General features: G+C 40.7%; 1 long non-coding RNA gene across 1 annotated transcript; it reads right to left on the reverse strand.

Annotated features, from left to right (window-relative positions):
• Positions 1-27,877: 27,877 nt before the first annotated feature.
• LOC119257769 (uncharacterized) lies at positions 27,878-107,227 on the reverse strand. Its single transcript, XR_008553964.1, has 6 exons — positions 107,089-107,227; positions 104,923-105,045; positions 82,008-82,138; positions 81,134-81,244; positions 29,698-29,769; positions 27,878-28,332 (listed from the first exon to the last, which is right to left on the reverse strand). It is a non-coding gene; the product is annotated as an uncharacterized LOC119257769 (long non-coding RNA).
• Positions 107,228-144,179: the final 36,952 nt, after the last annotated feature.

Genomic DNA, 144,179 nt, shown 5'->3' on the forward strand with positions numbered 1-144,179 from the left:
ATTTCAGGCTTTTTTCCCTCTGTAAAAGTCTTTTCTTTCTAATATAATTGTGATTCACTTCTTTATTGATTTAATATATATTTATAAAATTCTTCCTATGTGCCAAGACTGTGCTTGTTCTGTATATATACTGTGATTACATAAAGGACATAATTTTTCCTCCAAAATTATGTTAATAGAATTTAGTACAATAGAGCATTATTAAAAGTCCTTTGTAAATATAACCATAATTTATTTAAATAGCACCTTCTTAATGGGCAGTTAGGTATTTCTAATATTATAATGCTGCAATAATCCTTTGGATATTTAGAGTGCTTTGTTTAGGAAAGATTTCCAGGTGGAGTTTACTGGAAAGAAAGCTATGAACTGTTTTAAGCCTTTGATACATTTGGAAGCCTGATTTCCAATATACAAATAAACTGAATGGGGAACCCATTAATATGAAGAAATATAGAAAAATACATAGAAATATATAGAGAATATATAGACTAGAGAAATATAGTACAAAGAAAGTATCTCAATATTAAGGCTTGAGTGACAAACCAGTTGGCAAAACAGTGAAGAGGTAACATTGAACTCTACTTAGTTTTCCAAATACTTGAAATTCATTTTGAGTTGCCAGTTTGTCTCAGAGAGAGAAGGAGCCTGGATGAGGCGCCTTCCTCCTAATTCAGTGTCTCCTAAACCCTTGGTAATTTAAGCAAGATGTCTCCGTGGTATGCCCAGAGAGCCTAAAACCACATGACAAAGGAGGACAAATACAGCTGATTGTACACACAGGCGTTTCATGTAACAACTAAAACCAAGGTTTCTTTTAAATGCTTAGAATTTCTTTCATGTTAAATATATATTTTTTATTTTTAGATAGAAGGAACTCCAGGCAGAACCAAGCAGTGTAATATTATCTTGGATTGTCTTGTCTTAAGAAAATTAGCTAGGCATTTGGTTCATTTTTAGCCATGACACTCCAGGAAGTCTTTACACTGACCATAGGAAACTAACACTTTCTGAAAGTAATTTTGGCCAAAAGAGACAGAAAATGCAGACATTATGTGTGTGTTTCATTTCAACAATAACCCCTGTGACTTCAGTGATATTTAAGATTTTCTCCTTACATGTATAAATGAGTATCAAACTCAGAATTGTGAATGTGAGTGAAAATATTAGAGTGTTTACCTGTCTAGCCCTTGGGGCCCTTTCCCTAGTCATTCTCATAAAGCATGAGCATTTAACTTATACTTGTAAATACAAAGATTTATCATCTGTTCTTACTAGTTACAAGTATACACATGAAGTCATGATTTTAATGCTCATATAACCAGTTAATTGTATCCTGTTTCATAACCAGACTACCTTGTCTTCTATGAAATTAGTGTGTATGTAAGGGGAGTGAGAGAAAGTGGAGCTGGGAAAGAAGAAGGGTAGAAAGTGGAGCTTCTGCATTGATCCACTTGCCTGTGCCACTCATTTTATAAGAATCCCATCTAAAAGACTAAGGGTAGGTCAACTCACTACAAATTCATCACCAGCATACGAGGAAATGACTGCATTGATGGCAGAGCAGTAGCACATTTATGTGTATGAAAGATAGTTCATTTTAAATTATAATCTAGAAAAGCACTCTATACAAATAAAGACATATTATCATTAACCACTATCTGCTGAGGTATCTTATTTCTTATCTAGTTTATTTTGGTCATCCATTCAATAAATATTTATGAAGGTCTATCATGTGTTGAATTTCTACATGAAAGGTTAATTCCTTTTATCTAGAGAGGGATGCATGACACAACCTTTAGCAAATCATAAAACCAGCCTAAGCTCTGGTAAATCATCACAGGTAAGAGTGACTTGGTATATCAAGTATCTTGCTTAGGGTCGCAGATACAACCATGTGTGGCTTGACAGTATTTTGGTCAACTACAGACCATATATACAACAGTGATCCCCAAATTCCTATTTCCTAATGTTGCAGCCATCATAAGGTGTTGTGTTGTGTTTTACACTGACAAAGGCCTCAAACATGTGGTGTTTACTGCATCTTTGTCCCCTTGGGCATCATTTAATCCCATGTTATTTTGTTCATCATGACCTCTAAGTATACAAAATCCATTGATAATATTTTATTTACACAAAAATTACCTAATAACACATTTCTCAGAAAGTATCTCTGTTGTTAAACAATTCATGACTATACATTCTTACACTAGTAATCTATATCATTTAGGGGACTCCTCTCCTTGGAAATAAATAAGGCCAACTAAAATCAGACAGCTTGGAAAGAAAAGAGGACTAGGTGTTACAGGGCAAGTTGAGGGGCACCGCAGGACCTCCAAACTTGCCTGCTCTAAATAGGATCTGCCATCCACTGCATCAAGACAAAACACACTCTAGTGTGTAAGACCTTTAATGGAAAGGAACTTTAATACAATTAGTGTGCAATAATGACAAGACAAGGGGAAGAATAGATAAAACAGTTTCCAAAGCAAGCACCCAAAGTTACCCATCCAAACAGTGGCCCAAAGCAGGGCCACTGAGGTCCGAAAGTTTGCCACATGTCTAAGTCACCTCCTGGTGGGGACCCTTAGGAAAGGGGCAGAAGGGGCCATGCAAGTCTGGAAGGAAAAGCACAAAATCAAAATCAAGATAAAGGCTGCCATTGTCAGCCTCCCACTAGTCTCTCACCCACATCTCTCTCTCTCTTTGAAATGTCTCCTTCCATGTCCCCCAAGTCCGTGGTACAAGCCCAAGGCCAAGAAGCAAGTGCAGCTCCTTCACAAGTCTCTCTGCTCCATGTGCCTCCTCCAGGTCTCCTTTTTGCTTTTTATCTCTCCCAGTCTCTTCTCCAGCTTCTCCTCCTCCCTGCTCAGCTCTACCCTTCTTGGATGGGGCAGGGAACTGGGAACCTCCCCTTCCTCCCTGTATGCATAAATAAATGTTAAAAAATCTTAAAAAAAAATCTATGCTTTGCATATCAGAGGCATGTGCTTTAAGACGGGCTGTAAGGAAGAAACGTCTATTGCAAATGTATCAGTATACAACTGAGTTGAAATAAGGGGTAATGAGCTTAATTAGGTTCCATTACAAATGAAGTGAGAAAGTTATATGCTTCAGCACCTGAGGTGTAAATTACCAACCTGCCAGATTGTAAACACAGTCTGCATCCCGTTTCCTCTTGCCTGTTTCAGGACAATCTTTTGCCCCCTTTCTCTCTAATACCTTCAGTATCTGTCTATTAGCTGTTCTGGGTTAGTCTGCTCCTGCAATTCATGCTCCATGCTCATTAAAAAATCCTTTCTTTGACCTCTCATGTCTATTAAGCTACTGCATTTCTCATCTATTTTACCTTAATATTTTATAAATATAACCACTATGTTTACTCACTCAATTCTTTTCCAGGCCTAAAGTCACATCAGTTGGCTTCACCATTATTTGTCACTGAGTTTATAAAATTCACATGCACCAAATAATTTCTTTTCAATTCCCCCCTCTTCCCATCTCTTTGTGATATTTGTTATTGTTGAACAAGCTCTCATTTCCTTCTTGAAATTCCTTCTTTTAAAAACTTTTTTATTCTGCTTTATTTTAAGTTAAAAATCTCTCGACTCTAACTTTCTGTGGGATGGTTAATCTAGTCCAGCATCTAAGGTACTTTGTGGGTTCACTCATTTAAACTGGATGTTAGATGGAATTGTGCTTGTTTATTTTTGAAGATAATCAAACAAATTACTATGGCAAAACCTAGTCGGTGGCCCAGGTACACTGTCACCAAACTAAAGAACCGGTGTTTGGAACCCTTTCTGTACAGTGTGGGAAAGCACTAAATCGCTGGGGCAATTTGTGCTATCTGGCAGACATCATCTGATTTATGCTTCATACATTTGCATAAATTAGTCTCACTTTCCTTCTTTTGCTTAATGCTCTGAAAAGAAAGACCTCCCAGCCTTTGGGAAGATGGGAATCAGAAGGCTGAGCCATGGTGACCATCTGACATTGGGGCATGTTGGCCTGTAATCAACCATGGTAATGACTGCAGGGGGTGTCCCGGACTACCCACATGGAGGAAAGTTTTGACGCTTGTTTGTTGCAAAGAGCAGACATATTTTGAGATACTAGCTCATTTTTGCAGACTAGCACATATTTGGAGATGCTGAAAGCTTAATCAAGTAAAAACCTATGCTCTGTGATTTGGAAAGGGCCTTAGGTATAACATTATTTCTTTGCTTTTTGTCTTTGTTTTAAACTGCATTTTATAATCAAAGAGGAACAAATGCCTGTGTTCCCTGAAATGGCTTCAGAAGTGTTTTCTTGAAAGACTGCAGGTGAGGCTGGAAGACACTATATAGAAAAGTGGCTTGTCAAGTGCTAGCACATGGGGTCAGGGAGCCAGCCCCCTCCAGGCATGTTTTCTTTCTGGACCCCAAATACTTATTTCTACCCATCCATCTTTAAGTATTTTGAAATGAGAGATTTTCTCAGGCCCTTTTGTTATTTGTGCAAATCCCCTTAAGTTTAAGCTTGGTGTTTTCCTTTTGATAGTGAAAGACCAAGTACCTGTTGAAGACTAAAGTACAGAGAAGAATTGATGCTGCAGAGGATACAACAGGATCTCAAAACTGCTCTAATTTACCACCTTCTCTGTCACTTTTGGTTTTGTTCTAAGAAGCAGTTGGTAGTTAGGTAGCACTTGTAACAAACTACACAAAATCTCAGCAACCCAGAACAAGAAGCAGACATTATTACTCAGCATGCTGTGGGCCAGGTGGGGAATTCTGTTGATGTGTGCTGCTCTTGGTCATAAATCTGTGGTCAGTGGGCAAAGTGGCTGGGACTGGATTGCTGGGATGACTCTAGTGACATGTGTGATTGTTGGCTGGTGTCAGTAGGCTGTCAACTGAGGCAACAGGTGACGGGACCACTTTATTTTCTCATTATTAGGAAAGGTTAAACTAGGCTTGTTTTTACCATGCATGGACAGAATTCTAAGAATTACAGCAGAAATGAGGCTCACAACTAACCCAACATCATTTCTTTCTCATTCTATTGATCTAAACAAATTGCAAGGCCATCCCAGACTCAGCAAATGGAAAAACAGGTTAACTTGGAGTTAACCTGGAGGGAATCGTAAAATCAAAATCACAATGCAGTTTGTGTGTCTGGGGGAGAAGAAATTAAGGAAAATTTGCAATCAGTTTACTATGAGGATGTTTCTAATAGCTTATTACTGTCTTAGCAGCTTTGCCAACAGGCTTACACAACCACTGTATACCAAAGAATATGCTGAGCATTTAGATTCACTTTAAGAATCCGGTGACACATTAGTAAGAGAAAACTTTCACAGTATTTCAGATCATTGCATATATCTAACTTATATGTTAAGCCAAATGGTCTTCTGGAAGGACGTGAACATCTCAGTAAATCTAAAAACAAGTGTTGACCAGAGTTCCTTTACTTTAAATAGCTTTTCTTGCATATAAATTAAACTTTGTTTTGCACATGAACACTACTGTCACCTGGGATGGTAACCTAGCATTTGTCTAGTCTAGTGGCTTTCAAAACTATTCAGTTATATGAATCCTGAGGTTTCCGTAGAGGTTTCCCAGAGGTCTGCTCCTACTGGGAGAACATGCTGGCATGATAGAGGGCGAGAGATTGGATGAGAAGCACGTTAGAAGGTCTGGGTCACAGGTTCAGGCTTCCACATTAATCCAATTGAACCAGGGCAGAGGTGGTGCCTTTACCTATTTTGAATATTGGGCTTAGAAATGCAACTGTAACAGGGTAATCCTCAGGGAAAGGGGAAGTTTCAGGTTCCATGCTACACCACAAGGAAGGAGGAAGCTGAGCAGGGAGAAGGTAGAGAAGACAGACAGGAAGAGGGAAGGAGATCAAGGAGACCTGGAGGAGGCACACGGAGCAGAGAGAAATGTGAAGGAGCTGCGCTTGCTTCTTGGCCTTGGACTTGTACCAGGGACTTGAGGGACAAGTGTCAAGGAGACACTTGAAACAGACATGAGTGAGCACCGATGGGGAGGCTGACAATGGCAGCCTTTATCTTGGTTTTGATTTTGTTCTTTTCCTTCCAGACTTGCATGGCCCCTTCTGCCCCTTCCCTATGGTCCCCACCAGAAGGTGCCTTAGACTGGTGGCAAGCTTTTGGCCTCAGTGGTCCTGCTTTGGGCCAACCCTGTTTGACTGGGCATGTACCCATGAGGGAATGGGTAACTTTGGGTGTTTTAAACTGTTTTAACTATATTCTTTCTCTTCTCTGTGTTGCACACCAATTGTATTAAAGTTACTTTCTGTAGTAGGTCTCTTGCACTACTTTTTGTCTTGATGTGGCTAATGGCAGAACCTATTCAGGGCAGGCAGGTTTGGGGTCCTGGAGTAACCCTCTTCCTGCCCTGTAACACAACTTCATTAAAAGGATGAGCTTCCATAGCTCTTAAAATAGTTGGAACTCAAAAACAACAACAAAGAATAAATACGCCTACTAAATTATGGGCAAAGGACTTGAACAGACATTTCTGGTGGGGTGAGAATGTGTGTATGGGGGTGTGTGGACAAAATGGACAATGTTGGAGGACTGAGGGTGTTTTGGTGGTGGGAGAGCCAAGGTAACCACATCTGAAGAGAGAAATCCTGTACTGTCACGATATTAACAAGGATATAAAACAATGGTACTTCATAACAATAAAAAAGTAAAATATAATGGGAAAAAAAAGAAGATATGCAAATGGCCAATAAGCAAGTGAGAAGATGTTCAGTTTTGCTAATCATTAGGGAAATGCAAATCAAAACCATAATGAGGTTCCACTTCACATCCATTAGAATGGCTGTTGTTAAACAAACAAACACACTAAAAGTAGTAAGTGCAGGCAAAGATGCGGAGAAACTGGAAACCTCATGTACTGTTGGTAGGCATGAAAATGGTGCAGCCACTATGGAAGACAGTGTGGCAGCTCTTAAAAAGTTAAAAATAGAATTACCAACTGGGCAGGCGTCTGTGTCCTCCGAATGTGAGCAGATACCATGAGATGGTGCTTCCAGCTCTGAAATCCTGTGATTTCCAGTGTTTGAGTCACCTAGGATCTGATTGCTTTTCAGTCTCATGAACAGAGACAGGGAAGACCATCTCTCCTGCTAGGGGTAAAACCTCCCCTTTCCTGGGCCACTCAGAGCACTCAGCCTGCTCCAAGTCTGACCATTTTCACCTGGGAGTGTGGACGTGTGGCTTCAACTCTTTGATGTGTGTGTGGGGGGGAGGGGGGGAGGGTGTCATGTGAGGTGACTGCACTGGGAGACAATCCTGTGAGCTGCATTTGCCTGGGTTACAGGGACAGTCATAGAGCAGTTTCACACAGTCTAACTGCTATTTGCATAAAATGTCCCCATAATGCAGGGCATTGTGCCTTTTCTGAAAAGAAAAAAATTGCATTACAAAAGGCCTCACAATGATGGGAAAATGGTTGTTAACATTTCTGCCTGACTGATAATCTCTGATGTTACCCTGGGGAAGCCCCAGCTTTCAGAATGATTTATTTGTCAGGGTTTGGAGCTTTTCACTTCCATAATGGGTTATCTGGCAAATGTAGCAATGGGCAGTGGAGGGAGGCCCAAGGCTGGAAGCAAAATGATGAGTGTTCTATATGTTTTCTGAGGATTTGTTTGTGTTTGATTTCTGAGGTGAAAATCTCACTTCCAATAAACAAAGAATAAAAAGTCACAAAGAATCAATAGGCTATTTTTGTTTGTTCTTTACATGTTTGTGTGTGTGTGCGCGCACCAAACTGAATGTTTGACCCTGTGTGTGTGTGTATGCACGTGTGTGTGTCATTTTTCTGACTTCTGATGTGATACCTTTGATTTTGTATGTCTTTATGCACAGAAACCTTGTAGAGACATTACTAGAGAATTTACTGGCAGAGATCTTGCCAAGGGGGCAGAGCAAAATTTATTTTGTAGCACACAGCAGGCATTTTGAGTAGGGGAGATGCCAAGAGGCCAGAACTCCTTTCTGGGGGTGAATGCAAGAATCTGCCTATATGAGTTACCTGCTTTCCTATTGCCCTTACATTCAAAAATTGTCTAAGACCCATGTATACTTCTCATAATGTCCACACAGGGACATTTGCTCCTCAAAATCCCCCACTGTCTTAATGCAGATAGCAAATTCATTATGTGGGATTTGAAGCAGGGTTCAAATCAATATCCTCTCTGGTATTGTACAATAGTGCTCTTAGCAATATTGGTAACTCATGGTCTGTCCTGGGTTCTTGGAGTTGTGTGGAATCCTAGCTGTGTAGACAACAGTCTACTTACTACTACATGACAGGTGTATTTTTACAGCCAGCACTGGAAGAGGTGTTTTGTGGGGGTTGGGGAGGATGGTTCCTTCTCTCACTGGATTGAAAATAAGGAGAAAGTAAAATTAATAGTAAAATATATACTGATATCTTAAGCCTGCTTTTGATTAAGCATTGACTGAGTGGAGAAACAGTAAAATATGATAACTGTGGTATCAAAAGAACTGGAGTCAAGGCAGATGGAAGTGGGGGTCCCTACCCACGAGGGACGGGTGCTTCATGTGGAAACTATTTCATTTATTCTTCCCCTTCTCGTCTTTAGTGCACACTAATTGTATTAAAGTTCCTTTCCATTAAAGGTCTTATGCACTAGACTATGTTTTGTCTTGATGCGGTAGATGGCAGAACCTATTGGAACAGGCAAGATTTGGGGTCCTGGCGTGCCCCTCACCCTACCCAGTAACAGCAGCTTTGTGGCTAGTTAATGGAGTGTCCTTATGTATAAACTGGCAGAGAGCTCGGAATTTGGACTTCAATGACTCCTGAGAACACCCTCAGACCTTGAACTTGTCCCACATGTGAAAGGTTTTCACTCCAGTAGGAAAGAAAAATTACTAAGATGACCTCCATCAGAGTGTGATGGTTTCTAATTCATTAATTAAGGAGAACTCTATGGGGAGCTTTACACATTCCTTGTCATAGTGTCGCTGCAGCTCCCTTCTGATTTACCGTGAATCAGATTTTGGGGACAAGGCATTGGCATAGAAAATACAATTAGGATCTCTCTTGCAAGAAATGTAATTACAGGGGGGGTTTAAATTGACATTAGCTGACAAGATTTCCACCAGCATATTAGAAAATCAATGGCAAACACACTTTTCACATCAGGGAGTTGTGAGACTTTCCATTAACTGACAGTTGGAGAAATGTGGAGCTACTTGTGGCTTACCTAGCACTGCCTTAGATATTTCTTTATAGGTTCACAACATGATTTCTATCTTCCCTCTGCCAACTGTGTAAAGAGGAGGTTAAATTTAATTTTATTCATTATCACTCCATCTTGTTGGAGAATCACTTTGGAGTCTAAAAAAAGTCTCTGCTCTAGAGTAGATGAATGAAAGATGAGGTAAAGTAGGGTTCATACTATATAATGTTCCTGTGATGGGAAAGCCCTTTTTTGAATTAGAGGGCCATGCCTTTGAAGTTTCTTCCTCCATGCTTTAAGAACATAATAGGAGGCATCAGTGACCATTTTGTGTGTGTGTGTGTGTGTGTGTGTGTGTGTGTGTAGATATTCACAGTTTTCCTAAACAAGAATGAAAATTTTAAATTGGTTTTATGACTTTTGAGAGTGCATTTTCAAGGGCCTCCCTGGTGGCACAGGGGTTGAAGACAGTGCTATCAAGCTATTGCCAACCACTGCAGCACAAGCTCCATCCTCGGCCAGCCAGGGAGCTGACCCACTTGGCACAGCAGACTTCTCCTGTCTAGCCAGCTACTCCCCTCAGCAATGTATTTCAGTAGATCTGCCTGTTCTGCTCTCCACTCTGTGTCTGGTGAATCCTCTCCCCCACCCCACACCTCTGGCTTCTACCTCAGTTCTTGCATACATAAATAAACTTTAAAAAAAATGCATTTTCTAGTCACCAAGCTTTTTCCTATAAATAAAGTCATGATACTAGTTTGCTTTTTGATTGAACCCCATGAAATTACTGTTTTGTGGGGCTAAAACTGTAACAGGGTGATCCCCAGGGAAAAGGGAGGTTCCAAGTTCCCTGCCCCACCCAAGGAAGCATGGAGCTGACAGGAGGAGAAGCTGGAAAGAAGGGAGAAGGAAGAACTGCAGGAGGCAATGGAGCAGAGAGAAATGAGCTGTGTCTGCTTCTTGGCCTTGGCCTGTACCGGGGACCTGGGGATGGAAGGAGACACTTGAAACAGATGTGGGTGAGAGACCAAACCACAAGGTGGTTAACAATGGCAAACTTGATCCTGATTTTGATTCTGCTCTTTTCCTTCCAGACTTGCATATTCCCTTCTGCCCCTTCCCAACGGGTCCCCATCAGAAGGTGCCTTATACCTGTGGCAAGCTTTTGGGCCTTAGTGGTCCTGCTTTGAGTCAACCCTGTTTGGCTGGTCATTTACCCATGAGGGGATGGGTAACTTTGGGTGTTTCATGTGAAAACTATTTTAACTATATTCTTTCTCTTTGTATTACATACTAATTATATTAAAGTTCTTTTTTTTTAAAGGTCTTATGCACTAGAATGTTTTGTCTTGATGGGGCATATGGCAGAACCTATTTAGAGCAGGCAAGTTTGGGGGTTCCAGGGTGCCCTTTCAACCTGACCTGTAACAAAACTACTGAATACTCGCAATGCCATTCAGGTCAACTTAGTAAATCTGTTATAAACCTGCCAACTGCTTGTGCACTGTGATGTCAGGAGCTTGGCAAAGAACCCACATCTTAAAACTAGATGAAAGAGCTCCACAATTAAATTAAATAGTAATTACACAATAATAAGTAGTAAATGATATGTAAATAAGTAAACAGAAGAATACTGCATAACCAATTGAAATAAAGTCCACCTACCCCTCATCAGAGTGCTTGCTTTGAGCTAAAAGATGTGAACAGGCATCAGGACCCGGCAGTTAGAAGGGGTGGTGTGCAGAGGTGGAGGCATGTGGGAAACAGGCTGTTCTCCACAGTCTCTGTAACAACTCCGGCCTTACCTTTCTGAGAGGTCATCTTCTATGTTACAGTCAGTGTACTGGCTGAGGAGTAGTCTCAGATCTCTCAGATCCACTCCTCACTAATCTCTGCTAGGGGAGGCTAAAATGTTCCTCATCCAAACTCACAACCATGAAGGTGTGATTGGTCCTATGTGACTTTTTGGATTGAATCGAGGGGCTGAACATACAATCTGACAATAGCCAGGACGTATATAAAAACAGAGCCACTACCTGCACCACAAACTACTCCCCTGATCTACAATAACTGCCCAGGAAGTCCGCCTGATATAAATCAGATCGAGAGCAGGTCAGCCTGCTATCTCTAATAACAATCCAGGAATCCAAATCACTTCCATAATAATAGGCTCCAAATGTCTTGGGTTTGATTAATAGCTAACAGTTTTCCTAATTTTTGTCTCTGCTTCCAACTTGGGAGCAGCCAAAGAAAGTCAAGCATGTATCACCAGCCAATCTCATGAGATGCCCCTGTTGGGACCAAAGCCAGTCTGCTCCAGTATGTGCCTGGGTGACAAGCTGAGAAAGAGACAGAAGACCCAAGAATGATGTTTTGCCTATTTGTCTCCCTAAAACAGGAATTGGGGGCCTCCCTGGTGGTGCAAGGGCTTAAGCACAGCACTAAGAAGCTATCCGCAGCCACTGCAGCATGAGTTCTATTCTCTGCCAGGAAGCAACACACATGGTGCAGCAGACCTCTCCTGACTCGCCCACTGCTCCCCTCAGCAGTGTATTTCAGTCAATCTGCCTGTTCTGCTCCCCGTTCTGTCTCTGGTGAATTTTCTCTCACCCCTTCCCCCGTCCCTGCACCTCTGGCCAACATCCCAGCTCTTGTATACATAAATAAAATAAATCTTTAAAAAAAAGATCAGGAATTCTTTGGTGTGATGGGAATTTGGAGACAGTTTTACAACCTATCACCCTATACTAGGTTTGGCAAGGCCAGTTTTTTATATATATGAAGATGGACCCTGCAGTATTCCTTTTTCTTTCCAAATTGCAGGTATGTTTTGTTTTATTTTCTCTCCTAAACTCTTTGCCCCCTTTCTAGAGACTATGTAACTAAACTGGAATGACTGGAAGGTGGGTTCATATTCTGTGGACCTCCATGCACATGTAATTAAAGTTTATCTTTTCTTTTGCTTATCTCGCTTATGCCAATTTAATCGTTTTCCAGCCTAGAAGGGTAAAGGAAGATAAGTTCCCCAATAATCTGCTTCTAGTTAGATCATCCACATTCCCCCATACAAAGAGCCTCTGGCCAGATACACCTGAGCCTTCCCTTTTTTTCCATGCTCAGGTTTTCCTATTCCTCTGCCTACCTTCCTAGTTGCTGCCAAAAACCAAGTGATAGTGGCTAACTCTTGCTACAGCAAACTCTGATAGTCTTTGTTTTTCTCATTTGGGTATCTTGTTCATTTCCACAAGGTACTGCCCCCACCACCATCCAAAGTTTTGAACATTTACTCCTCATCTTAAAGTGGATACAACCAAATGCCTTCTAAAGAGTTAAATTAATGGTGGTGCATCTATGTCATGTAATATCACCGAGGATGCACTATGATGCACACAACAACTTGGATGAATTTCAAGGACATCAGACTGGGTGAAAAAAATCCAATTTCAAAAGGTCATACACTGTATGATTTTATTTTTATAGCATTTTCAAAATGAAAAATTTATAAAAATGGAGACCAAAGTAGTGGTTGTCAAGAGTTAGGAATGATGGTGTTAGTGGGTATTGGGTGTGACTTGTAAAGGGATAGCATGAGAGGGATCTTGTTGTAATAAGATAGTTCTGTATCTGTTTTGTTAATAAGTAACAGGACTCTCTACTTGTGACAAAGTTACATAGAACTATATGCACATACGCTAGCAAAGTCAATTTCCTGTTTTGATAGTATACTACAGTTATGTAAGATGTAATCATTGGGGAAAAGTTACAGGAGATTGGGCCTCCCTTGTGGTGCAGCAGGTTGAGCACGGTGCTGTTTGTGCAAAAGCTGTTTGCAGCCTCTACAGCACCGGTTCGATTCCTGGCTGGCTACGGAGATACCCACATGGCGTGGCAGACCAGACCTCTCCTGTCTCGCATGCTGCTCCCCTCAGCAGTGTTTTCGGTCCAACTGCCTATTCTGCCCCCCACTCTATCTCTGGTGAATCCTCTCACAGTCCAGTGACTCTGGCCTGTACCCCAGTTCTTATATAAAAATAAATAAATCTTTTTTAAAAAGTTACAAGAGCTCTCTCTGTACTATCTTTGCAACTTCCTGTACTATCTCCATTAAAAACAACAACAAACTTCTACCTCTGGAAAGACAGTATTAAGAAAATGAACTCAGGTCACAGATTGGGAGATACTATTTTCAATACACTGATATCTTATAAGGGACAGGTATCAAGAATATGTGACAGAATTCTGTATGTCCAAAAGAAAGACAAACAATCCTTTTTCTTAATGAGCAAACACTTACATGAATTTTGTAAAGTAATATATGTGAATGATCAATAAGTACATAAAAATTTACTTAACATCATTAATTATTAAGGAATACAGTTAGAACTTTAATGAGATTGCTACTTCACACTCACTAGAATGGTTAAAATTTAAGAAACCAATAACACCAGATACTAAAATGTGGAATAACCATAACTCTCAAATATTGCTAGCAGGTGTATAAAATAAGACACTCACTTTCAGCAGTGTAAATTCTCTCACCCTACTGTACCCAGTGCATGTATAAACTAAACATGCCTATATAAAATGAAGTTAAACTTATCCTATTGTCCAGGAATTCCACTCTTAGAACTATATCCAGGGGAAATAAAAGATAGGCTCTCAAAAAACTGAACAAGAATATTTATAGCAGCTTTATACATAACTTCTTCAAAGTAAAAAAATCCACATGTTCATCCACAATTAAAGATCCTTAATGATAAATAACAAAGAGTGAACAGTCAATAATATTGATAAATGTCAGAAACATGTTGGGTGAAAAAAGCCAAACATAAAACACATACAAATAAAATTAAAAAACACATGCAATTCTATTTATTGAAGTTTAAGATCTAGAAAAAGTAATCTATGGTGATAGAAATCAGAATTAGGGTTGCCTATGGATGTGTGATGGGGAGTTGACTAGTCATAGTATGAGGGAACTTTCTGGGATCATAGCAATATTCTATATCTTGACTGAGTTGTTGCTTATACCTATGGATATATTTGTCAAAACCTGCTGAATTGAACAGATAAGAGTTGTACTTTTACTGTGACTTTTAACTTAAAAAAAAAAAAAAGGGTGTGGGATGAAGACCAAGTCCTAGACACTCTCAAGAAAATTAAGTCATTCAGTCTCTCTAAGTCTGGAGGCTTCCAGCGACACGAGAGTCCCGACTTTCATTGCTAGGAGAAGCAATTGAAAAAAAAGTTTGTCATTGAGCAGAAGGGACACTCCTTCCCTGTTCCCTAAAGTCCGAAGAAGGGAGACAATAATGAATGAGCAATTCCGAGGCAGAAGATTCCATGTCAAAGACCTGTACTTGATTTATGGGTGAAGTGCTGCACCTCAATTTCCAATGGGATCTAGGAGAGGCTTCCTCATCACCAACAAGCAATTATTTGACACCAATAGGATACCTAAAAATTCCATTCTGACACTAACTACCTGGAGATATAGTTAGACTCCACAGTTTAGGGTCTCAGCCTCCCAACACTGCCCTTTACCTCACAAGCCCACCACTAGTCCATCTAGGCCACGACCTAGACTTCTGATGAACCAGTTACAGACTGGAGATTCCCACCATCCTATCTTCAGACTTCAGTTGTTCAGCACAACCTATATTATTTGTACATCTGCTCAACTGGCCATGAATCAGTTTCCCAGGACATCCTCCTCAGGTTCTATTAATTTGTTAAAAAAGCACACAAAACATAGGTAGCCTGTTTATTTACCAGATCATCAATTTATTATAAAGGATACTAAAGGGTAGGAATCAATAGCCAGATGAAGAAAACTATAAGGCAGGGTATGGGAGAAAACCATGGCAGAGCTTACAAACCCACATCAGATACTCCATTCTCCCCACATCTTCTTGTGTTGACCAAGCCCCTCTCCAAAGTCCCACCTTTGGGGCTCTTAGGGAAACATCGTTACTTAAGCATGATTGATTAAATCATTGCTCATCCATTAGTGCATCCTTGGAGTTAGACCAGGAGAATCAAATCTCAGTGTCACAAACCTGGTTCAGAGATGAAAAGAATGGGAACTGCTAACTGCAAGCACTTACTGCAGCTTCTTTACTCAGTGCGGTGAGTAATCAAAATCCAAAAGTAACTATAAACCAGAGACACACTATGGGGCGGTGGGGAGGAAGGAGTAGGAGCAGAACAAGGGGGGTGGATATTGTATGGGGACTATAACCAAGATGAAAATGCATACATTGTGCAAAAATGAAAAATGATATAAAATATATAAAATAAAAGAAATAAAAAAAAAAGAATTTGTAGTCAAGAAGTTAAGGGTAACTGTAGCCATGAATTTACTGCACAGAACAAAACAGAAAAAAACAGAGAACAACTATCTCAGAACTCTGTTCCTTTCGAAAGCTCTTTCTCAGCTTGCTTCACTTGTTTTTATTTAATACTCCAATTGTTCTCTGTCCTGATTTCCCTGCCAAGGTAGATGGCTCTACCACCCTTTCAGGACACCTTGATTCCTCACCCTTCCCTGAGGTCCACACATGATCACCGTTTCCAAGTCCTGCAGATGTTGCTCTCCTCAGCTTTCACACCCCTCTTCTCTCTGCCCAGTAGCACCTCGCTGTTGAGAATTTTGTTTCTTCTTGCCCAGACCGTTGTGGTTGCTCTTAACTGACTTGTCTGACTTTAGTCCTGCCTCTGTCCAATTTACCCAATGGTAAATTGGTAATTTACCCAAATGGTAAATTGGGTAAATTTACCCGATATACAATTGACCCTTGAATGATATGGTGGTTAGGGGTGCTGACCCAGTTTAAATATCTTTTGACTCCCACAAAAGCTTAACTGCTTACCAGAAACCTCACTAAAAACACAAAATTGATTAGCACATGTTTTGGACTTTGCATGTATCATATGCTGTAGTCTCACAATACAGTAGGTTAGAGAAAAGAAAAGGGTAATAAGAAAATCAGAAGGCAGAAAAAATACATCTACAGTATTAGACTGTGTGTATTGAAAAAAAATCCACATATAAGTAGACCCACACAGTTCAAATTTGTGTTGTTGAAGGGTAAATTGTATTTACATACAATTACTTTACCTAATGTCATGTTCATCACATTGCAATACCCAGAAATCTTCAGAATTTTTCTGTCACTAACTTGTTACTCTGGATCTCTTTGATTAATCTCTACACATACCCAGTGGCCAGACCATGGCCATGTTTTTTGCACTCTGAGCCTTGGCTGCCATTATTCCTTCTGTTTAGACTGCCTTTCATCTCATCCACTTTATACATCATTGCAAATTCCTTTAAGAACTCCTTCCTCAATGTGGAGAAAAAGGAACTCTCCTGCACTGTTGGTGGGAGTGCAAACTGGTCCAACCACTATGGAGAGCTGTGTGGAGATTTCTGGACCTACTAAACATAGAGCTTCCATATGATCCAGCAATTCCACTCCTAGGTATTTACCCAAAGGACACAGAAACATCAATTCCAAAGAGCACCTGCACCCCTATGTTTATAGCAGCACTGTTTAAAATAGCTAAGCTTTGGAAACAACCCAAATGCCCAAAAATAGATGACTGGATCAAGAAGATGTGGTACATATACACCATGGAATATTACTCAGCATTCAAAAAAGATAAACACATGCAATTTGCAGCAACATGGATGGCACTGGAAGGGATCATGCTCAGTGAAATAAGCCAGAAATAAAAAGAAAAATACTGGATGGTCTCACTCATAGCAGGAATCTAGAAAACTTAAATAAGGGACCAGGAAAATGAATAACTATAAGAAAGAGAAAATCAAAATCAACAAAAAACTATGAACCAGAGACACTCTATGGGGGGTGGGGGGGCAGGGAGGGGAGGGATTGTGGTCAAAATAAGGGGGTTGCAATTTTATGGGGACTGTAAAAATAAAATTTATTTTAAAAAAAAGAACTCCTTTCTCAGCTTCCAATTGGATGTGCTCTCTCATTCCTCTAAGCTTTAATGCTAGCACATTAAAAAAAATAAACCTCTTACAGTACTCACTTTCTGTCTTTTTGTATAGTGAAGCCTCTACTTGTCTCCTTCCCATTATGAGGCTGTACATTCCTTGAAGGACAAAGTCACATTTTCCTTGTCTTTGTAAGCTTTTCTATATTTTCTATATTTATTATTAAATAAATATTTGTTGATTTCAGTTTAATTCTGCAATCTAAAAACCCTATTTTTACCATTTGAGGTTAGGATTTGGTACTAAGGTTTAGTCTGGACCAAGATTTTGAAAAGTATCAACCATCTACTTTTAGGTGACTGAGACTCTTTCTCTCTGTAGTCTGTATAACACATAACAATGAGGGGATAGGCCAGGAGGCAAGGCTGTGTTCTTTAGCACGCTTTAAACTGTTATACATGTGTCACGGCCTCAGACAAAGAAATGTTGTATTTCCCTAGAGAATGGAATGCGGAAACTGAGAGAAGTGTGGACCTTAGAAATTGGGATGCATAGAAATTGGGACAATAGAAAAACAAACAACTGATTAATAAATACACAGCAGATCTTAACAGACTTCACCAAAGAGAAAATCCAGAAGGTCAATAGGCAACATGCAAAATTGCTTATCATTTCTTTCAACAGAAGAAATGCAGGTTAAAACCACAAGGAGATACCATATCATAACTGTGAGGATGGCACATATTAAAAAGCCCAACAACATTAGTGCTGGAGAAGATGCAGAAAAAGAGGCACACTACTACACTGTTGGTGAGAATGTAAACTGTTTTCCATTATGGAAAACAATCTGGATTTAGCTTAAAACACTGAAAATGGAGGGCCTCCCTGATGGCGTAGGGGGTTAAGTCTCAACACCTACCATGCTATCACCACTGTGTCTTGAGTTCGATTCCCAGCCAGGGAGCTAACTCATATGGCACAGCAGACCTCTCCTGTCTGGCCTGCTGCTCCCCTTAGCAATGCATTTCAGTAGATTTGTCTGCTTTGCAGCCCATTCTGTCTCTGGTGAATCCTCTCATCCCCCATATTTGGCCTATACCCCAGTTCTTGTATGCATAATAAATAAAAATAAGAAAATCTTTTTTTAAAAGAAGCAAAAAAACTAAAAATGGAAATACTAACTTAGTAATACCACTCTCAGGCATCTCTCCAAAGAATATGAAACCATTAATGTGTATGTATCAATATAAATATCAGTATCAATAGATATATATCCTACAGTGTTTATTTTAGCACCATTTATAATAGCTAGAGATGAAAGCAACCTAAATGTCCATGAATGATTGAATAAAAAAGGAAAAATGAACTGTAGTTATTTTCAGCAAAATTAAAGGAGTTGAGGGAATTACATGTAATAAAGCAAGTTAGAATGACAAAAACAAATTCTGGACATATACATAGCAGACAATTTAATAAAGTAAAATACAGAAACTAGTGGACATAAATAAACAGAGCGAGGGCTCTGAGGTTAAGAGAATGGGAGGAGCGAGGGAGGAAGGAGGAAACAGAAAAATTGGGAAGTAGCATGAAGAAAGGCAAGTGTTGGCCAGGTCTGGCAAGGAGCAGAAGACTGTAGGATGACCCTAAGGGGCCTGTGGCCATGTCTAGGACAGTTATCATGGCCCTGCTAACCTACTTTGGAATCAGGACCATTTTTTGTCTCTGGTAAACTTCCTATAAATAAAATTTTACCATGTGTTAACATTCTGTAAAGTTGCCTTTGCCAATGTCAGACTGCTTAGGCTTTATTGAGGGGAACAGGAGAGGGCATCATCTAAGTTTGAACCAGGGGTTTAAAGAAAGGAGAGCTGGGTTTTATTATAGTAGGAGTAATTGAAATTCTTAAGGGAAAAGTAAACTTCTGTCTGCTGGAATGGCAGGGCAGAGTTGAGGCTGCCTTTCCATCTCCCTCTGTTTACTTGGGAGATTTCTCTCTGGAACTCTTTTCTGGTGAAATCGTGGAGTATTCCATTGCTGTTTAAAACAAGAAAGCTGGTCCCTGTCCAAGAGGCTCAATAAATATTCACTGATTGATTGCTGATAAATGCCCTTAACTCTTCCAAATGGATTAGCTCTGCTTGAATTGAAAGCCATATGGAACTGCCATCCAAAATGACTACTTGTCCTCCTATAGCCAGGAAATGACCCAAAATCACATTTGTTCTTTTTGTTTGGATAAACCATGGGCTTCCAACATCCTTGAAACCCAATCCCTGGCCTCCTTGACAGCATGTTACACACTCTGTTTGAATGTGAGGGGTCTCTAAATCTGATGAGAAAGGCTGCATTTTTTATCATTTTTTTTTTTTGTTTCCACAGGTCTCCAAGGACACATACTTATTTTATTCACATTCTTTATCCAGTTTTCCCACTCTACTGGCTTCTTCTTTTTTAACTGTAGAGAGCAGAGTCTGGGGTTGATTGAACACCCTGAGGAGCATGGAACTTTACTTTTCAATGAGAACTGTGGTCCTAGGGGAGAGAACAGGATGAGGACCCACAGAAGAGAGATCCCCTCTCCCCACTCTATGAAACAGTGGTGCAGGTTGTAGCTTTTTGGTTTCATGAATCAAGTCTGGGTTCCAATGAGGACAGGGGTGTTAAAACCACTGATTTTTTTTAAACAATATTTTCTTCCCCCCACCCCCTCAGGTGTAGTCCCCATAGAATTTCCTTCCCCAAGTCACCTGTGCACCATCACCACAGTCCCCTGTTCTCCTCTCCCCCTCCCTCTGATCCCTCTCCCTCCTCCTCCCCTGCAGGATGTCTCTGATTTGTAATTGTCTGTTTTTGCTTTGTTGTGTTTTGTACTGTTATTATTATTTTTTTTACACTGATGTCTTATTTGGTTCCCCTATATTCCTGCTATGAGTGAAACCATCCAATTTTTTTTTTTCCTTCTGGCTTATTTCACTGAGCATAATTCCTTCTAGCTCCATCCACATTGCTGCGAATGGCATGAGTTTATCTTTTTTGATTGCTGAATAATATTCCATTGTGTATATACATCTTCTTGATCCAGTCATCTATTTTTGGGCATTTGGGTTGTTTCCAGGTTTTACCTATTGTAAATAGTGCTGCAACAAACGTAGGTGTACAGGTGTTCTTTTGAATCAATGTTTTTGTGTCCTTTGGGTAGATCCCTAGTAGTGGAATTGCTGGGTCATATGGTAGTTCCATTTTTAGTAGACTGAGGAACCTCCAGACAGCTTTCCATAGTGGTTGGACCAGTTTGCACTCCCACCAGCAATGTAGGAGAGTTCCTTTTTCACCACATCCTCGCCAACATTTGTTGTTGCTTGTAAAACCACTGATTTTTAAGACAAGGTTTTCCCTGCCTCCTTGGGAAGATATCAATGTGCAGGAATCACCTTGGATTTCTCTTCTCCAACTTTGTATTGTAATGTACTTTTTAAAACCAAACACTAACATAGTAAAAAGGCCAGAATAAACTGATAAACATTTAAAAACTAAATTTGAAATCTCACCATGCAGAGATAGCTGTTATTATATAAGTATCATGCAGATCCTTCTAGATATTTTTCCCAAACAAATATACACACATGCATGTATTTTAAAAATAGTCACACTAATTACTCTGCCATCTGGATTTTGTTTTGGTTTTCTTTTTTTGACATCACCTTGTGTATTTCTTCCCTGTCAATAAATATAGATGTACACAAACATTTGGAGTGATTTCATTTTAGAAATGTTTTATATTATTATGTGTCACTGTTTCGGTACTGGATTGGAACAAAGTAGCAGTCAAAATATTAATTGTTTTGCCTAATTTATTTTTAAATTAGAATCCCAGATTCCTTGGGTGAAATATCTTTATTAATATTTTACACAAAATGTTCTGGCTTTTGGTCTAAAATATTTCTTAATGTAATCCAAAATATTATCCCATGGCTCTCAGGGCTTCCTTGCCACACATGGGGGTAGATAAAGTTGGGCTTTAAAGTTGGAACATTTCAGAGTCTTCCCCACTCCTCCACCATCCTTTTGCTTTCTTCTGTTTCTATTTCCAAGCCCCTGAACAATTTGTTGTGTCACCACAAGTCAAATTTGAACATGAAGCTGAACATAGATTCTTGCCCTTTCTCTGTATTCTACTGTATTCAACTGCTCTTTGTGTTTGGTGATGTTAAACTGAAGAGTTCAGGTGTCATAGAAAAGAACCCCGTTGTGTACCTCATGGTCTTCCCTCTTGTCAACATGCCCCCAAAGCCCATTTCCCAGAGGCATGAACTTCCCCACTGCATGTTGACCCTGCCATGTCTGCAGGACCCTGGCCACCACCTCTTTTTTCCTCCACTTGGAGAGCAACAGCACGTGGTCAGTGCTGCTGGTGTAATTCTGTCCAGTGCTGCCCCTGTAATTCTTTATTTTTTTAAATATTTATTTATACAAGAACCAGGGTACAGGCCAGATGTGCAGGAGGGTGAGAGGATTCACCAGAGACAGAGCGGGGAACAGAACAGGCAGACTGATGAAATACAGTGCTGAGGGGAGCAGCAGGTGAGACAGCAGAGGTCTGCTGCACCATGTGGGACCCTTGCTGGCTGGCCAGGATCCAACTGGCACTGCAGAGGCTGAGGATAGCTTCACAGTGCTGCGCTCAACCGCCTGTGCCACCAGGGGAGGCCCCTGCCCCTGTAATTCTAATGGGGAGAAATTGCACAGGCATATACACAGTTACTCATCATGGGTTGATTTGTATGGAATTGGCTACATTTTGATAAACCATTTAAATGCTCTTATTCGTATAACACAGAGGAATTTCTGGAGCAAGAAACTGCTTCAGAGGATAGAGTTCAGCTTGTTTTGCATTATGAGAAACTGGAGCCTACATGTCCAGTCACTGGGCTAATACTCCCAGCCACATTTAGCTTCTTTGGGCTGGAACCTTGCTCAAAATTTTAGGTTTCCGGTTCCTGCTTTACATTGTTCACAGTTATAATAAATATAAAGGGCTTCACCAGGAGCCCTTTCTCCACTACAGATAAAACAGGAAGATTCGTCCAACCTCTGCCATAATCCTTCTGGGTCAGAAAGACCCACAACTAGGGCCTCCCTGTTGGCACAAGGGGTTAAGATGCAACCTATGAAGCTATCCACAGCCATTGCAGCACGAGTTCAATCCCTGGCCAGGGAGCTACCCACATGGCATAGCAGACCTCTCCTGTCTCACCTGCTGCTCCCCTCAGCAGTGTGTTTCAGTTGGTCTGCCTGTTCTGTTCCCCACTACGTCTCTGGTGAATCCTCTCACTCCACCCCGCACCTCTGGCCTGTACCCCGGTTCTTGTATGCATAAATAAATAAGTCTTTAAAAAAACAAATAAGGCCTCCCCTGGTGGCGCAGGTGATTGAGTGCCGTGCTGTGAAGCTGCCCACAGCCTCTGCAGCACCGATTTGATCCGGTCGGCGAGCATCCCACATGGTGCAGCAGGTCTCTCCTGTCATGCCCGCTACTCCCCTCAGCAGTGTATTTTGTCAGTGTGCCTATTCTGTCCCTGCTCTGTCTCTGGTGAATCTTCTCACCCTCCCGCGCATCTGGCCTGTGCCCCAGTTCTTGTGTAAAATAAATAAATAAATCTTTAAAAAAAACAAACAAACAAACAAAAAGATCCACAACTAGAAGATGCAGATGGAAGAGTTTAGACTTTAAAAAAAAAAAAGGTAGAAATTAAAGGATTTTAAACCAGAGAAAAGAGTGAACCATTAGCGTTCAAAGAAAGAAGTCTCACATCGTTGCTGTGACTTTCATTCTGCTCATCTCATAAATCTGTCTAAGCCTATGTGACCAGAAGGATGACCTCCATTTAGGGAACCCTGGCCTGGGATCCAAGATGTTGCATATTTGTTCCAGAAGTTGCCCTCTGACTTTTTGTACAATCCTTGGAAATTACCTTAACCTTTATTTGTGACCTGATCTCCTCTGTACAGGGAGATAATATTACTTGCCTTAATACAATGGCTTTTTAAAAAAATCTACGTGATTCCCAGGGGAAATTGTGTTTTAGTCTAGAGGGGAAAATGATACTTTGCCCCTTCTGCGATGTTTAGATAATTATCTGAGGTAAACACTGTAATTAAGTTTATTTTTGTGTGTGTTCAGTACTATTCAGTTGAACAAAATGTAATTATCCCAAGAATGTTTTACCTTTAACTTGTTTTCATCTTGCAACATTATATGTCAAGTCTCACAAGAAAAACTGCCTTTGGAAAAGGAAATCTGAAATTATAGACAAATTTAGCCATCCCTTTTGTGTACAGTCTGGCGTACCTGAAACCCTTCTCTCCTCTGGGTACCTATGATGCAACACGCTGGTCTTCCTGGCTATTGACATCCAGTACCATGAGCAGTTTGTGCTTCATTAGTTTATTTCTAAGTCAAAAAGCCTTGGACTCCAAATTCTACCACCTCAGTTCTGATCTTGCCAGCAAATGTTTCCCGTGCATTCTATCTGCCTGCTGCTGTCCTGAGTGGAGTGCATGATTATCTTGCCTTTCCCCTATATCAGGTCACCCTTTGTCTTGGTTATTCATCCCAGAACAGCCCTTTTCTCTTACCCAGGATTTTCAGTCAATTGGGAATTCTTGTCATTAGGTCTAAAATCTTTCTCCTCCTCATCCTCCCATCACTGTCCTACTTCAGTCCCTTATCATCTCTTATTTAAGCTATTGCCAATTATTTGTTCAACAAGTAATTATTAAGGGTATGCTATAGACTAGCCGCTGTTCTAGAAACTTGGATACAGTTAAAAAGAAAACAATATAAAAAGTTCCTACCACTGAAGAGTTTTTATATTAGCAAGGGGAGGCAGAGATAGATAACAGAAATAATAAATGGATAAATTATATAGTAAATCTAAAAAATAGTAATTACCATAGCAAAAAAAATACAAAAAAAAAGTAAAGCAGTGGTGTTGAGCAGAATTGAGGTATTGAGGTGGGTAAGCTGCACTTTGCCATTTTAAATGGGGTGATTAGATTAAACCCTTTAAAGAAGACAACATCTGCACAAAGACAAGCCATGTAGTTACTGAAGGAAGTATTTCTGGTGGAGGGAAAAGACACTGACATGGACACATGGCTGGCATGTTCAAGAAGCAACCAGAAGGTCAGTGCAATAGAGTGGAAGAAGCTGGGAGCATGGCTAGAGCCCACTGTACACACATGAGCTTTTTCTGAGTGGGATGAGGAGTCTTGCTAGGCTTTGAGCATAGGATGATGGGATATGATATATGTTCTGAAAGGATCAGCTTGGCTAAGAACAGACTTAGGGAAGTCAGCATAGAAATGGTAGACCAGGTAGTAGGCAGATGACAGGGCAGATGACAGATGTCACTCCTGACTGAAATCCTTGGGAGTCCCCTTCACCTACAGTCCCTTCATTTCTACCAGAGACCTTGGGGATCTGGCCAGCCTATATTCTCCAACTTCTTTTCCTGCTGCTCTGCCTTATGTAAATTCCAAACTGCCTCCAGGGCCTGCATTCACCATGCTGGGTCATGAGCTGGGTCTTCAGTGATGCTGCTTCATGTTTTCTTACTTTGCTACGGAAAGCCCCTCCTCTCCTTTGGCTCATTGATGGGAATTCAAGTTCCAGTTCAATTTCACATCATCGCTTCCAGAGGGTGAGCCAAGTGGCTATGTGTGCACACCCCCTCATAACTACCATCACATCATACTGACATGTGTCTATAACCAAACAGAAGCTCCTCTCTCCTTCCCCGTGAGTACTTAGTACATGACCAGACATATAAAGTTAAGAAGGGTCTCCTCAACTGCTCTAATGTAGTCAGAGGCTGGATTTGCAGAAATCTAAACTAAGCTACCTTCTTCCCCAGTCCATCGGTCACCTACTGTCTCAGGAGAAAGCATTATCTTTCAACACCAAAACCCAAGAGGGCAGATGCAGGGAGGACCTCTGGGACCAAGTGACTTTCTGTCTGTCTTGCTTCAGGTTCTCTCTGCTTTACTTCAGGTAACCTGGGTGCCAAGCACTCTCCCCAAGCTGTCCGGGCTACCACACCCTGGACATTTTACAGTATTTCTTTATTGAAAATAAGAAAACGGAAGCACACATCCCTGTTGGCAGCACTGGTAAGTGCCCGTGCAGGGTAGCATGGTGTCTGAAAGCACAGTGACCTCTCCCCTCGCAGATACAGGCCCGGTTACCTTTGTGGACAAAGTCTTAGGGAGCAGAGGGGGCCATTTGGTGTGCTTTCTATTCACAGAAAATCAGGAATAGAAGAAAGAGAGGTTTTGGACACTAAGCTAAATGGAATAGAGCAGATGTAGGAAGCATCAAACTGGGCCTTTCGGGAAGAAAACTGAAAGGAGAACCCAAACAAGACATTCCCTACTCAGTGAAATAAAGACGGTGCTGCCCTGCACTGTCTGTGCAGCTCTCACGACGGGGGTTCTGGGACGGCAGCCAGGTGCCAGGCCCTGGGCAGCTGAACGGTGCCAGGATCATTTGCTGAAAGACAATGGTGCTCCAGCCGGCTCTCCAGAGGCCCCGCAAATGTGCTTGGAGAGCAGAGTCTCAGCACAGCTACGCGGGAGCAGCTTGGCAACCTCACGTTCTTCCTTCTTCGGAAGGATAAAAAGGAGGGGGGAGGTGTTGGCAAAGACAGTGGATTTGGGGCTTTAAAAAAATCCCAAATGCCTCGTGATTCTCTAAGTCTTTGGTAAATTACCTTCTATTAGCTTTGTTAAGCCTCAGCAGCCTGGAATTGTCTCCTCAAAACTCAGGCATCTGTTCCCCTCCTGTCCAAAACTCTGACCACACACAACTCAAAGAACTTTAATTTCATCAAAAGATGATTCTTTCCTATCCAAAAAAAAAAAAAAAAATGGAGGGGGGCAGTGGAAACATAAAAGGGGGACATGAATGAGGAGGACAGTTTCTGAGGGAGCCCCAGGAGAAGGTGGCTATTTCTGAAACAGAAGGCTGACCAAGTGCCTTGTTATTTTCTCTGTGACAAGACTCAGGACAATGAGCATGTTAGCCCACATGGTGTTGGACGATCAATCAATTAATGTGTATTAAGCTGCCTTTAAATGGAGGGGGCTGAGCTGGGCACTGTGAAAGAAAAAAGACTTTTCATAAGAGTCCTTGCCCTCACAGGAGACAGGAGGAAAGATTTATATCACAACTTAAGAGAAACATCAGCACAAGAAGTATTGCAGCTGCGTCACATATGTGTGGTCAGGACTAGAAGGGCTGTATTCCCTGGGAAGAGGGTGTGAGGGCTGCGAGCTGAAAAGTTTCAAGGAAGGGAAAGGGAATTTGAAGAGATGTAAAAGGCCAACAGAAGCAACAAGCTCGTCTTCCTACTGAAACAGAAAGCCTTTCCATAGTCTACAACTTGATAACAGGTATCTATTGCCTCACAAATTGACCTTTTTTACCTTGGGGATTTTTTTTTTTTCTAGAAGATTCTCTTCAACATAAAGCTTAGATCTAGATTTCTTTCATTTTTTTTTTTTTCCTTCCAGACAAAGAGAGTTCTGTGCAACCTTTCTTCAAGCTTGAAAACAAGCACTAGCAGCCCCAGGTCCTCTCCTCTCTGGACCAACCATCCTCACTCTTCCCCCACAAAGTAAGAAGCCAGCCATACTTTGGTCAAACTCTCATCAGTGAATGCTTCCACCCAAAGGCAGTGTCCAGCCCTGAAAGGGCACTCCAGATGTGTTCAGGTCAAAGACCCTGCAACCACAATTGATCTGTATGACCCATTCGTTTATACAGCCGAATGCCACTATAGGTTTCAGCAGTAAGTTGCATTGTAAGTAGCAAACTTGGGATAAACAAACAAACAAACAAAAAATACCTTTTGTCTTTCCCACCTAAATTGCTGCTAAGCCAGGTGTTCTCCCCTTGAACTGAATGTCAAGAATGAACAATTTGAAGAAGAGTGAAGGCGTCCTGGGTGAGGGGAGAAAATAGGATGTTTGAGGATCACTGCACAGTGACCAGATATCAAAATTGACTTTGATGTTCCAATAATTCAAAGTTTTATATCAGCATGGATATTAAGCCAAGCAGAACAGAGAAACAGAGCCATGGAAATTAAGTATATGCTAAAGACTTCCTTTCAAACAAGAGGGGCAAGTATGGATTGTTTAATACACCTGAAACTCATATGTTACAAGCAAATATCAGTTCAATAAAAAAGTTTAAACAAATATGTGGTGTTAGAAAATTTGACTATTTGTTTGAAATGATGATTCAAGGCATTTTTTATTTAACTCTATACACCCAAATATATAATTTTCAAATATATCAAATTATCTACTTATTATAATGCATATAAATATGCATTTAAAAAGACAGCTTTTCTGGTAATGTAAATAATCTTCCTAAGAAATAGCCTAAAAGCCCAAAAATGTTATTTAAAATGTTCTCCGTTCTCTATCGTAAAATACATTTGTTTTTCTAAGCGTTCAAGGACCCGGTCTTCTTGGTATTCACCAAAAGGTTAATGGGTGTTTGACTTGTGAGAGAGTTATGCCTCAAAAAGAGAGAATGGTTTTCTTAGGACAAAACAAAACAAAAACAGGTAGTAATCTGGAAAGTATTTTTAACACATAAAATATGATTTTTACTAAAACTTTCCAGATTGCAAGTTTGTTGCTGTGGATAGCAGAAGATAGCTGGTTGGTGCGCTCAACACACAACAGAAATCAAACATGGAACACCAGTGTTTGATGCATGGAAAGAAATTAATATCTGGAAGGCATAAACCAGGATGCTGGAAGTCAATCCTTAAATCCTCCACCTCAATCAAAGGCTACGGACTTTTTATAGAAAGGGTTACATGTAGAAAAGCAAGGAAGCTATGGAGTCATTTGGGGTGAGGGTTGGTACCAGTTTCTGTTTGGAGGGCAGAGGGAAGGGAATCAGTGCTTGGTATTCACTGTGGGTTTACAGACATGTAGGAACCATGAATAAGGACTAAGAGCCCGGGGTTTCGTCATCTATGTGAAGGCAGCTGTAATGGCTTGCTGGTTCCAGAAGAATAAATTAGTCCTTATCTCAGAGCTCAGCATTCTTTGGTCTGCAAACAGAGAGGTAAGTTAATGTATATCCAGAGGACTGATAGTGGTCTGAGGCTTAGCTGAGTTGTATAGATTATTCCCGTGTGTGCTGGATTAGTGTTATTTGGACTTAGCTTCATTTCTATGCTACTAAGATTTCCAAATTCATAAATGTACCCAGCAATCCCACTCTTGGGCATCTATCAAAAGAATATGAAACCATCAACATAAAACCCCATATTTTTCACAATGTTCATATCAGCATTAGTTACAGTGGGATATGGAAGCCGCATAAATGTCTATTGATAGACGATTGCATCAAGAAGAGGTAGTATATCCATACCATAGAGTATTATATCGCCATAAGAATAGATGAAATGGGCCTCCCCTGGTGGCACAGTGGTTGAGTGCCGGGCTACGAAGCTGCCCACAGCCTGTGCAGCGCCGGTTTGATCTCCGGCCACCGGTGCAACAGACCTCTCCTGCCATGCCCGCTGCTCCCCTCAGCAGTGTATTTCGGTAGTCTGCCTGTTCTGTTTCCCTCTTTGGCTCTGGTGAATTCTCTCACTCTCCTGCGCTTCTGACTGTACCCAGTGCTTGTATAAATGAATAAATAAATCTTAAAAAAAAAAAGAATGGATGAAATGCAGCCATTTTCAACAAAATAGAGGGAATTTGAGAGAACTATGTGTAGCAAAGTAAGTCAGAATGATGAAAACAAATACTGGACATTTATATTGCAGACTCTCTGATATGTAAAACAATTTCAAAAAGCAGGGGACATTAAACACCCTGAGGGTTTTGAGGTTAAGAGGAAAGGGGCAGGGATACAAGGGATGCTGGTGGGGAAATAAAACATTTCCACAAATATGTAAATATAAATATATGATGTGTGTATTTACATATTTCACATATATAAATACATACACATATTTTATTACATATATTGCAGAAAAGCACCAGAGACCTCCAAGGCCCCTGTGTCATATCACATTTCCATGAAACACCCACTTTCTCTAACCCCTATCCAAATTTTTCTTGCAGAGAAGGTGCCACGTGACTCAGTGTAGTTGATACACTTGAGAGAAATCTTGGAAGTAGAGAAATGACCTAGACACAAACATGGGGAGACCGTTTTACTGAGCAGTGGGAGAGAGGATTCCAGGCATGTGGAAGGATTGTGGAAAATGATTGAATGAACTAGTAAATGAATGGTCAGCCCTTTAAGGACTTCTGTGCTTTGGGCTTTGATATAAGTGGATAGGAATCCATTCCAGGTCTTGAGAAAAATCTGCCATCACAGACACAATCCTATGGGGATGTGACAAATGAAGATTTGCATCCATTTATTGTCTAGGTCACTTGTCTTTAATTCAAGCTCTCACCTGTAACATTATGGTCTGTGCAAGCTGTCACTCACCAAGGGGGCACTCAGAAGACTCTTATTGAAAATGACCCTAATTTCAAATACAGAGACAATTCCTCATTACACACTGAACAAGAAGAAATCATAACATATAATCATATAAATAACAATTCTGTCCCTAGTGTCTTATTATAGCCCTGCCCCTGGGATAAAGGCTTAACTACTCGCCTGGCATACTTTGGTTGCTCTTAGGTAAAAGAAAGCTCTTCAGTCACTGTAAGACACAAAGTATAATCCAATAATTTAACATATCTAGCCCCAGGTAATAAACTTCAGATTTGAAATAATTATTAAACCTTGTCTCTCCAGTTGGGACCTTCTATGAGCTACCATGACCTACTGTGAGCTGGAGCGGGTCATGAGGAATGGGATGTCCTTCGCTCCTCTGCTCTCCCCCAACACATACTCACTCAACACACACACATACCCAGTTACTAGCTTGCCAACCAAGATCCAGGTAGGGGAAAAGCCTAGAAGGAAAGCGGGCCTAAAAAGTTCCTCTTTATACAGGTATTGACAGCTCACCCTCTCCATATTTGTAGATATTTAAGCTGCCTCTTTGGTTCTTAAGCCATGTTATGGCTTTGTGCCTCTGACTGCAATTCCTATAATGCTCCATAGGCCAGTCCCTCCTTGCTCAGCTCTTGATTTTTACTGGTCTAGACTGCACAGAATCTTGCTGTTGGTCTCTTCCTCCATTCTCATGTCACATCTCTCCCTGGATTGTGGATGGCTCCAGGGTGACTTCTCCCCCAGGACCTCATGCCCAGGCTCACAGTAAACACACATGTTCCACCCAGGCAGACTGGAGATTCAGGGTAATCCCACGGCAGCAACTTTTCTTCACAAAGGGCCTGACAGTTCACTCACACAACTTTTTTATTCTTAAAACCTTTTTAAAATTCAGGGAGCAGTTGGGCCTCCCTGGTGGCGCAACAGGTTAAGATGCAACCTACGAAGAAATGTGCAACCACTGGAGCACGAGCTCGATCCCTGGCCAGGGAGTCCACATGGCACAGCAAACCTCTCCGGACTCACCTGCTGCTCCCCTCAGCAGTGTATTTCAGTCAATCTGCCTGTTCTGTTCCCCACTCTGTCTCTGGTGAATCCTCTCACCGCCCCCTCCCCCCACACCCTGGCCTGTACCCCAGCTCTTGTATGTATAAATAATTTTTTAAAAAAAAATTCAGGAAACAGCAGTTTATAACACTGTATAGATTTCAGGAGCAAGCTTCACACCTCTACAAAAGTAGGTATCACACCACACTCACCACCAAAGGTCTAGTTTTCATCTTCCACTTTCCAATGGACCCTCTTCCCCTTCCTCCCACTTCTATCTCCTTACCTTCTGGTGACCACCATTCTGTTGTCAGAATCTAACGGTTTTGCTTTTTTTTTTTTTAATCATTTTTACTGAAGTAACAATGCATGATGTTATGTGTCATTATCAGTCAATGCCTGTATATACTACATTAAAATCCAATTTTATCTTTCACTATACAATTGACTCCTTTGTCCAATTTATTCATCCCTCTTTCCCTTTCCTTTCTGGTAAACACTAATTTAGTCTTACAGTCTAAAAGTTTACTTTTGTATTTGGTTCTTTGTATTAAGGTTTATTTTTCTTTGGTATTGTTTCTCCATGTTCCACATATGAGTGAAATCATACAGCACATACTCTTGACTTCCAGATTTCCTAGGCAGAGTTGGACATCCACCCAGTTTGCCCTCCAGCCATGGAGAACACTTTTCAGACTCTCAAAACAATTCTAGTAAAGTGATTCTGTCTCCCTTAGACAGGACTCATAGCTATAAATTACTCTCTTCAAACAATCCCTCCTCAAATATTCTTTCCAATCCATCTCTCAACTTTTTTTATACTCCTCCTGATCTGTGGGAAAAGCCCTTTGGGTGAGAAGCCTAAGACTTGTTAAACCAGTTTTCAGGTATTTCCTTTAAAAAAGTGATGCTTGTCTGTCTGACACAAACTTTGGTATTGAATACTTTCCTTAGCATTTCAACGCACTATTTCAATGTATCATATTTTTATACTACTTGATCAAATGTTACTTTTCATCACAGATTGAAGGTTCTGATTCTATGGCTAATTGGAAACCCCATGGAAACACTGGCCTAGTAATCTTACTATGAAGGTACACAAAGTCACAAAACATGGATTTTCAAAAGATTCATCTATGTAACTTTTTTCCTGTGGTAGTCGGTCTCCAAAATGGCCCCCAATGACCCTGCCTCCTGGTGTTCACACTGTGTGTGGTGCCACGGTAACCACATGGGATCAGAGTTGGTCTGTGAGACCAAAAGAACACAGGGGAGTGACGGGAAGATACTTCCAAGATGAGGATATAAACACTTCCGCTTCTGCCTGACTTGTTCTCTTTCTCATGGACTTTCCTTCTCCAGGAAGCCGTGTGTGCGCAGCCCACAATGGAAGGAACTGAAGCCTCTTGCTGTCTCTCTGCAGGAGAGAACTTGAAGTGGCTTCTTCAACTCCAGCTAAGCCTTCAAAGACGACAGCCCCAGCTGACAGCCTGAGTGCGAATTAGTGAGAGACCCTGAACTAGAACCAGTCTGTTAAAAATCTTGACCCTCAGAAACTAGGAAATACAATGTTTGTCATTCTGAACTACTGGGTTTGGGAATAATTTACTATGTGTTAATACATAAGTAATATGTTGTCCAAACAGTTGAATTAATGGATTTTTACATTTGTAAAATATTTTCACACAGATTATTACCTTTATCAAGGTAATAGCGAATCCCTCTTTCTAAAGTTTATCATAAAAATAAAAGGCATATTAGAGAATTCTTCATTTTGTAAAAATATTTACTATAGGATTGTTTTTAATAAAACAAGCTGACTAACTAGGCATCATTAAAATATGACTTAATCTATAAAAGCACCTTCCAGAAATTTTTTCTAAAATATTTGTGTTGTGTAAATAAAATGTATCTATAAAACCATAGCTTAGAGATCCAAGCAGAACTCGAAGAAATGAACTGAATTATCATATTTATTATTTTTAAAGAGTTTATTTATTTAATTTTGCCTAGAAGAACTGGGGTGCAGGCCAGAGGTGAGGGGGGATGAAAGGATTCACCAGAGACAGAGTGGGGAACAGAACAGGCAGGTTGACTGAAATACTCTGCTGAGGGGAGCAGTGGGCAAGACGGCAGAGGTCTGCTGCTCCATGTGGGTCAGCTCCTTGGCAGGGATAGAATCAAGCCACAGTGGTGAGAGTGCTGAGACTTAATCCCTAGGCCACCAGGGAGGGAGACCCAAGAATTATATTTCCTTGGGAAGCTTTGCATCCTAACACTCTCACTCATATCACACACATTTACTGTTTAACATTCTCTAGAAAAGAAAGTGGCTATGAAGCGAGACTCTATGGGGATGAGAAGATGCATTTTGCCATATCTGCAGTCAGACAGTTCTTAATAGGTAAGTAAAACAACTCGCATTCAGAAATGTCTTCATTATTAGTGATCTGGTTACTTCTTGCTTTGCCCCCTTTAATTGTCAAGTATGTTTTTGGATGCTCCCAGACTCCTTTACGAATCTCATTATTGGCTTTTTGAATCTGGTTTTTGAATCTCCTAAAACTAAGCCACAGTCCTGATTTGAGGCTTTCTACACAGCTTATAGCTATAAGTAACATCTTTAATTTCCATCAATTAATAAGCTGTTCACCCACATCTATTTATCGGCCCCAGCTCCCTTTCTGGGTTTCAGGATCACATAGCTAACTCCCTACCGGAGTCCTGTTTCCTCCTCTCCCATATCCTATCAGCCATGGGGATCTGTCTCTTACATATCTGGTGACTCCTCCTCATTTCTACTCTCTGAATCACTGTTCCACAGCATCTTCTCACCTGGACCACTGCAACATTCTCTTAATGGTTGTTTCAGTTTAAGTATCTATCATTCCTGAATAATTAAGGCCCTGCTCAACAGCCAGAGTGACCTTTCTTAAGTATCTCCTTATACCATTCCTTTGCCTAAAATCTTTCAGTTTTCCCAGTGATTTGGGATAAAGTCCAATCTCTATACTTGATTTAAAAAGACTCCACCCACCTACATAGTTTCATTGCTCACCCTTTCCTGTTTATTATATGTGCTCAAGACCATACTGGATTTCTTTCAGTTCCACGAATTTGTTATACTCTTGCTTATTTCTGTGCCTCTGCGCATTCTGTTCCTTCTTCCAAGGACATTCTTCCATACCTCTGCCACTTATTTGCTCTTCTGGATCTCTATGAATTTTCTTCCTACAGGAAGTGTTTCCTGCCTGACTGCTATAGACTAGATCATACATTCCTCCTATGTGCTCTGTTTACTGGACACTTGAATGATCATGGAAATAACTAGTTTCCAGGAAATACCACCAGCTAAACTGATTCCCCTGGGGCAATATGGGAAACCTCCATATATATTACCAGGCAAGGTACACCAGATTCATGGAACTAAAAGGCTCATCACCAAATTATGATGGTATTATCACATGGTTTATGGAATCAATTTAAATGCTCAGTGAGAAGCAAGGGAAAAGAGTTGAACCAGTTAATAGACATATGATAAAATACAAAAGAAGTAGACCACACTACCTGAATCCTGGGCTATACAATATTAGAAAGTCCTCTCTCACCCTCCACCCCTCCCTTGTTTTTCTGCCACAGGAGCTTTTTCTGGTGGGGTTTGTGTACAAAAGACCAACAAGTAGAAAGTATCTGGGTCCAACCCACTCATTACATAAGACAGATACAGGAAAATCACACCTGGCCATTGATGGAACTTACCAATGACCTACTAAGCAGTCAGTCTGCATACTGTGGACAGTGGATAAATGGAACCAGAATGGATATGATCGATGATTGACCATTTTAAGACCTTATGTATATTCATTATCTAATGTGGCTATGCCTCTTGGATCTTCCATATAAGTTTAGCCCACACATACTTGACTTTATCTGTGTCTAACCTGTCTCACAAAAATGTATTCTTTCACATTTCTGGAGATCAAAGTTTCAGCAGGGTTAGTTCCTTCTGTAGTCTGAGGGTGACTCTGTTCTGTGCCTCTTTCCTAGTTTCTGGTTGTTGCGGGCAATCCTTGGTGTTCTGGGTTTATAGACACATCATTCCAATCTCTGCCTCCATCTTCACATGATCTTCTTCTGTCTTATGTCATTCTTCTGGTCTTGTTATGAGGATACAAGCCATTGGATTTACAGCCCACCCTAGTCTAGTATGACCTTGTCTTAACAAATTACATCTGCAAATTCTGTATTTCCAATTAAGGGCACACTCACAGTACCAGGTGAACATAAATTTTGGGGGACACTATTTAACACAGTGTAATACCTTATACCTCTGAGTTTCATCCATGCAATGTTTGTGCTTATCTTCTAGAGCAGAACTGAATGTCCTCAAACAATATTACAAACACACCTCCTGCCATGAGCCTGAGAGCACTCATCTATCTTTACTTAGCACATTGCCTGGAAGCTGTAGACCATCAGTCAGTGCTTGCTGAATAACTGACCAGCTGAATTAATTAAAACATTTTTCATATTTGTAAATGAAAATATCTGCTCCAAGGGGTAGCTGTTCCCATTCATGTTCAGTAACATTAAGTGTCCATTTTTGCTTTCTCCTTCCTCATGATGGATGTGGTCTTGCTTCACTTATTTCTCACATAACCTCTGGGTGACCCTAAATGAGACCTTACCTATCTGGAACTTTATCTAGTTAAATTCCTGGCATGGTTATCATTCCTATCTCTTGTCTCCCAGTTGAATCAACTGACAGAGTAGGTATTTAATCCCTGAAATCAATCTCTCCAGATTCTTAATCATTTAGCTTTGCTGGGTCTGACTTCCTTGCATTTCCAAATACAAGCCTTTATAACCTACCTCAACCTCAGGGGGTTTCAGAGATGCCTAGTAGGCGCCTGAGTCCCCAGCCTGGATGAGGACCTTTATGTAGTCATGTGTGTGGTCATGCTGTCACCAGGAGACAAGTGAAGCAGAGCTGTAAACTAACATGGCCCCTACTCTGACCCAGCACACGACCTCAGAATCTTTTCATCTGCACAAAGTGCCACCCTCTCTGCCACATTGAGAGATAATTATAAGAAGAAATGCAAAGCCTGCTAATTCCCATTTAACTGCCACAGCAAGTAATTTGCAGCCAAGCCCAGCATATCTGGGAGAGGAAAATACTTGAGTGGCAGAAATGTCAGAGGGAAAGGCAGCCAACAATGGCCTTGCCTCCTAGTGAGAAATGTAGGCCATCAGCTTTAAACACCCCGCAGGCTGCCTGAGTCAGGTTTTCCCAGGGGTTGAAAATTCTATGCAGTCAAAAGTTAGATCTTCTGGAAAGCGAATTAACTCTTTCAACCATTTAATGTCATTGGCCCGCCCCTGCAGTGGTGTCACTATTGTCATAGGCTCTGCTAGGGCAGACACGGGCCTGCTGCCTTCAGTGTCTGGGTCAAGTTTAAATTCAGTGCCTCCCTCCCATGTGGCAGGCACAGGGCTAAATGCCTCGTGTACACTCTCTACACAAATACCCTGAGTGATGCTCTGGTGTAGGTTACTGCAATTTTTCAGACAGAGAAACTGAGACTTTAAGAAGAAAGCTTTGAGTCCATACAGCCACTAAAAAGCAGAGTGAGGATTTAAAGGGACCTCTGACTGTCAGCAGAGCCTGAGAACCAGGGAGGAGGTTGCAGAAGCTGGTCTCCATGATAACAGCTGATGCGGCCTTGTCTCCATAATTTCAGAAGCAACTCCTCAATGGTCAGTGTCAAACTGGCCAGTCATTATTGCCATTCACCCTTCTGTGACATGGAGCAATTGTAACTCATCTCTGTGGGACTGACGTGACAGTGCAGAAAGGTGTGAGCTGAGTAATCGAAACAAGTAAACAAGTAAACATCTGTAAACAAGTATGATACATACACTTGTGGGCTGCTGTGGGGGCTGAACCAGTGTCAGGGGCCACAGCCAAGAACCCTGCTCCATGGGCCACATCAGACAGAAGCAGGGGAGCACCATTCAAATAGCTAAACTGAAAACCACACGCTCATACATCCCCCAGCCATTTAGCCTTCAATTGTGACAAACTGAAAGGAGCTGGGAAAGCAGTTAGTGGCTGCCTAGCTGGGAACATCATGAAGTGCCCATAATATCACATTTCTTGCAAGAAAAGCATCACTAGCCTGAGTGTGCTGCATTTCACCCAAGTGCTGATCCCAGAAAACGGGGCAACTTTTCCCAAGAAATGGGTGCTGATTTTCAACCTGAACACCAGGCTTTGTTACAGTGCTTCTTGTCCTTTAATTGAAACAACAGGGCAATCCCATGATTGGCAACAATTTGCTATCTATACCCAGAGGCACTGAAAGGTATGAAGACTGCCTCCCAGGCTAGGGAAAGAGGAAAGTTGGATGGACTCTTTGCACTTACCTTCAAGGCATTTTGGAAAAAAAGGAATTCTAGAATAAGATTTGTAGATCAGATACAAAACTAGTTCATGTCCTAAAGGACAATATAATCATGATCTCGAGGTTATCATCTCAGCCAAACAAAAGTCTATAAAGTAACATGAAAGCTCCCCACTTCAGGCAGCATCCTCACTTCTGGATGTTTCTTCATTCTTTGCATGTGAACAAACCTTGCTTTTCTTTAGTTTCATTAGTTCTCTATTATAAGACTGATAAACAACTTGAATGAACCAGGGATCAGGGTTCCTAAAGCAATGGTTTTCAAATCTCTTTCAAACAGCAGAAATAATTTTTCATATAAAAATCACAGGCTAATATAGATGGGACAAAATGGAAAAACTGTTAACAGCACTTTCTTAGCCAATCCTTATTCTTGAGTTCACTACTTGCTAACATTTGTTGGCAACCCTCAAGTTGATACTTAAATAGTTCTGCAGGCATCCAAAGACGGCAGCAGAGCAGCGAAAAAATTAAGTCACCTGACATGCTCTCAGCCGAGATGGGATAGGCGATGCTGTCTTCTCCTGGCTCTCATACTGTGAATAAGTGTCCTTCACAGGGAAACACCTGTTAGCTGAATCTTGCTCAGGTGCAAGTGAGTGCATTGTCACCTGTGTGTGTCCAGTCATTTATGAATATTAATGAATCAATGATATCTGTTAAATATGGTGTCATTAAGTAAAAACACACATAAAACAAAGTTATGTATTGATTGCTTGACAAAAATGTCATGACCCAAGGCTCAGGGAGCCAATCTCTGTGTTTCCCCCAGGAGTGTGGTTAAGCACTCGCTAATGCAGTGTCTGCAGTGATTTTATAAAAACCTTATGATGAATAACAGGAATTAACTGTATCTTTGCTTGAGAAAATATCTGGAAGATGGCTTAAGGTGGCTGGTGAAAAAACAGGAGCTTAAGCAAAAATCTGTTCCTATAGCGATGGAGCAGAGAAAAGAGAGGAAAGGGAAAGGAAAGGAAAGGGAGAATGGAAACACTGCAGCAAGCTACATATGGAACAGTGATGGGCCCAGGGAGCTGACCCCAGCCCCAGGGAGATGAACGGTGTTATTGATCAGGAGTGTCCACTGCCATGGTGAGTATACCGTGAACCTCTCCTTGGGACTTCCAGCTCTTCCTTAGAGTCTACTGTGTTCACACATGGTTCTCATAGCTGAAGTTTTTAGATTTTGTTTTGTTAATATTTTCCCCCATGGAAATCAGAGAATTAGTTTAGCCTCTGTCTTCAGCAAAATGGTGCAGAACTTTGCAAGGAGGCAGAACTTTAATCATCAGAGAGAACCATGACACTGAAAGCCTTCGAGGGAACTGAAGACATCTTGGGGACGACTTACAGAATCAAAGCCTTTGAAATTGCAAACGCCTTGCCTGGACAATTTTAGATGGCTCTCAAAGGATTGGAAGGGCTGTTCAGACATCTGGGATACCAATGGAGTCTTCTGTTTGAAACAGGCAGGCCTGTCTAAATGCCATTTCCCTAGTTACTCATCTCTACTCTACAAACCATGGACCTGAAATATAACTGGGGTGTCCTGCAATAGACTAACAAGTGCAGCTCTTTCTCTAACATGTGCCTAATACACTTCCTAACTGTTCCTAAGAAAGGCTCACCTGGAATCAGCTGAATTCATCTCTTCTTACGTGGCCTTCACGAAGATCATGGGAGTGTGCCCAGAGCAGAGAACCCAGGACTAGTGGGGCTGGGAAAAGGTTCAGGCTCCCTGTGGTTAAATGCTTCTGTCAGTTTGGTAGCAGCAAAGCCCAATCATTTGTCTTCATGGTTCCTTATATTAATCATGTGCCCCCGTGACCTGGCTTCTTTCCTGGAGGTTGGAGTATTTAATCAAATCAAACCAGCCTCTTGAACATTCCAGTGAAGTGGAGCAGGCAGTGATTTCCCCTGAGTCCATGCATGTGCCAGAATTGCTCTTGTTACTCAAGTCTTGAGTTTCTCAATGGTGGGCTGAGGAGAGGAAGTGCTTATGAGAAGAACTTGCCGCTGTAGACAGATTCCTCTGGATCCTCCACAACAGAGAAGAGGAAAGACAGACAGAGGCTGCTCCTTAAGTCCTACTGGCTCCCCAGGGCTCTGCTTTTGCTCTGGGGTTGGGACCCTCCCAGACTGGGGTACCTCTTTGTTCTGTTTCCAGAGCACAGAGTTCAGGCTGCTCATAATTGCATGCCCACATGACAAATGTGTTTGCGTTCCCCTTATCTCTTTTCCCTTACTGACTACATCAAGGCTGGTACCTATTTCTCCTTTGGGCTCAAAGACCAAGAAACAATCAGAGGTTGTGGAGCTCTATGATAAGGAAAACTTACTTGTCACACAAAAATGGGTTGGACATAGGTGGTAACGAAAGAAAAAAAGATAGTCATTCAAAACGTGGAGGTTAAGATGTTAGGTTCTAGAAGTCAGGACAAAGATTTTTAGGAAGGTGAAGTATTTGTCTTGATGTTATGAACTGAAAAGCAATGTAGTCAAGGATTTAATCAGTTCTCACAAATATCTATTAGATATCTTGTTTAATTCAGCATACTGTTTCATTCAGGCAAAGGAGTCTGATGAGTAAACTGAATAAATATGGGCTGAAAGTGACCCCAATTTTTAATATCTATGTGTAGTCTGGTTAAAAGATTTTACAATAAAATGTGAATGTCTCTGTCATTCTTTTATATTCCAGCCCCATCAGCTGTATGAGTATGTGTGATGGGAATGGAGCGGAGAAGGTGAGCTTTGGGCCAGAGCTTGGCGACCTGCTGCAATGAGTTTCTCGTATGTAGAAAAAGAGTGGGTTAGGTGGCCAGCTCAGTGGGACCAGGAGTGAGGACTCATACCCCCTTGTCCTACTGCAAAGGAGACACAATTTCATGGATTTCATTCCTGTCTTGTTGGGTAGGTCCTGGACAAGGTGGATGAAGGCACCTATGGGACTCTCCTGTGTTTTCTGTCCAACATGTTTTGATCAGAACCTCTCACCTAACAAAACTCATTAATATCTGTCAGTGTCATGCTCTGTGCAGTCCGGAGTGACCCGTCTGCTCCTGGATCAGGTTCACTCAGCTGCCTGCCTGTGCACATAGGGCAAGTTCATGGCACAGAGCAGAGCTCTTTGGAAGATGGTCTGAGGCAAAGTCCTGTGTTCTGGGAATCCCTAGGACTCCAGGTCACTTTTCTCCACTTTGATGAGAACTAGTGAGTTTTCTAGCCTCCCTGCTGTCCATTTCCAGTGTTGCTAACACCTCCTTCTCAGATCGGTTCTCCTTAAATACAGCTTCAATCATCATTCCTCCCAGCTCAAAAACTTCAAGTAGTTCCTGTTGTCTTTAGAGTGAAGACCACACTGTTTGCCTTGTCACTATAGTCCTCTTCAAGACAGCCTTAGCCTGCTATTTTTCAAACCCATCTCCTGCTTCTTTCTTCAATAGACCTTCTCCACTCAACCCTCAATAGGCTATAACACACCATTTCTCAGTGCCTTTGCCACAAATGATTTCTCCTCTTCTCCCTCTCCATAAAAACTTCCCTATTCTAGAATTAGATCTTTCTCCAAAAATTATGAATTATCTCAGGCTTACAGTAACAGCTTTCAATGTTTAGCATGTACTAAGTAGTTACAAGCATCCACTCGGTGCTCTTGGTTCTTTCTAACATTTTCTCATCAAGAAGAAATGGTATATTCTCAGGGCTTCTCCCTTTGCAAAGGCAGCCTTAGTGGATTATGGAGCAGAGGAGGAATAGGAAAATCCTTACATGAAGAAACACCTGCCATTTACTCCCAGAGAAAGAATGTTCCCTTAATGCCCAGGCTATTTTACTTAGCAAATGGAATTCTTCATTGTTTTCTGTCAAATGTACTTTGTTTTCTAAAGCAAAGGGTCTGTAAGGGTCTAAAATTACATCCTTTATCTGTAAAGCTGATGCCATTGTCTTCATCTCAGTCCCCTGGGAGTTTGTTCAAGCCCTGTGTCCTGAGCAGTGGTGATGGACCTCCCAGGTCATTCACACACAATTACCCAGGTTACCCTAGCAGGATCCCATTTTTACAACATGACCAGCCAACATCTGAACACTGTGCTATGCAACATGAGCCAAACTGGCAGCTCATTCCTGACTCAAGTCTATGACCTTGACATCAACAATACTTGAGCCTACATAAAAGAACCAGAGCACTGTGCCATTGATATAGGATAAAGCCTTTATGTATTGTAAAGGGAGATTCTGTTCTTCCTAGCACCAAGGCATGAGAAAGCCTCTTGAATTGAATTCTGAGAAGCTGCCAGTTCTAATAAAAAGGGTCCCTTGACCACAAATTTGAATGCCTGCTTTCAAGTCTCCCATTAACTCTTTTTTTTTTTTTTTAAGATTTATTTATACAAGCACTGGGTACAGTCAGAAGCACAGGAGGGTGAGAGGATTCACCAGAGCCAGAGCGGGCAACAGAACAGGCAGACTGACGAAATACACTGCTGAGGGAAGCAGCGGGCGCGCAGGAGAGGTCTGCGCGCCATGTGGGACCCTCGCCGGCAGCTGGGGATCGAACCGGTGCTGCAGAGGCTGCGGTCAGCTTCGCAGCCCAGTGTTCAACCACTGTGCCACTGGGGGAGGCCCTCTCCCATTAACTCTTGATATAACTGGGAAAAGCACTTTGTTTTTGCATGGCGGTTTCCTCATCAATAAATGAAGGGTTCTTTCCCAAAAATCTTTTGGGGCTCTTCAAGCTTTAGAATTCTATGCATCTGAATCATATGTGTGCCCAAGAGTGAATTAAATGACTTTTTAAGATGTTTTTCAGCATCATGACCCCTCAGACTTGTTATAACCACAACTGTAGAAAGAACACGCATCTTTGGAAACCTACAAAAACTGTTTCCTTGCTTTGGAATTGTGCTCACTTTTTCTGTGCTTAGAGTTTATGCTTATCTGTTTGCTTATTTAATCTGAAATGCATGTAATAGTTTTCCAAAACTGCTGGCTCTATTGCTGTCAGTCATTATTCCTAACTGTGACCAACAGAAATCAAGTTTGATTAACTTAGCATGAAAAGGAATCCACTGGAAGATTCTTTGAGATCTCACAGGACTAGTGTGAATTGAGAATCAGGATGACACAGATGACATTTAGTTAGGAGAAATACTCTATTTTTGATGTTTGATCATTGCTAGCTGTTAGATTCCCACCCTTCTTTCTTGCTTCCTCTCCCTGTAGGCAAGAGGTTAAGAAGATCTATGACAGTTCTATGCCTCTGCAGCCAAGAATCTCAAATAGTGCACCTTCCAGCACAATGCATGACCCTAACCAGCTCTACCCCCTACCCACAATAAAAACCCCAAACTCCATTCCACACATCTACTGGTCCCTTTCTCATGAAACCCAGTGTAAACTTTCCTTCCTAGGAATTGATAGCTTGTTGTTAATACTAAATACATTTTACTCACAACCATTGGTGAATATTTTGTATCACCTCTCTTGGCATGCAAACACATTTTATGAGATTAGTCACACACACCTCTGAGTGGATTGACCAAGGTAGAAATGAGGGTAACTGGGCAGCTGGGCCAGAGCCCAGACTAAGATTCCAGCAGAGTATAGGCTGCCCAGCTGTCCCTGCCTGGTCTATACCAAGGTCATGAGGATTCAATCCTGTTTCTTCTAAGAGTTTTATAGTCTTAGTTCTCATATTAATGTCTTTGATCCATTTTGAGTTAATTTTTGTACATGGGGTGAGTTAGGCATTATTCTTTGTAACTAGCTGTCTCACTGTCCCAGCATTGGTCAAAAAGTCTATTCTTTCCACATTGAATGGTCTTGTCACCCCTATTAAAATCAACTGGCCATAAGTATATGGTATTATTTCTGGACTCTGAATTCTAGTCCATTTATCTGTATGTCTATCCTTATGCCATTACTACACAGTTTTCATCACAGTGGATTCTTCAGTGATTTTTTTCATGCTTAGGGAAAATACTAAAACTCTTCAGTCTAGTGTAATTGAATTGAGTGAAGCTTTTAATTTTTCTCTATTATCAGAATACAGATGCTAACAAGTTATAAGATGCCAACCTACCTGATCTAGGTTACAAATAAAGAAGGCATAACCCTCTTCCTATCTCACATAGTCCACTATACTTAGAACAGTGTCTTGTTGCTCAAGAGACTGTTTCATGTTAAAATGCTTTATATAGGGCCTCCCTGGTGGCGCAAGGGGTTAGGACGCAACCTATGAAGCTGTCCTCAGCCTCTGCAGCATGAGTTCCATCCCCCAGCGAGCCAGGGAGCAGCCCACATGATGCAGCAGACCTCTTCTGGCTTGCCCGCTGCTCCCCTCAGCAATGAACTTTGGTCAATCTGCCTATTCTGTTCCCCACTCTGTCTCTGGTGTGTCATCTCACCCTCCCATGCCTGTGGCCTATACCCCAGCTCTTGTGTGCATGGGTGAATAGATCTTTAAAAATAAATAAATAAATAAAAATGCTTTATATAGAGAAATTAACACTACAAAATAAAATGCTAAATGTTTTTGGAAAATTTTATCCATAATCTTCTTATATAAGCAAAATTATTTTGTGTACTGCATGACTTCCTTCTAATGCTTAGTCATAAGTATATATTTCTACATGTTTTAACTAGATCTTATGAATATTTTTCTTCTGCTTTTTAAATTCAGGGTTATGACTAACAATTTTTATATTTTCATTTTTTAGTGACTAGAATTCTATTATATTACACGCCACATTTTACCAATTTATTACTTTATATATTTTTCTATAATTTTTGTTCTTAAAATTATTAGATCTTTGCACCTGTTTTTTTTTTTAATTTTTGAATTACTTTCTTAGGATAAATTTGTCATTATCATTACTTAGATCTTAAGAACGTTTTTATTTATCACAGATTCTTCTCTAAAATTTTTCTAACAGGGCCTCCCTGATGGCACAGAGGGTTGAGCACAGTGCTGTGAAGCTGTCCGCAGCCTCTGAGACACAGGTTCGATTCCCAGCCAGCCAGGGAGATACCCACATGGCGCAGCAGACCTCTCATGTCTCTCCCACTGCTCCCCTCAGCAGTGTATTTCAGTCAGTCTGCTTGTTCTGCTCCCCACTCTGTGTCTGGTGAATCCTCTCACTCCCCACACTTCTGGCCTGTACCCCAGCTCTTGTAGTATAATAAATAAATCTTTAAAAAAAATTTTTTCTAACAATTTAAATTGCTAACATCAGTGTCTGAAAATATCAGATATTAAGCAGTCTTGCCAAATTTGGATTTAGTAAATTTTCTTTCTTTTAGCCAGTTCAATGAAATAATATTATTGTTTTAATTTGTACTTTTTAATTACAAGATTTTTAAGCACTTCATGGCTATCACTTTTATTTTCTCTTACATGCCTTATTGAGAACAGAGTATTTAAAAATATTTTCCTGACTACAAAGGCAATATTTGATGAATGTAGAAAAGCATGAAAAAGAAAATAAAAGCCAATCATAATCCACTGAAAGAAGATGAAGCTAAATACCTTATGAAGTTTATACTTTGAATCCTTTTTTCTTCCACGACATCATTTACTCCTATCTTAAATAAGGATACTAAATATATAGTATTTTTTATTTATGTCTAAAGTTAAGATGACAAAATGAAACAAGGGTGCCCAAGTCTGAGTTACAGAAAGTTCATGGTGCCACCCACAGCATCTGAGTTGAGTTGTAATGACCTCTGGATTGTGACAGCTGACAGTCTAGGGTGTGGAAAAAAACAAACTTCTTGGAAACTTCACGATTAAATAATTTTGTACCTTTTATAACTCTATTCTCATACCCTTAAGATAAGGCCATGCAGATAAATCTGCAGTTTAGCAGAGTATTCTGCTTCTGTTGATCACTTACATTGCTTTCATCAACTGTGATTGACAAGACAAAAAGCAGGCTTACAAGTGACTTAACATTTGGAGCTTGCCGTTATGTATTTTTAGGTTGGTGACTAAATAATTCCATAGGTAATAGCCTCACTGAATTAAAAAATTGATGACTACTTTAAAGATTTAACAAGAATTAACACAGACTTCTGACTTAATAACCAATATGTAGGATTATATTAAAATTTATTAACCTATCCTAGCCTTCATTTCAAAATTGTTGAATCCAGAAGTATTTATATGCAAAACTTTCTCTCTTTTTTTTTTTTTTTTTGGTGATTTACAAGGGTCAGAGTTTACTTGACATTGAGGAAGGATTTAGCTGCAATAACTGCCTATAAGCATTCCCCTCTCTTTGGGGAAGTAGCCTCTTTGTATGGCTACAGAATTCGAAGTCTAACATCATATTCTATAACTTCTTTATTCTTTTGGAAAGCCCTCACTATTTGTAATGTAGGGCTTTCTTTCACAATCATACCCCTTTTTCTTTTTATCCATAGCAGTTTGGTTCAAACTGAAGACTTGGCAGTTTTCCGCAGATAGAATTCACCCTGGAGTCAGCATTTCTCACCTGTAGAGGAAAATGACCTTATGGCAGGTGTTCCTGATAGCCTTCAATCATTGAGCTAACATTTCTTAGGCAAAATTCTGAGAAACTGCATAGAGATTTCAAGTTGATTATTTGGCTTTCCAATCATCTCAAGTCATGAAATAGTCCAAAATACTTACAAGCACCCTGTGCTGCAAACACCTACCATCTTCTGTCACATTTGCAGGGGTCATTTTTAATCAGTGTCTTTGCCAGCTATGTTTCTATTTTTCAAACTCTAAAGATGTTTGTACTGCCTCCATATCACCACTCAACATTTCCAGTAGTGGTGGGTCACTAGTACCCACTGACTTGGGCATGGTTCCAGTTACCCCATATACTAACCTGTAGTTTAGATAACACCAAGGTCTCCTCCTTCCCTGGGAGGCTATGATTCAGTTGACTTCTAACAATACTGTGGAATCTGTATGCCAATAACCTTTCAGATATAATCTTAATCTTCACCATACTGACTCATACATTTAATAACTGTTTTAAATTATAAAAGCAAAACTGTATGCTGCAAAGATAATTGTGCCAACTTAACTCTGAAGTCTAGTTTAAGCCTTTCTCCAAAGCCCAGCTTCCTTATCAGAAAACAAGGGTATTACCTGCTTATTCCAAATGAAACAAGCAGGTAAGGTTCTCAGGGTAGTATTGGCAACCCTTTGCCCTTCTTTTGGCTGCAGGAGACTTTGTTTTAGAAAGAAAATCTAATCGCCAAAAGAACTTCACTTCTTCCTTGCCTAGTTGGGACCAAGCCCACTGAGGTCCTCTGAGAGTTGACAACTCTTGATTCCCTTCTCACTTGGAGTTACAAGAAGAGCACAGACATGATCTCACTAATGGGTACATTGTGAAAGTGTGGCAGGGGCCAGCCAAACTGTCATTCATGAGAGGAACAAGCTAAATTATTCTCAATTATTCATGGCAAATATGGTTGGAGTGGGAGTCTGCGAATAGAGACAGGAAATTATAATGCAATGGAAAACATATTTGCATAAATGCTTGTAATTTCCCCAAATCTCTATGTGAGTAAAGCAAATACATGTTCTCTGTTGAAAGGTCCCTGGTGCTATCTAGAGTCGCTTTTCTCCTTTCCCTGCTCTTGAACAAACTCCACCATGCACTTGTCTCCAGAGACTTGTGGAGAATATTAGAAAGCAACACTGGCACTTTAGTCATAAGCAGAAAAAAGCCTGGCCCAGCTTTGGAACTAACCATGGTGCCAATTACGCAGGCAAGACCTTGGATGAATTCTGGTTATCATGTGAGGAGAGAAAATTGCCAACACTTTTGTTTGGTGTAGGTTTATCTTTCTACACTTTACCGAGAGGTATTGATACCATCTGACATTTGACGTTGTCTGGGCAGCTCTGACCTTAACTGTGTCTCACTTCTCATACTCCCAAGCTACTTGACCTGGCAAAAGAGTCTCACCATGTCAGGCTCTTGACCGTCCCAGGTTCCATGCTTGCTCAGCTCTGCATGCAACTTACGATTTCCTGCAGGCCTTACTTAGCTAATTATGGCCCCTGCACCAAATATCACCAGTCACCTGATTTGAAAATAAAGCTCTAATGGAACACTACCACACTCAATCATGTAAGACTGCTTTCATCTTACAGCAAGAGTTGAATACTACAGGGCCACATAGCCTGAAGCTTGAACTATCTAGCTCTTTACAGAGAAAGTTCTGCTCACACCAACAAGCTTGCTTTTCTCTGCAGACATTAAACTTTTCTAGGCTCTACCATTTTCTATATTGTCCTGGGTTTATTCCTATGGGCAGCTGTTCCACTTCTTTAAGATTCACTGAAGGCATGAGTTGCTCCAGTGATGGTTTGCTGAGAACTTTAATGTCACATGTACTGGAGTGCATGTTGCAGAACATGCTGTGTAGCAAAATAACAGCCAGACCTGTCTCAGATTACAGTCAGGAGTGTTAAGGGAACCACATTCTGATTCTTGTTTTGATTGTCACAACCTCTAGTAAGAACTTCTCCACCTCCATGATGGAAAGGCCCCAGGGCCACTGATAGAAATGAGCTGTATTCCTTCTTCATGAATGCCAAAGGCAAATTCTCCCTTGGGCTTCTCCAGAACAGCTTTCATTCTGAGATCCTATCAGATACCACCTGCCCTTAACTCTGCCTTCACATTCTGCAAAGGAGCCTTCTCTTTGGATTGGATTATTAGAAAGACAGCTAATGTTGAAAATTGATTTCATGAGGCATTCACCAGGGAAATGTCTAGGTATGGATTTCTCACTGTAAAGCGACTGAGCTATATATAAATATGCATGAGCACAATTTACCAGAGTGCTAAATGATTAGAGAAATTGCCCTTAGCTAAATTGTACCTCATACTACAGTATGCAATTGCAGAAGGTTATTTCATCTTTATTTTAAAACCTATTTCATTGGTGTTCTAGAAAGGGACAATAAGAGAGAGGAGAATTCATGGTTTAGTACAGAAAATAATTTTGGAAGAAAGTTAGAAACAGTGATTCACTGTGATTGATTTATTGTCCAATTATGATTATAATTTGGGATCCTTGCATTATGACTAATTCAAATATTGTTTTTCAAGAAACTGTAATATCAGATATGAAATAAAATTTTGCTCTAGCAAGGAACTGAGTGCTTTCACTCAGTTTAAAAGGACTCCACCAGCCTTGGGTTGATTTCTCTGGTGATGTTAATTACTACCAGCAAGGCATGTTTAAATATCTATAATATCCCCTACCTTGACCCCTGCTCTTCTTTTTGACATTTCAGACACAATGAGTGCTAAAAGTAGAAGAAAATACAGAATAGTTTGTCTAATGCTATGCTTTCATTTTGCCAACAAAGGCTTGGGATTAAGATCAGGGCCTCCCTGGTGGCGCAAGGCGTTAAGTCTTAGCACTATGAAGCTATCTGCAGCCACTTCAGGAGAGTTTGATCCTTAGCTAGGGAGCTAATCCACCTGGTGCAGCAGACCTCTCCTCTCTCACCTGCTGCTTCCCTCGGTGGTGTATTTTAGTAGATCCGACTGTTCTGTTCCCCACTCTGTCTCTGGTGAATCCTCTCACCTCCCCCTCCCCCCACCTCAGACCTACACCCCAGCTCTTGTATGCATAAATAAATAAATCTTTAAAAAAAAGGAACTAAGATTCAGAGCTGAAGTTACTAGTCAGAGGCCTCTGCTATATTTCAAGGTTAACACTTAGACCCTTGTGTTCTTGCTCCTAAAATGATACCCTTTTTATGGCATCCCCTGCCAGAAGAAGAGGAAAACTACATCCCTCAGAATTACTGACTGGATTCAATAGGAAATTATATGCAATTGGCCAGGAGATAAATTATTTAATTGACGGTCCCTCCTGATTACCTCAAAGATAAAGGAAAGTTAGAAAAATGTAGATTTCCATTACCCACAAGACTAGATAATAGCTGGTTAGCTCAAAGGTGTCTGTTAACAATGATTCCAAGTAAGCAGATGCCATCCCTAAAATGAAAGGTACTCACTCCATGAGAAGGCATAGCCACTGATAGTGAATATAATGGAATATTTTTATACCTTGATTTTTAAGTTAGAGTAATTATGAACTATTTGAAGAAGCCCAGGATAATTGGCCTCACTGTGTTTTGTAATACAGAGCAATATCAAATGAATCCATTGGCTTTCATTGGTCCTCAGTTTTTCGTTTAATTAGGGGGATGTTTTAATTTTAAAAATTGTTGGCAATAGCATTTTCTGTAGGATTCCACAGAAAGTATCACTACTAACAGAATTCTCCAACATTCCCTATCTTTGCAAAATGACTAAGAGTAAGCACCCTGGTTAACTGATCATTGTCACTGGTGGGTAATCTACTGAGCCAGGGTGGCAGGAGGTAATGGAGAACTGTAGCAGGGAGTCGTGGTTTGGAGGAGTGAATTTTTATCCATGGTTAAATAACACTTTGGCACCAATAAGACTCTGTATCTCCTACTGCCAGTGTTCTTTTTTTTTTTTCTTTTTGTGATGCTGTAGAGCATTCTTAATGTAATTTATCACAAAGAGAAATGCAGATAATGGTGCATGCAAACTCCATATTGTTTAAATCATGGCAATAAAACTTGACAGACTGAAAGGTCAGAAGTTTATATTGACTATTATAACAGCTATCTAGGTGCTTCTGCTCCAGAAGAAAGCTCCCTTAATTATTCCTTTAGGTTTCAACAGATTTAACATTTCAGAGCATACCTAAGCCAGAGGCAACTCTTCATTCCCTTGTCTCTGTCCTCATCATTCGTAATTTCTAGAGAGTTTTAATACCTTGTTTCAAAGTCTTTTTTTTAAAGATTTACTTTTTATTTATTTATACAAGCACTGGGTACAGTCAGAAGCACGGGAGGGTGAGAGAATTCACCAGAGCCAGAGCAGGGAGCAGAGCAGGCAGAAGGACCAAAGTACACTACGGAGGGGAGCAGCGGGCGGCAGGAGAGGTTTGTGCGCCATGTGGGACCCTCCTCTGGTGGCCAGGGAGCAGCCGGGGATCGAACTGGCGCCACAGAAGCTGCGCGCAGCTTCGCAACCCAGTGTTCAACCACTGCGCCACAGGGGAGGCCCATTGTTTCAAAGTCTTATCTGTTATTTTTATTGGGCATTGATCAGCTGCAGCGCCATGGTCTACAGACTGTCCTCCACAAAGCACTTGCACTAATTTATAGAGTTCCCTCACTTATTATTTGTTGGATTTGGGGTAGTTTATTTCACCCCTTTGAGCCTCTCACTTGAAAAGTGGAAAAATTAGATTAAACTATTTCTAAATTCCCATCCAAATGTCACAATCTCCAGGAGTTCTCTCTAATGTGCTGTACATTTCTACAGCAAGTTCTAACACATAGATAGACTAGTGTGTGTGTGTGTGTGTGTGTGTGTGTGTGAGAGAGAGAGAGAGAGAGAGAGAGAGAGAGAGAGAGAGAGAGAGAGAGAGAGAAGAGAGAGAGCTAGCGCGAGCATGAAGGGGATGAGGGAAAGGGGAAAGATTTGGGGAAAATATAATTCACTGCATAAAGAAAAACAAAACAAATGACAAAAATGAATGGTAGAGGTCTGAACTTAGGAGGGAATCACATGGAATTTTCTGTATCGGGCAACAGTTGGAAGAGGTATTTGGACACACCCCAGGAAGGCTTGGAGCTGCCAACACCCTACATGGAGGCAGATGCATTCTCAGCGGAAGGCCAGTCCAGGCCCCCCTGCCTCTTTCCTATTTCCTTGTTTTTCTCCCAAATTTAAACAGGTGAAAGGGTGTGAGAGGAAGTAAAGGGGTGGTAATAAGTTGGGGGCAGGAGAGGCCACAGTGAAACACAATGGGAGTAAAACCAACCCCCCTCCCTCAGTTGCAGGCAATATGAAAAGGTAAAACACTATAATGAAAAAGTCCCCGTCTTCAGAGTTATTTCAGGATGTTGGCAGCTGACCCATAGGAAGGGTGGTCTGATTTCCCCAGATTCCACATGCAGAAAGTCGTGTATAAATAGTTCATAGGGTTCCTGTCTAGGCAAGAGTCACTGCCTTGATGACAGAGTTGACTGGGTGCTTTTTCCAATCCAGGCAGGTAAGGAAGAGTGATTCTTTGTTCTTTAACACATAGAGGCCTCACCTACTTCCCTTTACACCCCCACCTCAAACATCCAAACCAGCTGAACAAGCCCATCCTCTCTCCCACACAGCCTACCCAGACAACACAGAACACCCAAGACCATGGACAAAGAAAAGATTGTCCCATAACATCTTTCTTCCACCGCTTGTGAATTTCAAACACTGTTAAAGATAGGAGTTTTCTTTCCCCACTCAGATCCTGTAGACTTCAAATGAGAATCCTAGTAACATTCATTTTAATAAAAAAAATTTTTTTAAGTAAACCATTTAGATACCCCATTTATTTTTAAAGATAACCAGTTACAAAACACAGCACGGCACCTACCTCTGAATCATACCTAGAAAGAAGGCAAACAGCCAAGTTCGGCTTAATTTGTGGCAGAATGATTTTGATTTGAACACGAAAAAGAACTTCCTGTATAAAAGATTAATTAGAAACTTAAATAGTTCACTGAAGATTGTCAGTCCTTTTTCTTTCCCTGGAGATATTTAAGCAAAGAATAATCATCCACCCACTTCTCTGCCTGGAAATAAGAGTCATTCTGTTGGAATCTATGAATAAGCATTCATCTGCCATCCCCGCAGCCCTGCCCACAGTAGGAGCTAGGGTTGACCACCACAAGACCACATAACCACACACTGAGAGCTGCCCTGGAGCCTTCTGGAGTTTTCATCTTTCAGGAATACAAGAGTGGACATGGGTGATGTTTTCTTTTCTCTTAACTTAGAGCTGATTCCACCAAGCAAGATCATGATTACTTACATTAATTGATCAGTAAAAAAACTGTGTAATATAGAAGGAATGGTGAAAGCAACAAAAAAGTATGACATGGTTTCTCCCTACCTTCAAGGATCATGCACATTTGTAAAACTATAATCAGTAATACAAGGCAGCATATAATAGGAGTAAAGGATTAGAACTAAGCTCAAGGAAAGTGATTCACAGTCGGGGAGAGCAGAAAGAGTAGATCCTCTGAGGGTTTTCACACCTCTTCAGGGTTTCAGGAGAATTCCACAGACATGATTTTCTTTCAGAGCTTCTTCTTGCCTTTGACTCTTGCTGAAGGAAAAATTAATTTTGCATACAGAAAAAAGATGACAAAGTTGTTTACATCTTTGGATCCATAATATATGGTTCTTGGGCTCTCTGAGGGCCATGGACTGACACGAATTACAGAGGAAGTGACCTTCAATATAATTGCAGTTGGTACATGAGCCTCAACCAGTCAGAACAGACTTTCACCAGAATACTGTCCAATCAGAATGGGATCCAAGAGCAAACCTGGGTTGTAAAAAACCTGATCTTCTGCTTTTGAGTCTGAGTTAAATATCTTTGTGATGAGGACTTCACAGGTTCTGCTTTTCTCTAGTACTAGGTGTGCTCAGTATTTGTAAGTGAATGTTGACGAACTCCCTCATGGAGCAGAAATCTACACAAATCAGAATGTTGGTTGTGAACTTCCATTATCCCAATGCCCTTTCCCCATTCTACTCTGTTATTGTGGGCTTCCAAGCTTCAGAAAGTTTAACTGAAGGAGGGTCTCTTTCACAAGATTGTCCATTTTACTGACCACAAAGAAAAAAGAACTGACTTATCAAAACCCATCTCAACCAACACAGAAGGTGCAGCACTCTGTTCTGCTCTGTGGGGATTCTCTCTGCTTGAACCTTGCTGCCTGCTGGGAAGAGAACTCCAGAAGGGAACTTGCCTCTTTTATAGCTAGAACCAGGGAGGATCTAGTGTGACTTGGATGCCTTGAGGTAATGAACATCACACATCACACACCAAAAGTCTGATTCATTCTCATCTTCCCTCTCTCCCTCTCTCCCCTTTAAAGTGTAAGCTTACAGTAGCCATTATGTATTTCTTCTCCTTACCAGAGCTTTCTGTGAAAACAGGCTTTGTGCCTTTCACATCACAGACATAAACAGTTTGCAACTGATTTCATTTATGATCTGGGTTAAGTGGAATGTCTTACTATAATGTTCATTTAATAACCTTGCTGCACTTCGAAAACTCAGCCAACCATAGCTAATTTCTACCTAAATTACCCACTGATATGCATACCCTGTATACATAATTTGACTTTATTCAATAGAATATAGACATGCATACATTCATTTATGTCAATCGAATCTCCACGTGACTTTTAAAATCTGACCTTGTTGTTCACTCTGAAATTACATTGTATATATTCTACTTGTTATTGGAGCTAAGGACTTTGACTTTTTGATTATGAGACTAAAAGAATGAGCTATTTGGTAAGAGAAAACAAAATCATATTCTAAAAGTTCATGGTGATAACTAAATTTGAAACAATATCCTAAAAGGTCAAAACATTTTTTTAGAGACTTAAAATAACAACCATTTAAGCTTCAAAAACATTCAGCTAACATATAAAAACAGTTTAAAAAAACATAAAAGTAGCTATGTAAAATTTCCATTTCCACTGGATGTTGCATACTATGTTTAATATTTAAATAGTCAAAAAGGGTGCACTGCTTTATTATTAGATACCTACTAACAAAATACCATTGTGACCAAGAAGGCTTATAATAAGTTTATAAATGATTATTACTTTTAAAGTATTTCAAATGATTCCTTTTGTAGCAGTTTAAATATTGTGTATTCTAGGATGTTTCATTTCTTTTTTTAAATTTTTTTAAAAGATTTATTTATTTATTTATACAAGCACTGGGTACAGTCAGAAGTGCAAGAGGGTGAGAGAATTCACCAGAGCCAGAGCGGGGAGCAGAGCAGGCAGACTGACGAAGTACACCAGTAAGGGGAGCAGTGGGTGACAGGAGAGGTCTGCGTGCCATGTAGGACCCTCACCTGGAGGCCGGGGATCAAACCAGCACTGCAGAGGCTGCAGGCAGCTTCGCAACCCAGCGCTCAACTGCTGCGCCACCAGGGAGGCCCTGTTTCATTTCTTGTATGTCATTAGAATTTCTCACCAGGAGTCATAAGGAATTTTATAATATGTCATGGCAAATATGATCCTACCTAATCTTCAATTAAGTAGGTAAGTTATTTTTCCAAAGGTTTTTGCAGTGGCAAACCTAGGAGTAAGAGTTTCAATCACACAGTTTAGTGCCTGGATGGGTTGACTGATTTCAAAACAATTTTGTTTCTACTATTATGATGACTCAGTATTATTTCTTCACAGTATAAATGTTCTGTATTATGTGAAGAAAGGTAACCTCATTGGCCTCTAGCAATCCATTCTCTCCATGTTCTAAACCTGCTACTTAACTCATAAAGTTAAAACAGATCTACATGGGAAGATATTTTATAATCAGAACTTAGGATCTTTATATCACTTGTGATAAATATTACCAGATTCATTGACCATGGTCATATATATGGTCATGTTGGACAGCAGTAGTCTTGAATGGAGGACATGTTTATGAAGAGTCAACATCTTATGGAAAAACAGGGACCCCTGAAAATCTTCCTCACCTCCCACTTCTCCAAGCACATTGACTGAGATGGTGAAGAGGCTCTTGAGTGTAAAAACCTGGCATTCATAAATCTCACAATTTACTTATATTTTGTGTAAGCTGCCATTCCAACAATAGAGTATGATTGCACATTTCAATTCACAATATAATGGAGAGAATAATTTCAGGTTAATTATTAGTTCTAAATTATTTTTAATATTACCCGCAGTGACCCACTGGCAATATTACAAATTTAGAGAAATCTCTAGTAATTAGGCATAAAGGTTTATTCATTAAAATAAAAAAAAAAGCAGTCCAATATGACACAATTAGTGCCTAAACTAAGAACTAAGAACAGAATATTAAGGGGTTGATGATGAAGATGTAAAGGAATCCCCTAGAACTGATGCAAAAGACCCTATGGCAGGGAAGGCGAAAGAAGCAAGAAGGAAGAATAAAATGTCAGTCCCAAGCTTTTAATGTCAGCATGACTACAATTACCAAAAGAAAAACTGAGAGTTCATGTAATTTTTGTGAGCAAAGTCTCTGAGTGTGGCTTAGATATATTGCTTGGCAAAACTGGACAAAGGAAAATCGTAATAGCCAGGTAGAACTGCAAATTGCTTTTGGCATCAGCTATTTCCTAGACATGAATAACTGATAAGTCATCCCTTGACCTCCTCGGACATCTGGGTCTGGAATGTGCTCACATAAAACCCTCAGTGGACAGCAGACACATCTGTTCTGAACACTGAAGAACTATTCTACTCACTATGCTCAGTTCTGTCCTTATTCAAGATAGCATGGTGCAGCATTCAATGACATTCCTGGCAATTTAAAAATTCCTGATGGCTTCCATGGGGCCATTAGAAGTCATCCCTCTGCTCTCTGTAACCTCTAGTCCCTTCCATCTTCCAGGAAGTCTTTGAAGCTTTCTCTGCTTGGGCTATTTTTAGGTTCCCATACTGGTATCCATTGATGACTGAACTTGAACAAATTCAATTTTAAATGGCCCTGCATTGTTGACATTGACCTGGTCATAGTCAGGAACTGTGTGACTGCCTGAATTCAGCATTGAGAAGGAATGTCTGGGGAAGGGGGGTTTGAGGGAGAGATGTACTTGCAGCCCTAGATGGGGATGACACATCTGCACTGGAACACTCAGAGCGCTCTCATATTTCTCTGACACATGCAGGAATGTCTTCCCCTGACCAAACTGTGCCTGTGAGATAAGAGAGCCAGCTACTGAGGTCAAAGAGAGAAGAGAGGCACATTCTTGCTGGTTCGGTCTTATAGCCAAGGAGGCAGCATCAGAAATCTGTGACTGCAGATTTTCTTGGTGGAAAAACCTTTTAGGTTAGCTCTGCAAACCCTTGAAAGCTGCAAAGAGTCCCTCCTTTCTCTCTTCTCCCTTTGTCATTAAATTGCAAATATACCACACAATGTGTCTTCTTTTGTGCATTGTCACTAATCAAATGAATAGATCAAGGATGAAGTCTATTGGTCTCATTGTCCTTCCTTTAATGCCACTAAGACTGAACATTTCCTCTCCTTTGCTACTCCTAACAAGTGGGAATTTAAACATTTTCCTTGCCCCCTTATTTAACAAATTATATTATAGATCAGAAGTAACAGGGAAAACTGAGAAGCAGATTCTGAAACAACTGCTTTAAGGACTCAATGTAGCTATCAATTGAGAAGGGTTATTTTTTATATCTTTAATTGGATAGTACACTTCCATTGGAGTCAGAGGGAACAGGGAATTTTTTCAAATATAAAATGCAGAAAGCTTCCTTTTCCTCTTCCCCTTCCCGTTTCTTTCTGTTCTTGAATAGGTCAGTGCTATGGTCATTAGCTAGGTATACAAATAGAGAGGAGAAAGCAAGGCCATGGTAGCCCAGAATGGGGTGTCAAAACTCAGAGAGAGTAGCAATCAATCTAGTAGGGTGGTGGAGACCAAGCAGTCTGAGGAACACTCCTAGGTAGAGGGATGGGTGGTCCCAACTCAGAAGTCGGAGCATAAGTGGGGTAAAAATCCCCAAGGGTGAGGAGAAATTGGCTTAGCATGTCAGAGTTCAAGCTGAGAGGAGAGTGTCTGTAGGAATGGGAGAGGATTTGACAGCTGAGAGTGAAACTGTATATACAGGGAGACTGATCTATATATAAATATTAAGAATAATGAAACCCCCCCACTTTTTTAAAGATTCATTTATTCATGCATACAAGAACCGGGGTATAGGCCAGATGCGTGGGAGGGTGAGAGGATTCACCAGAGACAGAGCGGAGAACAGAACAGGCAGACTGACTGAAATACACTGCTGAGGGGAGCAGCGGGTGAGACAGGAGAGGTCTGCCGCACCATGTGGGATTCTCGCTGGCGGCCGGGATTGAACCAGCACTGCAGAGGATGCGGACAGCGTCGCAGCGCTGTGCTCAACCACCTGCGCCACCAGGGAAGGCCCGAAACCCCACTTTTTCACTGTCAGAGAAGGGCACTGCAAATATGGAAAGGAAGGAAAACAAAATGAACGCTGTGGTGTTGGACTGGAATTAGAGTCATCAGGATGAACATACAGGAAATTGGATGTATGTGTATGTGCCTTAGCTCCGTCCGCAGGGAGGGCCTGGGAGCACATAGCAATGAGCACCCCTAATACTTATATCCTGACACCTAAATACCATTTTAAAATAAGGAAGGGTTGATTTCAGGGTAAAGGCAGGGCAAGTATTAATTGAATCTAAAAATAGCTTGTGCCAGAAAGCAAGGAAATACTCAAACAATGACAGGGCATTAAAAGAACACAGGTCACTTGCATCAGTGCACACTGGCCACATCAGAAGCAATCTGAGCATGAAGATCAATAATGATATAACAGGTCCTAACAAATTGAATAAAGAAGGAAACATTGAGTTCACACAGATATAAATGAATGAGTGAATACACTGAGTTTAAAGAGGTACCAAATATTTATAGTTTCAAAGTACTTTACCCAAAATACTAATTACGAGGGCAGAGAGTAACTCTAAGTGGGAAAGCCTGGCAGACACCACCTATCAGAGTGACTCTCAGTAGTGGCACAAATGGAAACAAATCATGTGCCACCTGATCGGACAGAACGTAAAAGACACTGTCTCACTTCTGTGATATTCCTGACAAAGGTGCTCACTAGAATCTAATCACAAGGACACCTCAGACAAATTCAGATGGAAGGAGATTTTACAAAATAGCAGGCCTGTAATCAAAGTGTCAAGGTCATGAAAATCAAGGAAAGACTGAAAGAAACTAAAGAAACATGACAACTAAATGCCTGGGGTGATTCTGGGAAACGGAGAGTCCGAGGATCTGATGGGTGTTGTGTAGCAAGGCTAACGTCCTCAATTGGCCGATTGTATTTCAGTTACAGAGGAGAATGTTTGTCTGCAGAAATAGATACTAACCTATCTGATGATGATTTTACATTAATTCAGCAATTTTCTGTCAAATGGCTCAGGAAAAAAAGTTCTGTGAACTGCATTTATAACTTTCATATAAATTTATGAGATTTTCAAATAGCAGCAACAAAAGAAAGTAGAGGACATACTGAGCCAGAACTGTTATCTTATGTGTGTGTGGCAGAGAAAGAGAGATTGAGAGAGAGATACCGAGAGAGAGAGAGAGAGATACTGAGAGAGAGCTTGCTCCATGATCTGCAATCACTCTGATTGCTGTACATATTGCAAACACTTAAAAACTGCTTAATTATCAAATTTAGCCTTGGATCCTAAGGGAGCTGGTGATTTCTGTGCACCTGTTTTTCAGATGTCTTTAAAGAAATTTAAGTCTTTCGAGAAATGAAAACCCATGTTAACATTTTTACTTTTGTTGTTTTTCTCTTTAAGTAACTAAAATAAAGAACTAAGAAAAAAATTATATAGTGAAAATTTGTGACAAATGTCCAACAATAAGGGATTACTTAATTGTATTTCATAGCAATAAAATGAAATAATGCACCGATAATAAAAATCATCTATAAAACAAAATTCATTTCCATGAAACTGTACACCCTACTGTTAATTCAATGTAGCTGTTTAAGAACAGTATTTCAGTATGACCCTATACCTCAAGGGTACATACAAAAATATTTATAGTAGTTATTATTTGGTGGGTTTTTGGTGATTTTAAGTCCGTCATTTTGCTTACCTGAGTTTTCTGGAATGAACATGCATGAAAGTGAAAGTCATAATATAGCATATAAATTTATGAGTTCTGCAGGGTAATTTTGGTCAGTGATCACTTGATAAAGTGTGTACAGTATCCCCCTTATCTGAGGGATATCTATTCCAATCCCTAGTCGATGCCTGAAACCATGAATAGTAGCCAATCCCATCGATGGCATGTTTTCTCTGATATATACATATCTATGATAAAGTATAATTTGTAAATTAGGCACAGTCAGGGATTAAGAACCATAACTAATGCTAAAATAGATCAGTTATAACAATACACTACAACAAAAGTTATATAAATGTGACTTCTCTCTCAAAATATCATATTGTATGTAATTTTTTTTTTATCACAGTTGACTGTGGGTAACTGAAACCACAGAAAGCAACATCACAGGTATGACATAAAAGGCAAAATCACAGATAAGATTGTAACATATTCAACACTGATGCTTGTATTCATTTACCTCCAGAAATATCACTCACTCAGAAGAAAAGGTCTCCAGTCAAGTCCTCCAGAAGACTTAATCCATTGTAGGAAACTGATGATTCTTTCCTCTGAGCTATAATTTCATCTCTATTTGATACATGTTTAATACTGTCTTCTGCTAGCTGTTTATATCTTTCTCTTCAACTGGATCGGAGCTGTCAGTGGCAAACACTCTCTTACTCATAGTGACTTCTCATTTATTCAATAAATGCTTTGCATTAACTCGTGCTCAAGAAATATGAGGCAAAAGGAACATGTGCTAAATCACCACCACTACCAAACGCAAAAAACAAACTAGGGGGGAAAGGAAAAGATGCTTAAATTGTGGAAATAAGAAAAATTAGCCACAGGACTGAGGACTTGCTGGTGAGCAATTGCTGGCCAGGAGGACTCACTCAGGGAAGACAAACCTAAGATCCCAGCCCTGGCTCAGCCAACTCCCTCAATGTCTTAGTCTTTTGTCAGTCTACATGGAGGTTTAAAACAATTTTCTTTCTTAATGTACCAACTTTTCCCCTTAGGGCAGAAGTTTAACATATGTAAACACAGTGTTTCTTTCCTTTGTCTAACAGAAAAATTGAGCCAAGACTAATCCCCATAGAAGGAATGTGCCAGATGAAACAAACTTGACTTGTAAACAAGCACCAGGTACAAAGTATGATTTGTAAAGCAGGTGATTTATTTCCATGTCTCTCTGACTGGCTTTAAGGGCTCCTGGGAAAGCAATTCCACTTTCCTCACCTATGCCTGAAATATCTTTAATGGACCAAAGTCATTTATGCTATAGTTGAAATGCAACTGTCAGTTGAATGAATAAATTCATAGAGTTAAATTCACATTTAAATAGCTCAAAGTGAGAATCCAAGTCATTGTAAAGAAAAGCCTGCTGGACTTGAAATTTGATGATTTGTTTTCATAATATAGCAAAAAGTTTTTTCCTCTTAGTTCATCAGACCATATTTTAGAATGTCAAAACCTTGGAAACAACCACCCAACAAGAGAATGGATAATATATTATGAGGCAAACCCTCAAGGATGGAGATTGAAATAGGAAGAAAATTTTGAGCTCCTTGCCTGGGGTAGCAGCTGGGAGGTATGGGCACAACCATCCAAAATGGAGGCCCTGCCTGGGTAAAGGGATTTGCTAAAGGAAGGTACTGGTAATGAAAAGGCATCCACCTTAATAAGAACTTCCAGGTAAGTGAGTGTGAGCTTCATCTTTAGGACAGTCAAGTTGGAATTTTCTCCCCCTTTTACCTCGCTCCTCTGTTTCAATCCCAAAGGAATCATAGAAGGCAGTTAACAAATTTGTATATTAGGGATGGAGAGAGAAACGTTTACTTTGAAATATTATAATTTGAAATAACCTATTGTCTAGACACATCAATGCCTGAATTTTATTCAAATTGATTACATGATTTTTTTATTAAAAATGATCAGAAAAGTTATGAAACTACTCAAGCATGCATTCAGAATTTGGATAAAGACACAAAATAAATAAATCCATGTTAAAAAGTGAGGAGAAGCATAATTAAGCTGTCTTTGCAATCACAGCTTATAAATCCTACTTGTTCAATTGTTGAGTGACCATTAGAAGGCAGTCAAAGAATCTGGCACACAAGAGGTACTAATAAAAGTTTGAGTTATTTAATGAATGAATCTACGGTTTTATGCTTCTTGACTCACTGAAACTCATTGAAAAATTGGTTATTGGGGATAAGAAAGAGAACAGGGGAAAAGAAGCCAAGAATGAACTATGAAAGCACAAGAAAACAGGTTTATGATTCAGAGAAGGTTGTCCTGATTTTAAGCTCTTTCCAGTAATTTTATAGCCACAAGTCTTCTACTGGATGAGTAATTGCAGAAGAACATAGTTCAGGAAAAAACAACAACAACTGAGGATTCCTGATGTTAAGCATTTTCACAAGGCCAGAGCCAGGTTGGGGCAAGACAGAGGTATAGGTGTAAAGCCCATGGGCCTCACACTCAAAATGACCCTGCCCTTGCATGACTTGAGCCTCACAGACAATTGGGTCCTGAACAAGGAGGCAGACTCCCAGTGTGGGGCTTTGGGTTGGAATGGATGAAGGATGATTTCTCCCTTTCACCAGAAGCAGATAGAATCAGCAAAAGCCAGAGGTTGAAAAGAAATACAAAAAGCCACAAAAGTTAAGGAGTAATGCAGAGGGTTCAACCAGAAGATCAAATCTGTTGTTGCTTATAAAAAATAAGCAAGTGTTTGGGGAATGTAAGACCCAGCCAGAGAGACCGGAAGCGATGTTGAAATAGAAGGAATGCAGAAAGTGAAGAGCAAGAGGGTATGAGACATGCTGGGCCAAGAGCAGCCTGGGAGCAGGACTAAGACACCGAGACTTCTCTTTATGGGGTGACATTTATGTGTTTGCTTAGGCCAAAAGCAAGGGGAAAAAATAGAACAAGCTCTATGAACCTGAGTTTTTCCATCTGTTAAAAAAAAGGTCTTCCTTTTATGACAAGGTTCCTGTCACAGTCCCATGGAGTGGGAGAATGAGTCACACAGGGGTGGGGGGTCATCTCTGTGCTTTCAAATTTTTGTCTAATATAGGTGCAGGAGGAGCTAGATCTCAGACATAGGACTTACCTGTGTGTGTATTGTGTGTGTGAGAGATTGTGTGTACATGAATTTGCGTTAGACAGTTAGCCAGTTTATTAAGCACACATTGTAATGTTGCTGGTTAAGTTTGAGAGTTTCTCTCTGCCTTTACAATGTTCGATTTTCCTTCTTTCATGCCCCTCTGAGGTGCTTTTGGAGGAACTGTCTCCTCTCTGAGTACTTATCACAGTGTATCAAAGAAAATGCTGGTTAAGCACTTAGAGACTACACAAAAGGAAGGGATTCGTTCAAAAGATTACCAGTCAGAAAACAAGGGTTTTTCTTGAGTACAGATGTTGATATCTTCCTGGGTTATTGAATTTCCCCCCTTGCTTTTTTTCTTTCACATTGAAAATTCTAATCTGGCTTGGCAAACCTCTCCTGTCTCACCTGCTGCTCCCCTCAGCAGTGTATTTCGTCAGTCCGCCTGTTCTGTTCCCTGCTCTCTGGTGAATCCTCTCACCCTCCCGCACATCTGGCCTGTACCCTGGTTCTTGTATAAATAAATAAATAAATCTTAAAAAAAAAAAAAAGAAGAAAATTCTAATCTCCTTTCCCTAAATAGATTAAGGACTTTAAAGGTGCATCACTAACTTGGAAATGTTGTAATGTTTGAAACCTATGAGAATAACGTCAATAGAAAGAACCAAGTTTTGAGTTTGAATCTCAGATCTACCATTTAATAACTATGAGAAACTAAATATATCACTTAATTCAATTGAACCTCTATTTCCTCATCTCTGAAATGGAAATACCACTTGCCTTATTCAGTGATTAAGGTTAAATGGAGTTCTGAGGTAGAATCCATGATCATCCCATTTAAAATATCAAAACTTGTTCCACCCCAGTCCCTTTCTCTATTTTATTTTTCTCTACTGCAGTTATCACCTCCTAATATAACCTGTAATTTACTTATTCATTTTGTATATTATCTATCCCTCCCCATTAAGATGTGAATTCTATGAGGGCAGAAAAAGATGTGATTTGTGAAGAGGACAAAGTCTAATGGGAATAATGCTTGGATACTGAGTTTCCTGCCTCCAACCCACACATGGGTCACCAGACCACATTGGATTCTAGGCTCTGAGGAGGGGGAAATAGCTTTAACACACTCTGAGTACTGATCTAGTTCTTTCAGAACATCGGTTCACAAAGTGTAGTTGTAATGAACATCCCTTCAAATCAGTGTTTTTGTTTCCTTTGGGTAGATACCTAGGAGTAAGATTGTTGGATCATGTGGTAGATCTATTTGTAATATTTTGAGAAATCTCCATGCTGTTTTCCATAGAGGCTGAAGCAGTCTACACTCCCACCCATTAAGAGTGTAAAAGGGTTCCTTTTTCTTTACACCCTCATCAATACTCGTTTCTTGTCTTTTTGATATGGTTCATTCTCATAGCTGTGAGATGATATCTCATTTTGGTTTTCATTTACATTTCCCTGATGATAATGAGCATTTTTCCATATGCCCGTTGGCTCTCTGTATGTCTTTGGAGAAGTGTTTTGTTTAACTCTTCTGGCCATATTTTGATTCGGTTATTTGTTTTCTTTTTGTTCAGTTGTGTGAGTTCTTTGTAGATCTTGGATATCAGACTCTTGTTGGATGCATAATACGTGAAAATTTTCTTCCATTTGGTAGGGTGTCATTTTGTGTTCATGGTAGTTTCTTTAACTGTGCAGAAGCTTTTTAATTTGATATAGCTCCATTTGTTTTTGCTTTAATTTCCCTTCCTGTTGGAGTTAAGATCTCCAAAGACAAGCCTATGTTGTGGTGTTTTGCCTGTTTTCTTCTCTATATTTTATGATTTTGGTCTTAGATTCAAGTCTTTAATCCATTTTGAATTATTTTTTTGTTTTGTGTGAGATGTTTTAGCCTCATTCTTTTGCCTGTGGCTGTCCAGTTTTCCCAATTACATTCATTATAGCACATTTACAATAGCCAAACTATGGAAACAACCTAAGTGCCCCATGACAGATGAGTGGACAAAGAAGATGTGGTAATATACATAATGGATTACTACTCAGCCATAATAGAAGATTAAATCTTTTCATTTGCAACAACATGGATGGAACTAGAAGGGATTATGCTAAGTGAAATAAGTCAGAAGGAGAATAAAAATTCCAGATGATTTCATACATATATGGAATATAAAAAAGCAAAAGAACAAACTTTAAACTCTCATTGTAGAATTGAGGCTGCCAAAAGGAAGACTGTGGGGGTAAGGGAAAAATAATCCCCCTACTATGGCAGCAGATTATTAGGGTTTGGGTGGTGGGTATGGTATGATAATACATATTAATAGAGGTTTGAACTTCACCCTTACAACACAGGCAAGTGTTGTAAATCTATATATACTCGACAAACATATATATTTAAAAAATTTAGTTACTAGTCCCCTTGGACTTCCCAAGATACCTTTAGTGGGATCACTACTTCAAAACTAGCTTAATGATAATATTGAGGTCTAATTTGCCTTTTTACTGTATTAACATTTGCACAGATAGGGCAATGGTGGGTAAAGTGCTGATGCCCAAATATGAATCAAGACAGAGCAACCAACTTTATTTTCTTCATAGTTGTTCATTCACATTAAAAATTAAAGGAAATGAAACCAAATAAAATTCTACTTAAGAATGCATACAGTTATTAATTTTAAGATCTGGACTCTGTAGTACATGCGTTTTTACTATTCCATGGACATGCAAGGGACTTCTGCTGTTTCTCTAGGCATGATGGTTGTCGAGAAAAAGCACTTGTACAATTGACTGCAATTGACTAGTGAGCTGGATTGGCTGCTTGTTCACGAAACACCATTTTTTACCTGCAAAAATTGACTGACAATCAAACTATGGTTTTTGGACTTGGGTATCTGGCAGACATGTTCTCAAACATTAAAGAAGTAAATATGTCACTTCAAGGAAAACTAACAGTGTTTGTTTCCAGTAATAAAATTTAACCATTCAAGTGAAAATTTGAATTTTGGAAAACTTGTGTCTGGCACCTTGAGCTTAATGGAATCCCAATTCTTAACAGCTTCTCTGAAGAGGTAAGAGGTAATTTTTATAACTGTGACTTTAAGATAATAGGTAATAAGCTATTACTCTTAGGACCACTACCATTGGCATAAATCAGGAAACCAATACACTCAAGTGACTGATGCATTATAACATTGCACATGGGTAAAGTTCCAGTTAAAGTACAAGAAAAACTTTTTAAAGAAATTGCAAAATATTTTCAAGAGATTTAATGTAACCGAACATGGGATCTTCACTGATATGGTCTCAGATTCTGCTTTGCACTATTTTTCAAAAAAATACCTGCAAAGCACCCAAAATTATTTTGGAAAGCTACTTAAATACTCCATTTTCCAGCTTTATCTATGCCTATGTTCACAGCAGCACTGTCCACAATTGCCAAGTCAGGAACCACTTAAATGTCCTTCAACAGAAGAATGGATAAAGAAATTGTGGAATATATACTCAATAGACTATTACACAACTGTGAAAAAAGATGGGATAGTGGTATTTGGGACAAAATGTTAAGTGAAATAAGGCCTCCCTGGTGGTGCAAGGGGTTAAGATGCAGCACTATGAAGCTATCCGCAACCACTACAGCACTAGTTCGATGCCTGGCCAGGGAGCTACCCACAAGGCACAGCAGACCTCTCTTGTCAAGCCTGCTGCTCCAAGGGCAGTGTATTTCCTCTCCACCTGTTCTGTTCCCCACTCTGTCTCTGGTGAATCCTCTCACCCCACACACCTCTGGCCTGTACCTCAGTTCTTGTATGCATAAATACATAAATCTTAAAAAAAAGTCAAGTGAAATAAATGAAAAAATAAAGACAGAGATCAGTTGGTTTCACTCATCTGTGGAATATAAATAACCAAAAAAACATGCACAGGCAAAATTAGGAGAAAAAATTCTTGAACTCAGTGAAAGAATATTATGGTTATTAGAGGAAACAGAGGGGAAGGAAGAGGTGATGGGGGAGGGAGGCAGATGGGTTATTAGCACAGGTGGTTTGGTAGAGGCTGAATGGAACATATAGACATATTGAAGAACACAAATGCAACCCCCAAACTTAAAATTAAATAAATAAATAAATAAATACTCCTTTTTCTAACTACCTATTTGTGTGAGGCTGGATTTCCCTCATATACTTCAACTTAAACAGGCTGCATGCAGAAGCAAATAGGAAAATCCAGCTGTCCTCCCTTAAGCCACACATTAAAAATTCATGCAAAAATACATAATGGTTTTCATCTATTTTTTCTGCTTAGAAAATAGTCATTTTCATAAAGATATCTATATTAATATAAATGGAATTATTATTTTAAATGAATAGATATTTTTTAAAGTCTCTGTTCTAATTTTTAATATGGTAAACATTGATACACACACACATACACATACACACAGAGAAGCACTTTTTCAGAATGTAAAGGGGTCCTAAGGCCATAATGCTTGAAAACTGCTGTTCTGGATGATGTCACATGGTTGGGAAGAAAGAACATGATCTTTGGAACAGATGGCTGTTTTTTAATTCTGGATCTTCCACCTCTAGTTATTGAATTTTGGCTCGTTATTTAACCTCTCTGAACTTCAGTTTCATTATGCATCGAAATGAGGATAATTAAACTTACTTTACATTTTTTGAGATAAGAATTTATCCAGAAATGAGTGAGAAGAAACCTGCAATATAGTAGGGAAATCACAAAGTTGAATTTCTTCCTCTTTTTTCCTTCATTCTACTCCAATACAAAGAACATTAAGGTTCATGCCACTCAGGAAGGCCTTTCTAACACCCTACAGACCTGGATCTTTAAGAATAATTGTTTCCACTAAGATTGAGCCAAAGACAATAGAATTAAAAATGAAAACAGAACAAAATCTTGGAGGAATCCAAACCATGGAAGCACTTGCTGCTCAGAACACTGTCCAATAGTCTCTGAGATCAGGTCAGTATTTTGCAACCCCCTCTTCTCCCCCAGTCAAGTCACCTTTGAGCCTTAGTCTACTTTCTCTCTTTGTCCTTGAGTCTCTGTCTCAAAATGACCTGGTCTCCAAACCTCCCATCCTTGCCTTCTGGACAAAATCTGATCACTCCAACCAACCAGCAGCAGCTTTGTCCACAGGTCCTATATTAAGCTTGACCTGCCAGTAATAGAACATGCTATCCCTACGGGAACAAAGGTCAGTGCCACTCCAAACAGGAGATTGTTCAAAAGTCACCAGGGTGAGAATTCAACTCTTTATCTTCCTGTTCAAAATTGTGTTGAGGAAGTAGGATGTAGGCCTTATCTTTGCGGCTGCTCATCCATAGGAACAAAAGGCTTCCAAGGAAGGCTGATGCATATAATATTCCCATTCTTCAACCTCCACTCAGAATATCCACCAAGATTTCATCATGATGGAATCATGTGCCAATTTAGAGAAAACTTGATTGTTTTTGTAAGGGCATTCCGGAGCCTCTTTGATCCCAGGATTATTTCCATTTTCACAGTGCAGAGGAATGTTCAGATGCATTAACTTTTAAATTCTAGGTCAGGGTTTCTTGGAAATTCTTTTCCATAGCTGCAATGCTAAACTAGATTCCAGACATTTTACATCTGATGTAAAAGTTTAGTGAATAGCTTCCATGGAAATGTTTTAATGTATCTACTTAGTCATTGTGGAATTAAAAACATTTGATATGCAAAATTCAAAGAGCATGAGTATGGGAATAGAAGGAATGATGGACAAGAATGAGAAGCTGTGGAAGAGGAAGGGCCAGAAAGGGCCAGAAGGATATCTACTGATGAAGAGTAAAGATGATAACCAACCATTGTATTAAGTTTCAAAAATTTCACTTTTGATGAATTTTGGGCTACCTCATATGTTCAGTACTATGTAGAAGCTGTGGTAATGCAAGTATACATGAGTGTGGTAGCTTGCTGTTTTGCATCGTGCCAAAGTTGGAGAATTGCCACGGCAAAGTTGACTGAATGCCTGTGTCTGAGACGAGGAGCAAACCACAGACTCTTATGATAGCCTGCCATCAACCTCCATCAACATTTGACCTCTCATGCCTCGGTAGCCTCATTTATAAAATCAATGTAATGTTTAAATTACACTCTGCAGTCAACACTAATAGTTAGGGCCATCAAAAACCATGCATCGCCATTTTGAGATCAAGAGTTTCCAGCGTGTTGGTTTATTAAACTGTTGCTCAGTCTCAGCACAGAAAACTGTCAGGACCCAGACAGGATGTCAAGTCCCATCCCTGTCTCCTGAACTCTCTCTGGCCCCTGCACTGGCTGGTAGTTTAGGCTTGTAGCTGTCAAGTCTTAGAGAGTTTCTTCCCCTTAAAAAATACCAGTTTTTACTCTTGGCAGCAGAAAATTCATGCCCGTATACGTTTGTTGTTTTTGACTAGAGCTGCCTCTGGAAACTGCTTCACAAGACTGCCCCAACTCAATGCAAGACATCATAACATAACCTCTGCCATATCAGAAAGCTGTGCTTCATCCTAGACTTTTAGAACTCTGTCTTCTACAGCACCTAGCATTGTGCTAGAGCATAATAAGCTCTCTTTTGTTCTCTCTCTCTCCCCCTCCCACACTCACCCTTCCAATGCCTATGTACACACCTTAAATTCTATCTTCCTTAAGGCTTGCCTGATCTTACTGTCTTCCTCCCTGGTTTATTTCATGTTTCTATTCTTTTTGTCGTAACAGCAGAATACAACTTTTTTTTTTTTTAATAATACCTAATTCCATTTTTCTTGGTATGGCTCTTTTCCAAAAGCTAACTATCTCCTAAGTACTGATTCTAGGTTCCTGTGCAGCCTCTGAAGATGTCTTATTCTCAGACATGTTCTTCTGCTTTTGAGCAAACTTAATTCTTAGAAAAATAGCATTTCATGGATAAGATTTCTCAACTTCTTAGCTCTCAGAATTTTGCTAATTCATCGAATGTTTCCTTACCATCTACCTAAGAGGGGCCTCCCTGGTGGCACAAGGGGTTAGGCACCGCACTATGAAACAATCCGCAGCAGTTCGATCCCCCGCCGGCCAGGGAGCAATCCACATGGCGCAGCAGACCTCTCCTGGCTCGCCCGCTGTTCCCCTCAGCAGTGTATTTCAGTAGATCTGCCTGTTCTGCTCCCCACTCTGTCTCTGGTGAACCCTCTCACACACACACACACCCTCCACCTGCCGCATCTCTGGCCTGTACCCCAGCTCTTGTATGCATAAATAAATAAATCTTTAAAAAAAAATCTACCTAAGAAAATGCTTCATTCCCCATTTAAGAGAGATACCCATTCTAAATGCCTATTGACTGATTAAATGCCTTGAGGTTTCTATGATAAATATTCTGTTTTTCCCACTAGATCAGTAAAAATTTCACTGAGAATCCAAGACCTGGAAGAATTTGCCTGGAGGAAAGCTGAAATGCTTTAAAAAAAACTAGGATTAGAAGTGTACATCCACTTAGTCTATCCCTACCCTTTCAGCTTGAAATAAAAACTGGCTTATTGTGGGTATTCAATAAGTAAAGTTCAAGGTCAGATACTTATGAGAATCTATGGATAAATCACAGGAATCCTAAAAACTCACTGTTGCTTCTTCTTTCACACTAGTACCAGCTGCTAGCTAACTTGTCAGGTTGCTCTTAAAAGAGGAGAGGTGATAAACAGCACATTGATGCCTCCCTACTAACCAAGAAATAAAGAAATAAGAAAGGAGAACCAGAGTGGTAATTTCAAATAATTTGCATTAAAAATATTATTCTGATATTTATTTGCTGTGTGATTTTGGGCAAATTGCTTAATTTCTGTACTTCAGTTTCTCCTTAGGTACAGTATGATTAAGAATGTTTCCCTCATAGAAAAAGTAGCACATAGTAGTACTCGATTAAATACACCTATTATTGCTATTATCATGATTAGTATTATTAATAATAGCAGCAATACCTTGAAGTTGGAAATAGCAATGCATGACATTAATAATCCCAAACGTGTCCTAGTGCAGGAATATATCGACACCAAGATCAAGAGCCTCTGTTAATGCTGCAATATTACTTTCTCTACCATGGTACAAAGTCCAGGAGATACATAGTTACACCTTGCCTTTATCATTGGAGTCTCTCCAGTAACTTGCATTCCACTCCCGGTCCAAAGGACTGCCTATCCAAATGTTTATCAAGCATGACAGATGGCAGGACTTATATTAATGTGCCCATATACAATGAGGTTATATCCTGAGAGATATAGTGCTGGATATAGTCAGTCAGTCAAATATGTATATTTTATTCCTGGCTAAGGTTTTGCTAGCATGTGACTGAGGGATATCAAGGGACCCCAAACTGTGAAAGAGTGCATGCATGAAAAGGAGTCCAGCCATCCACCACACAAAGGCAAAGAAAGCAGACTCTCAGTATGAAAGATCTTTAATAGAATTAGTGAACATAGAGAGAGGAAAGTAGAACTGATTTTCCTAGAAATAGTTTCCAAAAAAATCCCAATTACCCATCCTTTCATGGGCAAATACCCAGTGAAATAGCCTGAAGTAGGTCTGCTAAAGTTCAGAAGCTTGACACAAACCTAAAGTATCTTCTCTCAAAGAATCACTAGCAAGGCAGGTCCCAGAGAGCTGGGACAGAAGGTGACATACAGAATTCAAAATATACCAAATAACCCACCATGAAGTCAGGGCAGTGGTTGCCAGTATCTCCACCAAAGACCAGAAACAGCCTCCCCATATGTCTCTCACTTACTTATGTTTTCCAAGTATCTCTACATGTCTCTCTTCCTCATGTCACCTTCCAGTCTCTAGGTGCAGATAAAAGCCAGAGAAGAAGGAAAGCTGAACCCACCTGCCTTCCTGCATGTTATATATGTCCAGTTGAGCACTCAGCTCTGTTCCTAGTTCCCAGTAGCTCCCCCACTCAGAAAGTCCAGTCCATGGCATACTCAGGTTTGTAATCCAAGGTGGCTACATGTAAGTGGAGGTGGGGAAAATGGTGCCTTTCTTTCATGGAGGTGTATCTGTAATAGCTTTTTTCCAGTTTTCCTAAACTATTAAGTTGGACTGGACACAAAGAAAACTCAAGTTCCTTTCCCTTTCCTCCCCTATGTTCGGGACAGAGCCAATTCAAAGTCCAGTTCTCGTTCTCTGGACGTCATTCTTCCTCTTAGTCATTCAGAGCAAAGATACAAGTACTTTTCCTTCAATCAGGAAGATCAAAGATAATTAATAGTATCTTACAATCTCTGACCTCTTAGTACTGAGTGACAAGAGAAGGGAATGGGGGACAGTCAAAGAAGTTCCCAAAGAGATAGGGCCCTCCCTAAGAAGGTATAGTATCTAGGGAAGTATAAAAGCACAGTCAATACAATCCTTGAGACCAACTGCCTTCTGGGAACTTGAATTGACTGGCAATAGCTTTTGCCTCAACCTATCACCTTCCTGGTGTCACCTTACAATGGAAGCCAAGTTCATCTAACCCTATTTAAGCCAAGTTCATGATAGAAGTACCTACAGGAAAATAATATGTTCTACATCTACCTTCCCAATTCCTCTATACTAAAACACAGGAGAAGCCTGGTCTGCAATTTGCTCTTCCAATGAACTGTATAGCCCTACCATTACTCCAATACCAGAGAGTCTAACAGTTCAATTTTTTTTGAAAGGAGGAAAGTGATCATGAAAAATGGGAAATCTTTATATTTCAAAATGAAAATAGACTCTCCAGGATAAAGACTGTGGTCTCTAAATATCATTAACCACTAAAATGAACCAAGTCCCATAGAAGAATGGCCAGTTCCAACTCTAGGGCATAAAATGAGCCAGGAATATTTTGTCAAACTAGAAAACAAATAAGCTGTGAAAAAAGTATGAAGGTCAAAAATATACTAAAGTTGGCCTCCCTGGTGGTGCAAGGGGTTAAGCACAACACTATGAAGATATCTGCAGCCTCTGCAGCATGAGTTTGATCCTGGGCCTGCCAGGGAGCTAGCCACATGGCCCAACAGACCTCATGTCTCTCCTGCTGCTTCCCTCAGCAGTGTACATCACTCAGTTGGCCTGGTCTGTTCCTCATTCTGTCTCTGGTGTATCCTCTCACCTCCCCTCACACACACACACACACACACCTCTGGCCTGTACCCCAGTTCTTGTATGCATAAATAAATAAATCTTTTTATAAAGAGATATGAAGTCAATTTTAAAAAGATCACACTGGCCAATGTTGGGACAATTTAAGAACAAAAGAATAGTAGTTATAATACTATGAAATACTTCAGGTACATTTAAAAACTTTAGTTGACGAAGATACCAAAAAAACATTTTCTCTTTTGGGGGTTGCTAGGGAACCAACTCATTATTTTGAAGAGTGGTAAACAGAAAAAATGTACATGTCCTTTGTAACTACCCAGTTACCAAATAGGGGACTTTTTTCCTCTCTATTGATCTTCGCAGATAATACAAGAAGGAATGATGTATTTAGACTATCACTATTTTGTAATTCCCAATGAATTAATGAATCTAGGTAATGATCATCAATAACTCCTAACATCACACATAAAGAGTATTGGATATTTTGTAGTTCCTGTTGGCAGGACATAGCCCTATGTATGAAGTGTCTTGCCAAAACCTGACCCAGAATCTTATGGAGGCTCCAGAGCTAGGCACCAATTCAAGGGAGACTGGGAAGCTGAGGAACGTAGTTAAGTGACACCACAGTGATTCATCCAACAAAGTCCAGAGAAAGGGAAAGTTTCTTTATTAAGTAAATTGCAAGGACAATTAAAAGTTCAGCACAAGTGAAGTGTGGGCATGAGGAGTTTGTTAAACTCTTAGAATTAGCAAATATTTAATTAGTTACAGAGGAACCTCAAATTTCTACACAAACAAAAGTGAAAACTACTTAAGAAATACATAGATTTAGATTATTGTTAAAGTATGCCAGTTGTGGTGAATTAGCCCATTTAATTTCTTGTTCTCTGAGTAGAAACAAATACTTACTTAGAGTATATAATGGCACTGAAGGGACACATGAGAGACTTAAAGGACACTAAGGGCCATATGCTAGAAGTATATTGACTTATAATTTGTCTTTTCTCATTTTAAAATTTGATCACTGAATACTTTGACCATAAAATGAGCCCACTGTCCTTTATACTTTCTGCTAAAGCAAAATGGAAGACTAAGAGTTTATTCTTCCTTTCTCTTCACTCTTATCATCCTTCTCATGACCCATGGCTTAGTCCTTTTTTTTTTTTTTTAATCACTGGAGAACAGAATCAATTTATACAAGGAGTTTTTTTTTTTTTTTTTTTAAGATTTATTTATTTATTTATTTATACAAGCACTGGGTAGGGTCAGAAGTGCAGGAGGGTGAGAGAATTCACCAGAGTCACTGCAGGGAGCAGAACAGACAGACTGATGAAGTACACTGCTGAGGGGAGCAGCGGGCAGCAGGAGAGGTCTGTCATGCCATGTGGGACCCTCACCCCGTGGCTGGGGATTGAACCAGCGCTGCAAAGGCTGCAGGCAGCTTTGCAACCCAGCGCTCAACTGCTGCGCCAACGGGGAGGCCCTATACAAGGAGTTTTAAAGCCTTCTTCCTACCTACTTCCAGAAAAAAAAATTTTTTGGCCCATTTTGAGCTGGCTAGGTGCAAGATTCTATTCCCTACCCTTGTCAGACAATTTATCTGAATATTTATTAGAAACAATAAATCATTACAATAAAGAGGCAGGGTAAAAAATCAATACACAAAAATTAATTGCATTCCTATATTCAAACAAGAAGCCAGAAGAGAAAGAAAACAATCCATTTATAATTGCATTTAAAAAAAGTGAATACCTAGCAATAAATTTAACAAAGTATGTGAAGGACCTGTATAATGAAAACTGTAAGACATTGTTAAAAAAAATAGAAGGCACAAGGAAATGGATAAATATAATTAACATTGTTAAAACGGTCGTCTTATCCAAAGTAATATACAGATTCAATGCAAACCCTATCAAAGTTTCAATGGAGTTCTTCAAAGAAATATAACAAACATTACTGAAATTCATATGAAACCACGAAAGACCTCAAGTAACCAAAACAACTGTTACAAAAAAGAACAACAGTTTCACTCTCCCAGACTTCAACCTATACTTCAAAGATATAGTACTCAAAACAATATAGTATTGGAATAAACATATACACAGGCCAATGGAATAGAATTGAGAGTCCAGAAATAAACTCACATTTATAAGGCAGCTAATCTATGACAAATGAGCTATTTGTATACAATATAGAAAGTCAAGTCTCTTCAACATATGGTGCTGGGGAAACTGGACAGCCACATATGAAAGAATGAAACTAGACCATGCCTTTACACCATTCACAAAAACTAACTCAAAATGGATGAAAGACCTGGATATAAGATGAGAACCATAAAATACACAGAAGAAAATACATGCAAAACACTCCAGGACATTGGCTTCAATGATGTGTTTTGGGACTTAACTACAACAGCAATGGAAATAAAAGCAAAAGTAAGCAAATAGGACTCTGATAAGCTAAAAAAGATTCTGCACAGCCAAAGAAACTGTCATTAAAGCAAAGAGATACCCTAGCAAATGGGAGAAAAGTTTTGCATACTGCACGCCTGATAAGTGGCTGATATCCAAGCTCTACAAAGTGCTCACACAGCTCAATAAAAAGAAAATAAACAAGCCAATTAATAAATGAACAGAAGAGCTAAATAGACTTCTCCAGAGAAGACATACCAATGGCAGCAGCACATGAAAAAATGTTCACCATCATTTATCATCAAGGAAATACAAATCAAAACCACACTTAGATACCATCTCATACCTGTGAGGATGGAAATAAGTGTTGTTAAGAATGTGAAGAAAAGGAATGCATACACTGTTGGTGGGAGTATAGACTGGTCCAGTCCCACAGAATGGAAGTTTCTCAAAACATTAAAAATAGATCTACCATATGATCCACAATCCCACTCCTACATGTCTACCCGAAGAGTGCAAAAATACTAATTCAAAAGGATATATGCACTCTTATGTTCATTGCAACACTATAATAGCCAAGTTATGGAAACAATCTAAATGCCCAAAGACAGATAAGTAGATTAGAAAGATGTGGCACATATACACAGTGGAATACTAGTCAACTGTAAAAGAGATAAAATCTTGCCATTTGTGACAAATTGGATAAAACTGGAGGGTCTTATGCTAAGTGAAATAAGTCAAAAGCAGAAAGACCAATAACAGATCACTTCATTCATATATGCAACAGAGAGTCAAACAAAATTAAACCATAATAAACAGTAGGCTGCTGACTGTTGAATTGAGGCTACCAAATGGGGGGGAAATGGTAGTGCAAAGTGTGTAGTAGTCCCAGTGGGCTATGTTGGAGGATTCTGAGTGAGCTAGTGGTAGGTGTGGTATGGTAACATACATCTGAACAGGTGTGAACCTATACCTCTGAATTATATATTATCTACCAACGTTATCTCAACAAAAATAACACAAAATTTTTCAAAAGAAAAAATTGTTTTTATTTTTTATCAGTACATAACTAGGCTTGGCTTTCTATTTGCTAATCTAACATAATTTAGGGATAGAAATCAACTTGTAGGGTCTCCCCTGGTGGCACAGCGGTTGAGTGCTGGGCTGTGAAACTGCCCTCAGCCTCTGCAGCGCTGGTTAGATCGCCGGCCCCCAGTGAGGGTCCCACATGGCTCGACAGACCTCTCCTGCCGCGCCTGCTGCTCCCCTCAGCAGTGTATTTCGTCTGCCTGTTTTGTTCACCGCTCTGGCTCTGGTGAATCCTCTCACCCTCCTGTGCTTCTGACTGTACCCAGTGCTTATATAAATCAATCAATCAATCAATCAAAAAAAAAAAAGAAATCAACTTGTAAATTTTTGCTGAGGGAAGATGTAAATAATTTCTCTCTGCTGGGCAGATGACCCCATAGTTTACATTTTAAACTGAACTGGACATTAACCAGTTTTATATTGAACCCAGCAATGTATTAAATTACCTATAGAGACACAGCTTTCCAATGACCTTTGGAACAGTTTTCACAACTTGTTGATTCTGTCATCAGTTAATAAGTTGAATAAAATTTTTGCACTTCTTCATTCATAGTTGTATGAGTCATGTTTCTTAATTCTTTGAAAATTATACTTGGACAGGATGATGGCATTCTTTAAAGAAAAGATTGGCAACTGTTTTCCCTTATTTATTTTCCCTCTCAAATTTTAACATTGATTTTCAGTGATGAGTCAAAGACATTTAAGATTTAAACGTTCTAAAATTATGCCACATATTGACATTTTGTTTCCCAGATGTCACATGCAAGCTGACATCTAGGGGAAAGGAAAAATTCCTTGTAGCCTGCTAGTAACTGTACAGGCTTTCGCATAGTTATGCTACCTTTCAAATGCACACATAGAAGGATAATAATATATATTAATTATGATCATCGCAATATGTTGTAATAATTAGGAGCATAAGTTCTGGACCCTGATCTGGTTATACTATTTATTAGGCATAGGGCCCTAGACAAACATCATTTAATGTCTATGGGACCCATTTAACTCATGGATAAAATAGGGCCAGTAATAGTACCATGTCATAAGATTACTGCAAATAATGAGATCATCATGCAAAAATGCCTAAAACAAGATTTAGCACTAATGGCTAAAACAAGATTTATAATTAGCACTCAATAAATGTTAGCAATTATTACTATCATACCCACTAGAGGAGTTGACTTGAAGCTATCTCCTAGTTACTTACAACTAGAAGATTCTCTCCTCAGGAGAGAATTAAGTCACCACATAGAAAGAAGATGCTTTTGTTAATACTGCCTGGAGAAAGAGCTTCAGCTGTGACAAACCTTGGCCAGAAACAGGCCTCTTGTCTGTTTCTTGGATTGGCTTTGAATCATTGCCAGGTCTTTCAGGAAAACGGAAAACAGATTTGTAGCATTTATGAAGCTAAGGCCTTATCTGAGTTCCCAGGGCCGGTTTGTCAAATGGAAATGAGCTGTTCCATTGCTTTATTCCCCGTGAATTAGCCTCCAAGCATCTGGTTCAGTGCCTTGCTGTTCCCATATGTTAAAAAGGGGTGAGGATTCTCTGGTGTCTTTGTTTTCTTTGTAACTTGGGATGACTTGTTTTTGCCAGCCTTTCCAAGCACTACATTGTCTGAGTTGTCATTCTGTCTTAGTGGGAAGAACAACGAGCTTGACAAAATATTTTGAAGCTAAACTTTGAAAATTATTTTGTTTGTCGGATAAGTGGTTGGGTTTATTTTTGTCCTTTGGGTTTGCTTTTGTTTCGTTTGCTTTGTTGTTCTGTTTGGTAACCTGATAAGCTCTAAGGTGGGAACAAAGAAGCAAAAAAACTCGTACATTTATTAGGATAGTGGAATTCAGGAGTGAGAGTAAAAGGGAGGCTAAACAATTAGTTTTGCTCTGATTCATAATATGACAAATTTGGGTCTAACTATTTACTCCTCTTTAAATGCAATGTTTGCCCATCACTCTTACCAACCATTGCCAGCCCCATCAACATCTCTAAGAGGAAGACTGAGATGACATACCAGAAAATACCTTGAGTTCCTTTTCAGGAACATGTGAAAATTTTAAGTGTGGGATATCAGACAGTAAAAACACACAAGAATATTTTTTTCCTTGTACCTTGAGGAGGAAAAAAATATGGATAAAAGTCACATTTATCTCAGTGATTACAACACCAGGCAATGACAAATGCTCCTGCATGCACAGCAGAACTAAGAATGACTTACTTATGCTGTTGCAAACTTTGGTTTTGTAGCCACTGCATGGATAGATTCTGCCCTTGGCATCTCATCACCTCACACAAACCAGTAGTTTCTCTGAGGGCACAATAATCAATAAACATGCTCTACATGGGGACCTCTAGAAAAACTACAATTTTCTCAAGAAATTTTGACTTCATAGGAGCATTTACAGTTAGTTTGTTCATATCAGACCTGAGAGAACTCATTTCAACAGCATTTAGTTCACAACCAAATCATCTTAGATTTTAAAAATTATGTGTTAGTCATATATGTAAGATTATTTTGGATGCCTAGCCCACCTTGAAAGCTAAAATCACAATTTTATTATTTTATTCCTGTTGAAATGTGTGACCATCTGCTTTATGACACATCCAAAAATGCACTGGAGCAGAGAGAGAGAGATTTCTTTCAGGTTAATGTTATAAAACATACAGTAGCATGGCTAAAATACAGAGCAATTTCTCTAATACATCTAGAATGAAATCAGTGAAACCCGTGCTGGAGTATGGGTCAACCACCAAATTGGGAAATAGTGCCCCCCCCTCTCTTCATGTGTGAGAATACTTTGAAATATGAACTGATTTTTGCCTCCTTGTCATTTCCTTCCTCCTCTCTGCTGGTGTCTGCCCAGTCAGCTTGGCACTGCTGCATGCATGGCCTCAGGAGAGGTGTGACGAAGCAGAGCGCAGAGAAAATAGAACTCAATTCAGGGTTGTTGCCACACAATAACCAAGGCCTTTGTGGGATCAGGACAGATGGGCATAGACAGTGAATTTGGAAGAATATTTATTGAGGGAGCGCCTTCACCTGGAATATTGACAGGTACAAGTACGCCTGGGGCAGCAGGCAGGAGGAAAGTGGAGGGGACCGGATGTGAGCTTAGGTGCTGGTGGCTTCCCACCCATGTGCTCTGCAGCTGTTACAGCCTCCCAAAGACAGGGGATGAAAGGTAGAGATGAAAACCCAGAAAGTCTGAATACTGGGAATTAGAGATACTTGAATCCTATCCTGGGTAGAACCCTAAAAAGCAGGCAAAACCAAGAGAATGTAATGTAGGCAGATGTGGCCAGGGAACCTCACCAAGTTCCCAGCACAGAGATAGAGTAAAGCTGAGGGACCTGGAAGGGATGACTCAGCATGACCCTGCATGGCCCTAGACCAAGCCCAGAGGAGATGATATTGAAGACCTGTCACAGCATGACCCAATGTCTCCATGCCCCCACACTAGACAATGGCCATGGAGTTCATGCTCTATTCCAGGAAATGGAGGGAACCCTGAACTGACTGAGTTTCTTCTGAGATCTTGGAATGAAATCTTCAAAAGGTTAAATAGAGTTCTAGAAAATAAATAATTTCTTGAACATTAAGAATTTAGACTGAACTCTATCAGGTCCAATCATATCGTCAACCTTTCTTTTTGATATCCATTCTCTCTTCCCCTCAATTTTGCTCCCTTTCTTCTCTTGGGTAACAAAAGTCCTCAGAGTCTCTCCCTATTACAATTTGGTGTCAGAAAAGGAATTGATATACCCTTAGGCCAAGATATAAGTTGATGATACAATTTACAGTATTACCTCACCTAGAGATACTTGACTTTGGCAGGAACTGGAAATTAGGTCATAAGAGAAAATCTGTAATTGTGGAAAGTCAGGTTTCCAGTAAGTGGGGGGATGACAGTTTCCTGGGAAGATCTAGTTCTTCCCAGATTCCACAGTCATCTCGTATTTTGCCTCCCATAGACTGGAGAAACTGCATTTGATCACTACTGGTTAAGTTCTCAGAGATCAGCAACAGTATTCTTCAACTTTTTTTCCTTCTTCATTATCATTCTCCTAAGTATTTTTAAACATCTTGTTAATTTCCCTCCCCTCACGAAATTTTAATATTTCAGAAACATTGTGGATTGTGTTTTTTTGTTTTTTTTGCTTTTAGTTTTTTTTTTCTTTGCATAGAAGAACTGGGGCCAGAAGTGCAGGGGGTGAGAGGATTCACCAGAGACAGAGGGGAGCAGAACAGGCAGATCTACTGAAATACAATTCTAAGGGGAGCAGCAGACAAGACAGAAGAGGTCTGTTGTGGCATATATGGGTTAGCTCCCTGGCCAGGGATCGAACTTAGGCTGTAGCGGTGATAGCGCTAAGTCTTAACCGTAGGCCACCAGGAAGGCCCACACAGAAACATTGTAAGAGCGAGTCTTAACTTTCCCTTTTGCTAGAGGCTATACATAAAAAAGCTAAGAATTATTTTTGCCTCCTTCCCTAATGGTTTTTCTCCCTTGGGGGACACATTGAGAATTCACGTTAAGAGTCAGTGCAGAATGGAGCCTAAAGAACCATTAGAACAAAAAAGGGTTATTACTCCTTTTCCCATCCTCTACCTTCACCTCCATTTCCTAGCTTTGAAATGACCCTGGTAACACACAAGAAAGATGGAGAACTTTCTCATGTTATGAGTGGTCACTGCCTCAGGAAGTGCAATGAATATTCCTGGGAAGTTTAGGAAGAGTTGGCTTTTCTTTTCTGAACTTGTTAAAAATTAATTTATGTTCAAGGCTGGGCCAGTAGAATTTGAAGCACCTGACTCACAACCAAGTGTTCCTATAAACAGTGAGCCAACCCAAATTCTTTTAAAATGGCCTTGTTGAACCCTTCTAACAATTGCTTCTTGTTACAACAGTATGACGGGTACTTTGTTTGATGGGTACTCATAATGAACTGCTGTATACACATGCTGTAATTATAAGAAGCATAATAATAACTCACATTTATATTGCTTGCTTTCATCTCAGTGAATCCCAAGGCATTTTACACATTATATCATTAATAATAAAACAGATAAATGCATTCATTAAAGCATTCCTCTTTTTCAATGTATATGCTATATAATAGACTACAGAAGTCTATTACTATGCAAAAATGTGAGCAATCTAGTTAGCACTTGCAGAAGAGGTGAGTTTTCTCAGAGTGGATATGGTAACCACACTAGAGCCATCTAACTTGCCTTTGTCAGAACTACACCTTTCATTTGTTTGATATGGTGATGGCCAAGCTCAGCAGTGATGAATTCATTAATTCAGTTATTCACGAATGTATGCATACATTCATTCATCCACTCACCAAACATCTCTCCCAGATCTGCTTCTGCCATGTCCTGGTAATGTGGTGGGTACTGTCTGTCCTTGGCAAGTACAGAGGGAGCGACTCAGGGATGATCTTAAGGCAAAGAACCTGCAGGGCATGGAAAATTTCCTGGCACTCACTTTTGGGTGTAACAGTAACTTTAAACACATACCCATACATGCCTGAAGCTTAAAGTTTTGTGTCTTCATTAAATTAAACCAAAGTTACAGCATGCCCTCATCCTGCTTGATACCCCAAAGAATTCTGTAGCCCCCAGAAAAAAAACACACATCTGTTCAGAGTTACAGTAGTCATGCCAGCAGCCGGTTCTCCTGAGAGTCCAATGTTGTTCCCAAAGAAGGTGTGACCTAAATTGCCCGACTACCCCTAGTAAGGCTCTTGCCCTGTCTCTCCAGTGATGTGTTTGGGCTTGTTTTGTTCCTACCGGCTGGTATTCAGCCGACCCTGGGCATGTCCACAAGTACCAGGCAAGCTTTCTGAGATAGACTGGTCTTTCTGCAGGCAAGATAATCTGTGAATGTGGATGATGGGAGCTGGCCTTTGTTGTAGTACTGGGTGCTGGAAAACTTGCACCACAAACGTGTCCCTCACCAACCCACAAATGCCTGAAGTCAGCCATGAAAGACTGAATCTAAAAGACTGCTTGAGTATGGACTGGTGCCCTCAGTCTCTTTCCACCAAATTTTTTGCTGAGGGTCAGAGAGGATCAGTGCAATAAAGGGTGGATGGTGCATGAGCAAAGCCACAAGCAGCCAACACCCTCTCTGGAGGCAGATTCTTCCAGACTCACAGGTACTTGGGGAATTCCTCCCAGCAGAGCACTCGGAGGTGGTGCCAAGTGCTGGCTTACCTGCACGACCCAGCAGGAATGTTTGGGTGGCTGCAGGACACGCTGCTTATTTCATTTCCTCTCCAGCTTCTCTAGCATGCACAGCACCAGGAAGAGAGCCATCTGTCCTTTCCTTGAAGATATGTGTCCTGCTGGGAGCACAGTTTTAACACCCTTATCTTACTGACTTTTCATGAGATTGTGGGAATTTAACTCTCTGAGCATCGGAAAACCACTGTAAAATGAGATGATAATATGTAACCTCTCTCAAGCAAGAGGTTAGACAATGAGGGTCTTTTTCATTATGAAACCCTAGGTTGTGTGGTGGTCCAAATCCTGTGTGTTCACACTCTCCACCATGTCCCAGGAAGCCTGAAAGCAGGGCCAGCTTCTTAGGCATGGACGTGACCTGCCCTGTGTAGTCACATGGGGTGCTGTGGGCAGAAGAGCCTCACACTTGGCTTCATGCTCAGCTGTAGCTGTCTTGAATTTTTTTTTAAAGATTTATTTATTTATGCATACAAGAACTGGGGTACAGGCCAGAGGGTTGGGGGGGTGTGAGGATTCACCAGAGACAGAGTGGGGAACAGAACAGGCAGACTGACTGAATGGAATGAAAGGAAAGGTCTGCTGTGCTATGTGGGTAGCACCCTGGCCAGCTGGGGATTGAACTTGTGCTTCAGTGGCTGCGGATAGCTTTACAGTGCTGTGCTTAACCCCTTGTGCCACCAGGGAGGCCCTGTCTTGAATTCTTGACAACTCTAACATTTTTTTCTGCACTAGATTATATTTTGCAGCCAGTCCTTCCTGACTTGGGCATCTTTTCCTCTAGGAAGTTTTTTCTAAACCCCAAGAGAAAGTGAGCTGCCCTTCTGGGCTCTATGCAAACCTGAGACTTATCAGCATCTGCTACCCTTCTCAGTCTGTAACCCCTTTAATGGCAGGTATATGGCACACTCTCCTTGCATTTTCTCCTAGTAAACGTATTTCTAGAGTGTATTTCAAGATTTTGTATGAACAACTATTTCTAACAAGTGCTAATATAAACATTAAATATATGTATGGATTTAACAAGTATTTATTAAACTTTTATTATGTGCATTACTCTGGGTGAGTAATACAAATAGTAAAGAGCAAAATAAAGCAAGGTCCCTGACATGAAGCTTTCATTCAAATGTGGAGACAATTAATCTAAAATCTGTAATCACAAACTGTTGATTTCTCTAAAGGAGGAAAAAATAGAGTGGCTTATAAGAGGAAAATGGTGAAGCCCTATAGCTGTTCTTCTAGGAGCCGATGCCAAGGAAGACCTGAAGACGTGGGTTACACCAAGCAACCTAGGATTTCAGAGTGAGAAACACCCCCCCACATTGACTTGCTTGAGAGAGGTTACATATTATCATCTCACTTTATTTACAGTCGTTTCTGATGCTCAGAGAGTTCAATTCCCGCCATCTCAAGTATCCAGGGACTTTCATAAAAGGGAAAAATTTGCAATGAAATGAGACCCTGCGGTCAGAGACAACTTGCATCCCCACTTAGGAAGTGAAAGGAGGCCCCTCCAGTGTGGAGGGAGCTCGCTGGGCGTGGGAGATACTAGTAAGATACTAGTAAGAGTTAAGGTTGAAGGGCCTCCCCGGTGGCGCAGCGGTTGAGCGCTGGGCTGCGAAGCTATGCAGCGCTGGTTCGATCCCCGGCTGCCAGGCAAGGGTCCCACATGGCGCGCAGACCTCTCCTGCTGCCCGCTGCTCCCCTCAGCAGTGTACTTTGTCACTCTGCCTGTTCTGCTCTCCCCTCTGGCTCTGGTGAATCCTCTCACCCTCCCGCGCTTCTGACTGTACCCAGTGCTTGTATAAATAAATAAATAAATCCTAAAAAAAAAAAAAGAAGTACTTTAAAAATAATAAAAGAGTTAAGGTTGAAGAGACAGGCTGGATGCAGATCCTACAGGATCTTGTAGGAATTTGGATTTTATTCAAAAGGCAATGGCAAGCTTTTGAAGAGTTTTAAGCATTAGAGTAACATAGCACAATGTCTTCAAAATCATTTATCTGTACGGAATAAAACAAGTTGGATATAAAATAATAAATATAATAATAATAGGATGGCTGTGGGGAGAGCTAAGAGAGGGCTATTACAGTAACACAAGGAAAGATAGCTTGACTTAGGTAGCTGTGGAGGTAAAAGAAGGAGGATTTGTGAGATATTTGAAAGATATTACTTTGATTATTATGTTTTTTTTTTTTAAAGATTTATTTATTTATTTATACAAGCACTGGGTACAGTCAGAGGCGCGGGAGGGTGAGAGAATTCACCAGAGCCAGAGGGGAGAGCAGAGCAGGCAGACTGATGAAGTACACTGCTGAGGGGAGCAGCGGGCACGGCAGGAGAGGTCTGCACGCCATGTGGGTCCCTCGCCGGGGGCTGGTGATCGAACTGGTGCTGCAGAGGCTGCAGACAGCTTTGCAGCCCAGCGCTCAACCGCTGCACCACAAAGGGAGGCCCTGATTATTATGTTTTTAAAATATACTTTAATCTGGTTATTGACTAATACATAGAATGAGATGCTCCGAGTGAGACCAGGGCTACAGGCCTGAGAAGGTGGGCACATAGAGGCTATGTCCTGAGATGGTACACATTGAAGCAAGAACATATTTGAGCTAAGAATAGAGGGTGGGAGTCAGCGTTCAGATTTAGCAGCTGGAGGACAAAACAGTATTTTGTTACAGGGGTGCTTATTAATAGCTTTCTGCAACAATAGCATAAAGGGAGAAACCCACACCTACAGTGCTGCTTCTCCCACAGCCAAAATAAGCCCTAGAACCAGAGGAGGGGAAGTGGGACGAACACCCCTCACTATTACATGCAATAGTGAAAAGGAATGACCACACAAATATTTTTCCCCCATTTTGGGGGCCACACTTCTTCTCAGAGGAGGACCCCCCCCGGGGCATCCACTGAATTAAGAGTGAATCCTGCACCCCTTTCTGTTGTTTACTGCTAGGAAATCAGACCAGTGGTTGAGTAGTGGTCTGGTGGCAGCCAGGTGAAGGGGGAAATCACCATTTCGTGCTCCTACTCTACAGTTAGGTGGGGGTGAGGGGGACATCACCTTCACGGGGATGGGGCCCAGGGAAGCGGTGCTCAAGAGCCCATGGAGGCAGCCTGAGAAGGTCATGGGTCAAAGGGCAATTTCTGCAATGTGATTGAAGATATACGGGGATTTCTTGGACTTCAGAAGACACATGGAAGGATATGGAGGGGAAGGTTGGAGTTTGGGTTCAGAGTGGGGAAGAGTAGTGAGATAAGAGCAGAGGTGATGGTGCCTGCAGGGACACTACTCGGACTTAGCACTTGATAACATTAAATAGGAATGTGAAGCCTAACGCCCTGGAGGAGTCGGGTGCCCATGTCAGTACTGTGGCCCCCAAGCATGCCAAACAGTGTGGTCATTCCAGGACCTCTGCTCCCTCAGGCAGCGATAGAGTTGGAATGCAGGCCTAAATTCCAACTTGGGGCTGCCTTGTGGCTGGTCTCAGATTGTGGGCTGGTCTTAAGCCGGTGTGAATTGATTTAGCGGGGAGTTTTGTTCCATCCAGATTTATATTTCTAATGTTAGGAAACCTTGAAAGGAATGACATTCTGTGATTAACTGGGCCTAAAGGGTGAAGTTTTATTCATGTCACTTGATAACCTCTGCTCCACTCTCCCATATAAACCACAAATTTGTGACAATGCCTTGGATGAAAGCTGGACACTAGGCTGTCTATCTTGTATTTTTATAATTTGATGTCAGCAGTGAGCCTATTGTTCATTTTTTTAAATGACCTTTCTATATTATAAGGCTGATTGGTGGGGCCTCCCTGGTGGCACAAGGGGTTAAGATGCAACCTAAGATGCTATCTACAGACACTGCAGCACAAGTTTGATCCCCAGCCAGGGAGAGACACCCACATGGTGCAGCAGACCTCTCCTGACTCGCCTACTGCTCCCCTCAGCAGTGTATATCAGTCAGTCTACCTGTTCTGTTCCCCGCTCTGTCTCTAGTGAATTCTCTCACGCCCCCCCATACCTCTGGACTGTAGCCCAGTTCTTGTGATGCATAAATAAATAAATCTTTAAAAAAAAAATAAAAGGCTGATTGGTGAGTAGTATATAATACGGTGTTACAAAGTAGTAACTTTTACTTAACATCTGGGGTTGGAGAGAGAGCAGACCATATTTCAGTATGCATTTCCAAGTACCTGAAACTGGTCTGTCTGTAGATATTTTTTTCTTTTTTCTAACTTTTATTCTTCCTACTGACTCAAAGGTGCTTTGATGAATTTGGTAGCCAGGATGAAAGATTTTTGTACATAATGGCCAACTTATCACTCAGTTGTATAATTTAATCTCCCGGTCCTGTGCATTTTTTTTTAAATACAAGAGCTGGGGTACAGGCCAGAGGCACGGGAGGGTGAGAGGATTCAACAGAGACAAAGCGGGGAGCAGAACAGGCAGATGACAGAAATATACTCCTGAGGGGAGCAGTGGGCGCGACAAGAGAGGTGTGCCACACCATGTGGGAATCTCCCTGGCCAGCCAGGAATCGAACTCACGCTGCAGAGGCTGTGGAGCTTCACAACACTGCACTCAACCTGCTGTGCCACCGGGGAGGCCCCAGCCTGTGCATTTGGAAACATGGAAACTGGGAATTCCCTTTTTCTTCTTATAAGATCATAAAAGGTATAGAAGAGGGCACTAAACATCAAAACGAACTCAATGTTATCATTTAGAAAAATAACAATGGAATCATTTGCACTTACATTCAACATGTCAGTTAGATGCAAGACACTGCAATTAATTGCTAAGCCAGATAAATGTTCCCTCCAAGAGTTTACAGTGTAACAGGATGGAGTTACGATGTATTGTTACATACTTAGAGTGGGAAGTAGTGGTGGCTGTGGAGCCACGGAGGTGGGACACCTAGCCCAAACCTTGGGGTCCAAGGCAGTAAAATCTAAACTGAGTTCAATGTGTTAAGCAGAAGTTAACCAAATAAGGCTGGAAAGAAAAAACATCCCAGGAGAAGGAACACTATGTGTAAAGGTCTGGGAGATGGTCAGAATGGTTTGTGGGGAGCAGAATTCCTCCCATATGACTAGAACATAGGGGGAGAATGCTAGAGAGAAAAGGGATGAAAAGTCATTCCTGAGGGTGGAAAGACAGTCCTGCAGAAATGAGATAGGTGGGTGACATGTGACTTTCCTGAGGGAACTAGAAAGCCATTGCAGCATGTCACATGATCAGAGGACAAGAGGGAACAAAGACGAAATGTGCACCAGATAGGGGCCATTCACTGACAGGCTCTTCCAATGATCGAGGTCCTTCCCTTCAAAATTTTAGCCATGCACCCTGGTCCAAGAGTGTTTGAGCATGAACCCCCAAATACAAATATCTATTTATAAATGATATGGGCTAATACATATTTTAAGCATATAAAAATAAAAGATCTTATCTATATTTTCAGCAAATATGTATATATTTAGGTACATGTTATATCTACTTTGAACATATATAATAAATACTATTTTAAAAGATGAGATAAAATATGTTAAAAATAGAAGTGCTAATCTTTTTCTTCCCTCTTCTCCCACAGTAGATTCTGTAGCACATTTCCTGTGTCTCTCTACCCCTCTTGAGACCACTGACCGAGGACAGGCTGAGTCCAAAATTCTGATCTAAGCGTGTAGAGAAACTTGGGTTGTGTTGTTGGGAACTGTGTCATTGTGTTCTGTTCTGATGCATACACAGGCCTGAGATCCAGGGGGCTGGATCACAGTGTCAGAGCATTTGAGTTCTAGTCACAACAGATTCTAAGGCAAATGTTTTTATTCCCTGGAAAAAGTCCATTCTTAGGCTATTTTCAACATTACAGAAAGATGAAGTCAGTCACATCTTTTACCAATGCAAAGGTAATTTTTACAAAATGTTTACTTTTTTCCTTCCTCTTAAAATGTATTTGTTATTAATTAAAATCATTTTGGAGGAGAACTGGAGAATTTCACATTGGCTTAGTTGAACTTCTAACATCTCTTGCTAATTAGGACTTACTGGTCTGCTTGATTGCTGATGGAAGGCTTCGTTCATGCAGCTTAAATCTTTTGATTATGAAGGAAATGGCAGCTGAGCATTTGCCTTTTGTGTGGGCACAGTTCTCTGAAAGTTGTGGCAATGTCAAGAGGCACATGTGTAATGAAACCATGCTAATACAGATAGTGCTGTTGAGCTGGTTCCCTAGAAAATAACTCTCCGAGGGGACCAGTTTTAATAAGTCAGCCAGTCTAGAAGCTCCAAAGGCTGGCATTGGGTGAACAGCACTTTCTCCCTTGACTTAACTTTTTCCTTCCTTTTCTCTCTGACTGACCACCTTCCACTCCTACTCTGTGTCCACATGGTCTACTCAAAACCCAAGATTAAAGTTAGCCTTTCAAGCAGCTATGTTGGGCAGGAGACCCTAGTGACAAACTTTATCATGACTTGTACTGCTTTGAGAAAATAATTTGGAGATTATTTTGCCCCCTAAGACAAATGCTCTTTCCCCAACCAAATCCCTAAACTAACAGATGCATATTTATAAGTAAATGTAACCAGGGCATCTGTGAAGGCACATTTGCATATCTAAATATTTATTGGGACAGAAGGGAGTGGTGGAGAGAATAGAGTGAAGGGAACAATTAAATGTTTGAGGAATGTTTAACATTTGAAAAAAAACATTCTTCCTAGTTGTATTTTAATATCAGCGATTTTCAGGTCTTGATTTTTTATATTTGTATCTTTAATAGATACAGATTTTTACGGAGACCCAGGGAGCATGTCCATGATTAATACACAAACACTGGAAGTTCTAGGAAGACACAGATGGTCTTATAGGAGGTGTGGGGGCACTAAAGTTATCATCTACAGAGATCAGAGAAGATTAAGCAACACAGAGACTCAGTAAACAAAGCCAGGGAAATAAAATAATGAGAAGGTTTTAAAACCTAATCATAAAATGATTATTTGTCATGAAAATCAAACAGTGGTTTCTCTTGATAAACACTACATTTCTTTTGTTCCTTCACTCATAAATCTCGAGTCTATTTACTCTGAGAAAAATTTAAAAAATGCTTTCCCCAGATCATTCAGTCCCCCTTCTTCTTCTTCTTATATTTTTTTTAAATTAGAAATAACAATGGCCAGGGCAGCAAGGTTCCCAGGGCAGAAGAGGAGGGGAGGGTGAGAGGAGGGCAGTGAAGGAGAGCAGTCTGGTACAGGAGGAGCTTCCAAAAGCAGGCAAAACTGTGTTCCCTGCTGGTATCCAGGTAAGTCTGGCAAGAATGATGCACCTCTAGAGGAAAATGCCTGTGTGGAATGAATGCTTGACACTCATCCTAAGAGAAGAAAGGGCCACTCAGGGTTAGCCCATTTCACTCTCTCACTTATTTATCTGACAGAGGTTCCTCCAGCACCTGCTGTATGGCAGCTACTCTTCTTAGAACTTGAGAGACAAGAGCAAAAAACAAAACGTGCCTGTGCTTCTGGGACTTACATCCTGGGGGAACAGAACAGACAGTAGCAAAGACTCCTAATCCTGGCAGGAAACTATAGTTTGACACTGTCCCAGGGAGAAACTAGACAACCCCCTACTGCCCGTTCATTACATAAGACTACAATAGAATGAGGAAACTGACAGCCTTCCTGAGAAAGCAGTAGGTTATAGCATTTCATCCTAAAATGAAGTATTTCCCATTAACTTGGCTAAGTCAGCATGCACAATGCCTTTCACTGTTCTTTTATTTTTTTCATTCAGAGAAGGTAAATATTCATTGACTAACTACTCTGCACCAATTTTTTAAATAATTTAACTCTTAATGAACCAAGCACAGATATAAAAATATGATAGCTACAAATTGGGGGTCATTAGAGCAAGTGCTAAAGAAGTACAAACATGTTGACACAATTTGTTACCCTTAGCAACAATCTGTAACCTGTTAAAAATCATTCTTTGATCCAATTCTGGTCATACTCAGGCCTAAGGTAAAACTAGCTTACTAATGGTTTTTGATTTTTTTTTTTCCAGCTCAAAAACCTTTTTGGGCCTGGACATGCCTGGACATCATCTAGATGTGTGTTCCAGCCTTCAAAGGCGGGAACCATTTTGTTACTCCAAGTGTTTCCCATAACAGGGCATAATTAATGGACATGGGGAGAAGACAGAGAAAGAAGACAGGAAGAGGAATTTCATGTTCTTGGATGTATTCTAAATATGGGCACTTTGTTTTCAGCAACACCAGCGTCACTGAGGAACTTAGAAATGACAGAACTCAGTCTGCCCCAATACTTCCATATCAGGCTTGGATATTTTAGCAAGATACCTCATGATTTGTTCATATATTGAAACAAAGCATGACTGTAGACAATCTCTACTCCTATTCTAACAGCAAAGTCCCTCAGTGAATCTTGCAAGGAAGGCTACCTTTGCCCTTTTGAACTTTAGCTAAAGGACCATGCCGTCTCTGCTACTTAGAAGACCCAGGTTTGGTTCTAGTAATTTTCTGTCCTGTCCCAGAGGTCCAGAGGGCTTCTCAGCAAGCCTGGCCACTCTCTGAGTACCAGCATACCCTGCTAACTCTGGATTCCCCCACATTTAGCAGGTAGCGGGGTGGAAGGTGACCAACCTCTCTTCTCAAACCACCACCATGGTGCTTTGGGGACCATGGAACAAATTCCATTGATAGAGGGTCCTACCTCCTGCCTAGTCCTTCCCTCCTGACTTAAATCCCTAGAGCTCATTCTTCCATGCCTCTGCCTCCTTTCACACACCCATTTGGACTTCACTTCCTGTCTATCTTGAATTGCCACAGCAAGAATGTCTAGGGCCAAAGGCAATTTACAAATGCAATCCTGGCAGGGAAGCTGGAGGTGGCAAAGCAATCAGATTGACCTGAGTGTGCTGCAGGTCCCTTCTAGAAATTTGCTAATCTCATGGTCTTGATTTCCTTGCCAGGGATCTCCCAGGCAACTCCCTTCTCCTTGATATCCAAGGTCATTATTTTACTCAGCATTGACAATCCCTTGTATCAAAACAAAACACCTAAGAACAGGCATATAGATATAGGATCACACACATCTGGCACATGCTCAACTTTCTTGCCTTACTCAGCTGAGATCATTTTTTCCTTTCTATCAGGTATTTCACTTCACTATAATTTGTAGATTAATTATCTTCTTGTGTGTTTTTCTTCCTAGCAACCCTATTAGATTTCTAAAAACTGTTAGTTGGGGATGAAGGAACTGAGATATCCAATCCAAATAATGAGATTTAAAAAAAAATGTTTAAAGGAGCTACACATTCCTTCCTCCCTAATATTTTCAAGTACTTAAAACACATGCAAGATTATTTCCCCTGTCTCTCCAAGAGATCCTACCTATGATCTCGGATGTAACTCAGTATATTTACAGTAAAACTACTGCGTAGGACTCCATGAGAAAATAATAATGATGTGTCTTGCTGAAGACACATGTAATCTTTATCTCAACAGGGCTATAAATTTGGATGATATAAATCCAGTAGGGTAACCAGGCTTTCACCTGTTTGTCTGTTTATAGTGTTGGAGTCAAAGCTAATGAGTAGTGAATGGCAAGGTCATCTTGGGTCTGGTTGGCTGTTTCTGTGCAAATGTAAAGAATAATTCTACAGCAAGGTTTTCAGATCATGCTACCCACAGAAAATGGTGTATTAGTGTGGTACAGTGCAGTGACCTGGAGGTAATTAGGAACACAAATAAGACTTCTGTCAATGGAGATGACCATCTGTGGGCCTTTAGTCCTCCAGGCCAACCTCAGTCACTTGGCAGTGGCAATAGGGTTTCACTAGCTCAGGGTACTCTGTGGGGAAACATCTGTATGTATAGCACATATGCTACCAGGTGCCACCTGGAAGCCATTTCTTATGTCTTACATTTCTTGTCTCTCTCCTGCCAACATTCATACATTGTGCAATTTTTCCTGTCTTCTTTTTCAGTCCTCTACAGGACATGCTCTATTCAGCAGCTCTGCAGTAACCACTTACTGGGAGGCCCTGCATAAGTTAGAGCCCATTGCAGTCATCATTAGTTTGCCCCAAAATTTTGGGTAATGAAATTTTCCAGTCCTGCCACTCTAGGTCAGTTGATACTTCAGGGACAAACATATTTTTTAAATCTAAGAACAGTGTTGGAATTTCCTCCATCATACATTAGAGGTATGCATGGTCTGAAAATTTGTCCACCTACTCATAGAAGTAACATTTCTAAGAGAGGTTCTTATCCTTTTTTTAACTTCAGAGAAATAGATGTCCAATGTCCCTAAAATTCTAGGAGTATTTCTGCTTATATTTGCATATATTTAGTCATATAATACATTTGGAGTTTTAAAAATGTGGTAATATCTGCCTATTTCAAATAAAATACAATTCTCAAGAATCAGAAAGAATGCTTGAATCTTGGTTTGATCAATGCTGACTAGAGAAATTAATCTCTTTCATGAAAATATCTTTCAGTTGTAAATTATTGCTGCAAAAGGAATGCAATTTTTTTAAGTTTATATTACAGAAATTTTTAGATGTACACAAAAGCAAAGAAGCAGAGAAGTGGTGTAAGTGACTCACATGTATACCCACCACCCAGCTTCAATTATCACCAACTCACGGCCAAGCTTATGTCTACCTTCATTTATTCCCCATATATTATTTTTAAGCCAATCCTAGACATCATAACATTTCATTTGTAAATGTATCATTATGTATCTCTAAAAGAGAACTATTTTAACAAAAGTAAATCACAATTCCATTATTACAGTTAATGACTCAATGAAATGAACTATTCTATGTTCAAATTTTCCAGCATGGTTCATGTTTTACTGTAATTGGTTTATTCAAATCAGGATCTATCTGTAAAACTAGCAGTGAGCAAACATTTAAGACTGTCATCAATTAAAAAAAAATTGATTTGGATTTACTACCTAACCCTTGGGGACCCACAATATTTGCAGACCAAAGTTTAAGAAACGCTTCTGTAGAGGGTGAATGTGGACTTAGGAAATGAAGCAATCAAGGTTCTCATCCTGACTCCTGACCCCACTGTTACTAGCTGGGTGATCAGCCTCTTTGTAAAAAGAAATTAAAACAGTATTCAGTTCTCATATAGGGTCACCAGCTAAGATATAGGATGCCCAGTTAAATGTGAATTTCAGAGAAAACAACAAATACATTTTCAGTTGAAGTATGTGTTGTGCAAAAACCCAATTTAACAGTGGCTGTATTATAATTGCTGCATCTTGCAATCTTGCTTTCATGGTTATTGTGAGGATTCCACAGGACAATGCAAGTAAGGGGCTTACCCAGGGCCTGAAACCACATCACGGCAGCCTAGCTATCAGCAGTCAGCTGCCTCCACTCAGAAAGGCGGGAGGGCTGCTCTGGTTGGACTCCCATCTGCTCTCTGCTTTGTTTTGTACTATTCGTTCCCCAGGTGGGAGATAGCAATCTTCCACAAGCTTGAGTGCCAGCTATTGCTGATAGGTAACCTCCTGCAGGTTTCCAGGCCTGGCTGAAGAAGTATATAGTTCGGGGCAGCCTGAGATGTTTCTGATAACAAAGATATTTCTGGCTTCTTAAAAACTGAGGGCTCTGGCAGGTCCAGCCCCGCACTCCCACCTGGCACCAATCAGGGGAGCTGAGTAGCAGCTTCTCCCTTTCTTTGGGCCTGGGCTTGCCAGTTTGCCATCTGACATCACCTGCCTGAATCCTGTGGGTATTTGTATTTGCAGCCCTGATGCCTCCACTCTGGCCTTCTCTGTGTTGGTTCTTTGACCCCATAAAATACTGAGCCTGAAGTGGGTTGCGGGGTCAGGGGGGAAGTGGGGGGAAGGGAGGACTGTAGAAAAGGACTAGCAAGGAGGGAAGCAGAATGGATGATCCAAAGACAACATCTTGACTGGCCCAAATTCAAAAAGCTGAGTCAGAATGCGTGGGGAGAAAGGACAAGTACAAATAAAAAAGAAAACAATGGAAAAGCAAGAAGGGCAAAAGGGCAGTGTGGATGTGAGTCTGGCAAGGGTAGAAGAGGCTCAAGAAGAAAGTGGAGAAGCAAGTAAGAAAGAAGCGTAACTGAGAGTGAGAGTCAGCTCGCCGGGGGAGAAGTTACAGTTCAGAGTGACTATTGGTGATTATTATAAACTTTTCTCCCAGTGAATTATAGTCTCCACGAAGTAGAATCCCCTGCCTATTAGGAGCTTCTGAGGAATTCTATTTAATGTGAACGCACTATGGTTTCTTTTCTTCCAGCTCCAGATGCTGTCCTTTTCACTGATGGTCAAGCTGGGGCTAGGGTCAGGTTTGGAACCTGGAGGGCAGCAAATAAGACTTCGAGCCAAGATGACTGGTGCTCGATGCCTGTGCAGCTGGGTTCCCTTCCACAGAGGGTGCCCTGCAGCTGTTGACAGAGTGACTGAAAGGCACAGCGAGACTTTACTGCTTCCAACAGAGCCCCATGGGGTCACTAAGGGTCCGAGGTCCTCCTCCCACCCCAGGTCTTCACTGATCCACTAATGGAAGAAATAGCCGAAGGGTGAAGGAGTGACACGGAGTAGAATGGACAGTCATTTTGGTTTTGAAAGCAGTTTCTGAAATATACCCTCTCCTAAAAATGGGCATGCAATTGTTAGAAAGCAGAAGATCTGAGAAAGGGAGTCTTGTGACATTAGATCCACCTTGAGAAAAGGGGAAAACAAAGGAATTTTGCTTCTTGGGGGAGAATGAAGCAGCATAATCCAGAGAAGGTATAATATATTTCAAGAGAATCTACCAGAAGAACCTGCCCTGCCAGTCTTACAGCTGCATCCCTAGGAAGCACAATCCCTTGTTCCCCAAATACCCACACTGAGGACCTCCCCGCTCTAGTGAGGCAGTAACATGCCCATGAGCAGGCAGCTATTTTTGGAAGAAGCACAAAAGTTATAGGAGGAGATATTGAGACTTCCTTTTCTCTTACAGGAACTTGTTCTCTGTTTGCTCAGTTATCATTACAGGCCTTTCTGGAAATGTTATAGATTTTCCATTTCAGTTTTGCGTATTTCTTATGAGGACGGTCCTATACACTTTTTGTTTCTATTAAAAACAGGAGTCCACTGAAATTTTCATTTGATCATTACCAGTGAAAGTAATATTATCTACATTTATATGTAACTCAACTTTCTTACCAGTTCAATTTGATTTGTAGATATTTTCTATAGGATTCTGTACCTTTGTTTATATGTGAGATTGACATATCATTTTTCTTATGCTATCCTTGATTAGTTTTGCCACCAACATTAAATCAAAATCACAAACGGGGGCCTCCCCTGGTGGCGCAGCAGTTGAGCGCTGGGTTGCGAAGCTGCCCGCAGCCTCTGCAGCGCCGGTTCTATCCCCAGCTGCCGGGCAAGGGTCCCACATGGCACAACAGACCTCTCCTGCCGCACCCACTGCTCCCCTCAGCAGTGTATTTCGTCAGTCTACCTGCTCTGCTCTCCCCTCTGGCTCTGGTGAATTCTCTCACCCTCCTCCGCTTCTGACTGTACCCAGTGCTTGTATAAATAAATAAATAAATAAATAAATAAATAAATAAATAAATAAATAAATAAATAAATAAAATAAATCTTTAAAAAAAATCACAAACTGATTGGGTGGGACCTCATACTTTTCTAAGCTCTGGATCATCTTTATAATATTTGTTTTTGAAAATTAGCAGAATGTATTTGTCAACATTCCAAACTTAGTGGCTTCTTTTAGGAATATATATTTGAATGTCATTTTCTGGTATGTGTCTGTTGTTTTCATTTCAGATCTTTTAAAGCCATATTCTGGTTCTCTTATCTTCCCAGAAAATCATCTCTCTTTCACTTATATTTTCTATTTTATTTAAAACAAAATCACAAAAGATATTTATTTTGTTGTAGAAATCCATATTTTGAGTTCTGTTCCCTCTCAACCCTAAATTTGCTAATCTTTACCCTTGTTCTTGGTCAGATTTGCCAAAGATTTGTCTATTTTGAAAAGTACTAAGATTTTGTTTTGTTCATCAATCCCACTTTTTCATATTTCATAACATTTTGTTTAATTGATTTTTGTCTTATCTCTCAAAGTTCACCTTTTTAGACTCTAAATACAAACTTAGTTTATTCCTAATTTCCTATCAGATTAGGCTGTTTTTCTGCCCACCTCTACCTATTACTTCTGTTTAGAGTATGGCAGACCTACTCCTTATTCAAAAACGGTGCATTGGAGTCAAGGTTTCTTGCCTTTTGACCCACGGGCTCTCTTCCTATTGGGGTTGCTTTACTGAGAGTGTATACTCCAAGCACTGCAAGTCTCCACTATTTTGTTACCACATGGCAAGAGTTTATCAAAGAATGAAAGCAACACAAAGGGAACAGGAGCTGATTTTATTTGAGCACTTGGATGCAACCATGACTGAAGTCCATCTGGATGCTTTAATTTGCTAATTTCCATTTGCTAAAACTAGTACGAGTTGGGTTTCAGGGCCTCATAAATTAAGAAATCTGCTTTGTTTTCCATTAAAGGCACAGAGGTCCATATCGTTTCCTCCTAGCATTGCCTGTATTTTGTAGGTTTTGATGACTTTCTCCTTGTAGCCTATTTCTAACTAGCTATTAATTTCTATTTTAGGGTTTTGCTGGTGGCATGGGGTTAAGTCCCAGTGCTATCACACTATTGCCGCTGTGGCGTGAATTTGATCCCTGGCCAGGGAGCTAACCCACATGGCTCAGCAGACCTCTCCTGTCTTGCCCGCTCCTCCCCTCAGCAGTGTATTTCAGTAGATCTGTCTGTTCAGCTCCCCACTCTGTCTTTTACCCCCTGCACCTCTGGACTACATCCCAGTTCTTCTATACATAAGTAAATACAAATAAATATTTTTTAAAGTTTCCATTTTAATTTTTCTTTAAAAGGTTTTAAATTCTAATTAGATTGCTTTGAGATTGCTTTGTTTCTATTTCTTTTTTGTTATTTTATTACAGTGTGGTCAGTGATTATGGCCTAGTTTTTGCTTAATGAGGAACTTCAAATTTAAAATTTTTTTTATGTTAATAAATGGGCAGTTTTGGAACGTTTCATGGATGTTTAAAAAGTATATGTATATATGTTATATCAACAAACATTTAATTTTGTGTGTAGTTCGTAAGCAATAATATACGCATACCTGATTGTTTGATTCAAATCCTATGTATCTGTATCCATTTGTCCATTTTAATGGAAAGTATTTTAAAATATCCCCTGAGGGTTGTGAGTTTATTTTTCTTTCTTGTTCTCATACTAGTGCTTGATTTAGATAGTTCATGTAATTTTTAGGTTCCATTAGGATTCATGTTATAATTTCCTGGATAATCGCATCTACTCATAGTATGAAATATGCATTCTTTGTTTTCTCTGATGCCCTGTTTTCTTATCTTGAATCCTGTTTTGTCTGATATGATGTCACACTTGAGGTTTTTTGTTACTATCTGTTTTGCAATTCTTTTACAAAGATTTTTTTCCAACTCGTTCTGTATCATGTTTATATCTCCTGTAAACAGCATATAGTTGAATTATTTATTTTTTTACCCAATTTGAGAGGTTTTTGTAGGTGCATGTAACCATTTATTTTGTGGTAACTGTCTATCTAATTTCTGACAGCACAAATAAAATCTAATTCATTGCTGTGATACTTCCACTTAGGGAAATATATTTTTTAGATTATTGTCTTCCTTTCTTCTTTCTAGTCTCTTCCTTAAGAAAACTTATAATTTTTTGAGATGTTCTCTAAAACTTTTCATTTCTTTTCTCGTTATTAATTTTTTTGTTCTTTTTAGGTGTCTTCTCAGGGAAAGTCTAACTCCATTCTCCAGGGGGTAATTTTTAAGTTTTGTCTGTTCTCCTATTAGTCCATCTATTAAAATTGCTATTTTAATGATCTTTATTTTCAAGCTCTCTGATTATTATTAGACTACTTAATTTTGTTTTGGGATGTATGATCCCTTATTCCCTCCATAGATATAATTCATAACATTTCTCTTAGAGTTTCATCTCTTTCCCCTATTAACTCTGTTTTCTTTTCTTTTGTTTATAGATGTTGATGCCTCTCTCAGGTTGTATATTTACCTAGCATATTAGGTAACTCTGCTTGTGGGCTCACTTTTATATTTGAGATTCTCTTTTGTCATCTTGTGACTACTACACCTTTTTAACAGGCTTGTCTCTAGTGATGTAGGGAAGAAGCAGAGTGTGCTTTCAAGGTGTTGATATTCTGGGCCTGGGCATTCCACATTCCCCCTTGCTGTGAGCTGCCACTAGGGCCCAAGAGCCACCATATACTGCTCCTGGCATTGGACTGAAGGGAAGCAACCTCACCTGCTATTTTGTTGTATCCCAATTTCTACTGTTCCCTGCATCCCCTAGTTGCTAGGAACGCCCCATAGCCACAGACACCAGACTAACTTCCTAGACCCAATTCCAAGATGAGTTTATAGGAGACTTCCCCACACCAACAAATAATTCTCAGATACCTATAGAGTACCTCAGATACCTACAGTGTCTTCAAATTCAACTCAATTCTAGCACTATTTCCCCAGCGATAACATCAGATTCTATAAAATAAGGGCTAAGTCTCCCAAGACTGCCTTCTACTTCAGAGGTCAGTCATAAGCTCAAGCTGTTACCTGTGCTTCTGACCAACTGGCTATAGGTTTGAGGTTCCCATGAACCCTCCTCAGGTTGGATTAATTTGCTAGGGTGACTCACAGTACTCAGAGAAATATTTTACTCACTAGATCACTGGCATATTAAAAAGATATGTCAGAAGCAGCCAAATGGAAGAGATGCTTAGGGCAAGGTATGAGAAAAGGGTATACAGCATCCATGTCCTCTCCAGACACATCATTCTCCCAAAATCTCTACATGTTCACCAATCCCTGCCTCCTTCTCTTGGGTTTTTAATGGAGGATTTATTACAAAGGCATGCTTGATTAAATCATTGTTCACTGGCAATTGAACTCAATCTTCAACCCTTCCTTCCTCCCCAGAAGTCTGGGGGTGGAACTGGAAGTTTCAACCCTCTAATCTTATGATTGGTTCCACTGTTAATCAGCCCTAATTCTTAGGTGCTTCCCAAAGTAACCTCATTTACATAACAAAAGACAACTATAACACTCTCAACACTTAGGAAATTCCAAGGGTTTTGGGAACTATGAGCCAGAAACTGTGGATGCAGACCAAATATATATAAGAATTATATTTTACTCATCTGAATGACCAAATACATATATCTTATAAATCATAATATCACAACTTCTTCTCACTCTACTTGGCTGCTTTTATTTTATTTTGAATACATTTTTTTTTAATTTGCTGCATCATCTAGTTTACAACTCCTGATTAATTTCTATAGTCATTCAGTAGAACTGAGTCCTTTCATAACCCAAGTTTTCAGAAAGTCTCAAATTTCTATTGCATGTGTTAAAATATTACACCCTGAATTTGCTTGAAACTGTCTCCTTCAAAAGCAAAGAAACATTTTCCAATTTAAAATGAGATGTTTCTCAGAATTATAGTGCGCATTCCAATGTGTTCCACAGGATTTATAATTAATAGTCAAAGCAGCACCTGCTCCAAATCTTAATTGCTTTCTTCTCCATGAAAACTGATGCTGGAGGTGTTGGTGAATTGATTTGTACTACATAATACCACTGCAGACTCAGCTTTGGCATGCACAATACAGAAAACTGAGCACAGCACTGAAATTTTTCCAAGGAAAAACTCAATTATGATCATTTTTGGTGTTCAAGTACCTGCTAATGAACGTGATGGTGACAGTACTATAATATAGTTACCATTTGATGTTGCACATATGCCTGGACATACAAAGACACCAAAGAGGTGGCATAATTTATCTGATTACAATAGAAACATTCTAGAATCCAATACCTCAGCTTAGCACCAATAGTTTTTTACATCTGACCTCTTTGTTACTTTCATTTAAATGCGTCCCCTTGGGTAAAGGAGTCCCAGCACCAGACCCCACCTGTTCTAGTTACAGGCTGCCTGTGAGTGTATCATTCACCTTCCCTGGACCTCAGCCTTCTCATCTCGCAGCCAGGCTGCAGAGTCACACATGGAAACGCACAGCTGCTGTCACAAGTGGAGTTGTGACAGCAGCTCTAAGACTGAATAAAATTTACTTCAGAAAATGTGAAAATAGGACTTTTGTAAGTTAAACTATATTTATAAAATTATTATTTTTCTTTTTAAACAAGTTATACATGTCTATTTCAGAAAAAAATGAAAAGAGAGAAGCAAAGAAGGAAATTTCCTACACTGCTTAATCAATCACATTTTAAATGTCCTACGAGAACACAACACTTTAAAAAAAAAAAAGGTGAGCCTTTTGTAATATGAATGGTTGCTTTGTTAGCTTGTTTTTTTATGCAATAAATTTACTCTAAAATAGAATTCAGTGATATTGCATTTAATATACTCATCCTTTCACAGAGCCAACAACCCTAGAGTCCTTCTGCTCCAAAACCATGCAAACTACGGTCACTTTACTTTCAGTTTCACACTTGGGGCAGGAGTTCTGGGACTGGCACATCTTCTACCTGCACATATTTACCAGTCCCAGACTATGGAAGTTTTCGTGGTTCAGTGCACATGAGAAATCAGCCACATACCAAACTGGAGTTTTCCTGCCATTGTATTATAAATCCACTCTCCAAAGGGACATTTTAAAAACATAGTTTACTTTTGGAGGTAAATCTATATCTTGCCCCTTCCCCCATCTCAGAGGGAGCAGTAGAGAATGGGGAATGGATAGCACCCCTGGAGAAGGCAAAAGAGTCCGTTAGCTGAAAGGATCACTCTGGCCATGTATTTCATTAAATATCTAAGTGGATTCATCAGATTCAAACATACACCAAAGAGCTTGCTGTACAACTTAAAAGTGTACAGACCACTTCACATCATAGATCTTATTATAATGGTTGTTCTGACATCCCCTACCTGAAGTAGAACAAGGAGGCCCATTATTACCATGCCCTGAAGGAAATATCATCATAAAGTGAAACCAGGCTTATTAATTCTGTAACAGTCTTGCAGATTCCCAGTTCAGCATCTTGTGTTAATGAAACATGCACTGTAGTTGAAAGTAGCTGTGGAATTAGCTGTCATATTTATGGTTTACCAGAGTCTTGTCTTCTGAGATTTCTAACAAAGTGACAGGGATTTCCCAGTAGTCTAATACATTCTTTCTCTGGGTTTACTTGAGTAAATGCAAGATGTGAGTTTAAAAATGAATATTTTTTTACAAAAAGCATTTATTTGATCTCCAAAAATGTCTTTTCTTGCATAAAATCATAGTTATTCATTGCCTTGTCTTCTTATTATTCATAAGTATATCACTTCAAAACATATTGATTGGAGCAAACAAATGAATAATGTTCAAACACAAATTACCCTGACAAGTTATAAAATAGATTCATAGTGTATATGTAGGCACATAAATCACAAATATATATGTATTTATGTAATAATTTTAGGTCTACACAGAGATACATTCTGGAAGCCATCTTATTTGCCTTGTTTATATTTACAAAATATATACTGAAAAATAAGTTATTCATTCATGTTTATAATCTCCAAGCTCTTGTAGACAATTCAGTTATGGGGTATTAATTTACTATTGACAGTAACTTTATAAAACACTAGAAACTCTGTGGCCACTTCAATTTACCTATAGTGAGGTTGTAAGGACTCTATCAATTATTTATGAAGGGCTTACTTAACATTGTCCAGGTAAAATAAAATATAATCTCTAGGACTTAAGGACAATATGATTCAGTACAAGATAGCATGTTTTAGAGAAAGGGAGAACAATATACTTCCACAGATGCTGAACATAAGATAGACATCTGGGCCAAATACAGTGGCCTGGTCTCTGTGAAGGTGAAAGAGGGAGCTTGGTTCTTATGCTGTGTCCGTGGCTGAATCTTCCATTTGGTCTCACACAGCGATTACTCACACTTGCACGAGCAACACACCAATGGAACCTACTTGATGGTAAGCTCAGGTGTAAAGTAAGTGAAGTAGGTTCTGGATACTGCCCTGATTCTCTTCATGTAATTTTGTCTTTCCCTCAAATGTGCCAGCTGTGACTGATTTGTGTTCATTTATTCAGTACCAAAAGGCCCAAATGGAGTTCCCACCACTTCTTACAAATCTCTGGTGGTTATCATTCCTGCATTAGAAAGGAAGTGATTATGTGCTTCTGACTCGACATTGGAGATAATTCTTCCTCGGGTGGGTAAAATACAATAATAGCAATGATTTCTATCTGCCTATTGGATTTTCTCAGTAATTTGTTGTACAATGGATGAGAGCAGTGGTTCTCAACTAGGGGGGTGATTTTGTGTCCTAAAGGATATTTGTCTGTCAGAGAACAGTATGATCTTTTAAAAGCAGTGGCCAGTGGGAAAAGTTTGGAGGGTGGTCTGAGTGTACGGGGTTAATATTTTTCTAGAAGTTGGTCTCCAGTCGAGAAAGCTTAAATTTACTTCCACCCCAATATGCCTATAGCAAGGGGTAGCAGTAACTTCCTCGTTGATGCAAAATGGGAGTCATTGGATTATTGCTCTGTGGGTAAGTCCTTCCTCCTCCTAACCCGCCCACCATCTACAAAGGTGTGTGCACACATGCACAAGTGCACGCACTCCCCATGCCCCAAACGCAGTGTCTCCTCTTCCTTGTCTGAACTTTTCCCAACTGGTGCTGCATCTAAGTTCTTAAAAGTTGTTTCATACCACCAAGAAATACCACCCACAAGATAATCAACCCGACAGTCTGCAACCTAATTTCAGACAACTGAATACTTCTTTAAATTAAAGAATTTTGATGGTAGGAGCTGATAACAACTATGCACATTTTTTCCCCTGGTATTCACAGACAAACATGTATTTCAAAAGACTGCCTCTTCTTTCCAGGATACTATTAGAGGAAAAATAAAGCAATTTACCCTTTGAAGTCTTTTTATTTAAAAAAAAGGGGGGAGGGAATGAGAGAAAGAAAAAAAAGGAACTTTCCTCAAAGGAAATATTCTAGACAGATGACTAGATTTAGGGCTCTTACATGCACTTAGCTTTTTAACAGTCTGGATAACTCAGCAAATCTGAAACAAAGAAGGTTCTAAAAAAAGCAATCCATGGCTAGAACTGTGGGTAATGAAATTTACTTTGAACAATATGGTCACTGTTTATAAGCGTTTCAGTTGATGACCAGAACATACACACAAAAATCTTTGTTCTTCAGTCTACTTCTAATCTTAGACCTATATTAGACCTCAAGCTCTTACCACTGTGGAATTTTGCTTCCCATGGAAATAGCCACTTATTTAGCAGTGAGCAGAAGACAGTACTTCAAATAGGCATATTCTAAGATGGAAGCTACGAAAACACGTGGCACATTCATGGTGCAAGGCTGGTTCCTGCTCCCTCCTCCTTTCCATGGCCAATACCATAAACTCTTCCTGATTAAAACGAAACAATTTCTCATCATCCTCGCACAGCATTCCTTTCTAAGCAACTGAAGCGACCACACTATGGAACAGATCTTCTAGTCAAAGGTCTTATTGTGTTCTATTAACCAAGACCACACATCCCAATAGATTGCTGTTTATGAAATGCAACCAAGAGGAATGCTATGCTCACTTGACCAGAAGTCCCTGTAAATCCTGAATGATCAAGTGAACTACTTGGTTTGAATAACTATAGCATATCCACTGCAGAAAACAGCTCCAATAGTTCTGCAATGTGACTTTGCAGCTGCTCATATCAAGACATGGGCCATTTTGCTCCTTGAAACTGATATGGTCCAGTGACCTGCTTTGGCCAATAGAATGCAGTGAAAGGGACAATGTGACAGATATTATCCTCCTCGACCTCGAAGAGCCTGAACTCTTCTGCTCTGACTCTAGCTCCTCTTCCTATACCATGGCACTGTGAGGAGGTGCACACTCACCTGTTAGAAATTGGGGCAATGGAACAGAGCCATTGAGCAGCAGGCTACGCCAAGATCTCTTCCAGATCCTGCAAACCACCTAGATGGTAGCAACTGACCTTAGATGCATAAGTGAGCCCAGCTGAGATCAACAGACCCAGAGTAGTGAGCAAAGTTCATTTTACATTAAATAAGCCAGAATTTATTATACAAATGAGACTTGGGTGTCGTTTTTAAAGCAGTAGTAGCTGAGTGACATAATAAAAATCACAGTTCAATTTCCACCTCTCCCCGAAGCCTTCTTAACACCTTCAACCCACACTGACTTCTCACTTTCCCATGGACCACTAAGCATTTTCTAAACCAAAGGTTCCTAACATTTGTTCCAGTGACAAAATTCTATGTATGCCTTAGTGTTATACTTTCAATATATTTACTTGCTGAGGAAATAATAATTATCACCATCACCTGAATTTACTACTTAATGTTTATTTTCACTATCATATTTCTGCACATATTTGGGAAAAAAAGTAGTACTATATGTATGAGACATTATCTATTCAGTCAGGCACAATGGTTGGTACAGATAGATTCAAAACCCCCCTTATTCAACTTTAGTACTATTTTAGAATCTTGGACCCAAAAGATGGGAACTGTTGGTCCATGCTTTCTTTTTTGACATTTGGTCATGCAGTATCTATGGAGGATGACTTCTTTTGGGTACCTCTCGCATGTTTTGAGAGTAAGGATTATGCCTTGTCCTTCTTGTACTTATAACAGTGCTGTCTACTCAACAGCAGCAGTGTGGGTAGGGCTAGGGCCAGCTACAAAGGCCTTGTATAGTCTTTAATGTTGTACCTTATATTCCATTGGAGAGTGGTCTCTACAGCACTATGTCTGAGTTCAAAGCCTCACTCTGCCAGTGCTGTTTCAGTGACCTTGAACAAGTCATTTAACTCCTTGGTCTCTCAGTCTTCCCACCTGTAAAATAGGTTTTTAAATAACATTTACATTATAAGGGTGTTGTGAAGGCTAAATAATTTCATATATTAAAACAATATCAGCATAAATAGCACATGTTAACTTACATTAACATGAAAGTATTAACATTAATATAAATATTAACTTATTATTAATATAAAATCCTTAGAAAATATAGTTGGCACAAGTAAATGCTCATTAAACGTCAGTTATTATTATTGCCATTATTATTATTATCAGACCTTCAAAATCCCTGAAGATTACACATTTGTTAAAAAGAATGTGGGTAATATTATTGCTAAAGACATGATCCATAATCTAACTATGCATAACTTCTTGATTTGTCTGAGTTTGAGGGTAATCTGGGCTAATTTTGGTTCTTGGTATTGGATTTCATGATGGCAGACAGGCCATTCTGAGGACACAGCCTGCTCCCTTTCTGTTCAGAGAATAGTAGACAAGTCTTTACCAAATGTTTTCCAGTTAAACATTCTCTTTTGGTACTCAAAATTTTCTCAACATCCATACTATGAGCCTCTTCAAATTCAGTAAAATCTGGGGAAAACCTAACTCCTACTTTTACTTCCACAGACTTTATTTCCACAAAATATACTTCAGTTGTTCTATTTATTTTCAAATGTCTTCTGTGTTACCACTAAGTAATCATTCCAGCTCTCAGGAAGCTAACGGTGGCCATGATTCAGATGATTATGTCTTAAATCTCACAGGGTTTTTCAGCAAGAACCTCCCTGCAAAGTGTCATGAGGTTGCACCCCTCTGAGTTCCTTCCCTTTCTAACATGGTCACTTTGTTCCTGTATGTATGGCCATCAATATGTAAGGTTCTGCCTCCTATCCTGGAAGCAGATCTGAGAGGTCTGCCTTCCAGAGTGTCCTTGAATCATGTGGGATGATGGGATTCATGCCTGGGCAAACATCTAGGTAGGCAGCTATACACAGATATTGGGATTTGGGGTACTCAGGCCTGTTTGGCTTATTAATAACTGAGTTTCTACCAAAGCAAGCTTTAAACAACACACTGATGCTGGGCTTATAGGTGTAGGAAGCCTCCCTAATCATTTACCACGTAAGCGTGGGTTCCTCTGGTATTTTCCTGAGAGTGCACTTAAGCAGGGAACACGGTAGCAGAGATGGAGGCAAAGCTCAGCTGGACCCCAAGGATAGGTATACCAGTTACCTGCAATACAGGTGTCCCCACTTTTCAGATGTTGGAATTCTATTATTTCACTTTTACACTAGGTATTTACCCAAAGGACACAGAATCATTAATTTAAAAGGGCACCTGCACCCCTGTGTTTATAGCAGCACTATTTACAATAGCTAAGCTATGGAAACAACCCAAATGCCCAAAAATAGATGACTGGATCAAGAAGATGTGGTACATATACACAATGGAATATTACTCAGCAATCAAAAAAGATAAACACATGCAGTTTGCAGCAACATGGATGGAGCTAGAAGGGATCATGCTCAGCGAAATAAGCCAGAAAGAAAAAGAAAAATACTGGATGGTCTCACTCATAGCAGGAATTTAAAAAACCTAAATAAGGGACCAGGAAAAAGACTAATTAATACAAAGTAAAAAATTAAAATCAACAAGCAACTATGGGCCAGACACATGGGGGGGGGGCAGGGAGAGGAAGGATTTGGGTCAAAATAAGGGGGGTGCAATTGTATGGGGAATATAACCAAAATGAAAATGCATGCATTGTGCAAAAATTAAAAAATGATATAAAAATATATAAAATTAACTTTTAAAAAAAGAGAAATGAACTGTTAAGACTGAATTGGTTGATTATTTTATACATTATTGGCATGATGCTATCAATTTCACAGTAATTTTGGCAAATTCTAGCATATCACCTTTTAATCTATTTTATTAAAACAATTATCAAAAGTAAACTGCAATGGCAAATCAAATCCAGATTATAGAACATATCTTCTCAAAGCTAACAAAAGTCAACAATTTTTAATCAAAATAAATTTCTTAATTTCCCTAGTTTAAAAAAAAGTAGGTAAGTACCTGCTTTCACTGACAAATCCACAGATTTCCGGTTTTACGACAAAATCATAAAGCAAACCCGCGCTCAGCGTCAGCTTTGCGACAGCGGTTTTTGCGGCAGCGGCTCCTGGAGCAACGTGAGCCTGCGGGCCTCCCTCCTGCCCGGGAACTTTATACAGGCTGTGTAGGTAGCATGGAATTCCTGCTCTTACTATGTGTAGCTGTTATTTTAGGTTCTATGTGTTGTTCGGTATGAATCGGTAGGGTGTCTTTGGGATTTGGGAACTTTCTACATTGTCCATAGATATTAACGATGATTGTTTGTCACTTTATGACATTTCAGCTTAGGAAAGTTTTCACAGGAACACTCTACTTTCAGACAGTGGGGGAAACCTGTACTCCTAGAAATATCCTTGCTCAAAAACCTCACCCAGGTGAAGGTTGCTGTTTCCATTTCAGAAATGGCCAAGAATGATTAAGTGAAATCCTCAAGGCCATAAGCTACAGCAATAGTGCAGCCCAAAAGTTCACTATCAGAATCCTGTCACTCAGTTTTCCACTGCACATACTAAGAAGAGGAATAAAAGGAAGTATCGTTGAAGGAATATATGCAGTATTCATTAATTTTAAAATTTCTTTCATTTTTAATAAAATTTAAAATTTTCATTCATTTCATGGAACTGAAAGTCTGACAGATCCTATTACTCATTCCCCTGTCTCTGAAATAATAATAGCTAACCCTTAGAAGTATTTATTAAGGCTAATGATTGTTCAGATGTTTAACATATATTTACATATTTAATCTCACAGCTTCCCCACAGGGTAGACACCATTAATTATCCTCATTTTACAGATGAGGAAACGGAGGCACAGAGTGTAAGTAATTTGCTCAATGTCTTTCATCTAGTAAGTAGCAAAGCCAGAATTTGAATCAAAACAGTTTTCTTTCAAATCTGTCTTTTAACCTTTTTAATAAAATGTTTCAACATATTATAACAATATAGTAAAACTATTTTGGAGAAAGTGAATTTCTAGTGTACTATTAAAATGATAGGATATCTGGAGTTGTTTCAAAATAGTCTTGAGGTTGAGGATAGGAGTGGGTGGGGATATGAAACAAGATTGGCCATGAGTTGAGATTGGATGATAGGAGAGTATATGGGATTTTCAAAGAGATATGGGGGGAGGGAGAGAGAAGGTGAGGGAAAAAGGGGGAGAAGGGGAGGAATAGGGAGGCAGGGAGGGAAGGAGAAGGAGCAAAGGAACAATTCAAGACAGACTTTCAAATCCAGGCCAGGATGATTAAGTCTCAGTCTAAGTGTGCTAAGAAAGCAGAACATTAGGAGGGTTTAAGCAGGGAAGTGGCATGACTTGGCTTAAGTTTCTAAGGAATATTCTGCCTCCACGGGAGGCTGATCATGAGCATGGGGCAGGGCAGGGGCACACCAGTTAGGGAGTCCCAACCAGAGTAGCTTGTGATTTAGACCAGGGCTGCAGCAGAAAGATGGTGAGAAGGGATCAGATCCAGTATATTTTCGGAATGGAGCTGGCAAATTTTGCTGCTGACCTGGCTGGAGGAAAGGACATGAGGAAGGAAGAAGAGCGACTTTTGCATTTGGAATTTCAGCAGTGGGGTGGATGGAGATGTTGTTTTCAGAAATGAAGAAGCTGAAAGGAAACTAGGCTTTTTTGGTATTTGAGTGGGTGGAGGGAGTGGGAGGGGAATCATCTGCATGCCCTGAGTGGTTAATACTAAGTAACTAAACACAGTTTTGTCATAAAACGTGGGTAGCAGCTTTTTTCATTGACATTATATTTAGATGTATAAAGAAAACAGTCACCTTTGCAACAGCCTTTTTGAACATGACCAAGGCTAGAATTGCTTCTTAAACAAGTTTGTAAAATCAAACATTTTGTAGGGTTTTCCTTTCTTTGCATCACCTAGGTGTGATGATGCCCTAAATGAATCTTTCCATGATAGCAATAATGGTAACTCACAGTGGGTAAGCTGGGCTTTATCATCCAGACTACATATGAATAATAGTTTGTACAATTACTTGCTGAATGGCTGTCTCCTTCCTCGCCATAGACGGTGTGCTCCATGGAGGCAGATTTGTGTGTCTTTTCATTCCGGTCCATTTTGCATGCTCTATAAATAACTATTAAGTAAATAAATAAAATAGAGAGTCTTTTAAAAAGTTACTCAACAGCATTCGCCAGTAGGGGAAGGCAAATTAAAACCACAAAGAAATACTATTTCATACCTATCAGAATGATTATAATAAAAATTAGTGACCACATCAAATACTGATGAGAACGTGAAGAAACTGCATCAGTCAGTCATTGCAGTTGGTCTAGCTGCTCTGGAAAACAGTTTGGCAATTTCTCAAAAATTTAAACATGCAATTTAGAGTATGTTCCAGTGATTATAGTCCCTGGCATTTATTCCAGAGAAATGAAGACTTATGTTCACATAAAAGCCTATATGTGGATGTTTTATAGCCATTTTATTAGCAACCAAAAATTGGAAACACTCAGATGTCCTTCAAAAAGTGAATAGTTAAGTAAACAGTGGTGCATTCATACCGTGGAATACTACTCAGCGATAGAAAGGAGTAAAACACAGATACACACAGCCACCTGGATGGCTCTCAGAGAATTAGGCTGAATGAAAATGATTGCATTTATATAATTCTTAAAGTGACAAAATTATAAAAGTGGGTAACAAGTTAGTGGTAAAACCGGGGATGAACTAAATAATGGGGTGGGAGGAATATAAGTGTGGTTTGGGGGATTCTGGTAGTGAGGGACACATTCTGTATCTTGACTATGTCGGTAACAATATCCAGATTGTGAGATTGTACTACAGACAGTTTGTAAGAGGCAATCACTGGGGGAAACTGGGTAAAGGACATATGGGATCTCCATTATTTCCTACAATTGCATGTGAGCCTATAATTATCTCAAAATAACAAGTTCAATTTTTAAAAAGAGTTAGATATATTTAAACAAAAGCTTGCAAATTGAAAGTGTACAACCCAAGGGCCAGAAAGGCTTTTGGTGGTTCTCTTGTAGTTCAACACACACATACCAGATAAAATTCGTTTAATTATTTTGGTTTAAATGAATAGTTTCATTTTTAAATATGTTAGGATATATTATTATGTGAAGAAAATGGTTTCAAATGTTGTTTGGTACAAGCTTAGTTTATTAACAAGATGTAATAGGGCCTCCCTGGTGGTGCAGCGGTTGAGTGCTAGGCTGCGAAGCTGTCTGCAGCCTCTGCAGCACCGGTTCTATCCCTGGCCACTGGCAAGGGTCTCTCCTGCCACGCCCGCTGCTCCCCTCAGCAATGTATTTCGTTGTTCTGCCTGTTCTGTTTCCCGCTCTTGATGAATCCTCTCACCCTTCTGCACTTCTCACTGTACCCAGTGCTTATATAAATAAATAAATCTTTAAAAAAATAATTAAAACAAACAAACAAACAACATGCAATATAGTATCCAGAGCATCCACTCTGGATGCTAGGAATAGGCTAGAAATGTCCTCTGTGATATAAAGGAACTTTTGATCTGACATGAGATCTAGCTGTGTTTAACAAAGACATATTCAGCTAGAAAGTGAAGCCATCTCATATTTTGTAAATGAGATTTACCTGCAGGATAACCTAGTTTACCTCTCTGGAAATGTGGACATATACCCTTCTAGTCCAACACAAGAACTGACACTTGGTAGACATTCAATAACTGATTGTTGATTTGGCCCTGACATTTCTTGCTTTGCTTGTTTGTCTATTTTCTTTTGAAGTGCAGAAATTTGCTGCATATCCCATGTGGAGAGAGAAAAACAAGAGGACAGATCAAACAGGCATTGGCAACAAAAGTCCTCAGGACCCAACAGGCAGGTAAGAGAACCTCTTGCTTGTCCTTCCTGCATCCCCTTGCCTGTGGGGAAGACATGTCAGGAGTCTGCCATGGGTACCATTACAGTGTTTCATGTCAAAGGCCTGAATTTCTTGCAGGTATGTTTCTAACATAACATTCTAAATTCTGCTATCGGGCACTCTCCTCCTTGGCAAGGTGGATGCCTTTGATGGCAATGCTTTAACTATCTCACAGAATGTTCTTTATTTACATTGCTCCTGAATCCTACTGCCAGCATAGTAAATTAGAGGCAATAGAATCAGAGAACCGGGAGCTAAAAGGAAGGTTTAGAGTTTATCATCCTCATTTTTGTAAGGTAGGACATAGGCCTCCAGACTTCTCTACAACCGTACAGTGACAGGACGGAAAGTTCCACATTCCAAATTACTGTTTTCCTTCACCTACATCATCCCCTGTCTCAGCCACCAACATGGGATATCTAATCCCAGGACATGGTACTATTTTTTTATCTTTCACTTTTATAAGCAATTAACATTGAAGCAAAAGTCCCTAAAGTGTAGAAAATGTTTTAATATACATTATACACTGTTTACCATCCAGTTGGGTGTGGTATGTCATCATTTAATAAGCTCAATTTTGAATTGATAATTTGAGCCTTCATCTCTTTTTTCTTAATAATTGTGCTGATAATGTTTCTTGAGACTGAGGGCTTGCATGGCACTTGCATTTCTCAGAAGGGAGAGGTTCCATAGGAGAATTCTGTGAGGCGAGCCCCGGCCTGTGCTCCCACAGGTTTGCTTTCTCACACTCTGCTAATCCGGGGGCCATTTGATCTCTTCTCTGGTGTGGCCCTCAGAACTGGGGGCTGGCCCCACTGCCACAGAAAGGCATTCTTCTCCTCATAGCCTGCTTTGAAACAGACTGACTAAGAACCCAAGCAGCTTGTAGCATGGTGACAAGCAAGACAATACACACAGTCACACACATGTGCATGTTTTATAAATGAGCTAAGGAAACTGCTTGATTTCTGCTTGTCATCCAACTGAGAACCTTTTAGGTATTTTGACAACTACTGATATAATTACTAGTTATCTACGTTTATTGGAGTCCTTTTTAATTCCCTCAAAACTATGGGATCATGCAGCTTCTCCGAGAATCTTAAATGTATCGTACAGGTGTGTGGAGCACCTGAGTTCGAAAGGAGGTCATCATCCTCATGATAAAATAATTGTGAATAGTTCATGAAGCAGAATCCCATCTGCTTTGCAGAAATCAAGAATGAAAGCATAAGAAACATTAAGGTTGTTGATAGTCCTTGGTATTAGATTCTGCAAAGTTGGCTCTGTCTGTGGCTATCAGAGGGCTGAAGCGCTTAAGCCCCCCTCACTGAGAGCATAAATTAACAGAGTGATGGGGCAACTCAAATTTGTAATGTTATCATGCTTGTCATTGCACAGGCCACCCCTGTTACACATGGAGCTAAGAATACCTGTGAACCAACAGCTTAGTGTGAGTAAAGCACTGCAATCAGGGGCAGCGAATCAATTCAGAATGGGTTTTCCATCACAAAGCCCAAGTGCCACCCTCAACCCTGAGCCCCATTGGGTGACATTGGCCACCATGTGTGCCTCCTGTTTTGGGAAAACAGCAAGGAAGGCAAAAGAATTCAACATCAATCTCTTGCCTCAAAAATGAGGCATGATCAGTGGTTTTCTTTTTATACCTGAAAAGCCAACTCTTTTGTCTTTTCATCCCCAAAGCTATTATTGCTAAAGAGAGAAATATATGAAAAAAAGAACTTCATCTAGGACCAAAGTTCGAAGCCCTTCAGGCTCAATTTATGATCACAGATGATTGCAAGGGTTCCTTTACCTGTTCCTCTTCCAAGTTCCTGGATGGTGAATGGGCTGGTGCCACAGAAGATGAGGTTGGTGGATAGCTGCCTGGACAGAAAATCTCACAAAAGCAAGATTGCCTTTAGCTGAGGCTCTGTGACCACTGGGATGCCTGGAACCTTGGATGGTAGTTGCTTTTACAGTTAGCTCCTTTGATGTGGTACATAACTGTTTCTTTGAAACAATCATAGCGCATTCCATTTTTAAAAGGAACACAGCAGAAGGTATGGCAAGTTCATACCCATCCCTCCCTACCAGGGGTAACATTAAGCTGGTGAATATTTCTACAGGCCCTCTAGCCATTACTCCTCTGACTTCTGCACAGGACTAAACAAGTGAGAACAAAACCAGAAAAATTTGGTGTGCACAGATCTTGTCTTCCATGATAAGTCAGAAAAGAGGGAAATTAAGGAGTAGAATCATACAAAAACAGTCATTATTTTTTATCTCTCTGGATTTCTTGAACTATAATTTATTAACAGCGTTATATACAAATCACACATGCAGTTTGTGGCAAATAGACAAATGTACCCGCCAGTGTCCCAATCATCCAGTTGGCCATTATTTATAAGTATGTAGATCTCCAAAAGGGTGACAGATAGGCTAATGTAGTTTCTCCCTGTTTTAAAGCAATCTGTCTTTTTTTTTTTTCTTTTAAAAGTCAAATCTTCAGGAAGTGGATCAACAAAGCAGGGATGAGTTTAAATGAGGTAAGAATTTACTCTTCAGAAAGAAATAATGTAAGTCAACTTTCTTTAACTTTTGATATGATGGAAATCTCAAAGCTCCACATTTTTGAAAATACTATTTCTAATGAATTTTTTAATTAATTTCCAGTAATCTTTACTGAACCACTTTGTCACACATGCCCCCACCCTATTAAGAAAAGAACACAGGGCCTCCATGGTGCCCTCACAGTTAAGTCTCAGTGCTGTCACCTCTGGCAGCCTGAGTTCTATCCCCAGCCAGGGAGCTAACCCACAGTGTGCAGCAGACCACTCATGTCTTGCCCACTGCTCCCCTCAGCAGTGTATTTCTGTAAATCCGTCTGTTCTGCTCCCCACTCTGTCTTTGGTGAATCCTCTCACCACCACCCCCCCACCCCTGGCCTATATCCCATTTCTTCTACACAAAAATAAATTAAAAAAAACCATAAAGCGGAGCAACATGGCGGCGAGGAGACGCTGCGAGTAAGATCTCCCATTAAAAAAAAGTTAATAGGGAGGAAAAGCGGAAGGTCCCAGTGAGAACTGTGACACGGAAGATAAACGGACGACACCAGCAAACTGCCCGAAGAAGAAAGTTGCCATAAAAGAGGACCAGAAGGCAGGGAAGCGCAGAACCCTGCTCCCCTCCCCCGCCCACAGAGGCGGCACTCTCCGACCCGCAGAGAGGAGGAAAACGACAAACTAAAACTGCCAACAAGAACAAAGGACGCAGCAAGCGGGACTGTGAGTGGAAAGGAACTATTGCAGCCACCACACCCTGTGAACGGGAGCTGGGGAGAACCCCCGCAGGATCCGCCGCGGAGGTGAGCTCCGGGCGCCATTGCAGAGAGCCCCGCCCAGGAGGAGACCAGCACCAGCACACAGCCCCGGCCGCCCGGTAAGCCTGCGCGGAAGCGGCGCGCCGGAAAAACAGACTCGGAGCGGGATTGCGCGGGGAAAGCGGCGCGGATTGCGCGGATCGGATCGCAGCTGCCCAGGTCCCCGCGCCTGCGACCTAGGCTTGCCTGGAAATGACCTAGGCTTGCGGGGAGACGCGCGGAGGCCCTCCCGAGTGAGCAGGAACCAGGCGCCCAGGCAGGGGAGCGGGATTCAAAAGGCGCCATTCCCGCGCCACTGATCTGGGCTACAGCCCGCGTCCTGGAACTGAGGGCTTTGGAACTGAGACCCGGGGCACGAAATTAGGGGCGTGGGTTCCGCACGACGGTGGGGCACAAGGCAGACACAGCACCCCAAAGCCGTTGAGGTGTACCCTACCATCCCCGCTCTGCTCCCTGCCCCACGGGGTGGAAAATCAGCTCCCCAAGGGCTCTAGGAGAGATCTCTGGTGCCACCTAGCGACTTGTAGCCAGCACAGGCTCCTGAAGGAGATAGTGGCCAGCTGGGGAGTTAGCCCACGCCTGGCCCCTTCCGACCAGTAGTCTGAGCCCACAGGGGGAGCGAGCGCCCACAGCCGGGGCAGACCAGGCACGCAGAAGAGTGTGCCTGACACAGTACGCGCAGGGAGTGTGTCCCACATCACCATTTTAGAACAGGGACATTTCTTCAGTAAAGACTACCTGCAGAAGTCTTCCTCAGGAGCCAGAGGTGAGTGGGGGAAGTTTGCCCACGCCAGACCCCCTCTGGCCTGCAGTCCAAGCCCAGTGGGGGAGCAGGAACCCACCGCCGGGGCAGACCAGGCGCACAGGGGAGTGTGTCCCCACATCGACATTTTAGGACAGGGACCTTTCTCCAATAAAGACTGCTTGAAACTGACAGATGACTCCTGGAGGAACCAGAGGGGAGCAGAGAAGCTCACCCAAGATGCCGGCCAGTCCCAACTACACAGTGTCCCAACGCATACGGCAAATTAGAAAACAGACAGTAGGGAGGAGAAGAACCACACGCAACCTAGCAACTCTCCAGAAAAAAAGCACACCACAAAAAGAAAACCAGCCCTCAGATTGCAACGACAGTAACTTGGAAGAACTTCTGAGCCTTCCAGAAAGAGAATTTAAAATTGCCGTGATTAAAAAACTGACAGAAGTCATAAAGGAAAACAATGATAAGGGAAAAATAATCAACGATCAGAAGAATGAAATTGAGTCCCTAAAGAGGGAAGTAAAAGAAATACAGGAGATCAAAGAATTAGTGGAAGAACTAAAGAATTCTGGGAAAAGCAATGAAAGCAGAATTGATGAAATGGAAGAACGAATAAGTGCTCTTGAAGACACAGAAATAAAAAGAACCAAAACAGAAAAGGAAAGAGAAGTACGAAGGAAAAAGAATGAAGAAAGACTTCGGGAACTATCTGACTCCATGAGGAAAGGAAATATAAGAGTTATAGGAATACCAGAAGGAGAGGAGAGAGAAGTAGGAACAGAGAAAATATTCAAAGAGATAATTGAAGAGAACTTCCCAAATGTGAAGAAGGAGCTGAAAATTGATATACAAGAAGCAAGAAGAACACCAAACTTCCACGACGAAAGAAAAAATACAGCAAGACACATAATAGTAAAGCTCCCAAGAATCCAGGACAAGGAAAAAATAATGAAGCTGGCAAGAGGGAAGAAACAGATAACATTCAAAGGAAAGCCAATCAGGCTGACATCAGACTTCTCCGAAGAAACACTACGGGCAAGGAGAGAGTGGAGGGACATAGTCAACAGACTCCAAGAAAACAGATGCCAACCAAGAATACTCTATCCCGCAAAGCTCTCCTTCCTCTTTGAAGAAAGAATATGGACCTTCCCAGACAAACAGAAACTCCGGAATTTCATTGCAACTAAACCCCCACTCCAAAAAATACTACAAGGAGTCCTAAAGCCAGAACCTCAGAGGGACGAATAACAATGAAAGAAGGCCAAAAAAAAAAAAAAAGTTATTAAAAGAATAAATAAATAAAATCAAAGGAAAGACAAACACAATGGCAAATACAGATGTTAACATATCAATATTAACTCTAAATGTAAATGGACTAAACTCTTCAATAAAAAGACACAGAGTTGCAGCCTGGATTAAGAAACAAAACCCAACCTTTTGCTGTCTACAGGAAACACATTTAGCTACAAAAGATAAAAATAGGCTCAAAGTTAAAGGATGGAAAACAATCCTACAAGCAAATGGGCCAAAAAAGAAAGCAGGAACAGCTATACTTATATCAGATAAAACAGATTTCAAACTCAAAAAGATAAAAAGAGACCCCAATGGTCACTACATTATGATCAAGGGGACAATATTTCAAGAAGAAATAACACTCATTAACATATATGCACCAAACGAAGGAGCACCAAAATATATCAGACAACTGTTGTCCTCTCTGAAAACAGACATCAGAGAAAACACATACGTAGTGGGAGACTTCAACACACCACTATCAACAATGGATAGATCAACAAGACAAAAAATAAGTAAAGAAACCAAAGCTCTAAATAAGGACCTAGAGCAATTGGGCTTAACAGACATCTATAGAACACTAAACCCCAAAAAAACGGAGTACACATTTTTCTCAAGCGCACACGGATCATTCTCCAGGATCGATCACATACTGGGGCACAAGACAAACATCAACAGATACACCAAGATTAAAATCATATCAACCATCTTTTCTGACCATGAAGGCATCAAACTAGAAATAAACCATAAAAAGAAGGCAAGGAACTTTCCTACCTCATGGAGATTAAAAACCACACTACTGGAAGACCACTGGACTAAGGAGGAGATCAAAGAGGAAATTAAAAAATTTTTTGAATTGAACGACAAGGAGGACACCAATATCCTAAATGTATGGGATGCAGCAAAAGCAGTAATAAGAGGAAAATATATAGCAATAGAAGCTCACATCAAGAAACAAGAAAGAACTCAAAGAAACAACCTAATCTCGAAGCTCAAAGATCTAGAAAAAGAACAACAAAAAAACCCCAAAACCAGTAGAAGAAAAGAAATAATAAAAACCAAAGCAGAAATAAATGAAATTGAAACTAAAAAAACAATCCAAAAGATCAATGAAACCAAGAGCTGGTTCTTTGAAAAAATCAATAAAATAGACAAACCCCTAGCCAGGCTCACAAAGGAAAAAAGGGAGAAAGCACAAATAAACAGGATCATCAATGAAAGAGGAGAAATCACAACGGACTCAGCAGAAATCAAAAGAATAATCAGTAACTACTATGAACAGTTATATGGAAACAAGTTTAACAATCTAGAGGAGATGGACAAATTCCTACAACTCTACAATCACCCAAAGCTAGATAAAGAAGAAATAGAACACCTAAACAGACCAATTACAATTAGCGAAATTGAAATGGTAATTAAAAACCTTCCCAAAAACAAAAGCCCAGGACCTGATGGATTTACAAATGAATTCTACCAAACATTCAGAGATGAATTAGTGCCTATCCTTCACAAACTCTTCCAAAAAATTGAGAAGGAAGGGACAATACCAAACACGTTCTATGAAGCCAACATTACACTAATACCAAAACCGAACAAGGACAACACAAAAAAGGAAAACTACAGGCCAATCTCCCTAATGAACACTGATGCAAAAATCCTCAATAAAATTTTAGCCATCAGAATCCAACAATGTATCCATAAGATAATTCACCACGACCAAGTAGGATTCATTCCAGGGGCACAAGGATGGTTTAACATCCGAAAATCAATCAACGTTATCCAACACATCAACAAAAAGAAATATAAAAACCATATGATAATATCAATAGATGCTGAGAAAGCTTTCGACAAAGTGCAACACCCATTCATGATAAAAGCCCTTGAAATTCTTGGGATACAAGGAACATACCTCAACATCATAAAGGCCATCTATGACAAGCCAACAGCCAGTATCATTCTCAATGGTGAAAAGCTGAAAGCAATTCCATTAAGATCTGGAACAAGACAAGGATGTCCACTCTCACCACTGCTTTTCAATATAATACTAGAAGTCCTAGCCAGGGCAATAAGACAAGAGAAAGACATCCAAGGAATCCAAATAGGAAAAGAAGAAGTCAAACTATCACTATTTGCAGACGATATGATATTATACATAGAGAACCCCAAAAACTCCACAGAAAAGCTAATTCAACTCATCAATCAGTTCAGTAAAGTGGCAGGATACAAAATCAACACGCAAAAGTCAGTAGCCTTCCTATACACAAACAATAAATCTGAAGAAGAAGAAATCAAAAAAACCATCCCTTTTGTTATTGAAACAAAAAAAATCAAATATTTGGGAATCAATCTAACAAAAGAGGTAAAGGACCTATACAAAGAAAACTATAAAACACTGTTAAAAGAAATAGAAGAAGACACAAAGAAATGGAGAGACATCCCCTGCTCGTGGATTGGAAGAATAAACATTATTAAAATGGCCATCCTTCCAAAAGCAATATACAGATTCAACGCTATTCCAATCAAAATTTCAATGTCATTCTTCAAAGAAATAGAACAATTATTGATGAAATTCATATGGAATCACAAAAAACCCCGAATAGCCAAAGCTCTCCTGAAAAAAAAAGAAGGGAATGGAGGCATCAGACTCCCAGACTTCAAACTCTACTACAAAGCCATAATCATCAAAACTGCATGGTATTGGAACAAGAACAGACATACAGACCAATGGAATCGAATAGAAAATCCAGAAATAAACCCACAGATTTATGGTCAACTAATCTTTGACAAAGGAGCAAAGACTATGCATTGGAGCAAAGAAAGTTTGTTCAATAAATGGTGCTGGGAAAACTGGGTCGCTACATGCAAAAGAATGAAGCTTGACCACTACCTCACACCATACACAAAAATCAACTCAAAATGGATTAAAGAACTAGACATAAGACCTGAAACCATAAAATATATAGAAGGAAATATAGGCGAAACACTACGTGATTTGCACATCAAAGACATCTTTACAAACACATCACCCAAAGCAGTGATAGTGAAGGCAAAGATAAACAGCTGGGACTACATCAAATTAAAGAGCTTCTGCACAGCAAAAGAGACAATAACAAAAACAAAGAGAAACCCCACCAACTGGGAGAACATTTTTGCACCCAACACTAATGATAAAGGACTGATCACAAAAATCTGCAAAGAGCTGATGAGACTCAACAACAACAAAGAAAATAATCCAGTCAAAAAATGGGCAGAAGAGCTAAAAAGAAACTTCTCTCAAGAGGAAATGCAAATGGCCAACAGGCATATGAAAAAATGTTCAACATCACTTGCCATCAGGGAAATGCAAATCAAAACTACCATGAGATACCATCTCACACCAGTGAGAATGGCACATATTAAAAAAACTAGCAACAACAAATGCTGGCGAGGGTGTGGAGAAAAAGGAACTCTTCTACACTGTTGGTGGGAGTGCAAACTGGTCCAACCACTGTGGAAAGCTGTGTGGAGATTTCTGGACCTACTAAACATAGAGCTTCCATATGATCCAGCAATTCCACTCCTAGGTATTTACCCAAAGGACACAGAAACATCAATTCCAAAGAACACCTGCACCCCTATGTTTATAGCAGCACTGTTTACAATAGCTAAGCTTTGGAAACAACCCAAATGCCCAAAAATAGATGACTGGATCAAGAAGATGTGGTCCATATATACCATGGAATATTACTCAGCATTCAAAAAAGATAAACACATGCAATTTGCAGCAACATGGATGGCGCTGGAAGGGATCATGCTCAGCGAAATAAGCCAAAAAGAAAAAGAAAAATACCGGATGGTCTCACTCATAGCAGGAATCTAGAAAACTTAAATAAGGGACCAGGAAAACGAATAACTATAAGAAAGTGAAAATCAAAATCAACAAAAAACTATGAACCAGAGACACTTTTAGGGGGGGTGGGGGGGAGGGGAGGGATTGGGGTCAGAATGTGGGGGCTGCAATTGTATGGGGAATACAACAATAAAATTTATTATTAAAAAAAAAAAAAAAAAAAAAAAAAACCATAAAAAACAAGTCTGCAAATGTTAGATGCTATTAATTGCCCAAGGAAATATTATTTTTGATGAGTAATTTTTATTTAAGATGGCACCAGATTTTAGACAGTGCTGTCTAAATTCTGTAACACTACACTTATTCCAGATATTTACTAAAAATGTAGTCCTCCCTCACATCAGTTAAATTAGAATCTCTCAGAATCCACATTATACCAAATACGTTCTAAAGCCACAAATGAGCCCTGGATCACATTTTGATAAATCCAAATTTAAGGACCCAGCAACAGGCCTGAAGAATTTGTAGGCATGCCTGCACCTATGCAAAAACATTTGCCCTTTTTTTGCCTTTTCAATTCCATCAACATTCCTCTGGCCAGCAGCTCAGCAAGTGGTCCAGTGGTCCAGTGGTTGGCTTTGAAGCAAGAGAGATAAACTGGCAATTAAGAAATAGCATCATGATTTTGTGGTGAACTATGAGGCCAGATACCCCTGGTTTAAATCCCCTCTTTATCAAAAAATAATAACAATACAATATACAACAAAACAAAACAAAAACAAACAGACAATTATAAACTAGAGACATCCTGCAGGGGAGGAGGAGGGAGAGAGATCAGAGAGAGAGAGGGAGGGAGGAGCACAGAGGACTGAGGTGATGGTGCACGGGTGCATTGGGGAAGGAAACACTATGGGGACTACACCTGAGGGGGTGGGGGAAGCAAATATTGTTTAAAAATGAACAGTGATGTAAAAAATATATTTAAAAATAAAATAAAAATACATACATACATACATACATAAATCATCACTTTGCCATGTACTAGGTGTACTACTTGACCTCTCTGTGATTCAGATTTTCCATCTGCTAAAATTGGAGTACAGGGAGAGGGGAGGGGAGGGGACACAAGGAATGATGTCAGGGATAAAAAAAAAAAATCAAAAGAACTGCAAAGAAAAAAATAAAATGGGAGTGACATTTTTCAAGTTTGCTAATAAATTTTCCAAAGGTTGCCAGGATTCCCAATGATAGTGCCTATCTCATACTTTTTTTTGTGAGGATTGAGCAGGTTAATACAGTCCATAATTCATAATTCTATACTTACAAATTCACCTACTTGCTAAAATTTATCTGCAACCCCATCAATACTTGTGACACTTTCATGGTCATTTGTGGACATGCACGGGGATGAAAAATTTGAGTCACCTGATGTTCAAGTTCTGAGCTGAAAGTGAATAAGGCAACACTCTCTTCCCACGTCAGCTCTTAGACTTATAAACAAGTGTTCTCTTCGAAGACTGTTTTCTCTTTTCAGCTTTTTGTTGGTGATTCTGCTATTTAAAGCTGCCCCCAAGAATAACTCTGATGTGCTGTCTAGTGTTCGTAAGTGCAAGGGCTGTGATGGGCTTCTTGGAGAAAATCCCTGTGTGAGATAAGCTTGGTTCAGGTATAACGCTGCTTGGTTGTAAGCTCAATGGTAATGAGTCTACTGTGTAAGAGTGTGTGTGTGTGTGTGTGTGTGTGTGTGTGTGTGTGTGTGTGTATAAAGCAAGGTGACTCTCTGCTTACAGGAACAAAATCCTGGCTCTCCCTTAGGAACAGTTATTCAGTATCCACCAATTCAGTATTTCCTGTGATTTTATAGTCTATACTGCAAATAATAAGAACTGACTATACTTGAAGCATTGAGCACATCGTCACTGCTATAGAATTGTTGCTAAACAAAGAAATCCCTGATTTCATAGAGACCAGATTACATCTTTAGGGAGACCGCACAAGGGACCCAGTAGGAATCAGGTAAGCCAGGTGTCTCCAAGGTCTTCCTAAGGACAGGCAGGGATCCAGGATAAAGGGAATTATAATGGATCAAGGCTGATTTATTGGATGGAATTTCCTGAGGTATAAGGCCCTTGGCAAGCACGAGTGCTGTTTTAAGCAGAGGTCAAAGGTGCATCTGAGAGGGCAAGTGTGTGCAATTGTCTAGTCCCTGACCAGAACCACCAGGAAGGCTTCAAGACACATGTTGAGGCAGATTCCCTAGTCTCACCTCCAGATTTCCAATTCAGAGTTTCTAGGAGTGGAATGAGATATACATAGCCTTAAGCAGCAACCCAACACCAGTCCAACAACGGTATTCAGGAGCCACGTGGGTAATGGGAAGCATCACCTTTGGAGTAGGACAGATTTGGGTTCAAATCCAGCTGTACCTTAGGCAGGTCATTGAAATTAGTAAGTCTTGTTTCCTCCTCTGTAATACAAGATGATAATCTCACCTTGAAGCATTGTTGCTGAGAATAAACCAGACAGCATATGTAAATTGCTAGATCCCATGTCTGGGATATTGTAGATACCCAGAGTGATAGGCTGACTTTCTTCTCATTTGTTAAATCTCTGACTGCTGTTATCATGTCCTTTTCTTATATATGAAAGTGACATTCCCCCAAGAAGCACAGCTATTTTTTGCCAACAGAATGGAAGATTCAGCCAAAACTCACCCTCTTTCTCCTTCTCCTACATGGGCTCAAACATCTGACTTAGAATAAATAGATGCTAGGATACCCGGAACTGGGACCACTCAGTCCAGTCTCACTTTGCTCCCAGTTAATGCAGCTCAGGCAAGGCTGCCATGGGCTGCACTGTTTATTATAATGTGAACTGGAAAGGAAGTGCTCCTTCCTTGGGTCTAATGTCAGCCTTGCTCGGAACTTGATCTAGAGCCCCTGGGGCTTTGCAGATGTAACTGGTTGGTTGAATAAATGCAGACAGGCCAGGTGGGTAGCGTGGGCACCAGAGCGCAGGTGGCCACCGGCCTCAGCTGCATCTGCTGTCAGCTGGAGCTACCCTGGGGTCATATGCAGGCCTTCCAGGCCCCATCTGTTTGCCACAGTCCAGGAGGCAGGCCCCTGGGACCCCAAGCAATAGCTCTGCTGCAAGCTGAGCTGTCCTTGGTGAGAAGATCACATTGCCTTCCTTACCTCCCTCCCCTACATCCCTAACATTTCACACAAGTCTGTCTCCTAGTTCCTTTCCACCCTCTCCCCCACCTCCAACCCCTTCTTTAAAATTGTTTCTCTCCAGGTTGCTTGGGGTCACTCCTAGGCCTTTGTCATTCATGTTTTTGCTGGATCTTGGTTAAGGACTCTGCCAAATAAGAAAACCTCCTTTCTAGTGGCAAGGTTATAATCCCCGCCCGCACCCCCCTGCAAAAAAAAAAAAAAAAAAAAATTCTCCCTGACTCTTTGATCATTAACTTGCAAAGAGAAGTCAGGTCCTAGACAGAATGAGGTAAAACTCCAGATAGTTTTCCTTCTGTCCCCCTTAACTGAGTTTTGCTCCAGCTGGTGTCTGGGGTTTGTTGAAGTTCAGTCCAGCCCACTGGAAGGCAGAAATTATAGGATCGTTCATCAAAATGCCTGCCATCCAGAGGAATTTTCCTAAACTTCCTAAACTGGCATCTTCCACCATGACTGAATAATCAGGTCTGCTCTGCAGGGTAGTGGACACTTGAAAGGCAGTTCCCAAACACATGAATCACCTGTCATTTCCTGAGTGCTAGCTCTGTGTCAGTCGCTGCTGTGAATGAATTAGCTCATTTAACCTCTTCAACAACCAAGAAGTTAGGAACTTCTAGAATTAGGCACTACCCTGATTTTATTGATGAGGAGGATATTGAGACATAGGAGAATTGAGTAATTTGAGCAAAAGCCCAAAACATGAAAGCCACAACGTCAGGATTAGAAACCAAGCAGAATGTCCCTAGAATCAGGACTTAAAACTCCTGTGCTGAGCTGGACTCTAAGAGGGTATTTTTTTAAAAGAAGAGTTATCTGTTTATGCATACAAGAACTGAGGTATAGGCCAGAGATGCTGGGTGGTGGTGGGGAGCTATGAGAGGATTCACCAGAGACAGAGTGGGGAGCAGAACAGGCAGATCTAGTGAAATACACTGCTGAGTGGAGCAGTGGGCAAGACAGGAGAGGTCTGCTGCACCATGTGGGTCAGCTTCCTGGCCGGGGATGGAACTCATGCTGCAGTGGCTGGCGATAGCTTGATAGTGCTATCTTTCACCCCTGAGCCACCAGGGAGGCTCTCTAAGATGGTATTTTTTAAGTTAAGAACCCACTGGGTTTTAGGGTTCCTGAATACCTTGGGGGCTGCCAGAGGAAAGAGATACCTTTCACTTGGGGGGTACCCAGTTACCTGATCACCCCTCTCCCCAGGCATCTGCTGTAACTCCCACATTTCTGCTTTTCTCTTTCATGTCAGCCTAAGCTGAAAGGAGGGGCTGGTGGGAGGCATGTGGCTCACCAGACTGAGTTGTGTTAGGCAGGGACTGTTTGGTTGTGTCCAGAACTCTAGCACCTAGCAGGTATGACCTGTGCTAGCAACTGTTTGTTGAATGAGCTCATAATGCTCCTCGCACGCCCCTGCCTTCCTTTCCTCCTTAGAGATAAGGAAGTGAGCACAGGGAGGGGATAAGTGTCACAGGGTAGCAGCAGTTGTGGCCCTGGGAAAGACCCTCCATGACGTAGCCACCCAATTTGTGAACTCAGCAGTCCTGGGGGTGGGGTGGGGAGTATCATTCTTAAATTCTAGGGCTTGAACTTCAAAACCTGGAATTGCATATGACTCTTTATGTTTCTGTGAATCAACAGCAAGGACACCAGCACTGGGAGCCTCAACGGTGTCCAACATGGCTCTTATCTCTAATCAGGGAATCCTCCCTCTGCAGTGAGTATACACAGGGCTCTGTAATCTCTGGAAGTGCCCCGTGGAGAATGATTAGTAGTCAACCTCTCAAGGAAAGTCACAGACTGGTATAGACAGTTATTTTCAAGCATATCTGGGTCAGGGATACTACTGAGAAGGGGACCATTTAGAAGGTCCTGTCTATAGAGACAGTGTCAAAGAATAACAGAAGCCACAGTGTCCACACAGCCACAGGAAGACCCCTGTCACTAAGAGACAGTGACAAAGACAGATGTCGCCAGTCAAATCATGCTGTCAGATCCTTTTAATGTGATCTGTACACACTGAAAGCCAAATACATCAGCCCTAACCTGCAAGAGAGATAGTAAACCCTTTTCAGAGGCTTTAGGGAAAAAATTGTAAAAGCATTTCCTTTACAACAGGATTTAAAATGGAATTTTTTTCTGCCTTACTTTGGCTGAGGCCCTGTGTCAGTTTCCTGTGACTACTGTACCAAGTTCCCCCAAACTGGGTGGTTGAAACAACAGAAATCTGTGCTTGCTTTAGCAGCACATCCTTTTTATTTTTTAGATTTATTTATCTATTTATACAAGAACCGGGGTACAGGCCAGAGGCGCAAGAGGGTGAGAGGATTCACCAGAGACTGAGTGGGGAGCAGAACAGGCAGACTGATGAAATACACTGCTGAGGGGAGCAGCGGGCGAGACAGGAGAGGTCTGCCACACCATGTGGGACCCTCGCCAGCTGGCCAGGATCAAACTGGCACTGCAAAGGCTGCGGACAGCTCACAGTGTGGCGCTCAACCACCTGTGCCACCAAGGAGGCCCAGCAGCACATGCTTTAATGGAACAGAAATGTCTTCTCTTGCAGTTCTGAGGTGAGAAGTCCCAAATCAGTCTCCCTGGGCTGCAGTCAAGGCATCAACAGTGCCTCCCTGAACAGGATCTGGGGGAAAATGGGTCCCTGACTTCTTCAGCATTCTGGAACTTGTTGACACATCTCTCCCATCTCTGTCTCTGTGGCACATTGCCTCCTCACCTTCATGTGTCACCCAGCTAACCCAGAATAATCTCATCTCAGCTTACTACAGCTTACTACAGCTTACTACAGTTCCCAAAGCCAATTACATATCACTAGGTGCCACGCCGATGCAGGACTCAAAAATCATGCAAAGGACTCAATAAAAAGACGCATCACCATCCACCCAGATATTCAGAAGTAGATGCCACAAGGGCCAGGGACAGTCATCTGGTGCTTATTTCTTCTCACCTCCATGAAGGAGGAGAGGGGCTTCCCCTCCTCCAGGCCATCTTAGTTGCCCCTGGAACTGAGTGGAGCATAGAATGGCATATTCACCTTGACTTTATTCCCCCCTTCCAATTCCCCTGCCCTGAGCGTGCAGAAGCTGAGACCATTGACTTGAGCAGGAGATGTGGAGAAAGAGAGAAATGGGATTGCACTGTGTGGGGAAGACCCAGACCCACTCACAATTGCCTAGAGGGGCACTGGACCCAACATCTGCAGAGACCCAAGACTGAGGTCAGAATCCTCATCAGAAGCCCATCAGGGGACCAGCACTGCCCTGACTGGGAAGTCCACAGAAAGTGCCACAGAGAGAAGATGAACCTATGACCTGTCACACCCTATTTCGGAGCCACTGTGCAATGCGTGCCCAGTGAGAGAGACCTCTGGTCCTTCCTCACACCAGCCTTGTCTCAGGCCAGTGCCCAGAGAAGTCAGAAGCAGTGTCATGAGTCAGAAGGAAAAGCACATACTGCCTAGCTCAGCCATAAGTAGTTTTTACAGTTACAACCATTACAGATTACAAATGTGACAGATGCACAGATCTGCTCCCAGCCTTGCACTGACAGGTAAGTGTCCCTCTGTGCTCACCACCTGCCCAAGAGTGGAGGTTTATCCTCTAGGCAGGACAAAACATATATGAAGGAGCAACAGAACTGGCAAAATCAGACCAGCTGAGGGCAAGTGCACATGTATGAAAGGCCCTCAGCCTTCCTCCCTCATTCTATTCCTAAAATGTTGGAATCCAGGATAACACTGTTCAGAGAGGATACTGGAAGAGTCTTCTCTGGGGAGTATGATCAGTTGAGAGAAGAGACCTGAGGTCCCAGAGAGCTGGGATAGAAGGAGAGATAAAATGCAAAATACACCACATGATCCACAATGAGGTCAAGATAGTGACTGCCATTGTCTCTGCCAAGGTCCACGAGAGCCTCCCATGTTTCTTCACTATATGTCTCTTCCAAGTATCTCTAAGAGTCTCTCCTCCACATGTCTCTTTCTTTATCTCCTCCAAGTCTGGATGCAAGTTGAAGACTTGAAAAGCAAGAAAGCCGGCCTATCTGCCTTCTATGTTGTATAAGTTCACCTGGCCTCTCTAGTCCACCCCTAGTTCCCAGTATCTCACTAGCTCAGGAAGTCCAATTCATGGCATATTGGAACTTGTAATCCAAGGTGGCTGCGTGTAAGTGGGGGTGAGGAAAATGGTGCCTCCCCTTCACATTGTGTCTGTAACAATTCTAGAACAGAAAACCAGAAAGAAGATATTGAGTAAATAGAAACTATGCAATCAAATGAATTACTCTTAGAGGCAACAATGTAGAAACCCTGGAGTTGTCTGAAAGAAGAAAGTATACCCATGTAGTGAGCATACTGCACACAGCTATAAATGCTGTGTCCATAGTCCAAATAACATAATCTGCTATGATGTAATCAAAAGTGTGGTGCAGCTATTTCAGGAGATATGAGTTGTAATGGGCAGTGAAATCTATGCCTACCTTGTTCTTGTGGGAAAGGAAGAGCTAATGCTTAAAACTTAAAAAAAAAAAAAAGATAAAACAAAAACAGAAGTCATATTATACAAAATAATAGGTAAAAACATACACTGAAATAAAAAGTAAAGTCGGGCCTCCCTTGTGGAGCAGGTGGTTGAGCGCTGCACTGCAGAGGCTGTCCGCAGCCTCTGCAGCACTGGTTCGATTCCGGATGGCCGGCGAGAATCCCACATGGTGAGCAGACCTCTCCTGTCTCACCCGCTGCTGCCCTCAGCAGCGTATTTCATCAGTCTGCCCGTTTTGTTCCCAGCTCTATCTCCAGTGAATCCTCTCACCCTCCCACACATGTGGCCTGTGCCCCGTTCTTGTATAAATAAAAAAATCTTCAAAAAAAAAAAGTAAAATAATTGAAAGTGGTAGCTTTGGGGACCGATATCGATATTTTTGGTAATGAGTTTTCAGAACTATGTGAATATTAAAACTGTATTTAATATTTTTTATAAAAAACAAAAACCAAATTATGAAAATTGAGCAATGGCATTAGATGCCTGGTCTAGTCCCTTGTGCCACCTCCCTTGCCTCAGTTCTAGCCCCAGAAAAGCTGAAAGCTGTGTCATGAAACAGAAGCGGAAGGAAGAGAAATCCCAATGTCAGATCCTGAGCCTCCAGGTAGGCAGAAAAGGAAGGAGAAAAGCTTGAACTTTGGGTGAAGTATTCAGTTTGACTTCTATACTGGGCAGGCCATTTTAATTATTGAAATATTTAATTTCTGAAATGAGACTCATCTTGATATTTGAAGTACCCAGAAGCCTTGTTATTACACAATGACAAACTATTGGATCTGCTAGAATTTTCTCCCAGCAGTGGAAAAAGGAATAGGCTACAGAATTATGGATTCTAATGCATCACAGACAAAATAAAGTGGTTTTCAGCATGCATCTTATTAAACCTAGCACATTCACTGTAATGTTTGTATTGCTTTTTATGATTTCGTTTCTTTTTATTATTTAACTCAATTTTGCCAATATTTCTAAGCCTCAGGGAAGGTCACCGTTGACTGTGGACTAGCCAGAGCTGCCCACGTCTTACTTTTCTCAAAGATCAACTGGACAAATCACAGTCACAATGCATGTTCTTAAGCCATGGATTACAGTACTTGCTGGTTGGTGTGGAGTGCCCATGTTTTCTAAAATTAGCTGAACCACTGAGCTTACTACTTAAAGAGCTGCAGATCCTTTGGTTTCCAAATGCTATCCTGTGGGCCAATTTCAGTTTTGATATATGTCTTTCTCCAGCCTGGAAACAAAGTTCACCGTTTTACTCATTCTTCCAGTACCTGGGAATCCTCATGCCTTTTATTATCCGTGGTAGCTACTATAAATGTGGTCATCTCTGCACTTTTCTGCTCCCAGTGTTAAGCAGCCTGAATAGTGGGAGCAGATAAAGAAAGGTTAAGAATGGAATGAAATAGTTTATACCAGGCTTCCCTCTTCTATTTCTCTTCTTTGTAGACTCAGGCAGTGAGCTTGAAATTTGAGTCAAGGTGATCAACATTCATGATTCCCCATAATCTTTAGTGATCGAGAGCACCATCCTTCCTAGTGACAGAGAGTCTCACTCCATACCAAGGCACAACGTGAATATGTAGAAATGGTCATGGGTTAGAAGTCAGGAGACTTGCCATGGGGTCTAGGCCCTGTACCTTACTGTTTCTAGGCCATTCTCCATGTGTATTGTGGGCATATGAAGGCCTCATGACCTGGCTAACAAGGTTGAGAAAAGTTAATGACAAAGACTGTGAAAGTGCTTATACATATAGTCAGTAGTGTGAAGATGACCCTCTTTCGTAAGTTTAATGGAGGTGGTGCTAAAGAGCTCTGAGTCCTCCACTGAGGAGGGCCCCTAAGGATACCCATTTACTATGCTCCCAGCTATAGCCACAGAAAAATGAGAGTAGGGTATATGCTGATTAGGACAGAGAGGTTGGGATAGAAGATAACAAATATATGCCGGGGTGGGTTTATGTGTGTGTGTGTGTGTGTGTAATACTTTTTAAAAAAAAAAAAAAAACAGGACAAATGAACAAATTACAACTAGCTCAACACATTCTAGACAGATGCAGTTGAAGTCAGCAGACTGGAAAGCTGAAAGACAACTTGCATCCAGAAGCTTGAAAATCCTCAGAAATTAGTAACACACTACATTTGGAAGCGAGGGAAAACAAGACACTGAAAAGGATTAGTTGGTTAAAAATATATTTTCAAAACAATCAATACCCACAATTGGAGGTTTATTCTCTAGGGAGGACAAAACAACAAACAGGGAAGCAACAGGCCTGGCAAAACCACATCAGCTGTGAGCAGTGCACATGGATGAAAGACCCCCAACCTCTTCCCTCATTCTATTCCTAAAATGCTGGCATCCAGGATAACACTTTCCAGAGAGGGTACTAGAAGATTCTTCTCTGAGGAATAAGATCAGCCTGAGAAAAGAGACTCAAAGACACCGACATTGGAGTTTCCTGGGAAAATAATCAGAGAAAGCAGCTGAGATCCCCACCCCCTCCCGCCCCGCCGCATGTGCCTGGCTCACCTTCCAATGCCTGGGCGCAAACACCCAAGGATCATAGGACACTTGAGGATGACCCAGATTGCAAAGCAGATTCCAGCATAGACAAACAGAAGAAAAAAAATGGGTAAATAGAAACTCTGCAAGGACAGGAGAATTATTCCTTACCCTTGGCAAAAACAAACACTCATTATTACTCTTAGAGACAACAATAGCTATCGCAATGTAGAAACAATAGAGTTGCTTAAGAGAGGAAAGCATAACCGTGCAAATACACACAGCTGTAAGCAGTATGTGCATTGCCCAAATAATGCAGCCTGCTATGATGTATTCAAGAGTGTGATGCAACTGTTTTGGAGACCTGGGCTGTGATGTGCTGTGAAATCTATGCCTTTCTCTTCCCTGGGGGAAGGTAAGACCTAATGCTTAAAACTAAAAATTAACAAGTCACATTATAGGCAACAATCATGATAAACACATTTATAAATATGAAAAAAGGCAAAATAATTGAAAGTGGTAGCTTTGGGAATGAGGAAAATGGACAGCTGGGGATGATGATAGGAGCCTGACAGACTGGTACTTTTGGTAATGAGCTTTCATAACTATTTGAGTCTTGTAACTAGTATATGTAATATTTTATAAAAAATAAATTATAAAGGTTTAGGCTCTGGCATCAGAGTGTCTGGTCTGGTCTTTCCTGACAACTCTCTTGTCCTAGATCCAGTTTAGACTCAGTGGAGCAAGTAACTGGTTCTCATCACTGGCTTCCCATAAGATGTTGGGCAATGTGGTTAACCTCTCAGTGCCTCCATGTATGTCCTCAGATGTCTTGGGGAGATAGTAATGGTACTACCTTATGGAGTTGTTGCTAGGATGAAATGAAATAATGAGTGTACAGCATATCACGCAGGCCTTCTACGTACTCAGCAAATGATACCTACTATTGTTTGCATTGTTTATTTCTCATCTCCAAAGACCTGATTTTATTGGGTTGGAGTATAGCCCAAAATAAGGAATTTTAAAAGCCACTCAGGTGATTCTAACATATAGCAAAGATGGAAAACCAGTGGTTTACAGCCTAGAGGGAGTGATGGGGAACATAATACTGCTTAAAAAGTAGATTCCTGGATGTTTCATGGTCAGTCATACCTCTTTGGTACAACATCATCCTGACAGGAAAGAGATGGAGTATCTCATTTACACAGAAATTAACCATAACCAAAATGAAAATGCATACATTGTGCAAAAATGAAAAATGATGTAAGAATTATATAAAATAATTTAATAAAAAAGGATAGAAAAAAAGAATTTACTAATAAATATCTTGATACAAAAAATTAAAAAAAGAATTAACCATTGAAAAGATAACTGAAAAGTTTTCTAAATTGAACTCCATTTGCTCATTGAATTAGTTTTGATTTCAGACATGAATTCTCACAAGAGAATGCTTACTACGACATTCTAAGACTTGGGCTTAAGAATGTAGCAAAAATTTCAAGCACACACAATTTGAAGATAAATGATATGGAACAAGCTCTAAATTTGTTGGGAGTCCAACTATTGGCTTCTTTAGAGCACTTAGGTTGACCCAATATCAAAAGCTTGGGGGTAAATCTGTTTCATCTTTAGAGATGTACAGAATGGCCTCAAATTTTCAGGATTAAAAATAGCATTTTTCCAACACAAACTAGCTTAAGCAAAAAGGGGAATTTGCAGGCAGTAAGGAGAGCTCATTGTAGTAAACTCCAGTCTACAGGACTCTCCTTCATAATCCTCATGAATGCATCCATATTTCTTCTTTGCTGTCTCTTAGCTTCATTTTGATTATCCATATAGCTGGTGATAAAATATTCAAGACCCCAAATTCACCCATTCCCCATTAGCAGTCATGTACACTTCATTCACATTCTCATATCACACCTCAGCAAGGGCCTATTTGGATCATGGGCCCTGCACTTGGATCAATCACTTGTCAAAAGGCTGGAAAAGAATTATTTTCCAGGTCCGCAAAAACGTGTATCCCCTTGGTCAGAGCAGCAGGGTGTGTTTCTGGATTTGGGGAGTTAGGACATCTTTCTAGGCAAGCATAAAACAAGTTACCATAATCTAATCCCTCAGCCATAAACCAGGTTGTTTTCCCTTTGAATTTTATTCTTTCCCCTGCAGACTCTGCCAGTCTATCCCAGAGCAGCTTCCAACATGGGGCACTGATCTCAAAAGGAATAGCATTCTTTCGTTATCAAACAGTAAATCAAAAGCCATATACTTTTAAATCTGGTCTCATATCCAGGTTAGCCTGGCATTCAAAATCAGGCAGAGTAAGGAGCAAGAGGGAGAAAGTTCATCCTGAATTGCCAGAAAGGTCTTCCATCCCCCACCAGTTATTTGTTGAGAGAGATTCTCTCTAATGCTTTCACAAAAAGCTGCACTGCATGAAGAAGCTTTTCCAGTTCTGAGCATGCTGAGATGTTTTAGAGCAAGATATGCCTGCATTTTCTACCTTACCCAGGCCTTTCTGTACTCTTTGTCAGTTAAAGATTCCTGGCCCCAAACCAGCTCCACAACTAGCTTTTATGTGCTTTGAGAAATCTCTGCTAAAGAATAAAGGAAACAGTACATGGTGTGGAAGTATTTATACGTTGTGGCAGCATAGGATCTTGAAATGTGTGTTTCAGAATGGCCAGGGGCCCTGTGTACTGTGGCACTGGCTGCCAGTCCCTATTAACATTCAATGATTCCACCATAATCTGAGTCTGATCATTGATCCCACACGGCTGCCATCTTTATCCTTACTTCTGGGACACCTGCTCCCACTGTCACTAGGAAAAAGCTGATCTATGTTGACAGTTTTCCCTACCCCAAACAACATAGGACTGTTTATAGTAAATATCGCACACCAGTGAGGTTTTATTGATCTCTTTTTTCCCCAGACAGCCCTCTAACTCCTCCTATCCTGCTCTGATTTCAGTTGTCTGCCACCTGGAAGCAGCAAATGCTGCTCCTCTTGTTTTTCAGCATACCAGAGGCAACGATAATATTTACAGTGGCAGTTAAGGGCCTTCCTGCTGTCTTCTCAGCTCTGGTGCTCAGATTGTGGTGAGACCCAGGGAGGGCCCAAGGTGGAGGAGCCAGGGCTTCTTTCTTCTGCACACCCAAAGAAGTGTTCAGTTCTAGCCCAATTCCAAGCACAATCCTATAGTGAAGCCTCCTCTGTGGTCATCTGGGACATGGTAACAGGGAAATCCCAGAAGTTTCTAAAAATCAAATAGATGTCCTTCTAGCTATTCAAGGAAGGATTAAGATTCCTCCTAAAAGAGTTCCAGAGGAGATGAATTCATATGGTTGATCTTGATGAATTGTCTCCACAATAGATCTCACATACCCCAGAGAGAACAAAGATAACCCATTATGGCATGGGATATACACTATTATTTTTAAGCTTTTATTTTGTTTTGAAATAGAATTTTTGTACATGTTTTAAATAGATGTATAACAAAAGTATAAACATGTCATTTAAAAATGAATTAATACATATAAATTGAAGCTATATAATCAAAATATTTTTATTGCTTGGGGTTGATGATGAAAATATCTTGAGAATTGTTAAATTAGGAGATATTCATGCTCTTCTCGTGCACTTAAATGCTGTGGTTCTGTGGTTTTATCTCCGAGGACAAACCCTGCCACTCCTGCCACTCGTGCCATGCCCAGAAGGGGAAAACAGACAACTGGTCTCCTAGTGGTAGCTAAATTCCAAAAGACTTTTTGCCATCTGGGACTCTTGGCTCCCCTCCCTGCTCCTGGAAGGAGCCAGATCTTGACCAACTATGGGATGGAAGTGAGGGAGGTGACAAGCACAGGGCAGAAGATGGGCCTGTTGCTGCCCTTTGGAACCTGGGGCTCCCTCGCTTCCAGGAATGCAACTCCAACAGACACTGGGACTAGTCTGCATCTGATAAAAACAAAATATGGCTTCCAATCTTTATAGGCTGTGCCACCTGGATAACACCACCTTACCCAGTTCTATTTAGGAGGTTATCTGTCTGACGCAGGCTGTATCATCCCTAGCTTTAGACTGGAAAGACCTGTCTGCTAATCATCTGGCTCAACTCTGACCACTTTGTAGTTCTTTGTTGGGAGTTAATATAGGATTTTCCTTAACCTTTCCTCTTCTTTACTCCCCTCCCATTCAGATTCTCATTTACTTGTTCTTTTCATCATATTGTTATAGGACAGCCCCGATATTGAATGGGTTGCCTGGCTGTGGGTCCTCACCCACGCGCTTAAGAGGGACTTATTAATACTCCACTACAGGCATACACAAAAGGTTAATAAAAGGTTTATTTACAAGGGAAAAGGAAATAAGGAAAATGTACAACTCAGGGAGAAAATAGGGAAATAAAGTCTTTAATGCGTCCTACCCGATCTGCCGACCTGGAAACCCAAAGTCACTCTCAGCTGGCCAGATGCTGCGAGCTGGCGGAGAGCCAAAATGGGGGGGCCCTCCAAGCCCACGTGTCTGGCTTTATATCAACCTGGCTGCTTAACCCCACCCTCAGGTCCCAGCCACCTTCCCTTTGGTGGTGATGGGATTTGGAGTTCCCAGTGTCTTTGGCTTTGGCCTGGGGTGGAGTCCACAAAGCCTGTATGGAATTAGCTTTAGGACATCCTTTTCCCCCTAGCAATATAACTTCTTTCTGTTATTCAACTTTACCTTCTTCCTTCTAAGGATCTGTGTGGCCAACTCCCTTCAGGGAGCACAGACTGTTGGTGACTCCATTCTATTTGGTAATTGTTTTGTAAAGAATCTATGGAGAATCTGAACTTCCTATCAGTTGTACTTTCCCTGTAGTCCCTCTAACCTCTCCTCCCAAAATCTTCCCTGGAATATTCCTAGTTATCCTTTTTAAAAATCACAGCTTAGATGTCACCTCATCCAACAGTTCTCCCTAGTTCCTTCTGCACCATCCAATCAACCCAACTGTTCTATCTACACACACCTCTTTCACCACACCAGTGAAATGTGGTGTACTTGTAGACTGATACAAGAGATCAGGTTCATTCAGGGTGGGGTGGCCCTAGACTCCACCTGCATGTTTACAAACTCTGCTAGCCTATAAATTTATTAGGGGCCAAACTTCACTCAGAGCTGAAACTCTACACTGCAGTTTTGTTGATCCACTAAATGTGTGCACACACACGCGCGCGCGCACACACACACACAGAGCCATGTCACTTTAATTCCGAGGCTGTGCAATCTGGGAATTTTTACAGCCAGGACAGCGCTTTCAACCCAAAATGCTATTAACTGCTGCCCCCAAAACTAGGAAACCCAAGAGCAGTGCACCCCCACCATGAGACCTCTTCCCCAGGTGCCACTCGGAGACTAACAGGCCCATCTCAACAAAGTGTCCACAAGGAAACACCTCTCCCAATAGAAGATGAGCCTATACCTTCTATTTTTTTCTGTTTAACACTACAATAAGTCTTAGAAAACTGAAATTCAAATATCTGCATACTAAGAAGGTCAGCTATCTGAAAACTATAAAACCTCAGGTGATTCAGTCTCTCTGACTCTTTTTGAAACTGGGCAAATCCGCATTTCCCCTCATTTTCCTTTTGCTGTCTGATGTCCAATGTCCTGACTCCTATTCTCCCTGCTTCTGTGTAAGGCCATAGTAAAGACAGACAACAAAATGTTTGTGAAATGCTTTAAATTCCTGCGAGGAGGTTTGTAAACTCAAACTACTATTGCTTTGTGAGCTGCTGTTTGGGTTCTGTGAATGCCATTAGCGTGTCTTTGTATACACAAGGAGCTCTGTGCATGGAGAGGTGGAGGCTGCACAGCAGTGTGACTCTACTTAACCCATTGAACTGGGCACTTGACAATGGTTAAGATAGTAAAATCGATGTCACTGTACTTTACCACAATTAACTATAAATACTTGTGGGTAACAACAGAAGCAAATAACCTTCATGCTATTTGACTATCTAGAAAGCAGGTTTCCTGGCGTCCATTCCCCCATACTCAGTGTTTCACCGGTGATTTTGTCTGCTTGTCTTCTGAGCTGTGATTGAATTCTCAGAGACAATGAAAGAGGCCTAGAGCCCTCCTTCAGCACACATGCCATGGGAGAAGGGCTGCAGAACACTGACCTCCACACCCCAGAAGCCACTGTCATCAGCCTGGCCTCTGGGAAGTCTCCCCAGATGGCTATAGAACTGACAGGCACCCCTGGCTTCCTTCACTCTCCCCCAGGTTGAGGTGCCAGCTTTCCATCTGGTAACATCCAAGATATTGGAATGGCAAGCCCCAGAGAATGTGTATTTCACAACTAGCCCTTAAACACTGTCATTCGGTGGCTCCTGGAGAGGTTGACATAACCCCCAGCTGCCTTGATGATAGGCGCCACAGTAACTCACCATAGACATCTGCAAAGTGCTCTCCCAGGGACAGGTCTGCTGAGCACATGACATGGTCACAGGTCGGGCAGGCTGCATCAGTCACAGAGAGAGATTTTAGAAAGTAAGGGTGGGATGTGACCTTCACGATTTAGTTAGACCCCTTGTTACATAGGTAAGGATCTGAGGACCATGGCACAGGGGTGGGGTGGGCCCTGAAATAGGAGCCAGGCCTTTGTCAGAGGGGCCGGAGGCTCTTTCTGACACATTATTCTACCTGCAGTTAGGGAGACACAAAGGTCCGGTGGAAAAAACACACCAACTTTGGAGCCAGCCCAGCCACACAGCCTACCTCTCTCCCTTAGTGACTCAAAGGCATTGTGCAAAGTACCTTTCCTGAGCCTCATTTTCCCCATCTATAAAATGGACATAAGGATTCTCATCTCTCGAGGTTGACATGAGGGTTTAAAAAGCAATGTGTGGGAAGTGCTAGCACAGTTGCTGGCAGAGTAAGTATCCCACAAACAGTAGCTGTGATTTATTGCTATTACTTCATTCAGTCAGTATGAGCCTAATGGGCTTTATCTGGGGCAAGAGTCCAAATGCACTTTGGGTCCTGCATGTTGGATTGGGTCCAACAAGCACAAAGGTCCAGAGCACAGAGGGAGGCCTTGAAGAATGAAGGAAAGTATAGAAGGAAGGCTTCCCCAGCTAGTTGAGGTACTGTTAGGTCTGGAGAACTCCATCCTACTGGCTGGCTCTACCCAGGACACCAAGTTCCTTAGGATAACCTGACACCTATTATGGTAATTAGATGCCTTCCCCCAAATCAGCAAGAACAACAAAGAATAAAGTCTTTACACTTCTAGCCTGGAAAGGAAGCATCCCATGGGCTGACTTGAAGAAAGGGGACAAATTAAGGAGGTGTGCCCTTTAAGCATATGTAAGTAAGGGAGCACAGACAGTGTGAGGAGCCACACTGTCTAGAACCTGAGGGGTCGCAAAGAATGCTGAATTGCTTTGTTGCCACTCAGCACATTGTAACAGGACCCACCCAGTCCAGCGATCCTCAGAGCATGGTCTTCAGTCCATGTCAGTGTCAGCAGCCCTGGGAGCTGGTTAGAAATGCTGAGTCTCCAGCCCCACCTCGACCTACTGAATCAGAACTTTTGAGGATGATGGACACCAAGTAGCTTTTTATCCAAGTGTATTATTACGCATGTAGAGTTTGAGTACTACAGACCTAGGCTATTTCTGCCTAGCTCAGCACACTGATTCTTAATCTCAGCTGCCTGAAGCAGCCTGGTGGCAAGGCTACAATCAGAGCAATTAAATCAGAATCTGTGGACTGGACTCATGCACCAATATTTCTAAGGCCTTCCCACGTAATTTCAGCCAAACTTGAGACCCGCTGATATGGAGCAAGAATTAGAATGAATCCGTAAGTCATTTGTGTCAGTGGGAATGTAACAGTGCGTGAGAGCTTCGACCAACTCAGAATGCTGGGAATTGCCAACTTTTCCTTTGCTCAGAGTTTTTATGTTTTTCTCACCACTTGCTCCTTGACTGTTCTCTGTAGATTCTGTACCACCAAGTTCAAGGAACATGTAGCCCCTACCCATTCACCCACCACTACCACCTTGGACTTGCCAGAGTTACTGAATTCCATGACTAGTATTAATTCCTTTCTATTTGACACTATAATCAGTCTTAGAAAACTGAAATTCTGGGCCTCCCTTGTGGTGCAAGGGGTCAGCACTATGAAGCTCTCTGCAGCTACTGCAGCATGAGTTCAATCCCCTGCCAGGCACGTGACCCACATGGTGCACCAGACCTTTCCTGCTGCTCCCCTCAGCAGTGTACTTCAGTGGATCTGCCTTTTTGCTTCCCACTCTGCCTCTGGTGAATCCTCTCACACACACACCCCCACACCTCTGGCCTATACCCCAGTTCTTATATACATAAATCAAAAATCTTAAAAATATATATTAAAGGGCCTCCCCAGTGGCGCAGCGGTTGAGCGCTGGGTTGTGAAGCTGCCCGCAGCCTCTGCAGTGCCAGTTCAATCCCCGGCCACCGGGTGAGGATCCCACATGGCACGCAGACCTCTCCTGCTGCCCGCTGCTCCCCTCAGCAGTGTACTTTGTCCATCTGCCTGTTCTGCTCCCTGCTCTGGCTCTGGTGAATTCTCTCACCCTCCCACGCTTCTGACTGTACCCAATGTTTGTATAAATAAATAAATAAATCTTTAAAATATATATATATTAAAAAACTGAAATTCAAGTATCCGAGTACTAAGATGGTCAGCTATCAGAAAACTATGAAACCTCAGGTGATTTAGTGTCTCTGGCTCATTCAGTCTCTTCTGACCCTAGAAGAGGTTCCATCCATTCCAGAGTCTTAGAAACCAATGCAAATTTGCAAATTAAAGACAATTATCTATCATATATGAATCTCTTCTCTGTCAGATTTTGTCAACATTGTTCTCTTTATGCTAATGTATTTTGTTCAACTCTTGGTTCAGATCAGCACCGGAACAGGCTAATAAGACCCATCTGGCTTGTATTTGTTTGACTTTTGAGACATAAAAACATCTCACCTCATACTTAGCATTGGAGACAGTGAATGGTCTTCACTACCATGTTTTCTAACCTGGGAGAGGGTGCACAGGAAGAAAAAAACAGTTCTTTCCTTGGGTGTTCTGTAGATTGTACTTCTGGTAGCTTTATATGACACTTTTAGGTCCTAACAAAATTATTATTTTTAAAAATGGAACAAAATGAGACTATATCTACAATGTTATCATAAAAGTTAGGGTTACGATTTTAGCTTCAAGAAATTATTTGCAAGTTTTAGAGATCTCCCCAAAAGCTCAATTTAGTAGAGTGTATAGTTCATACTGTTAATTTTAGGTATATTGAATGTATCTTTCCATGTTTCTTTGCACCTATTGGAGTGATCAAACATTCTGATCTCCCTGGAACTTCCCATTTTAGCATTCCTCAAGTCTTTCCATCCCAGGCAAAGAGGGACAGTTGGTCACCCAGCATGCCACCCAGGTCTCCTGGCTTAGTATCTCTTTATAAATTCCCCACTTTTGTGTGATTCATGCATGGCCTCATCTCAAACCATCAACACTTGTGCTTAGAACACACACACACACACACACATATACACTAAACCCTCCCAGTTCCTTCCTCACCGTGCTAATGCAAATACATTTGTTTATTTTTCTTGAATTTCTAATTCAAAATTTCCCCAATGCTATCATCACCCTTTCTCTCCACAGGGATGATCCTAAAAACATCTTGTTCTTTTTAATCAAACCGCCAGAACAAATGTGGAGAAGAAAGGAAAGTGATTCCTGTGTTTCAGAGTTAAAAGGAGATGACAGAGTACATCATGAAAACGAAAGTGTCTTTCTATATTCAATAAAATAAATCTTTATTGCATGTCCCTTTAGTGCCAATAGCATGCCCCATGCATCGGGGCAAGACAACGCCCTGACACCAAGCTAGCAAATGAAACAAATGTGTTCTCTTCACTCAGTGTGACTTGCCAGCACCCAGGTTTCCCTGCCCCCTTGACTTGTCATCAGACTGGGCAGATGAAGCTTGCAATTTCCCAGCTCCCAACTTTCTGCCACTTTCATTGGGCTGCTAACAGCCATCGACTAGACCACAGCCAGTTCATGCTTCCTAATCTCACTGCTGCCCCAACCGTATTATAATAAACAATTTCTCATAGCAGTTCCAAATTCTTTCCATACTTAGGTTCCTTTACCCACCCATCATTTAACACATGACCTGGCTTTCTGCTTTCTGAGTTCACCCTCATTTGATGGGGTTCACTCATCTACAGTAAATGTATCATGCAGTCTTCTACATTAAATTTTCCCAGGCTCCTCGTGGTCATTTGGCTTGCTTGTTGTCTTAAATAAGACAATTTTACTTTTCCTCTCTGAACTTTCTTCCTATCACTCCTCTTTAACTTGTTTCTTTAATTATTCCCTCTCTGGCATATGTTTTTTTTTTTTTTTCTGCCTTTTGATTTCTCTTCAACAAAAGAATGTGCTTAAATCATAATAATTCTTGTTGAAAATATATCTGCAAAAAAAAACCCCATAATCATTCTTAACAAAAAATAAAGAGGTTATCTGTTTCCACTGAAACTACAGAATTCCCACACTATCCTTGCTTTTTTCCATTCCTACCCATTTTCTCATCCACTTCCCAGCCCCGCGCAGGGTGGAATCTGTTCCCATTTCATGGAAAGTTTCTCTCAGGGAGTACCAATCATCTGCTTGTAAATGCAACGCTTCTTCTTGGTTTTCACCCTTCGATTCAGTGCTGCTGGAATCACCCTCTAGACCTCTCTCACCCTGTACACATGAGGGGCGGGGGGGCTGTCCTCTCATGGGGCCACGTCACTTCCTGGTGCCTGCATCTTCCCCACACCTGGTCCTTTGCCTTCTCCCAGTCTCCTCTAGACCAGCCAGCATCCTAGGCTTCAGCCACAGCCTCTACTGTTGACTTCCACATCGGCATCCTCATCTCTGAATACTCTCCTGAGCCGTCTCTCCATGTTTCCAAACTCTGCTAGACAGCTGACATGAAAAAGTCCAAAGATCTTCAAACACAGTGTGTCCAAAATTAAGCTCATTATCATCATCTCTCAAACCTGCCTCCCTGTGTTTTCTGTCTCAGCACGGAGTCCACCCTGCTAGATTCTTCCTTTTTTCATTCTGTACATCTAGACATGTGGCAAGCAACATCTTTTTATCTTTATTGTTAGACCTTTTTATTACAAATGGCAGGATCCTGAGTCAAATTAGATTAAATAAGAAAGAGGAATGCATCGGCTCCTGGAAGCAGACCATGGAAAAGATTATTTCTTGTGAATGTTGCCAGGTTTCTCTCTGCACCTCTCCCCTCTGCTTTTGTCTTTATTTATCCTCATTCTTTTAGGCTTCCTCATGTGGAGGAGGCCATGGCAACTAACAGCTATGAAGGCATTCCATGATGATGATGATGATGATGATACAACTCATGTGTGTCAGGCATCATTGTAGCCACTTCAGAGCCCATGAGGGAAGATCAAAGAGAAAAGAATATTTTCCACTTCAAATTTAGAAAATCTAGAAGCAAGATGTTCCCACCTCCTGGGAAAACCATTACATCTAGAATCACAAAGTGGTGTAACTGGGCAGATGTGGATCATCTGCCCATTCTGAGCTTGGCTATTTCAAGTAGGAGGGATCCAATGAACCACAGTGGGCAAGGCAGCATTCAGAGTTGGACTTTGGGGAAAGAAACTGAAATGCAGAAGCCCAGTGAGGCTGATTAAGGTCCATAGGTCTTTTCATCATGAAAATAAGAGGCCCTATGAGGAATTGTATCTGATTAGATGTCCCTTTCTTTCTCTCTCTCTCTCTCTCTCTCTCTCTCTCTCTCTCACACACACACACACACACACAGAAGAGCCTTCCCCCAGAAAACAGTTTTGAGAAACACCAAAACACAAATGAATGGATCATTAAGACCCCAAATTTTATAATAAAAGATTCCCATCCTCTTATTAAAATTAAAAATAAAATTTGTCAGACATCTCAATTGTAGTAGTTGTGATGATAAAATATATGATGAGACTATATATTAAGCCCGTACACAGGTGGTATCTGCTCTCGTGCTCTGAAAGCCTCTGGCACCCACTCTGCAGCCCCATGGAGGCTCTGTGGTCTGGGGGAAATCGTGGGTGAAAATTCTCCTTTCTTGGTGAACTGGAAGTGTTTCTACATGGAAAACCTTTAGAGAGGGCACTGAACTTGCCCATGGAAGTCATAAAAATCTCAATAAATCACCCCTAGGATGTCTGTTTTTAAACAATTTAATTTTGTAGTGTCTCTTTTAAAGAAAATTCATTACAAATTTAGCCTGAGGCAACTGCACACACTACCTTAATGTTTGTCATTATTTCAGACTCTGCAATACTGCACATAGCACTGGTGCTGTCACGGATGGTGTGCGCTATTTTTCTTCTGTACCTACATCTATAGTTGCTCCAATTATTGACTTCTCACTCATCGGAGCAAGATTTGTAAACATAATGAAGCCCAAATGGAGCACACAGCAATATGAATTCCACGGGATGCATAAATTAAACCTCCTACTGCAACATTTGGGGAGATATTTCTCTCAGGACTGCTTGTTGCCAACTGCCAGGTGCATTACAAGATACTTTTTTCCCATCTTCCATGATTCAGAGTTTAGGATAGAAATGAAGCCTTTCTGTGGGGGGATTAGCCCCAAGTCATCATGTGAAATCCCTAATTCTTCATCATGCTCAGTTGGACTTAGAAATGAATTGAAAATAATGTTCAAGAATGTTCTGTTCCTATGTTAAACTGTTTCATCTGTTATCTTTTCCTCTTGTGCTTAAATGTGACCATAAGATCTTCCAAAATGAAATGCAGTCTTGTATGAAATCAAATTAGCCTCTTATTTATACTTATCAAAAATAATTGTCCTGAATATTATAAGGCTGCAGAGCTAATCCATTTATTTTTTAAGAAGGAAAGGAAAAGGAAAAGTCATTTGAAGTTTGGTGTTTAAAAGAGAAATAAAAAAAGAGAACTAGTATATTCTACGTTTGAAAGTCCACAAGCTGTCAATAAAATAGATATTTCTTGTAAGGAGAGACAGAGCTCCTTTTAGGGGTTTCTCCATGCAGTGTTCACTTGTACCATCTCAGCTCCCCTTGACCAAAGCTTTCTAAGAAATGACACGACCCAACAAGGATCAAAGGAAAAGCATCTGAACTGGAATATAAGCAATGTGGTTCCTTTTGTTCACTTTTTCATTCTACCTTTTTTTTTTTTTTTTTTTTTACTATTAACAGTGGCTGTATTTCAAAAACAAAGGTTCCTGCCATCAAATACAAATGAAGGAATCATCAATCTCTGTGTGTGTGTGGAGAGGGGAGTGTAGTGAGGACACTCAGTGTATGTGTTGCATATAGAAGGAGTGATTTATGTCAGATCTCTCTTTAAGATGTTAAAAATACTCAGTATGCTAGCACTAACATCTCTGGAGGAGTCTAAGCCCCTGTAGACATATAGGGGGTAATCACATGGTCCCCTCTCCATAGGAAGGATCAAGATCATGCCATGAAGGCGCTCATGCTGAATAGCATCAAGCTTAGGAAATGTTAGC

The sequence above is a fragment of the Talpa occidentalis genome, unplaced genomic scaffold (assembly GCF_014898055.3).
Source record: "Talpa occidentalis isolate TD23 unplaced genomic scaffold, MPIMG_talOcc4v2.1 talOcc4.4, whole genome shotgun sequence".
In the NCBI taxonomy this organism is placed as follows: domain Eukaryota; kingdom Metazoa; phylum Chordata; class Mammalia; order Eulipotyphla; family Talpidae; genus Talpa; species Talpa occidentalis.